The sequence below is a fragment of the Saccostrea cucullata genome, unplaced genomic scaffold (genome assembly GCF_032062105.1).
Source record: "Saccostrea cucullata isolate Sc308-1 unplaced genomic scaffold, CSIRO_AGI_Scuc_v1 ctg640, whole genome shotgun sequence".
Lineage (NCBI taxonomy): Eukaryota > Metazoa > Mollusca > Bivalvia > Ostreida > Ostreidae > Saccostrea > Saccostrea cuccullata.
Window position 1 is genome coordinate 102589 of NW_026925288.1, and position 144179 is coordinate 246767.

Here is a 144179-nt window from a genome sequence, read left to right on the forward strand (position 1 = left end):
GCAGTTCAATTTATGACGTATTGGGCATTTTTTTTTTTATTGCAGAATGGAAAACATTGACCCCAGATATATCCCATGTTACCCTGCTGTTAATTTAAAAATTGCATTTTAATTTATTGATAAATGAACATAACATCTGCGTGCTTTCCTATTCTTGTTTGAATTAAGGCATCACCAAAAACTTTGAAATTTGGATAGTTATGTCCCCCTTCGAAGAAGGGAGGGCATATTGCTTTGCTGTTGTCTGTCGGTCGGTCGGTTCACTTAGTTTCCGTGAAGAAATCAACCGTTGCACATACGGAAATGAAATTTGGTATACAGACTTTTCAGATGAATGTCTAGGTCAATTTTTTTTTTTTTTTTGGGTATGATCGCGCCATTTTTGACAGAGTTATGCCCCTTGGACTTAGAAAAATTCCAATTATTTGCAGTTTCCGTTTATTTTCTTTGCAGAAGTTGCACATACGGAAATTAAATTTGGTATACAGATTTACCAGATAAATATCTAGGTCAAGTTCTGTTTTGGGTACAATCGCGCCATTTTTGACAGATTTATGCCCCTTGGAATTGGAAAAATTCAAATTGGGGGGAGGAGGCAGAAGGGTTTTACAAAAAGCTCTTGTTTCATTATGTACCTTGAATAAGGCCATGTAGTTCACCATCGCAACATTGAGGTTTAGGTGGATAGTGCAATGACGCAATGTGGATGAAGCAATGATGCGATAAAGCATGTTGGTGGCACGACTAAAATGATCGCAACAATGCGATGGCACGCTGAAGCAATATCGCGATGGAACGAAAGCGATGACACGATTGTGATATGGTACGATGAAGCAATGTTCACTATCGCTCTATTGTGCTATTGAACCATCTTCACTGCATTGACGTGCCATCGTCATAGCGCTGTCACTTTATCATTGCATTATCGAGCTATCGACCCTTTTGTCGATGTTGGATTGTGCAATAGTGAACCGTATTTTATTCATATAAATATACTAGTATACGGTTTCAAAACACAATTTTTTTCTTTAAATTAGGCACCTTTCAAGTTGAAAACATCTCCTTTTTGTAAAAATCACATCTATATATAATGTTTCTGAAACCGTGTGTTCACTTCCTGAAATAAAACTCTGATTTATAGTAAAAATATTTGTGTCACCCTCCAAGCCTTTCCACAGATATCCATGTATTTCGCTTCTCATGCATACAAATTTAAGTATTGGCCTCTTCCTGGTGCACTTGGAGCCATGGAAATGTCATGAAACTGATCGCAATCACTCAAGGTGAAAATTTCTAAACTGATTAATGAATGAAAGACAATGCATACACAGTGAACCAATTATTAATATTATTCAATTGGAACAAAGCGTTCTATCAAAATATCAATATCTTTATCTTTTCCAGTTTGTTGAATATAGCTTTTCTAGCTTCAAGCAAGTTGCATTATTTCAGAATTGGTGGTGGGGGCATTTAATGTGCAAAAATAAGAGTCGGGATCTTCAAACTCATAAACATATTTTGTTTAGGTGAGTGCGATGGATGGGAGGTTTGTAGGAGCCAACTTTCAGAGGAGTCAACTTTCAGAGAAGAACAGTTTTTTTTTAATATGTCAAAACGGAAGAATTTGAACATATTGAAATGAAAAAACTTATCACGCCTGAGATTCAGAAAAATCTCTTCGAAGTCAACTTCGAACATAAATAGCACCGACCGAAAATCTTTTATAGCTTTACGAAAACTCCTTTTGTGAGCTTTAATTAGACGCATTTTGATAAGATTTTTTATCAACATATGCATGAATAAATACACCAATGGTCTAGCAAATCGCTTCGCTTTTGCAAAAAGTAAGGTCATAAAGGCAATATATCGTGTTTTAGATGTCGATTTAAGGACTGAGCATAGTTAATAAACTCAAAATAACAAAATTATTTGATTAAATCTAGATACACTTAATGACACTATAATTTAACAATATACCTTGACATAAACCTCTCCCAGTTAACCCCTATTTATGCCCCCGTACTAGCCGTAATCGAAGATTCTAGGGTATATTGAACAGTACGACATTTAACTCTGGACACGACATAGTTAAGACTTTTTACTACCATTTCTCATTGTGATATCTAAGATATTTACAACAATCCTACCATTCTCCCATTGGAGAAAAAATTTCATATGGGATATTTCCTCCCATTGGGATTTTTTCTCCCACAAATTTGTTCAAATGGGATAAATCACACGGATATTGACAATCAAACAACTTCTCCCATACATTGTGAAACATGAAATATATCCCATACAGTATGACAGTGACAAATTTCTCATCATAATAAATAGAAAATATACAAACTACAACAATGTATTGGAGAAAATAATTCATTGTCAATATCCGTTGGATTTATCCCATTTGAAAAATTCATGGAAGAAAAAATCCCCTAGGAGAAAATATCCCATCTGACATTTTTTTCTCCGTTGCTAGAAACGTGGGATAGTTGGGACTGAAAATCCCACCATTCTCCCATTTGACTTTTAGGACTTCATATATTTAGAAGTGGAAATGTTTGCGAGTTCAACATGAGACCCTGGAATACTGCTAAGAAATCTAACCAAGTGATATAAAATATTTTGGATATCATAATTAGAAATGGTAGTAAAAAGTCTTGACTATGTCATGTCCAGAGTTAAATGTCGTACTGTTCTTGTTTTTACCTTGTCCGTCCGTCTGTCTGCCCGCAAAAACATTAAGCTTAAGAACTTTTGAGTTGGTGGGGCTATGGCTTTCATATTTCATGTAGATGTATTCCCTGTAACAAGACCTTTCTCGGTGTACCAGATTTGACCTCCCGACCTTGTCCTTTGAGTTTGACCCACTTTTACAAAAAAAATCAAATTTTAAACTTAATGCCCATAATTTTTGAACAGTTGGTGCTAGAGCTTTCATACTCCACATGTGTATTTATTGTGACAAGGCCTTTCAGTGGGGGTATATATACTTGACTTTTTGACCTTGGCCTCAGAGTTTGACCCATTGTTAAACAAAACTTTAACCTTGGTCATGACTTTTGAACAATTAGCACCACGACTTTTATACTTCATACGTTTATTCATTGTGAGAAGACCTTTCAATCGGTATAAATATATTGACCATAAGGTTTGACCCACTTTAAAAAAAAATTAACCTAAGCCATAATAATTTTTAACAGTAAGTACTAGTATAGGCTATGGCGTGTAAAACGTTGCTTAATTCGATAATCTTGTGATATATATTCCAAATCTTGTGATGTATGTTCTAAATCTTGTGATGTATATTCAAAATCTTGTGATGTATGTTCAACATCCTCTAATCTTGTGAAGTATGTTGAAAATCTTGTTATGTATATTCGATAATGTTCTGATGTATATGCAAAATCTTATGATGTATGTTCTATAAACTTGTGATGCATGTGCAATAAAATCTTGTTATGTATATTCGATAATCTTGTGATGTATCTTTTATAATTTTGTGATGTATATTCCAAATCTTGTGATGTATGTTCTATAAATCTTATGATGGATATGCAATAATTGCATTGTGAGTAATATTCGATTTTGAATATACATCACAAGATATTGCACATAATACAAGATTATAGAACATACATCACAAGATTATAGAACATACATCTCTTTAAGCTGCCATACGGGGGCATCCGTGTTTCACAAACACATCTTGTTTTTACTTCGGAATATGTACTGGAATATTTACCTGACAACCTGTAATCTGTTCAGTTTCAATAATGCGCAGTTAAACATTCTATATAAATTATCCATATTAACAAAAGACAATGTCTTTAAGCCATTTGTATGGAAAACTTGTTTACTTATACTCAGAATAAAATATGGAGATAACATACAGCGATCATGTTCATAAGTCCATTTTAAACATAGCTATGTAAATTCTGAGCAGAGCAAACACAGAGAGACCTCTGAAAACAGATACGGGATCAGATGCCATGGACGATGTGCTGAAAGATTTTATTTCTTATTTTGTCAGACTTTTTCCCCTGGGGAAGGGGCAGACGGACGCCACCCAAAATATGATCAGAAAAGTTTACTTGATTATTTAGTTCAGGTGAGCTTTAAACAATGAAATGATTTGTTTGACATCGGTAATCAAAAAGAGGGTGTGTTTGTCGATAAATGAGCTTTGTTTAATGGTGATAGGTGCATTCTGTCGCTAAGGTTTCAAAAATTAATTAATATAGTATCATTGATAGGAAAGTTATACAATGCAATATGATTAGTTAATATATTTGGCAACACTATCTTACCTATTAAGATGAATTACTTTTTTGACAGGAAATGAATTACAATTTAAGACAGGAATTGTTTACTCCTCCATGGCACCAGATCCCATCTAATGTTATAGTCGAGTAGTAAATGAAATACTCTACCGATTGTTTACTGAAAAAAAAAAATAGTTAAAATCTGCAAAATGTAGGCGCTTAAGTTTCCAACCCTATTCTTTTTTAAAACAATATGCGCTTCATTTTTTAAATTTTGTTTTGCTGTTAAAATGTTTTATTATGATATATGTATGTAACTTGAACCTTTATGATCAATTGGACTAAAATAAAGCAGAAGAAAGACATCTATATACAATCGAAAATCCAGGTTTATATAAAAAATCATTATTGGACAGGACGACAATAATGTAATTTTGATATATATAGATATAGTTCCTCCATCGCCAATATGAACAACAGAAGTCTGTTAACGTATACTTATTTTTTTCTGTCATTGAAATAGTTACATATATTTACAAATTTGCAGCAAAAAATTCAGACATCAAAGTTGCCGCTCATATTGCTTTAAATATGCACAAATGTCAACCTTAATTTTTGTATTGTAAATTATATTATTTTCATTATTTGTCCATTATAACTAAATCTTGCGTTTACATTTTACATTTGTAAGGTTATATAGGTCAAATGCAGTCACAATTTACAAATTGATATAGAACATTATGAAATTTTGAAATTAAAATTTCAATCTACAAATTAAGGTTAGAGTTACAAAGGGGGTTTTTGAGTCGTAACGAACATGGGATTAACAGTGAAGACGATTTTCTTTCTTTTGGGTGGTTCTGTTGTTTTTGCCATTGATGTTTCCGATAATGAATTGGACTGGATTTGTAAGGAGAGTTCTCCAAGATAAGAAGAGCATGTCTTGTCCTTACTCTTAAAAGATAATGGAATCGGGTCATCATAGCGAACATGGGATTAATAGTGACGACGATTTTCTTTCTTTTGGGTGGTTCTGTTGTTTTTGCCATTGATGTTTCCGATAATGAATTGGACTGGATTGTAAGGAGAGTTCTCCAAGAACAACAACATGATCCTAAAGTCGCTGCTTTGGAAAAAGAACTTAGTGCTGTGAAAACTGAAATGCAGCTCCTTCGAGATGTTCAATTTCAGACGCAAACAGAAATGAATACGATGAAAACAGAACTGAGAAATACTTTAGTGAAAATGAGGGAAAAGGATGATGAAAATGCCAAACTAAGGAAGGAAAATGATAAATTGCTGAAAATGGTGACTGAAGCAAAAAGTGTTCAACAATATGGTAATGGAACAGAAAACAGTTTTGAAAGTAACCATAATATTAAAAGATTTATGAGTCCCATGGCAATTGCAGGTTCTCCGATAGCTTTTTCGGGATATATGACAAATAACATTGACAATCCACACGACAATGAAATCTTCCAGTTTGATCATGTCATTGTGAATTGTGAATTCTGGAAACGGGTACAACAAACACAATGGGATGTTTACAGCGCCTGTGAAGGGGATATACGCATTCTTTGGTACTGTTCTCACCTATAGTGGAAAGAGTCTGGAGTCGGAAATTGTTCAAAATGGCAGTGGCTTTTGCCGCATATATTCTGGCGATGATAGCTTCGACGGCTCTGGCTCCAATATGGCCATAATTCAACTTGAAGTCGGCGACGTGGTTTGGATGAGGATTCACCAAACATTCCACGATGCAGGTGTTACAGTTGATGGTCCGTGGACGACTTTCTCAGGATTTCTGTTGTATGAAATGGAATGAAATATGAAATGATTATAATTATTAAAATTGTGTTTTGCTTTAACAGCCACACAATTAAATTTTATTGAAAATAAGCACTTTCGTATTATTGATGAAGTAGAAATCACTCATGTGAAGCATTTTATCATGTATCCAGGGTTGCATTGCCCAAATAAATGTTATTTCATTTATAAGGTTATATTTGGTCAATGTCGGAACGTAGTTCGAAAAAGTTTAAGAGGGCTAGGCAAGCTTCGCCCATACGACATTTTCACGCCCAAAATATCGCTCATATTTCAAAACAGTTACCATGTATTTTAAATTTTCAAGGGCATGTTTTCGAAGCATCAGTCATTATGATGCATTTTGTGTCGAATCTAATAGCAGACAGGTAAAGTAATCACTGCATCTTAATTAACATGTAATTATACCCCACGCAACAAGTTGCGGGAGGTATAATGTTTATGACCCGTCAGTCAGTCCGTCAGTCCTGTTTTTTTTTTGTCAGCGCAACTCCTCTTAAACCGCTTCACAGAATTTGGTCAAACTTTGGGACACAATGTGTAGATGTGCATATTACCAGGAAATTGGGATTCCTTTATTGTTTCCGGGAATTTCCGCACTTTTACACTTCGATTTTTTGGCCCTATCTTGAATATAGAGATGAACAGTTTGTCAGCGCAACTCCTCATAAACCGCTGCACAGAATTTCGTCAAACTTTGCAGTTATTTAGGACACAATGTGTAGATTTGCATATTACCAGGAAATTGGGATTCTTTTATTTTTCCCTGCAATTTCAGCACTTCGAATTTTTGGGGAACGTGGGGTATGTGAGCTTGCTCACTTTTTCTTTCATTTTGTAACGATATACATATTGTACCTGAAAATGTTGAAAATATATGATGAAAACACACCATTTGATTATTACAGTGTATTACTATCATTCCAATTACAGCATGTCACTTTGTTAGATTAAGCGTGCAAAAGTTTTACACGTTGATCACCACATTTCGCATTAATTTGATGTTTGATTTCAATACTGCTGTGCGTATGAAAAAGAGAATCCAGCAATACCCTTATAATACTGACCAATCCTATTGAATGATTGTTTACGAGAACGGGATTAAAATTTTAATAGAAGCCAACATAACGTGGTCAGTCAAAGCCATTGTTAGCTTCTCTGTTCATATGCAAAGTAGTATTCTTTTCATTAAAATCATACATCCAATCGTTACAAAATATTGTGATCAACGTGTCAAACTTTAATACGCTCCATTTAACAAAGTAACACGCTGTTCTTGGAATGATAGTAAATTATATACATGTATTTGCAAATACATTGTAAGCATGAAGTGCAGCAAGGAATACTCTATATATTGTTTTAAAGAGAAAATCTTCATTTTCATATATCCTGTAAATAATACGGAACACGAAAAGACAAAAGCACTGACACTTGGAAACATCGAACAAGGATCAGGTGCAAAGAAGGAATAGATATCTCCAATCGACTGGTGAACCCTGTGCTGATCATGGAGTGAAACAAAAGGTCTTTCACTATTAAAGTTAAGATTTTCAATTGTTTATGAGTTATTATTAGTCAAATGAAAATCGTAAAAAGAGAAAGACATAAATAATCCAAAGTCAACTAGATATTAAAAAACATGTGTCAGAAATATGATAGGTTGTGTGTGTTTACGAACATGTTTTTGAAATACTAGCTTTGGCGAAATTTTTTAAGCCATGCTGGCTGCTTTAAGTCATTCTGGCTGCCATATAGTAATTTTAAGTTTGCAATTAATGTCTTTAGTCAATACATATGTGGAACATTCAAATGTCCAATATATTCATATCGAAGACAATCGGTTCGTATTACCAATGGAACTCGTTCTATGATTTTTGCTGTCGCGTGTATATTTTTGCTATATCCACGTAACCGTCGTAACCTTTCATATGTGACCAATATCTGGCTTTATCTATCTGATTATTTTGCATTTTTACATACCTGCACATAGTATAAGAAACATATGGAGATAACGAACAGTATTCAAGATCAAAAGTCAATAAACAATAAAAAAAAAAAATTGGAACAGAGCAAACACGGACCTCAAAAGCAAATCCCTCCAATTCTCTGCCCCAGGCATTTGCATTTACAGCCGAAGTCTGTTTTACGACTGCTCAAAATATATATTAAAACTAGTACCTTGCTTGAAATTCTGGAAATTTTTTTCCTGTTTACACCCATATTGATTATATTAATATTTATCAAATGAATGTAATCATTTTGTTATTTATCGCTTAATGAACAGCATTTACGTTACATGTATGTGTTGTTAATTTCTGACGTTAAAAGTAAACTTATCATCCTTTACACATGTACGTGCATGGTGAGAGTGTGTTAAAAGATTTTCACGATTCAAAAATCTTTTTTGGTTCTTTGACTAACTGTAAAGCACTGCATAAATCACTGTGTCAAACCCGGTGTTGGATTTTAATGTTTCTTCGAAAAACCCCATGGAAGTCATAGAGATTATTAAATAGATAATAAAATCATATAAACTGCTTAAAAGTTGTAATACTTTATACTTTACAGATTGTCGATTTCTGGAAAAAATAAGGTAAAATTAGAAAATATTACTGTCCTCCAGTAGTGGATCAGAAAAAAACAAGAAGAAGCTTAGCTTTCGTCAATGACTTAGATTTTACAGATAAATGTGCACAAATTCTTAAATCAGGATTTATGCTTTTTTCCGCGTCAATGTCCATGTTTCACTTACTTTATATAATTTATTTTAGTCAATTCCATTTGTTAATCTCTATAAATAAGTGGGTGACAGTTCAGCTTTCATTCTAATTTTTATCCAATGAATATTGATGTGGTTATTTCTTTCACTTGACTTCTTGATGCTTTGTAAATGAATGGCAAGCTTTCGATACTGTTAGGTGTGACACCTATCTCCAATGTTGTCCAATCAATGTTTTCCAGTAGTGGTTTTCTCCAATACTTCACTAATACGTTTTTTATACAGTCGGAAAACCTCACTCGTTTTTATTTCCAAAGCTGTCAGATGAATGATCGATCCATTCAATTAAAAAAAGTGTTTGGTTTTGGAATTAAGTCTGAATTTTGAATACTGTGAGAACCGGTATGTTATAAAAGAAATTTATATATATTTTTTTCAAAAATGCATTCAAAAGATTATGAAGATATTTTTATGAAATATGATTCTTTCCAAATAACAAAGTTTATTACCGTGTACATATCACCTGTGATTCTCATTGTTGGTACTACCGGAAATATCATTGCTTTCTTTATTTTGCGAAGAAACATGTTTCGGATATCTACCTATTTCTACTTAGCTGTTCTTGCCATTGCGGATTTAATCGTATTACAATTTGGACTTCTCCGAGAATGGATCGGACACGTTTCGGATTACGATATCCAAAACATCAGCAACTTATGCTGTAAGATATTTGTTTCTTTGAACTATTTGGGAAGTGATTTTTCGGTTTGGTTAATCGTTGCAGTAACGACGGAACGCTTCATCGCTGTTTGTTTCCCTCTACGAGCAAATGTTTTGTGTAGTGTTAACAAAGCTCGTAGTGTAACAATCTCCCTACTGGGTCTTTCTTTCTGCTTAAACGCACACTTTTTGTGGACGGTTGAACTTACTGAAGTCCGTTTGAATTCAAGTAAAGTGGAAAAATGTACACCTGGAAATAAATTTGACTTTTTTCTCACTGAGGTTTGGCCTTTAGTAGACGCATTCACATATTCGTTCATTCCTACATTCATATGTTCAGTTTTGAATATTTTAATAATTCGAAGGGTGTTCATTGCTAGGAAATATAGAGGTCGCTACCAAAAATGTAGTTCGGGAAGAAATAATTCAAACAACAAATCGTTACCCTCGGAAAGGACGATAAAACTCACCAAAATGCTTTTAGCAGTTTCTTTAACCTTTGTGTTAACGACACTGCCTAACAGTATTTGCATTGTTGTTCAAAATTACTGGGAACTGGATTATAGCAAGGATGTCCTTCGTCAGATTTCAAATCTTGTTTTAACTAGAACTATCACCGGACATCTCATGTACATTAACCATTCTGTTAACTTTTTCCTGTACTGTGCCACAGGAAAAAAATTCAGAAAGAACATGGAGCGAGTTCTTTGTAAATTACGCCAAACATCGAATCGTTCTTTGTCGGATAGTAACATCCCACATCTAATGAGCAGAGTAAGCTATACAACAGGTAGACTCAGTGTCAATCTGGTCGTATTTGATACCAAACTTTTACACAGAAGAACAACGAGACTATGATGAAGAAAATTAATCAATTTCTTTTAGATAACATACTCAGTAATTTTGTTCTAATTGTTTCTTAATCAAAGCAACGCACATTTTTGTGTCTTTTATTTGAATAAAAAAAAATTATATTCGAATCTCCAGTGCTTTGCATTCATGTCATAAAAACATTTTAACAGGAAAAAATATCACTTGCATTGCTTTTGATTCACGTCATTCAAAGAGGTCACAAAAGGGGTGACAAACTAGATCATTTTACGGACTATCCTCAATTCTGGCGGAATTTTGTCAATTTTGAGATACTTTTTACTTTCTTAAACATGAAGCTCAAACTTCCCTTTGTAAGAATTTCATATCTAAGATTTATCTGATACTAGTGTACATGTATGAAATATATAAATTAATTTTGTAAGATAAGACAAGCGTTTGATTGGTGTTTTCTGAAGCAAAATGTGGTGTAAACTTGATAAAAATTAGAATAACAACTAAAAAAAAATTGAAAAAGAACTCGGTTCACTTTATGCATAAAACGGCCCTGTAGATATACCAATTTATTGACTAATACTTTTTATGTTCCATTTTAAACATCAAAATAAAGTAGAGACTTAGTACTTTCATTTCCTATTACAATTTTTTCTCCTTAAACGCCAGGTCTTTGAACACGGGCTTTATGGAATTGCAATGTTATTGAATTCTAATGTTAACAGGTATATTTCAGTACCTTCAGAGAATAAAATTATTATGAGCACACCTTCTGATCTAAAGAATAAAATATGTCTTGTGATCTTCAGAAACATTTCTATCATTTACTATAGTTGCTTATTTTAGATCAGAGGTTGCGCTCTACATTAAATATTGGAAAAAAGCTTTAAAAATTGCCTGTTTGTAGATAGACTTTTTCAGAATATGAGGGAATTGACCCATTTTGTGACGTCATAATGCATTTACTAGCAAGAAAATTACGTCATTTTTGATAGACATGCAATCACCAAAGGTCTAAATAATTTAATGCATTGTTAACTAAAATTAAGCAGTTTCAGTTTATCAGAAATTCACAAGGTCAAAAAAGGCCATAAGTGAACCTTGTTCTTATAAATTTTGTGACCTTCTTAGTGACCTCTGTGCGTCATGACACTTAGAATTAATATTTGTTTTATACTCGTTTTATATACTCGGTAAGAGCGTTGACAATTGGTTTAATTTTAATTTTTCTCTAGATATTACTTCGTCCCATGAGACACACAATTTAAGAATGGAGCCAAAAAGGGTCTGAATCCTTTTTTGTCCTTTCGTTACTGGTCAATGTCCTTTTCAAGATACATTTGTAGCAGCAAACGAATTCCTAGAAGGATAGGGAAATAAGTCTGTATTAAATGGAATTACTAGCTGAACAGCACGGTAAACTTAATGGATGTTAGTTCCCATAAAACAAAACATAAAATGTATCCTCAGAACGGGAAATATAAGTTATATTCTAGTGACACTATGTTTATTACTCTATAGTTGAAATATTTAATTTTTAAAAAGTTTTGTATGTCAGTTTCTGTTATAAATAATGATGCAATCTGAATTAGTTAATGTGATTTAGAACGGGTATTATTAAATTAAAAGTTTCCTGAACAAATACACGAAAAAACTGAAATATAAGTAATGTAGTAATGTGCAAAGTTGGTACTAGTTTCTTGTTACCTTTCTTCATTCTAAAAAGGGTAACAACAAAAAAATTATTAATTAACGCCTGTCTACTTTTCCACCTACTCCATATAGAATTACCCTATGAATGCTACAATATTAAAAGCAGTTATCGATGACTTCTCGTTACTGGTTAATAATACCGTAATGAATAGCTGGTGTAGGCAATTCGTGATCCCCACATTTTATCGCTTCCTCTGCCTAATAATATATATTTTGATTTTGATAGTAAACCTTTTTTTTTTTCAGGATAAACATTTATAGATTTCTTCCTCGCGTTCAACATTATTATCAAAGCTATCTTATCTTTATCGTGTTATGTTTAACGCATTTTTTTCGTATTAACAATTTACAGATGACCGCAATGATAGAAAATCAAATCAACGGATTAAGAAAAAGCATTATACTTGGGATACGAGTTTATCTTTTTTGGAGGTATTAACACCATATTTTTATTATCTCTGATGCCCACTGTTGAAATATACGATAATTGCGGCTTGTTCTCTTGGAATAAAAGGTTAATGGAATATTTGAATTAACTGTGTGACTATGACGTGGAAAAATATTGAATTAAGTCATGTTTTTTTAATACAAACTCATCCCATACATCCATATGGTGGATTAAGACTTTACAACATGGCGGAAAATTGGAATGTATAAGAAAAACAGGTCATTGGCAGAAGAGAGTATAATTTTATTCTTAGAAATTGTTCAATCAAGGGATACTAAGATTAACTTCAGAGAAAATAAAGAACATTATAAAGAACAAGGCTTCCTAGGCAAAAAAAAATATACGATGTCCTTAACCAATCAATTTTAAGCACTTTATTTGTAACTAAATCTCGAAGTATTGATTAGAGGATCCGAATTCCATTTCCAATGGAAAACAAGAAGATGATCGCCATTCCACGAGTTCACCCTAATCCTTTAGGTTGTTACAGTTCAACAAACTATAGCCAATTGATCATTAACTCTTAAGCGCCATTTAATTAAAAAAGGGCATAAATCATTTTTCTGAATAAAACTCCACCAACATGTGCAGTTATGACAGAATTTTTATAATAGCACGCACTCAAAAAGATTAAATATATTTATAAAATCATAAACCATGTGTTAACTCACAAGGTGTCAAAAACTGACGTATGTTTCCGATCCCTCAAGGTTGCATTTAAAACTTCATAAAATGAAATCCTGAATAATTTCCCTTGTCTCTACATCATAATGAAACCGTTCTGGGACTTTATACTTCCTCGTATTGAATTTTGAATGACGAACGGATCCCGGCCTTCATGAATACTTTCCTCAAAGATACGTATCCTTAATGAGGTAAATTATTATTGAGATTTCATTTGATATAAAGATACAAATGGAATTATTCTCCTTAAAATCAATAGTAGAGTCATAAACCTAACTTGAGATGAGAGTTATTAGTTTTTTCGGCTTTGCACAAGCGACGTTCTGGGGATCCTTTGACAAAAAGGACACCTTTGTCTGTGGGTCAAAGAAGTGGCCACTTATGCAAGAATGTTTAAGTGATACTAAATTGCTATCACCATTGGGGACATAAAATTATAAAATGTGTACGTGAAACACGTGTGAAGCGTCTCTGTGTGCATGGCAGCTCAAGTCCAATGTTTAAGCTTTTCAAATGTAGGTCAAACTCAAAGGTCAAAAGTTAAAGAATGTTATAATTCCCTAAGAAATGTCTTTTACATGCAATACACGTTAAAATTTGTATAAAAATTATATTTGAAATACAATACACCGAGCACAAGCCATTCAAATAATAACAAGATGTGTTTGTGAAACACTATGCGCCCGTCAGCAACAAAGTTCTAAAAAGCAATTTTTAGGAAACAGGTCACAGACAAGGTCAAACGATCATTATCTTTGGTGTCATTTGAAAGAACTTAATTAGTGGAGTAACCATACCAAATATAAAGTCTCTATCCCCTATGGTTCAAAAGTTATGGCGAAAGTTCGAAAAAGCTATTTTTAGCATATAGGCCATCGTCAAGGTCACAAGGTCATTGACCTTGGTGTCAATTGAAAGTGCTTAATTAGTAGAGTATGCATGCCAAATATGAAGTCTCTATCTCTCACGGTTCAAAAGTTATGGCGAAGGTTAAAGTTGACATCAGACAGACAAACAGATAAACAGACAAACGGACAGACAGGACAAAAACAATATACGCCCCGAATAAATTCGGGCGCATAAAAAGAATTAAGTGAAATATTATATTGAAATATTATAGCCATCGGATCACCGTTTAAAAGTCAGATACAGGAGGTCAGTTTTTCAAATATATAGGCCGAACTCCAAGATCAAGGTCGGATAGTAAAAAAATATTGGTACCAAAACGTATTGTCACAGGGAATACACGATATACATGAAAGTGCTAGCTATATTCGTTTAAGAGTATGACAAAAGCATTTTTTTCGAGGACAGTGGGAGTCAAAGATCAAGGCAAACATTAAGGTAAAAAATGCTGTTTCACAAGAAAAGTTGTGGACAATTGGAATATACATGTGAAATATCAAAGCCGTAGCACCAACCATTTTGGGCATTGTTAAAGGGTTTTTTTTAGGACAAACGATTAACAAAGAAATAGACGGACAGACTTCAAACTATTAGTATATGCACCCGAATCTACGATTACAGGTTAAAATAGAATATTTTTTTTATAGTATAAAATCGTACACAAGATGGTATTCAAACTCAAGCTTGCATTCAATGTAAAATTTGATTTGTTATGATTTAAACAGCTGTCAGCTCTTTCTTTTAAAAATCTATATATACAAAAAAATAATAAAGAATTTAAGATATTATTACCATACCTGTATACTAGTATTCTATTTTGCAATTAGATATACGACAAGCGATCTTGGCTTTGAAAAGTCCAATAAAAAGCGGAAAGTTCATCAAAAAAATAAATCAATAAACAAAAGTATATGGAAGATAGCAATTTCCACAAGACAATGCTGTATTACCATTTTCCTACACGTTTCATTATTTTATTCCTGATATTAATCAAGTTTTAACAAAGCAAAAGATAATTATCTGCATCTTAACATTGCTTATTGGGCTTTGGAAATATGGGTGCCTTCTTAAACTCTTAAAAAATCGAAAAGAAATGCAATGTGCGATACTGTATTGTTATCAACAAATGACAGAACGTTTTGTTTAGTATAAAAAACTACATTCTCTTCTCATCAAACCTTAAGTCAGGTGAAGCAGTGGACCAAGAAACCATTTTCATATGAAAGGTTTACAAAAAGATTCTCTGCATGGGAGCAAAGTCGAACAAATTAAGGCAAGCTCCCGACAGATGAAATATATAGAGATAACAAACAGTATTCAAGCTCAGGAGTCCATTCAAACAATACAAAATAGGAGCAGAGAAAACACGGACCTCTAAAACATCAGATGTGAGATAAGGTTCCAATGAGGAGTGAGCATCCCCTGCCTAAATATATTACAGGGTTTCCACAGTCTGAGATCAATATAATAAAAAAAAAATCTAAAAGTGTTATAAGTTAGAAAGGCATTGATCGTTAACACAACCGATCTTTTTTTTATTTTATGGGGTTATGCCATTGTTTGAATAATTATTTTATAATAATCTTTTCTATGGGGTTTTTCCATTGTTTGAATAATAATTTTATAATAATCTTTACTACGGTATACTCTGTATTATACCTGTGATGTAGCTGATCAGGCGGCCCATGACGGGTTTGCCTGCCGAAATGGTATGTCTCTTCCTTCGCTATACCCTATCTCATTTCTAGTATTTCCACAGGTTGGTGTTTTTGTCGTCTCTCCGATTTGTGTTGTTTATATGGCTTCATAAGATTGACCACTGTTCGTTACCTTCATCGTTGCCATTGAAATGTAAAAAAAAAAAAAAAGTAAAATGAAACCAGGCTGAAGCACAAGCTTCAGAATTCCTAAATGCTTGCAAGGTAATGTTGTCCATCAGCTATGAAGAAAAGTTTTGCAAAGAAGATGCTACTTTGAAAACAAATACAATATACATACGAATAGCTTATAATTTTCCGTTTAAAAAGTCAATTAAATTTGAAATTTCTCTAAATTTTATGAGTACTGAATCTTCAATCCAATGTTCTAAAAGTCTGCTACTTGTCAAACCTTACGGAAAATACCTCGCTTAAAGCTAAAGAAAGTTGACAATGACAACAAATCCTTCTTTTCTTTAGTCAAATAATACTTTTTTTTCGAATTCTTAATGCTTCAATTCAGTTTAATATGTATAATATAAACTTAAACATTTACAGATTTTATAAAAAATGGCAATCACAAGTCATTAATTAGTTACCTCATTGGAGACATTAACGAGGTAAATAAAGAATGAATATACTGAAAGGATGGATTGATAATTGTTGTTTTACACTGAGTCGGCAATATGTCGGTGGTATGAATTAAGGTACTACGATCCTCAGGTTCTAAAAAATCAAGCATTGACTAATTGAAAATGCTCATAGATATGTCTCTGAATTTTCAAAGTAACGTGTTTTAACCCACAATAATTCTTTAAACTTCATCTATCAAGTTAATCATATTATGTAGAGAAAATTAGGAAATCTCAAATATATTTTCAGGAATTGCGAATAAAAACACTTGCTGTGCATTTTCCAATTCAAATTTGATCAATTAACACTTTTTAAAAATAAAAATCATAGGTATCCAGGCTTTTGAAGAAATTCCACAATTTTAACACATAAAATGTACTTTAATTTCTTTTATTTACTTCAATCAATTTACAATGCAAAGTGTATAAAGATTCTCCTGTCATTGTGAAGCACCATAAATCACTTCTAATTTCTTATCATGTTAATAAACATTGGTATCTATGGCTAGATTAAAATGAACATCAATTTCTTGATATATGTACAATGTAATTTTAAAATGCTTTTTCGGGGTAAAAATTTCGACTTTTTATTAGACCTTTCTGAGAACTTCAAAGAACCTTGAGGCACATTGAGAGGTATTTAATGAAAATTGTTGCATGAAAAGATTTAATTTTTTAAGCTTCATTTTGAGACTTTTTGAAATGAATTATGAATTAAAGAGTTGTCCTTCCTGGCTGAGGATCGGAGTCCCTTAAAATACTGTATGAACGGTTTTGAAAATTCTTAGGTTTCTCTGGCGGCCCCCAAAAGCCTACTCTTTTTTGAAAACCAAAGAAACGGTCTTTAGCGTGCCAAGGGGGTGTAATCCTTGACACGGAGCACCGTTTTACTTCCCTTTCGACTGACATTACTGTATTTACTGTAAATATATTTTCTCTAACTAATGTTTGAAGGATATGAAGATAACGAACAGTATTCAATATCAATGTATGTATTTTTTTTTTAATAGATATTATACATAGCTGCATAAACTGTTTCTGACAGGATTTTATTTAGATGCAATTCAAACAAACTTTTATAATGTTCTTTTATTTAGAATCTGACATTGATATAAAATTTTCTGCATGTTTATACTCCTTAAAAATCCTTGAGGATACTGTCCAAGGTTTTTGATTTCGATGAACGGTGTTGCCATGGTTACTAAAAAAGTTTTTATGAAATTTTTATCCTCCTTCTACAGTAGACTACACTAAGATACATAAAATAGTGCAATGGTTTTTGATCAGTACAAACCGGTAGAGCTATACAGTCTCGACAGAGACTTCTGGTTTAACAGATATTATACATAGCTGCATAAACTGTTTCTGACAGAATTTTATTTAGATGCAATTCAAGCAAACTTTTATAATGTTCTTTCATTTAGAACCTGATATTGATGTAGAATAAAAATTGATACTAAATATATTAATACAACCGTTTTGTGGTGGAATGCATATAGGAAAAATAACTCATTTTGATAGAATATTGATATTAATACAATTGAAGAGACATCAAACTCGACGGAGAAAAAAAAATATCGGAGGACCAAAATAACTTGCCTGAAGATACAAGATTTACATTGTAAGGTACACAATGCCTGATTTAGAATGACACGAAAAGAAAGCATTCTTGTCGACATGCAGTAAGCTCTAATTGCATTTGTAAGCTCTAATTGCATTTATAGGCTTTTCTTAAATCCTTATTTATTAAAATTGACGTTAAAAAACATTTGAACATGCTAAGATTAATGATATTCCCTTTATTGATAATTCTTCTCATTTTTCTTATAGACAACTTGATTTTTTGGTACATCTGCGTTCTCTTCACTGTACCATTATTTGGGAAGATGATTCACTATATTTGATAATTTGAATAAAAGTACAGCAGATCCCTCGTGATAATGGGAGATTATTTTATCCTTATTCACATTAAAGGAGGGTGGAGAAGTGAAGAATGAGTTGGATTTCTTCATTGAGTTGAGGCATAAAATAAACACATGTATGGATGTAAAATATAATCATATAATATTTTGAAAAAGTACATGTACTACTAAAATATGCTCTGTGATTTACTACATTTTAACTCCCTTTGATTTTTACTCAATTAAATTTAATTTCAAAAAATCTAGTAAAAAAAATTATTGTTAAAAGCTTATCTTTCATTTTTTGATATTTGAAGTATTTATTTTTTTATCTTTAAAAACTTACTTCCTTTCATAGACTTCAATGCAATCTTGGTGTGTTCCAATCTAAAATGCTTTAAAAATATTAGGATATTTTACAAACAGAAATCCAAAGCAACTTGGACTGGAGAAACTAAGAAACAGAACTCCCCGCACCATATAAGCATAATTGCAAAGTAAGTTTCCGCTATGGGAAACCCCAATAACAGAACAACACATAAAATATGAGATATATAATCATGACAATGAGACAATATATATACAGTAAGGATTCCGTGAAAGTCTCATTTTTTTTTTAGACCTAAATGAGGATATGCAAGTAAGACCTCAAGATGGTTTCGCCCAATATCATAGAAAGAAAAGTTTTTTTCATATAAAATTTTAATTATCTGTCTGCTTTAATCCTAAATTACAAATTTAGTCGCAATAACACTTTGAAATAAACAATCGGTAACATTGTCTCATTAATTTTTATTTAGATATTGCAGATAAGAAATGATTACCCTAGGCCGCATACTCGTGCATAATTTAAAAAAAAGGCTGTGTTCTCCATGTAGTTTTGTCGAAAATTGAAGATATCTGGAGAATATTTTATTAAAAAGAGAAATGCATTCAGTGTTGATAGGAGATGACTACCTATCCCAGTGTTACGGACGGACAATCCTATCAATTCGTATATAAGTATAACAATTAAGTGAGATCTTTATAGATTCAATTCTTGATGTTTCAAAAATAAATACAATACTTTGGACAAGTACAAATTAGGGTCAATCAACTGAAAACAGTCATAAAAATCGTCTAAGTCTTTAATTTCTTATCCCTGCATTATTTCAATGATAAATGTTCTCCTTTATTGTAGATGACATTTTACTGTGTCCTTGCTGTTGATTTTGCTTCAATATTGGTTTCAGAATAGACAGTGATTGACAACAGCAATGGTGAACACAATTAAACTTGTTTTCTCTTCTGCTTCTTTTATATTGATCTAGATCTGAATAAAAAAGAGAAAAATCTGATTATTCCAATGTTCACCTTTACAGAGGGAAATTGCTTACTTTGATCAGATGTTGAATTATTTATCATACCTTGTTAAACGAGTTACTTTTTGCATGCAGATGATAAAATTGAAATAATTATCTTTCTTCTGGTGAACAGGGGAAGAATATGAAAATTTTCCAAATTAGGTGCACGTGAAAGAGGGCATCAACATATATTTTTTGTGATACAACGCCCAACCTGTTTGTTTGTAGTATGTACCCTATTTTCTTAATTCTTTTGATTATGCTTACTCCTCCATGGTACCTGATGCCCTCTCTGATTTTTTGAGGCCCGTCTTTTCTCTGCTCTTATTCTAAACTTTTATGGACTTTTTAACTTGAATTATGTTCCTTATGTCCATATATTTCATTAGTTAAATAATTATGCTGTTTTGAAAGCGACAGAAAATAATTCAGGAAAATTTTCTGAGTTGATGAAACACATAGTTACCTACTAAAACTAAGAAAACGCAATGCCTATATGCACCCTTATGAAGTAATCTTAAGCTTGCACCATAAGATTAAATCATTAAACTGAAGTTTTTTAAAAAATAAAATATATACATGTATATACATTTTAAATTGTAAGCATTATTTATTCAGATAAAAAGGTAAAAAAAAAAATTTTTTTTAGCTGTTTGCCTTGTGAATATTCATATAAGGAACTCTGAAAAAAAGCAACCATTTCATCGTATTTTTTTTTTTTTACATTCACATCATTCTTTAAAGAAAAGAATACTGATCTGACTTATTAGTATGAAAGAAAAAATAATAGATAATTAACAGAACTTTGATGCAAAACGACAGACAAGCAGTATTTTCTTCATTAGACTGTCGCATTGTTATTCAGACCAACGTGTCACCCCTTCTACTTCATAGCCCCGATAGTACGTCGGATATTGGTCTAGACCTCAAGCAGGAAGTTCCTGAATATCACAGTCTATATATTGATGTTCTTAGAAAGCTCGACTTTCTACAGTCCTGAAAGCCTTACAAGTATCCTGCCGTTTTCTACATTTCATTGCATCGATTTTCTGACGATATCTTGGTAGGGCTACTTCAGGTATGACAACTCGATCTGTTCTTTTAGATCTGAAGTTCTTTATTGAAGATCCTTAAACTTGTAGGGCTACTTCTATGACATCTCGATTTTTGAAGAAGTGCAATAAATATAAAAATGATATACATTGTACATGTACATTGTACATACAATAGAGATTTACAATTTTAAATGCATCTATAGAACAGGACCAATCTATGGAATTATATATTACTCAGTAATTCCAGGAAATATACACTGTCTCTGATAATCACTCTGGGGATTGATTATTATGTTTTTCTCTACTCTTTTACGGAAAATAGTATAATCTGAGTTTTATTACTGCAGCTTAAATTGTGATTTGGGAGAGGTGCTTTTAACTATGATTTGAATATCTCTGTTAACATCTTTCAGCAAATATATATATCATCAATTTATATCCATTTATGGATAATGAATTATTTAAGAATAACTATATATACATGTAATAAAGGTCAAATTAAAAGTATTTTAGAATACGTATGATGACTATATACTTATGTGGGAAAAATCTTGAGGCTCATACACTCAGGTTTTAGATTTGAAGTTCCTAAAATTATCCTTGCTAACTACGACTCCGTTGTGAATGATCCTAATCATTGATGATAAGAAGCTAACATCTAAGTGAGTTTCTGTCCTTAGAGGATTTTGCCGTATGCATTCAGGAAGTCTTTTACATACAAGCAGATTTACAAATACAAATAATATTATTTTGCTTAAGCATTGATAGAATTGACCATGTCTGCATTAATTATTGAAATGTTAACAGATGAACCCTGGGAACAGTTGTTCAACTGATTCACAATCAGTTCATGACAAACTGTGAACATGTTAGTGATTTATAAAGCTAGGTTTTTGCCATCTATTTAGCTAATAAATATTATATAACCCCGATCAAATGAAAAAATAATCCGAGGTAAAGAATCTAAAACCTCCCTAGCAAAAACAATCATTTTCTACGAGGTTCGTTTAGTAATACAAAAGGTAACCAATGACTGAAAAAAGGACAAAAAGTAGTTTCATTATATATTTAATCCCTCTATATATTTACGATGTATCTTTATATTTCTACGTATATTTGCAACAGTATTTTCGAGAAAAAGAAAATTAATTTCGAGAGAATCTTGCAGGCTCAAATTTCCAATACAATTTAAGGTACTCCGATCCTCAGGTTCTGAAAATCAAGCATTGACTAATTGAAAATGCTCACAAATATGTCTCTGAATTTTCAAAGTAACGTATTTTTACCCATAATAATTCTTTAAAATTCATCTTTCAAGTTAATCATATTATATAGAGAAAATTAGTAAATTTCAAATATATTTTCAGGAATTGCGAATAAAAACACCTGCTATGCATTTTCCAATTCAAATTTAATCAATTAACACATTTCAAAAATAAAAATCATAGGTATCCAGCCTTTTGAAGAAATTCCACATTTTTTATACACATAATGTACTTTAATTTCTTTTATTTACTTCTATCATTTTACAATTCAAAGTGTATAAAGATTCTCCTGTCATTGCAAAAATCACTTCTAATTTCATATCATGTTAATAAACATTGGTATCTATGGTTAGATTAAAATGAACATCAATTTCTTGATATATGTAATTTTAAAATGCTTTTACGGGGTAAAAATTTTGACTTCTAATTAGACCTTTCTGAGAACTTCAAAGAACCTTGAAGCACATTGAGAGGTATATAATAAAAATTGTTGCATGAAAAGATTAAATTTTCAAGCTTCATTTTGAGACTTTTTGAATTCAATTATAAATTAAAGAGTTGTCCTTCCTGGCTGAGGATCGGAGTCCCTTAACAATAAAGTTTCCATTCTTGATCTTTCCTTTAGTTTTAGGTGATGTGAACCTCTCCAGTAAACAAAAACATGTACATGTATAAGCCCTTGTCAGACTTAGTTGGAGCTCTGGATTCTACTTTTCAAAAATAGGATGACAAATTCCTCTCTGATTTTACATTTCATTTTTGGTCTTCCTTTGGGGTACAAAGAATACTTTTTAATGTATGGTGATCTAAAACGTCACACTGGATGATCGAAATCTATAGGAACGCCAAAAACATATATGAGCAACATTAATTCTAAAAATGCTACATTTACAGTGCAAGATATAATCAAGACACTAAACATTTCGTTAATAGAGTTCTGACAAAGGAAATGAATAAAAAAATTGATGGATGAAATATTTTCTTACGGATCTTAAAGAAAACACTTGTTAAATGTGTCAAGCTTATATTAAAAATACAATACCATTTGATGGGCGACGGAACATGCAGGATTGCAGTTTTTAGTTACAGCCAAAAGACAGAAAAACAGAACTTTTCAACATTTTCAACACACTGTAAAAAATAACTAGTTAATGTTACGAAGAAAACTAGTAGATTCACTGTCCATACAATCTCTACCTTAATAGTATATTTACTAGATAAGATTAGTAAATTTAGAATTGATGAGTAACTTTCACTAGGTATCTAAGTATCTATACGACCCACAACTAATTTAAAAAAAATTAAAGTTAAAACGCTTTACGAAACACACTAGGTTTTTCTTTCAGTGTACGGCTGCATTTCGTTTCCGGAATTTTTCGTAATTAACAATTTATCATTTCCAACATTTTCTAGTTTTCATTTCCGACATTTTTCAGATAGTACCTTTAGTAAAAGATTCGAAGATTTTACCTATGAAAAATTAAATTCTGTGGAGAGCAGTATAATGTGTTGTTGTAAAAATATTTTACATCAAGTGCCTTGGACATTTGCTTTGTCACTGACATTTAATTTAGTGCACATTGAATGTGATGAAAAAGTTGTATGCTCAGTGAATTCTTTTATACACCTATACATGGAAAACATTAAATTGCCGGACAGGTAAATTCCGGAAATGAAAAGAAAATTTTCTCGGTAATGAAAAATTAAAATGTCGGAAATGAATTTTAAAAAATGTCGGAAATGCTATGCAGATTTCCGAAAATAAAATGCAGCGTTTAATACATTTCTAAGAAATGTTCGGTAATTACTGGTAATTATTTTTTAGAAACAAACAAAATAAAGCAACTAAAGGGAGAGTGATCATTAATTTGAATTCCTTAATTCATCTGAACATCTAACATTTGTAAAAGGATAGTCCTTCCAGATATCAAAACCATATCTTCAAATTACTGAATACTAGTTTTTTTTTGTAATTACATTAAACCCTTATTTTCATCCTCTTGACAGGAGCCGTTTTAATTTTTTTTGACATCTCATTGATTATGTAAATGCACTATTGTTTGGCACTGTTCAATGCCACATCCTTGCAAAAGTTCACCAGATCAACCAAACATAATTTTAAAAAATTTAAAGTAAAAATTTTATCGAACCACCTCGCATTCGCGAGTGCAACAGACTTTAATGAATTGTACATACAGTATACAATTGAAGCATTCTTTAGTTCGATTTCTTATTCAAATATCCACATTATTCTACAAAAGAAAAAGGCAACATCAAAATTAAAAAAAAAACTTCATTTGCGGGGGCATAAAAACAATCATGAAATAACGATACTGAGAGAGTGGGGTGGGAAATAGTCTGTTGCAATGTAGGTTTTGTAAATATTTTATTCTTGCCTATCACCCACAACAGTTCACTACGGGCTTAGGGATTCTATGAGCCTTATACACGTCCTCGAAGTAAGATGTACCAGAGATGTAAGGTTTGACAACTCGCCACCCTGTGGAACTGCCGACGGCAATTTCCTTAACAGTGACTGCACCATGCATGTGGGCAATTTCAACATACAAACCTGTATTAAGGTGTTATAAAATATTTCTTTGCAAAGTCAGTTTATAAGGCTCTGGTCACAAATCAGTTGGTTTTATAAAAAAAAAAAAAAAAAAAAAAAAAAAAAAAAAAAAAAAAAAAAAAATGCCCTATTATTTTACCTTTTTGCTATTTTATATTGTACCCGTCCTTTGTTTTATATTGTAAATGTAAAGCGCTTTAGTGTTTCATAATTATATGCGCTATATAAAAGTGAATAATAATAATAATAATAATAAAACCGTATGCTATAATATTACAAATGACAGAAGACATACTAGAATATGTAAAACTGGTCTGCTTTAAAATTCAGCATCCGTTTTATTTTGAACCTTGACATTTTGGCGGCTTATTTGTTTTAATTGATTACTAGCAGTATCAATGCTTACTACATGTTATTGGGGGTTGCGTTCACCTTCAACATAATATTTAAACAATGTCTAATTTGTCAAATACTTTAGAATATACATTAAAAAATTTATACTGGAAAACACATATAAAGGAATATCTGCAATAAATTTCAATTGATAAAAAACAGAAAGGAGAAAACTTTGGTGACAATCATGGTTCCTGTTTTTGAGATTATCATCATTCACTTCACCATGCATTGCTTCCTGAAGCGTTGTTTTCTGTCATTAATTACACTGTATAGCGAAAACAGGCAGGAAGTTTCTGAGCAAACATCGATTTTTTTTTTATTCTTTCTTTGTAAATTATCATTCCATGATTTATTTTTAATTTTAAAAAAAAACTTGAAAATTCGAATTTGATCACATTTTTGTTTGCTTATTGTGATTTAAAAAGAAAGAACACATTGAAATAAGACTTTAAAAGCCTGCAATTACAGAAATCATACATTTCTGTTCATATAAATACTGAAAAATCAAACGTGTGGTGTTGAAGAATCGTAGAATCGATTGTTAATTGAGGCGGTTCGATTATATAAGTTAATGCAATATATATATATCTATCTCCAAATACTTCGTCAATATTAAGAGCAAACACTAAACCTATTGAAAACTATTTTGTTTATAAGAATAAGCCACTTGTAAAAGCACTATGCAATGTAAGAAATATTTGTACAAAAGACCTTTTTGTAAGTTTGTGTGCATTGTAATTTTCAGTAATGTGCCTGTTATTTAGAGAAGCAATCAGTTTATCATTTCGGTTGATTACGTCATTTAGTTTGAAATACACTAAATTAAGATTTCACGTTGTACTAACTGTTGCATGCATCACGGGCATTAAATTACATTGAGTGTAGGTTAATAATGGTTTTCAGGAGAGCACAGAAGAAAAGGCTGAAAGAATCTTAACAGGGAAGGGTTTACACGGCAGATACATTATCTTTCCAGCACTAAAAATAATTGTTCTAACAAAAGGGAGCGATTTAAAGTACGTGTAATCGTGCAAAACAATCTTAATTTCCCCTAGAAAAAAATTATTCAAGTAAGGCTTTTCAGATATTTGATTTATTGAGCATTTTAAAGTTCCGCTGACAATTCTACTCAATTCATTAAAATTTTACAATACTCCATTTGGAAGAGAATTAACAAGGTGAAATGATTTGAGTATTACATCAACGAATAAAAGTACACAAAAGCATGTCATTCAAGTCGATACATGGCTTATGTGGAAACGCTTATATGGGTCAAGAATCAATATCAGAGTTATTAAAGCTTACTTAAGCTTCCGATGAAAAAGGATGAAATTTTCTGGCAACAGAATACAACAGCTATCTCAATGCCAAGATATGAGATAAATGATAATACTGGGTATAAAGAGGTTGACTGACATAAAATATTGAAAATTTGCCATGGAAACTACAACAAACCACACTTATTATACTATCTTCCACGGTTTGTCAAGATAAAACTGTTCAGTCAAATCTCAGAGGATTACCAGTTACCAATAAAAAAATATACTGATTAGACCTTTGTCAACGTCTGCCTGTACTAGTATATTATCATTCAAATTTTCTGTCTTAACACCATAAACAAGACTGATGTCTAGCATAACATAAACCAGCAAACAGCCGTATACTAGCAGAGAAGTTGGAGATTGGCAAAGGCCCACATTCCGTCTTGTAAATCCTCAATCCTCGACCACACCATGAGGCAGCAACTTTGCTGGAACCCAAAAGTCAAAAGAGTAAGAGATCGAACAAAAACCAAGAGAGTGTTGAATATTCAGAACAACTAGGAAAGAAACTGAAAAGGACATGATGTAGATGGATGCGTGGAGAAATCTTGCTGGTGGACCGTGCTCAAAAAGGGGGTTGTGAGAATACATGTACATGTAGGTAAGTAAGCGGGCAAAGAAGTACTTTTGTAATTAAGCATGGCTAATCAACTTAACATTGCAGCAGCAGTTTGTAGTTACTATCACCAATTTGTAATCAGTCGGTACATTTTAACAATTTCACAGTCCATCTGAGTCACAAAAAATCGGTTTGTTGAGACTTCAAAATCAATAGCATAAGGATTTCGGATGCCACTTTTTGAATGAAGTAGCAGCTTTACTAGGCTACCGTTAGGACGCACTTGATGAATGTTGTTAGAGTCCATGCCACAGATGTAGAAATTCCCTTCTCTATCCACGGCAAAGCCACGTGGAGAACGGAGTTCTTTGTCTGAATAATGCATGACTTCGGCATTATCCTTAATACAAACTATAGCACTTTTATTTGTGTAGGCAAATGTACCATCAGACGTTCTGTGTGCATAGCGTGTCCCCCTGTCTTTGATTTCAATTATTTTTTCTACTTTTCCCTCTTTGGATAAGACCCGAACCTCTGTTGAGCATGCTATTGTGAGTTTGTCTTCTTCCACGTGAATGCTATGGCATCCAGCTATAGTTTCCATTACGTCTTCCCGAAGTTCCATTTTGTTGTCATCTTTAATTGTTATGAATCTCAATTCTGGTCGATCAGGCATAGTGATGACCAAGACATTTGGTTCAAAGAGAGCAACACCCCACGGCTGGTATTCCAATGCAAGTTCAGTCAAAAGAACGTCTTGATTGTCGAAGCACTTCATTTTCTTGTTCTTGAAGTCTGCAAGTACCAAATTGCCGTTTGGAAGGAAGATTCCATCCGTAAACCATGGATGAAAGGTATCAGATGGAGATTTTCCATTTAGATCCCCAAGATGTGTTGCAACCATATCCTTCATAAATGTTGGGACTGTGTTTGTAGGCATTCTATCAATGTTGATTTTGGCAATGGAATGAATTTTTGAAGTTAAGTCTTCTACGGCTTCATTGAGCTTCAGTTTATAGTCATGGTGGTAAATGTGCTTGCTTTCTGTCTTGATGAACTTTTCATGTTCCTCACCTATCTTTTTTAGTTTGTGAGCGGTAATATATACATGTTCACTTGATCCATGGGAAAGAGAAACGTTTAGTACCTTTTGGCCATTGTTTATGGCATTATGAATGTATCCAAATTCTCTACTCTGAATGTCTAACTTTTCCAGTAGAGCCTTGTGAACGATTGAAAAATCCTGTCTAAACTGTTCTTCCATTTCTTCTAAGTGCTTTGCAATTTCCGCTCTTAGTTTTTGAATTTCAGATATAATTGTTTCTTGCTGCTTCTGCAGTTCTTCCACGTTAGCAGATCGACTTTCTATCACGGAAACGGCTTGATTGTCGATTTGCTTCAATTTGATAATTAAGTTTGTAATGGCTTTACTTCCCTTAATTTCTTTCGCTGCGTCTGTTATTGGCATGACTTTCTTGCATTCACTGTGATCATATGCAACACAGTCCATGCAGCACAGTTTGTCATGATTGTGACATATGGCCTCTACATTCTTTCTGGGGTGTAGAGAACAGATTTCCTCAGTTTCAGCAATTTTTCTGGGTTGCGTGCGGATCTCTTCTAAGGAAAAAACCGCATGGTCCATCAACATTTTGACCCGTTTATGATACGTTGTACAATGATCACATAACGCCTCTCCACACTCTCGACACCAAGAAACTGCTTCCTTTTCTTCATCTCCTCTCTTACAAGGATCGCAAAATTTGGCGCGCTCAAGTGAGAGTTTTTCGGCAACTGTGATCAGAAGCCGGTTTAACGGAAGTAATTTAGGCCAGGCACTGGAAGGAATTTCAGTATCCGCAACATTAACCTTGTGGTTGCAGACAGGGCATCGATAATAGGTTAACAACTTCTCTTCATCTGTGGAACCGAGATGAGTTTTCTCCTCGGCCTTCCTCTGAATGTACGATTGTAAACATGTCTCACAAAATGAATGTACACACGGTAAACATCTTGGTCGTGTTGCCCATTTTGAACATATTTTGCATTCCACAATGCACGCTTCGTCAGAAAGTTCTGATTTTGGATTCTCCATTGAATACTTAGATCCTAACGTGAAGAAAACTTTCCCAACAATACAGGCATAAAACCTGCCTCGTGCCCTGTTTTGTTGCTAATATCAGAACTGCATATTAGCAGTCAAATAGTTTAAAAGCTATGAAAAAGTCAATATTGAAATTAAACATTACTCAAATAAACCCGCTACCTGTTTGGACATTTAAGAAACTCTTTTAAAAATGGGTAGACTATCAGAAGGCAGGTAAAATCTACCCATATCGAGCTGGCATATATCCAGTTCGTGAATTTCCTATCTCTTTTTTCGGCTTAGGGTTTTTAAAGTTATCGAACCAGAAGATTATTGTCACAAAAGAGAGTTTCAAATGAGAAAATAACAAATGAAATCGATACAACTGATTTTAATGTTTTTCAACATTTAAATTTTGTATTTTTATGTCCATTTAATTTGTAAGAAATGATTGAGAAATTTATTTTCGTCTATGACTTCAACCAATTTATAAAACAATCACAATATTCAAATTACACGGTAATGTTTTACAAGCCCCCCATGTTCAAATGAATTGATAGAACATATCTGTATCGAATTACCGATGATCTCTGTAATTTCTTAACGTTGTTCTGGTTAACGTATTTACCCTGAAGTTGAGAGCTGCCTTGGGTGAGGTTTTTAAAGCCCATTTATATACACTTAATCCTCATCGTTTACCTTAAATGTAAAGATTATACGTCACGGACTGAATAGATAAATCTTATATTGAAATATTAATGGTTGTTAACTAATTATGATACACAATTTTCTTTAATTTCCTGTTTTGTATCATTTTGATTATTATGCCTACCCTAAAGCCATTGATGTATGAATCAGTTAAATACGATTATTTTTTCTCTTTGTGGCAAATTATGTTGAAGTGAAATTGTAAAGGGGGCGGGAGTGAACATAGTTCATTGGCGTCGGAAGCAAATTGAAAGTAGGGGGGCTAAGCGTAAGAAAAAAATTATACCTTTAAAAAAAACCTGACGAGCAAAAAAAAGGGGGGATGTCCATTCCCCAAACACGAAAATCCTATTTCGGGGGGGGGGGGGGGGGTATGTTCGAACTTCATACCAAAATTCTTTTGCAAACACCACCACTTTCCCCATTTTTAACCAATACTGCAACGTGTCTGTGGAAAGGGGGGGGGCTAAACCTACGCAGCAATGTTCAATGTCTATTAATAATACTAAGTATATATATTTGGAAAAAAAGTGGGGGGGGGGGGGGTAAGCGGTTCCGACGCCTATGAAGCTTTGCGTATTGTTTTCAGAAGACAACGAAATGTGTGTATACTTTTCAACTTCAGTACATGTACTGTAGTTTAAATCATGCTTATATACGTCATACTGTAATTTTTAACTTTACCGGGTGTTAATGTAAAATAAAAAATTTCGTAAATGTAATATTGTAGTTTTTGTATTTACTACCACCTGGTAAATTAGTTTTAAAAAAAATCACATTATGACAGTAATATTAGAGAGTTCGTAAATGAAGTCCTCGATGACAAATATGACAGTTGATTTATTAGATAGTATGTTAAGATATATAAATCTTTAAAATCCACAAAGCCGCAGGGGTTACAGTGTTTGCTCTAAAGTTACAGAGTAATCAGGAGTTGACCCTTACGCCGTTGGTTCGAATCTAACTGAAAGGAGGCCGGTCCTTTGGATGAGACCTGTCAACCGAGGTCTCGTGTCGCAAAAGTTGCTGGCACGAAAAAGATCCCTCACTGCTCAAAGGCCTTAAGTGTCGAGCACAAGTCTAAAATTGCAGTCCTCTATCGACAAATAAGAGTGAAAAATTTCTCGAAGAGACATTTAAAAAAACCCAACTCATCCAGTCTGATTTGGCATGGTCGGATTTTCTCCTAGTCGCCGTTACAGAATATCTAGTCAATATCAATACAAAATTCAACCTAGTACCATTTTTTTTAAAACCTTAAGCCTACTTAGTTTTTATTTCTCACATAATGTATTTTTAAATAAGATATTTAAAAGAAGCTCAGTACCATAAAAGAATAACTTCATATAATTTAATAGATAGATGTACTTGCCACTCACATGTACATGTAATACAGATAATGTGTTCATTTTGAATATCTACTTTCACAAAATATTAACCGTGGCTGAAATAAATGGGAGGTGGGGGATAGACTAAGACTTGTTTAGACTATCGAAATCGATATATGTTTTTTTTAAAAAAGGGCTCATGGAAACGAAAAAGTAACATTGTCAGTTTTATTAGAAAATACAAATATGGAAAATATACAGGAAAGTGGGGTCTAGATTCCTGGGAATGCCTTCCCCCTTTTCCATTTTGTTTCCTTTTAAAAATCTAGGGTCGAGTCATCTTTTCTTATTTTTGCATTCTATTATGCATTTTATGTTACAATATCATTAATGTAACCGTTTTTCTAATCTTTTTGAGCATCCATAGTTCCATACCCAAAGTGTAAGTGGTGAACTTCGTTCCGGATCTCTCACCGTCAATTGTTGACTTTTATTGGTTCGAAAATTATTTCGATTGTCGTAAGGGATGGAAGCTCGCTTGTATCATTGCAACAGCTACAGATGACAGCTGTGTAAACTAAAAATACAGGTGTCGCAGCTAAACTCTATACATTTACTCCATATATAGGTATGATCATGAAGTAAATCTGAGTTGTAATAATCATAGATTTTTGTTTCCATATTGAAGGGAGATGCAAATAGTGAAGCGATTTTCTATGCAGTTCGAATTTCCTCGGCAACATCTGACACGTAGCTGGTGTTGGATAGACAAGTTGTTGAAATGTAAACTTAGCAAAAACATCATAATTGTATTTTTATTTATATTTTACAGAGAATGATTAGTTATTTTTACAGTTGGAAAAGATAATTATGGCATAGCAAAAGGTATGTTTTCCTTTGGCATGTTTAGTTACTGAGTAGGCACTTGTAGTTTTACAATTACTAACAGTTTATCAATAAGAAATTCATTTACATATGTTTATATTTCAATATCATTAATATGATTTCTTTTAAAATAATGTGGTATTTCATACTTATTTACATTTTCAAATACCAAGAACTTGGCCAAGTTTTTTCATGAAATTGAACATGCCATTCAGCCAAGGGCCAGGGAAGTTAAGCAGTCTTTGTGTTCATTTGGATTTTTGGTGACTGCAGTTAAGACGTTTTGTTTGGTTATATTTTTCTACACCTTTTCTATTGGACTTACTTTCTACAATCAGAGATTTATTAGGGTAAGTTTAACTTACAGTTTCAGAAAGAGTATGCTGTTTTTAGCTCACCTGAGCCGAAGGCTCAAGTGTGTTATTTTTACAAATTGCGCTATGTTTTGAAAACAATTAGTCCATCTGTAAACTTTTCACATATGTCCATTAACCAAACTTGGTACAAAGCATCCTTGGCTGAAGGGTAGTTTAAATTGTACAAATGAAGGGCCAAGTCCCCGTACAAGGGGAGATAATCAAGAAAAAACAAAAATAGGGTGGGGTCACAAAAAAATCTTCTTCTCAAGAAACTGGGCCAGGAAAGCTGAAACTTATGTGGAAGCATCCTTTATAAAAATAAAAATCATGACCCCCGGGGGTAGGGCGGGGCCACATTAGAGAATCCAATTTTTATATTGAAATATATACGAACAATCTTTAAAAATCTTCTCAAGAACCACAGGGCCAGGAAAGCTGAAACTTATGTGGAAGCATCCTTGGGTAGTGTAGATATTAAATTCTTTAAATCATGACCCCCGGGGGTAGGGCGGGGCCACAATAGGGAATCCAAGTTTTACATAGAAATATATAGAACAAATCTTTAAAAATCTTCTTCTCAAGAACCACTGGGCCAGGAAAGCTGAAACTTATGTGGAAGCACCCTTAGGTAGTGTAGATATTAAATTATAAAAATCATGACTCCCGGGGGTAGGGCGGGGCCACAATAGGGAATCCAATTTTTACATAGAAATATATAGTACAAATCTTTAAAAATCTTCTTCTCAAGAACAACAGGGCCAGGAAAGCTGAAACTTATGTGGAAGCATCTTTGGGTAGTGTAGATATTTTTAAAAATCATGACCCCCGGGGGTAGGGCGGGGCAACAATCGGGGATCCCAGTTTTACATAGAAATATATAGAACAAATCTTTAAAAATCTTCTTCTCAAGAACCGCTGGGCCAGGAACACTGAAACTTATGTGGAAGCATCCTTGGATAGTGTAGATATTAAATTGTTAAAATCATGACCCCCAGGGTTTGGACAGGGCCACAATAGGGAATCCAAGTTTTACATAGAAATATATAGAACAAATACTTAAAAATCTTCTTTTCAAGAACCACTGGGCCAGGAAAGAAACTTATGTGGAAGCATCCTTGGGTAGTGTAGATGTTCAATTGTTAAAATCATGACCCCCGGGGGTAGGGTTGTGTGTCTAAGTTTTACATAGAAATATATAGAACAAATCTTTAAAAATCTTCTTCTCAAGAACACCTGGGCCAGGAACGCTGAAACTTACGTGGAAGAATCCTTGGGTAGTGTAGATATTAAATTGTTAAAATCTTGACCACAGGGGTACGGGGTCACACACAAGTTTTACATAGAAATATATAGATAAAATCTTTAAAAATCTTCTTCTCAAGAACCACTGGGCCAGGAAAGCTGAAACTTATGTGGAAGCATCCTTGGGTAGTGTAGATATTAAATTGTTAATATCATGACCCCTGGGGGTAGGGCGGGGCCACAATAGGGAATCCAAGTTTTACATAGAAATATATAGAACAAATCTTTAAAAATCTTCTTCTCAAGAACCACTGGGCCAGGAAAGCTGAAATTTATGTGGAAGCTTCCTTGGGTAGTGTAGATTCAAAGTTTTGAAATAAAAAAGGGAAGGGGGTTGTTGGGCATGATAGGTATAGCAAGAGCGGGAATCTGGTAAAGATCTGCATCACCCAAGTTACTCAGGTGAGCGATGTGGCCCATGGGCCTCTTGTTAAATTATATAAAAGATAAGATTCAAGCTCGTTTTTTAAAATGTTTTCCATGTTTTCAAAATTTATGTTTTTCTTTTTTTTCTAACTGATATTTTTTATGTAAGTCCAGGGATCGACACTCACTTTAAAACCATTGTTGTCAGTAGGCCTAGCCATTTCTAATTTCTACTAGCCCTGTTCATGTATTAGTTGTCCAGCAGCCGAATGCTGGTGGCCGAGTCGTGAAGCAACGAGTGGGGTAGGTGTAGGAGGGGGCTTCCCCCTCCCGCTGGTGGGGGTACGGGGGGCCTCCTTCGGGAAATTTTGAAAATAGAATACCAAATCCTGCATTCTGGCTGTATTTTGGGTAAAAATTACTCTATGATTGTGCCTAAGACATTTTTCTATTCAAAACATTCCACATTTATAATCATTTAGGGTATTTCAAATCACCTTTAAAGTTTACATTTTGACTTACAAAAATAATAATTATGATGATAAAACATATGTTTGAAAATAAAATTAATTTAACAATTATCAGGTACATTGTTTGTAAATTATGATTATTTTTGTTGCTCTGAGTGAGCGTTTGGTAAAATTTACAGTGGCCCTACAGGGCAAGTTTAAAGACGTGTTTAGCCCGACCTCAATATTCAGTTGTCCCGGGCCAGCGGGCTACCGTTAGTGTCGAACCCTGAAGTCAATAAGTCAAATTGCTGCAAATCTGCATGCAGGCAAGTTCATGAAACCTTCCAAAGTTATGTCCTTAGATTATTCCTAGGATATGACTTAAGAAGAAAGTTAGGAAAATCCAGAGATCAACTTAGGACGTCATATCTTCAGATGTAGGTCGACGGTAAATTAGGAACATCCTAAGTTAAATTAGGACACCCTAATATACAATGAATACTATTCTTTCTTCACATTTAGCTATGCATAAAAAAAATTATTTTTTTGTTATTTTTCAGCATTTTGAAGTTCCACTTTCACTTACAATGGCTCACCTGGTTGTGAAATTCATGATATCAGCATTCCTAAGAACTCTGCTCTCCATTTATTTGAAAGAGGACAGAGTTCTCCTTCCCTGGGGTGAAAATTTGAAAAAAGTAGCCCCAACAGGTAAGAGTATAAAAACCCAGAATTTTATACACTGGTATTTTACTGTAGGAGTAGTATTTTACATATATGATAAATCTACCTTTAGTAATTAGAAAAAAAAATCTAACCCAATTATAAAGAAGCTTTTCTTCATCAACTTTTGAGCAATTCTGTATATTGGTCAAGTTAGTCTTATATGAATATTAGGGTTGAGATGACATATTGAGATATCGATTCTATGTGAGGATGATACGCATATGTTTGTAAAAATATTGAAATATCACCAAAAAAATTCTGACTCATTTTTTCTTTGTTTGCTTAACATTTTTGGTTTAATATTTAAAATAATTATGTTAAATAAAAATTTGAAATGCATAATTATTAATACCACTTTTGTCAAATAATATTGTTTACAACAGATATAAAATTTCTATGAATAAATTATTCTTTCTCACAAAAAGTTAATTTTTCCATTTGTATACAAAAAAAATATGACTAATTCAAAATATTATAATACATATCATATGGTAGCTCAAATATCGTGATACATATTGATATAGAAAAAGTTATTTCATCCCAGATCAAATGAGAATGTTTCACAAATTTCACTGTGACTAAAATGTTATCATCTCATTTTCATAGGCATTGCCAGCATTATGGATATTGCATTATCAAACTGGAGTTTTGAATTTATTACAATTTCTTTGTAAGTATCAATGTACTATTGTTTCGATATTTTTTTTCAAAGAGAAACTCTTAGAATTGCAGTGAATTAAATAACAAAGTATGTTACTTAATTATGTTGTGTATATTTTATAAAGCTTTCAGTATGTCAGTGCTATCTCGAACAAAAGCAGAAATCTGCACTTTGAAGAGGGGGGGATAAGTTTGGATTTATTTTTAAGAGATCATTTTTGTAGACCTCTTTAGAAACAGAAATGTAAGGTGCCTAACCTTGCCTTACATTTTCAACTGTTCTACTTTCACTTTCATCAATACAATCTGTTAGTTAGAGAAAAAAAAAAAGAAGGAAAAATATTCTGAATGTACATATATGACATAAATTCACAGGGAGATTGCTTGAATTTGCAGAACAATCAATTTTAATTTTGTGAAATTTCGCTCGGGTTGCTTGAAAGAGTAGTGAAAGCTTATTTTATCAATAAAGTTTTATAGTTAATTATGATATTTACATGTAGTTAATTTGTTGCATACTTGCAGAACAGTTGTTTAACTATTGAGTCTTATTTTGTAGATATACCATGACCAAGTCTACTGCTGTGATATTTATTTTAGGATTTTCTTTATTGTTCAGACTAGAGAAGCCTGTAAGTGTATTTACATGTACATTAGGGCTGTATCAATATATCGATACGTATCGATATTCAAGAATCATATCGTATCGAAAAATAATTTCCAATACGTATCGGACATACAGTTTTTAGTCTAATTCTGTTAAAAAGATGGAAATTTTAATCACCAAAGATTATATTTCACATTTCTAAATTAAAAATGATCAATAATCATATAATCACTGGTAATTATTAAGGAAATAACACAGTTTTTATAATTAATATAAAATACATAGACAATGTTATTTTAATATGTTGATTTTACAGACATTAAAAGTTTAAATTTGAAGTGTTTTTTGTGATGAAAATGAGTCAAGAACTTTAAAATGGGTAATAAAACACTAACTTTTCATAAAATTCACGCATTAAATGATTCATAAGCCTTTTTTTATTAACTTTTTTTAAGAAACCAATATATCGCATATCGCTTTAAAAAATATCGTATCGTATTGTTTCAAAATATTTTGTTCAATATGCAGCCCTTATGTACATATATATACTATATTTTCTTACACATAATACAGTGGACATTGATGTATACCAATATTTGTCAATCACATTAAACTTGCATCTATCTGTATGTAACTAATTTTGAGTATGAATGTCAAAGACCAAGATCAGAAATTCATATACTCAGTATTACTTGCATTGGTTTCAAGATTTTTAGTTTAGTTCTCTGAACATTTGCAATGACTAAAGGATTACTTTTGATTTTGAGAACAAAAGGTGTATATAATATTATTAGATCATGCTTGATAAACATGAAATGATTTTTCACATTTACTTCAATTATGTCTTTGACTAAAATATGAAAGACCCTTACAAATTTTGAGATAAAAGGGTTAAAGGTCAAAGTTACAAATTTATATGTCTTTTTAATTTTTGTGAATTCTGTCCTTAAGAGTTGGGGTGGGGGGAAGGGGGAGGGCATACATTCCCTGAATTTATAAGCTGTGTTTCTGTAAGAATTAAAGGAAATGTTTACACTAGTGTATTAAATGGAGGCGTATAGAATTTTATTATAGTACCTGCATATTTGGAATGTTGATCAACTAACAAATTTATACTGGTATTAAATTATCATTCAGATTATTTACTGATTACTTTTGGCTGAAATACGATCTTTTGTTGCCACGCTTTGTACCAAATTAGGTTTGAAATGACACAACTTAATTATATTCTACCTTCAAACAGAGGCTGGTGTTGGTCTTTGTGGTGCTATTTATAGCTGGTGGCTTGTTCATGTTCACATTCCACTCTACGCAGTTCAACATGAAGGGTTTCATCATGGTCCTCTCGGCCTCTCTCTTATCCGGTCTCAGGTGGACTCTTGCTCAACTGGTCACACAGAAACAAAAATTAGGTACAGTAAATATGTACTTGTCTAGTATGTAATGGTGATCATTTTGATGAAGGTTTTTATAGAAATGAGCTGCTATTTAAAATCTGATTCATTGCATAATGTAAAAAGTACCTTTATGAGGAAAACATTACTTCAATGTTCATATAACATTCCAGTGGTCATATAACATTCCTTCTTTACACAGAAGGATTGATGAACTTTGATGTTGTATCCTTCTTTTGCATTGGTAAGCTGTAGTAGTATTCATTATAATTAATAAGGTTCAAATCAAACTTTAATAACATTAATTTCTCTCTAGGTTTACACAATCCTCTGGATTTAATGTATCATATTCAGCCCTGGATGATGATTGGGCTGCTTCCATTGTCTGTTTATTTTGAAGGTAAGTAAACCAAGAAAGAGGAAACAATGCTAGAAAGAATTGATTGCTATTTATTGGAAGTATCAGAAACCCTTGGATAGTGAAGATGTGCCTCGATAAGTTTCCATTTTCCCTACAACGCCTTTTCAAACAGACAAGGGACCTCCACCCCACCCAACTTTTGGGGAGAATAATCTTGCTGTAGTTTTCCATGTGAAAAAATCATTTACAGGCTGCTTGGTCTCTGTATGTTTTGTTGCAATATTCAGTTGGACTTTGGCAAATTATTGTATTTAATAAATAAAGTTCAATTATAAATGAAAATTTAGAGAAAGATCCCAATCCCCCCCTCCACCCACACACAAAATGGGATTTTCATGTTGAGACAGTTCAGTTTTTGTTTTGTGTTTTTTTCTTCCTATTTCAAATGCATGTCAAATTTTTGGAAGCTGTTCCCTTCAAATAAATCTGTACATGCTTGTCAAAAGGTATGAGAATGGCTTTTTAGTTGGCATGATAATGCCTTTCCCAAAAGCATCTTTTTGCAAGTTGTAATTACACCTTTTTTCAAAAGTCATAATAACCCTCTTTTGACAAGGCATAATAATGATTTTTTTTGAAAATCTTGATTATAATGCACTATCATAAACACCTTTTTAAAAAACCATTGTAACAACTTTTGAAAAGGCATCGGAACTCCTTTTTGAAAAGGTGTAATTACATCTTTTAAAAAAGTGTCATATCATAAAGCTCCCAACTTCAACTTATTTCTTTCAGGGATTAAGCTGAGTACTAAAGAGGACTTTTTTGCTTACACAGACACAGCACTCATCATAAGAAATCTAGGACTAGTATTTCTAGGAGCCTTTATTGCTTTCTTTTTGGAATTTAGTGAATTTCTATTATTAGCCAATACATCAAGTTTGACCCTTTCAATAGCAGGCATATTTAAGGTAAGGCTTTAGTTTCTAAGACAAACAATGTCAAAAGTAATATCTTTTTATAAGTAAGAGATATCTTTAGATTTCCTTAAAGTATAGTATATTTTATTAAATACGCATTCTTGTAGCAACAATATTTTATCAATATTAACCTTTTGATAAAAAGAATTCCGCATCACATTGTTACAGTGTAAAGTTTACTGAATATCAAAAGCTGCAATTTCAAAGCATAACATCAATGGGGATTGGTTGAAATGTAGAAGACCGAGTTGTTCTCCTTCTTAATATATATATATAAATCTGTATTTTACATCCATCTAATGGTAAATGGTGGGGGGGGGGGGGAGTCTAACTAAAGCCAGTGCCTCCTATTTAACTTCGTTCATAGGGTTTGAAGAACTCTCGTTCAAACTCTAAGTGACCTTAGAATTAATTTCTCTGAGCACATTAAAAAAATTCGGAACATTTCTAGAGCAATCCAGATCTAAATAAAACATCCAAGAGACATCAGACATTAAGTACAACAAACATGGCCACCTCCATGAACACAGAAAACAGGAAATCTATGATTGGTCATATCCTCAGGAAATGTTAATTTTTTCAAATCATGACCCCCTTCCTGGATTATAGAGGGGCCATAACAGTTGGTCATAGTTATACAAAGGAATATTAGGATATATCAATAAAAAATCTTCTGAAGAAGAACAGGAAAGTCATTATTTGTCAAATTACTTCCGAAGCATCGTCAGGTAGTGTACATTCACTTTTGTTCAAATTATCCCCCTGGACCACTTTAACACTAAACTGATTTCTGCTTTTTTTCAAGCCAAAGAACTTAGTTGAGGGACCATCGTCAGAAACCCATGGGTGATCTCGTCTTTACTTATCACCCATGGGCAAACTAGTTGAAATATCACTGTTAAATATGAAAATTTGTTGTATATATAAAGTCAACCAATCAGAAAGTTGGAACTCTTCAATTTTGAAAAATAGGTTTTTTTAGTTTGCTATTTATGGCAAATATTTTGATGCTCGTTAAAATATGCAAAGTTTGATTTAGAAAAATTAAAGTCAATTCGTACAGATCACAGTCATTAATCCCAGTCAGATATTATATAGGGGTACCTCTTTCTAACTGCAAAATGTGCCGGTGATTGGAATTATTAGCTAATTTGTTAACTCCAAAATAAGTTTTTGGCATTGCCAAACAGACAGACGTAACGTGAACTGTAACTCTTTGTTTGCCATTGCAACTCTCTGAAGCAGCTAATCAAATGACCCACACATATTTAATTAAATAAAAAAAATTTTGGTCGAGTTTGCCCACAGGTGATAAGTAAAGAAGATATCACCTGTGGGTCTCCGACGATGCTGAGCAATGTGGCCCATGGGCCTTTTGTTTTTGTTTCTTATGGAATATCCCAAAAGTGGCATGCAAAACATGCAAATTAAAAAGATATTTTTCAAAAGAATTCTTGAACATTTATTTAGTTTACATTTTACTACTACTACTATACTGCTTTCCTTTTCTTGAGAAGAAATTACTTTTACATTTACTTCTCTTTATTCAATGAAGTTACATTTTTTCATTGTAGGAGGTGTGCACATTGTACTTAGCAGCTAGTGTTAATGGTGATAAGATGAATTTCATTAATGGAATTGGTCTTATTGTCTGTTTATCTGGGATCTCAATTCATGTCATTGTCAAAGCTGTTAGTGGTAAGATCCTTAAAATCAACCTCATGAAAAAGAATTCAGTAGCATATGATTGGCCCCATGAGAAAAGGTCCTTATGGCAATTTTTACACTTTTGAGTTTTTTTATGGATTCAAATAAAGCAAGGTTAGAAGTTACTGAATATGAATTTTTGTGGCCCTACGTCAACTCTAAGTATGTTTTTTCTTCATTTATATTGTTGATACTTTAACAGGTAAATATTGACGTCATTTTACTTTCGCCCAACGTCAAACGTCAAGTTTTCAGAGTGAACACGATTTTGACTTTTCATGGTAACGTTACTATGATAAGGATTTAAATTAATGAGCATTTCCAGAATTTTTTTTTTACTTGATAAATTTTCTATTTTATTAATTGTATAATACCTATAATAATTTAATAGTAATAGATGTATGTATAATCAATCAATGAAAGTAACTGTTTGTTTTACATTTCGCTGTGGTGTGAGAAGCAAAGAACTTTTTTCAATACCAATTTACTATCACAATACTAAAATATTTATTTTATGTAAAGAATTGTTTGAGAAGCTTACAAAATTCATTCGAAAATCATGACCCTCGACAGGTCAAGGTGTCAACTTTTTTATTTGAATACAGTATAACGAGATAAAGCTTTCCAGATATGTGGAAGTTTAAACAAAAATTTCAAAAAAGTCATCGGGAACAACAATGAACAAGATGCTACTGGGTTGTAAAAATTTGTTTATTCGTGTTTTTTTTCTCTCTAAATATAAAGACGGAAAAAATGTGAAATGTAATTTATTATTGCATACACTGTACACCAATTTCAGTTGTTTTTTTTATTTTGTAAAACTAAATAGTTTTAGAAGAACACATATTCCAAATCTATATATACATTTACAAATACTGAGTATCTAATTATTTCTTAAAACAATTTTTGCTTATATAATTTCATTTAATAAAACCATTTTATCCTAATATCAAATAAAATCCATTTGTACTTATTTTTTATTATAATATCGAAAAGAATAACAGTATTCCATTAAATTAAGGAAAAACTGTCTAATTTATTTTGCTTTTGTTTCATGATATGATCAATCGAGTGGCTTGCGTGATAGGTGCTACAAGTCCCGCTTCTGTCATTATTTGTCCCACTCCCTACATATTTTTTTTTAAACCGCACCTATCATTGAACCAGTAGATTTATGTAGAAATACATTATTTTTACTATTTGTAATTTTATCTCGGACAAAGACATTGAAAATGTAAATATTAAATCATAAACAAGGGATACTGTAAGCACTGAGCTTATTAACCCCCGCCTCCCATACCTTTATAATGGCAAAATCCATGTTTTTTTATCTCTTGAAAACACGAAATAAGTTTAAGCGTCAGAATACAAAATAAAATAGGAGGTGCACAATGGCATTATGTATAATAAAGAATCAGTGAAAGTACCATTATTTTTTTCTTGCGGATGAGAGAGGGGTACCCTTCAATATTTTGGAAAGAATGGCAGTGTCCATGTTTTGTTATGCGAAATCCGAAATATGCGACCGTTCAGAAAGTAAAATAGGAGGTGCATAAGGGCACTATATAACAAAGAATCTGTGGATTGAGTTTCAACAAAATTCAAACCTTGGTATAAGAGGAGTTGCGGATAAAAGATGGGTATTCCGAAGCGTAAAAGACAGATCACTATATATACTGAAAGGAAAAAGAAACGCAGGGTAATATTATATTCGATAAATTTTTAACCGGATGACCGAAAATTACGAAAATTGGTCAGATGAGAAATTTAGTTACTCTGCATAAATATCAGTGTTCAAAATTACTCATCCGTAAATTGTATGACGTCACGTAGGAACAACGCTAAAAAGCCCAAAACACGTGCAATTTGATGACGCCGAGTTTGTCAACAAATCTTGTTGCATCATTTGATGCATCTGAGGTATGCACATCGTTTTTCAATATTTAGAGACGACATGAATTTCTTGCTTCCTTGGTACAGTATACGGAAGTTCCATGGGGTCTTGTTTTCGAATTGCCTAATTAATGAAAAGGGAAACAATAGTTAACTAGGCAGTTTCTTGAAAATTTTCCCCCAAGAAACTTGTTACCCGTTGTCAGAGAGGGCCTGGGATGGTTTTCAATCAACCGTGACGATGACGTTAACGCGAAACATAGTCATGTTACGAGCGGGTTACTCGTCCTGCCTTCTCTTAAATCGCCACCTTACTACCACAAAAACCGCCATTTATACAGTAGACTATCATAATCAATACATTTACACGAAAAACGAAAGAAAACAATTCCGCAATTTGGTTTTTTGCGCCGGTCAACTTACTGTTGTGTTCCTTTAACTGGCGCATGCGCGCGTCTTTTGACTAATTTTTTAGCGTGGTTACCCACACCCAATATAGCCAGGGTTTGAAAGATAAACACTCTGACGAATTCCATGCAAAGGAGAAATAAGGCTCTGACAGATGCGCAGGAGAGACATTGAAGATAATGAGAGATTTCGATTTTCACTTTTGGGGGGTATCGTCAAATGAGCTTCAATAACTCATGAATTATTAGACAAAATCCAATAGGATTTTGGTTACATCTTTTTGAAAGAATATTTTAAAAGTTAGATAGGAATACTGAAAATAATTAAAAGAAAAATAAATTTCATTCATCTCGAAAGTTTACCCTGCGTTTCTTTTTCCTTTCAGTATACATGTACCCTCCATTTTTTCAAGCGGGAGTATAATAATTATGAACTCCTTGTTGTTCTAGATCAATTAAAAGAATTTTTCCGGGAGGAGTCAAAAATTTAATTGGAAATTTAATATTCATACAATCCATGCGTGGATCTAGAGGGAGTCGGGGGGGGGGGGGGGGGGGTCTGCGCTTAGGCGCACAGACTGTGCAGAATTATTATTTTTTTTTACTTAACCAAATAAAAATCCCCCTTTATTAGAATAGGCGTAGCTCTCTTAGAAAGCACGGATCTATGTGATATTGGTATGAAAAGTCACTGGCCGATATGAAGTAAAAAGAAGCCGAGGACTAACCCCTGCCCCTCCATACACACGCACACACCCACCCTAACACATACGATTTAGTTTTTTTCTTTTCGAAATGAGTTTATTTTTTTTTTTTTTATTTATTCTTTTATCCGTTTAATTTTATCTTTGCATGTCAAGAAATTACTGGTTGGAATTTTTTTTTTTACGAGATGGTGTTATGTGATTGCGTGTATAGAATTCTAACCTTCTTGCTCTTTCTTTACACTTGCCATTGTTATTGTTTTCTAATGTAATGTTTATCACAGGAATTTTTTTTTACCTATAAATTCCTAAAATAAAATAATTTCGCTTACATTTTTTCAAGGCAATTTGGGTAATTACATCATACAAACCAATAACTGATGTATTTTAGCTTCAAAAATAAAACGAGTTATAGATTAATTGGTAATACAACTGTAATGACATATGATGTATACTACGAATGACAGTCACACGGATTAAATGTTTTGACATACATGTATGTGATCCACTTAAATCTGCAGATTAAGCTAAAACTTTTTAAACAAAAGTTTTAACATTCCTTAAAATAAATAGATATAGTTAAACCAATAGAGATTTTTTTCATTTTCCGATATTCTGTTGCTTTGAAAATTCGATTTTTCATTGAAATTTCATTTCTTTATCCAAAAAGTCGATTAAATATAAGATGATGATCTCACTCTCTCTCTCTCTTATCAAATAACTACATGAATGTAAGAATGATCTATCTTTCGTTTAAAACAATTGTATTTCCAAAGGTAGTTTTTGCTTGTTAATATTAATTGAAAGAAACAACAACAAAAATAATGTTGAACAACATTTTTCAACTTTTTTCATTTAATTTATGAGCATCATTAGTGAAAAAAATAATTTAATTAAATTCAGATAAATTCATGTCAAAATAAGTAGATAGGCATGAATATAACATATTTTGTTGAAAGTTTGATTCAATTTTGCATCTATTTCTGTTCTAGGACTATATTGTTTTAAAATATATAGTTTTCGTAGTGTTAAACACTTTTTTTCAAATACATGGTAAAACGTTTGAACCGCTAATAAATAACATGTTTGAAAAAATATTTTTTATACTACGGGAGCAAATTTCAATTAAGATTGTGAGTTGAAAACTAAAATTATAAATTAAATTTAAATGAATGACCCTCTCTGGTACCCCTTTAGTATTTCGATCGATTGTCAGAGTTACCGCTCCTGTTTTTATTTACAAAATTTCGCCTCTGTAATTCCATTATTTTGCAAGATTTGGGAAACTTATAAGGATACTTTTCGTCTCTGTAGGAGGAAATGTGTTTAGGTTTCAAATTCTTTTAGCATTAAAGTATTTAACAACAAAAATATGGGAGAACATGCACAGATGATTCAATGTTTACATGATTGATGTAACTGAGAATGCTGGGGCGGATCTCATATACGGAAACGATTTCCTTTCAAATATTTTGATAAAATACCCGTGCCTTACACATTACTTCAATTTTGTCTATACCAGTAAATTAAATATTTGCATTTTTTCACCCATATTAAATTATTTAGAAAATTACTTGTCTATATAAGCGCCGTCTATACATGCATAGCTAGGAAATCAATAGATCAGAGACATTTATATATAGCGATATAGCAAGATCGATGTAGCGAAACGGTCTCAAATTCTTTTAAATTAATACCAGTGGCCTGGACTAGAGTATGCAACATAACAATTCAGAATTAAACATAAAAAAAATTAATATCTTTTATTATACATATGTTATATACAATGGTCAAGAACCACAAAAAAGATAGACGTGTCAAAGCGTAAACACGTGTATAAAAAAAAAAAATCTGCGACGACGCTCACCGTCTGCAACGTCATATCTTTATGACGTTATTTCTCTGTTCTAGAAAAATTGCCATAAGGACCTTTTGTCGTGGTGGCAATCATATATGAATTGCAAGACAATTGGATAACAAAATTTATCCTTTTTAGACCAGGCATGCTCAATAGGACTTGGCAAATTACAACTGATGTACATAGCAGTTAAAAATAAAATTTAAAAAAAACCATATCCAAGTATAAAATTCTGCATCTGAAATCTTTTGTTGACACTTTTATTGACATGTGAACTCCAATCCTCTTGAATATATCACAATATATTAAATGCCCATCAAATATGCATACCCTCTTGAACTCATAGTTTAGTTTCTATTTTCACTTTACAGCTCGTGGCAGCAGTAAAAATGAAACTAGACTTTCCCAGGAAGAGACTATGGAAATGTTGAGAGCTGACGACTCAGAATCCGAGGAGAGTGACATTTTTAATGCTAAAACAGACCGATGACTCGGAGTATTAATGTGCAATGATAAATATCAAATTTTTAATCTTATTTAACTGTTAAGCATTAACTTTCATATCATATTCATCTATTATATAATTTTGTAAGATGTATTTTTAAATGTCTTTACTCATAATAAATTATTTTGTTGTTACCATGGCATATTTTTATTGATGGTCATAAGCGTGTCCTACATAGATGTTATATAAGAAAGATTCTAGTGGGAAATTTTTCCCAATATATTTGAATTAAAACCTTGACCCACTATGGCCACATTTATATCTCTGGGATGTTTTATATTTATGCCCTACATAAATTCTACATAAATGAAGTAATTTTCCATTGTTCAGAGTTCATTTAAAGATTTCAGTCTTCAGAATCTTGAAGTTGACTCAAGGGACCGACTGTGGTTTTCATTGCGCAGTACTTTTCCAAGTTTACTGTAAATCACTTTCATTCGCTTGAACATTATTTCAGCGTAATTACACGAGACATTGCGTTCGCGAAAATTAAATTCTCGCGTAAATAAGTATTCCTTATGATTATATAGAGGAATAACAACTATTCGTGAAAATTATGTCTCGCTTACAAAGAGTCAATGACAATCTCGCGAAAAATAAGGTGTCTCGAAAATTTAGGGATCTACAGTATATGCCAAATAAAGCACATTTAAACCTTGTCAGAATGACCTTTGGTCAAGATTAAGACACACCATCGTGTCACCAGCAATCCCTGTACCAAGGGTGAGCTTCCCAGCAGTGTTTCTTTCTACGAAAGTTATGGCCTGAACAAAATTGCACTGACAGGCAGGTAATCAGATATGGCGATTCTTATATATCTTCCAAAATTGCAATTGGTTAAAGCATGGGTTATTACATGTCTGTTCATAAGGAATGTCATGTAACATACGAAAGTCCTGACACTAACCATCCAGGTTACGGATTTCAAGGCCGTGACTAGGCTCAAATTTTTAGTGAGGCAAGGGTGCTGTGTTTTCCTAGTCCCAGACGGGGCAAGGGTAGTACCTGATGGCCAGTGATGGGGGTTTCCAGGGGTAGGGGGGATCCTGAAACCTGGGTATTAGAAAATAAAAGATTTAACCTTAGAAAGTTTTTACATTTTGAGTTGTTACCCGCATGGCACAGTGGTTAGAGCATATGCTCTAGAGTCGCAGACTAAGGAGTTGATCCTTTTATCGCGGGCTCGAATCCCACTGCGGGATGTAAAGACAGGTCCTTCGGATGAGACCGTAAAAACAAAGGTCCTTTGTCACAGTAAGTGATGGCACAAAAAGATCTCTCACTGTTCAATCATCTTCAATGACCCTGAAAGCCCAGTACAGATCTAAATCTTACAGCCTTCCACCGGCAAGTAGTGGTGTCTCAATATGAATGAGAAATTCTTTGAAAGGATGTTAAACATTTTACAAAAAAAACCATTTTGAATTATACTTTACATGCATACTAAATGAAAATGAGGCACCTGGTGAGATGAACGATTTAAAGAAATTGAAACAAAAGTAGAAAATATTAATTTAGCGCGAAGACACACATACTAGTAATTCATAAGTTCAAGGTAAAACTTTCTCACTTTTCATAAAACTCTAAAAATATAGTGAGGCATTTGCCTCACTTGCCTCAATGGTAGTTACGGTCTTGAGATTTTCAAAAGTAGTTCAAAGTCCTAAGTATAAGAGAATATGGGTAATGTAGTACATGTACTACCTAATTAACCGTAGGACATTCTGATCACATGAAATACTCATGAGTCATGTTAAATATATAAAAGCCTGTAACTAAAAGTTTTTGCCATGGATAAAGTTTGGTAAAATTTATGCAGACAGATTAACAGATAGACTAAAATATTCCCCTGAATCTTGAATATTAACCCAATGCATAATAAATACTCAACAAGTTTGATTGCAAGAAAACAACTACACTTTAATATGAATTATAGTCGCATCAGTATCATGTTTGTCTGGATTTTATAAAAAATACGAGAAGTTAATTTGTAAACCCCCTCCCCCTGGACATGCATGCAGCAAAAATGAATGGAAACTGCAAATAACTGGGAATTTCCTAGGTCAAAGGGGCATAACTCTGTTAAAAACCAAGTTTAACCTTTACGGGCACAGTGGTTCTTGTGAAGAAGAATTTTTTCACCACTAAGTTTCCATATGCATGTTTTTCTTAATTATCTCCCCTTGAATGAGGACGAGACCTTTCATTTGAACAAACTTGAATCCCCTCCATCCAAAGATGCTTTGTGGCAAGTTTGGTTTCTTAAAATCTTACATTTAGTGCAAAAAATGTGCTACCTGAAAACTGTCTAAGATGAAAACTAAAATGCAAGAGATGAAAAACTTTAAAATGTCTGAAATGAAAAGTTGAATATTTCGAAAAATTCTGGAAATTATGTACAGCCGAACATCTAAAAAAAAACAAACTTTTCCATGATAAGTCATTTCAAAGCAAGTATGTATGCCAGCATCTTTGAATTGTGGAGATTCATATTTGTTCAAATTGACCCCTGCAGCTACTTGGGATTTACGGATTAACAGAAAAAAATTAAAATTAATGCAGAACAATTAATATGTGCCTCATAAACAATAATTTAAAAATTTCAATACATAATCATCTTTGTTTAATAGTGAAATAAACAAGTGTTGTTAAAACAATTAAACAGCAAAGGATCTGAATATTATAAGCAAATCTGGATCACAGAGAATGATACCAAGCTAAAGAGTTCGAAATAGATGTAAAGTCAATTCTCTTGAGAAAGCTTTTGGTAGAGTTATCCTTTTTGGCATCTCTTTTCAGTAAATGGGTAACGGCCAACCAAACAACTGAAACCTTTATCATCTCCAATGGTGGAGATTCATTCTGGTTCAGCCATTCTGGGAATAAAATACACATCTGTACAATATCTGCAGCAACTTTCGGACTCGGTCTAAGATTAGGATCCTTCTTCAGTAACTGCTTTGTCAGCTTTACTATTGGTTTTGGTACTGCCGCTGGAAGAGGTGGTAAGCTTTCCTCTTTGTATGAACTACTATTGAAAGGGCCTTTGTAAAAAGGATTTTCTTCTCCAAATATCTCATACACTAATGTTCCAGCAGTCCAAATGTCTGACTTTCTGTAGTCAAGCCAAGCATTCCGTCCGGGTTCCATTGTTGCTATCTCGGGGGACATTAACGCAGCATTCCCCCCTTTGTCAATGTTACTGGTGTTGTATGGGATCATTAGTCCATAATCCGGTTCAGCTAAACAACAACCAAAATCACTTATCACCAGTTGTGGATACCCACTGGAGACATCTACCAGAATGTTATCACTTTTCAAGTCTCTATGTGCTATGCCATGTTCTGTCATGTGTGCAATTCCTTCCAATAACTGGGCTAGCAGAGAGCACCTCATATTCAAGTTGACGTCATTTTCTGAAAGGAAGCTCTTCAAAGTCATGTCATATTTCTTCATCACCAAGAAGAGGGTTTTGTTTCTCCCATGTCCACCGTCTGGATTTAACCTTGTTGGAAGGGCCGCAGGGTACCTTTCATCATCACTCTCGATCTTTGGAATGTCGTCAATGAAGATGCCTTGCATGTCCACAATGTTTGGGTGAGGAGGAAGACTTTTGAGTTTCACTCGATTTCTGGTCAGCCAAATAGACTTTTCCTCCTGTTGTTGCAAAAACCTTGCAGGGATCATTTCCTTCATCATTCCCCTAAATATGACATCAGCATTGGATTCAAAATCATAATTGAACATCATTTTAATGGCCAGGTCATATTTTTCCTCTTTTTGAAAAAGTGGTTTCTCATTAGATTCTTTGATAGTAGTGGTAGAAATATCTGGATCGTTTCCCTTTAAATGAAAATCAGGTTCCTCGGGTATAATTTCAGTGTCATCATCGGACTCATTTATGACTTCGAAACTTGATTCTGTGTCGGTTAACTCATCTGTTTCATCTGTTTTATAGGATTGCTCATCAGGTATGTAGCTTCTAATCTCTTCATTCTTGAACCTTGCTTCATACACAGCAGCATTACAACCTTGCCCAATCAACTGTCCTATTTGGAAGTCTGTGAATGCTGCAGCAGAGAAATTATTCTCCTCTTGAGATGCAGGATTCGTTTTCACGGAGAATACGTTTCGAATAGAGCTTGTGATTTCATCATCTTCTTTGACAACAGCTGTTGACAACTTAGCAACCACAAAGGAGAAGATGGGTCGGCGATTCCGTGAATCCATTGCTATTTATTTGAAAAACAAAGACAGTAAAGTCAAACACATTGACCAAATAAGATTATTGATAATGACGATAATTGTTAACAAGAGACCCATGGGTCATAACGCTCACCTGAGTCGATATGTCCCTGTAGTTCATCAACATCAGATTTTTTAAACAAACTTAAATCTATACCTCAAGTACTTCGGAGTTCCACATCAATGCTACAACCTATGGCTTTGCTTTTCTTAAGAACACGATTTGGCGATATTTTTCATTATAACTCTATATTTTAAAACCCTAATGGTGAATTGTTACCCAAACCTAACCCAGGAGGCCATGCTTTGAACTATCATTGATCTAAACTACCTGTGAAAAATCAATGCTTAGCTGTTCTGGAGATTTATTCCATATATTTTCATATACCTGTCTTTCCTAGAGTTTCTCCCATCATGGCCCCTTCCAACCCACTGGAGTCATGATTTGAACAAACTTGAGCCTAAAAATGCTTTCATATTAATATGTAAAACTTTGATTCCCCATTGTGGCTTACCCTTCCTTGTGAGGTCATGATTTGAGCAAATGAATCTACACTATGAAAAAAGGTTTCATATGTTTTTGGTTCTTGAAAAGACTACCAAAAAATTTTCACAAATTCTTACTTATCCCCCCTTGAAAGAGGTGGGACCTCCATTTGCAGATACATTGTATTTTAATCCCTTTTTCCCAAGGATGCTTCGTGGCAAGTTTGGTAAAAATTGGCTTTGTGGTTTTTGAGAAGAAATCAAAAATGTACAAGTTTACAGATAGGCCTAAGACACAGGCACCTGACGTTACTTATTTTTCTTTTAATAGAAAAATATACACATACCTAATAATGTGTATATATTTTTTTTATTAAAAGAAAAATAAGTAACGTCAGGTGCCTGTGGCCTAAGATGATGTCAGACAAAATGTGATCAGAAAGGCTCACTTGAGGTTTCAACTCAGGTGAGCTAATAAAATTAAATAACAGAAGCTAAAACATTTTATTTGCTTTTCTTTCATTTTATGTAATATATAAATCCAGGGTTTTATTAGGGGGCGCTTTGACTGGCTCCCAAATAGTTTACAGGTTTAAGCGAAAATATAGATCTATTACTGGTATATAATCACTGTACAATCGCATCATCTCGTGTCTTTCCGTCAGAGGTCGGAAAAACAACCTCGAATGTATTCACATCACCGGATGTTTAAAATTTATACATTTCCTGTTTATTCAAATATAGGATAGACGGAGTTAGAAGTCCCTTCTATAGTATATTTTAGGTAATATCACTACATTGAATAAAGTTAAACTCCATATTCCACAGATAAAAGATCTCAATGCATTTATTTCAAAGATCGTGAAAAGGGAGGGTTGTCATTGCGTCTACCATATACATTCGAGGTCGTTTTTCCGCTAGTCGGAAAAGCCCGAGAAGTTGCGATTGAATCACTGTATACAAAGTGCTAATCGAAAATCTACTTGATTTGGATCACTGGCTATATTTGTTTGGATCATTCGAAGTTTCTGTTACATACGTTTTCTTACTAATAATAAAACTACTTCAACCAATATGAGACTTCTTGGTATATTTTTGGTATATTAAAGATTATCATGTTTTTGTGCCATCCACCCTTCCTTAAAGCTGACATGAACTCTTAAAAAGGCATAATTTTTCATCTTTGTACGACTTACTACATTCCTGTACGCCCTTGTCCGCCATGTTCAGTCTCTTATTCACGAAAATGTCTGAGATAGCAGTGACTTAAAATCGGGGGGGGGGGGGGGGGGGGGGTGTCAAATTTACATGTACCTGAAAAGAATTTGCATCATTCAGTATTTTTTTTTTTTACATTAATTACGTAAACAAATAGGGTGGGGTTTCAATGAACTTTTCTAATTTATATATTAAAAAGGTTACGTTTCGCATGAAATGTTTACAAATGATAATGTTAATACAATTTTAGATTATTTTCATGAAACTGATTTTTACAGTAAAATTTATTGGTACACAGTGCAATATATTTGGTTGATAAACATAGTTTTATTTAAACTGTTTAAATATTTTTAGATTTTTAAGTCCGTCGGATGGGACGTTAAACGGTGCCCTGTGTCAAGGATAATAACCCCTTGACACGCAAAAGATTGTTTCTCTGGTTTTCTGAAAAGAGTAGGCTCACAGGGAGCTCTCAAAACTGATCATTTAACATAATTTCCTGCCGAAATATGACTGAAATAATGCCGACTCGGCGTTAAAAACCAATCAATCAATCAATCGAATATAAAAGGGGGAATGTTAGATGAACCATGGTAAGAGAAATGAAATGTAAAAAATAAATCTTAATATTTTGATAACAGCAATCCTATCCGGCATAAGCACAGCTAATACCTACTCGATGTTCACGATTCGTAAAAGCATTGTGTCCGCCATTTTTGTTCCCGAGTCTCGCTACTCTGCAGACCCCTATAAACAGATAAACAGGGCAGAAGTTGGTCATTGTTCAGTGTAATCAGTCGACACCGGTGTAGACGGACGTATGCTATACAGGACTCTGTAGCGAGAATAATAACGTAATACTTCCTTTAAATGCAGGAAAGAAAGATACCAAATAAATTTACAACTATAGTCGTATAAGTCAGTGCAATATACAAACAACACAGATAAACGTAACTGCAGTAAAATATAAACAAAGGTAAAGCAAGATAACCAGAACGAACACGGGTCGCCATTCCACGCCGATACCCGTGACAAAAAAGCAGTCAGGTGTAACGAAAGCGACGAGTACCCTAGTACAATGAAGCGCATTGAAGTGGTAAAATTTTCCGTTCGAATGGAACGTTTTGAGCTATATTTGACACGCCCATTTCTTTAGAAATTGATAAAACGGTCAAGTTGTTTCTTCAAATACCTGTAGAACAGGTTTTCCATAAATATAATAGCCAATCAAATTGAGGATCTAAATAAACACCGAGTAAACACGTGTTCGACCAAAACATGTGTTGTGGTAACTTCAATAGACATGATAAGTTCAAAAATATGTACATATTCGTTGCAATTTAATTCTGTTTAACAGAAGCGGGGAGTATCTAACTCCCTCTTCTATTTTTTTTAAAGCTCCATTTCAGTGTAACTCATGATGCTTGTCGCGAAGAATGGGATGTCCTAAAACTACGACGAATATTACTTTCTCGTTTCTAAAAATATGGGCGTGTCATTATGTTATAATTGACCTTCAAAACATGACTCAGAACTTTTCATCCAAACGGAGAATTTTACCACTTCGATGCGCTTCATTGTACGTCTGATGTATCGTACAATGAAGCGCATTGAAGTGGTAAAATTTTCCGTTCAAATGGAAAGTTTTGAGCTATCTTTAGAACGTTTATTGTCATCTTATGACACGCCCATTTCTTTAGAAATGGATAAATCGGTCAATTTGTTTATTCGAATACCTGTAGAACAGGTTTTCCATAAATATAATAGCCAATCAAATGGACGGTCTAAATAAACACCGAGTAAACACGTGTTCGACTGAAACATGTGTTGTGGTAACTTCAATAGACATGATAAGTTAAAAAAAATATGTACATATTCATTGCAATTTGAGTTTTACAGAAGCGGGGAATCTCTAATTCTTTAAAGCTCCATTTCTGTGTAACTCATGTTGCTTGTCACGAAGAGCGGGAATGTCCTTAAACATTACGACGAATATTTCTTTTTCGTTTCTAAAAAAATGAGCGTGTCATTATGTTATAATTGACGTTCAAAACATGACTCAGAACGTTTCATCCAAACAGAAAATTTTACCACTTCAATGCGCTTCATTGTAGATAATGCTATCGAAAATGGCGTATGCCTATTTACGAGTCGTGTTCAGCTTTAATCGAAATTTTTTGGCCACCTGTACCTGTTATATAAAGCCTGGTACATTTGTTTCACTTGAGTGATTTTCTAGCCTGGCTGTCGACATGTACACACCTCCGATAGTATAGTTGTCATAAATCCATAAACTCACCAAATGCATGTTTTAAAAGTAAACATCCAACAAAAACTTGAACTATGCTGAGAAGTAAATTATATTTGAATACATTTGCTGCAATATATAGAAAAAACAACACGGAATACATTCATGTACAGCAAAAACTGTTTGGATATGCACGCATGCAGGTCGAGAACACGCATCGAACGCAGTGATAAAAACATTTACCGGAATACTGCTATCGTTACAGGAATGTGCACATGTCGAAAAAAATATCCTATTTTACTTTTATTGAAATATGCATCTCAGAAGTCACGTAATCCATTGATAACTCAACAGTAAAAAATTGTCACCACATAGCACTTGGACACACGTGGTCCATGCCGATCAGTTTATTTGGTTAGGGAAAATTTCAAAGGTGGAAAACTCAATGCCATGATATTTTTGTTGATTGAAAAAAAAATGCATATATTTTTTTTCAAAAATAAATATATTTACTCTTGTCTGAATATATAAATATAAACAAATGTATAAATTTGGCTTAACTACATCAAATTTATTTTATACCATGCATCATTACAAATCTCATTCTTTGACGAGATTTTCCTGTGAAAGGGGGGGGGGGTGAAAAATGCATAACACTCTCCTAAAAATAATTTAAACAAACATATGAAAAAGATCGGATTTCATTACGATTAATTATTTTCAAATAAATACAGCGTATTGGCTTTATTTTTTAAAATGTAGACTTAATATAACTTGATTTAAAGTTATCTATAATTTTTTTTAGTTTTTTGCACAATAAACGAGTTTGATTCTTTGGCACATGAATGATCAAAATAAAATCAATTGGTGGTGGATCCAGAGGGGGGGGAGGGGAGTTCGGGGGGTTGAAACCCCCTTTTATTTTTGTACACAGAGAGAGAGAGTGAGAGAGAGAGAGAGAGAGAGAGAGTTTTTCTGTAATATAGATATTTATACACCGAATAATTCGAAGTAATAAAAAAACTCTGTCCTCTCTGCATGCTCGCTAGATCTCTAGCTTTTCGTGAATTTGCTTGCCTCTGTGTACCTTCACAACCCCGGTAAGGGCTCCAAACACCCAAAAGTAATATGCAAGAAAGATTCCAGCGAACTTTAGCTATACCATTTTTGGACCATCTTCAGAAGTAACAAACTTTTAGAAGTATGCATAGAATATTTTTAATCAATGAAGAGAAAGGTTTAAAATGTTCCCATAGTATGCAGATGGAGGGGGCTAACTTTTTCTGAGGATGACCTAGCTTTTGCTGCAATTATGAATAATATTTTGATTTGAAAGCTCCCTACACTTTTTTTCTGATTCTTTGGCCTTTAAACTTTACCAATCCACAAGTAACTGTAATTCCTGGACTAAGAAATTATTTTCTATTCTGGATAATCTTGGATTCTCAAACATTACAAAATATTCAGGTTCCATCCAACACCTTTTACCAAACATTAAACAAAGAATCATTGATCAGTGCACTCAAGAGTAAACATAAAAAATCTTTGATTCAGAAAAACTTGATTTCTACAAGAAAGTATACTTAAGAAAAAGAAGTCCTTATGTTGATTTACTCAAAAAAGATCTGAGAGATCCGCTCTTAGTAGAATTAGACTAAGCGCACATAAACTTGCAATAGAAAGTGGTAGAAGTATTTCAACATCAAGAAATGAAAGGTATTGTAATGTTTGTAATACTGGTGTGATTGAGGATGAAATACATTTTCTTTTTCACTGCAATTCTTATTCTAAGCTAAGAAACACATTCTTTAGTAATATTTATAACATAACAAAGAAAAATAATAATCTTAGCAATGAGAAATATATGTTACAATTATATGTAAACAGTAATGTACGAAAAGTCTTGAAAGTTACTGTTAAATTTATCAGAGACTGTTTTGAACTTAGAAGTCAATTACTTGACAATTCTTAAAAAATTATGCAAACATTATTTAACGGTGTCTTCCCACTTAGCCAAAATTCTGAAATTGATACAGGTGACTGGTTTTGGCTAAGTGGGAATGGTGTACAGGTAAGGGCAGGGAGAGAACAAAAGAAATTAATTACAGGTGTCCTACAGTCTGTTTTAGAATGACCAGTACTATGAATTATTTATTCATTTATTATATTTGATTCTAGGTAATATTTTAAAGTGATGTATTAAATATTAAAATGTCTTTTTTAATTTTTATTAATTACTTTTTAAAAAATTTTTTCACATTATTATTTAATTTTAATTTGTAATTACAATTTTTTTTGGTTTTGTTTTATTTTTTTTTTCATTGTAATTACAAGGTTCTGTGTGTGTGTGTGTGTGTTTTAAAAATTTTTTTCTCGTATTTTTTTTTTCAATTCTAATTCTAATTTGTAATTACATGTTGTTGTTTTTTTAAAATAATTCATTGTTTTTTCAGCTAGATTAATACATAAAGAAGCATGTTTTATTTTTAAGATATTTATTTTTAATTCTTCTTCTTTTTCATATCACAAATGAAAAAAAAACACAAAATATCACACTGACACTTTAAATTAAGTTACATTAACAGGCATGCAAAAGTTGCCATTCTTACATAAATATACTGTTAATCATTTTGATAAATAATGGTCATGTCAAATATTTCATACATGAAAATAACATAACAGTCATTATCATAATGTTCAAGTAACTATTATATGTATGACAAATATAGCATAATTATCAACATGTATGGTATGGTAAGTTTGCGTGAAGAATGGATTTACATGCCTGGAATGTTGGAATGTTCCTACATGTAATCATATCCACCACTGAATCATCACATTCGGTGTTGCGCAAACCTCCTAACTCTTCATCATAGATGGTTGGGATTGGTGTTGCCTCTTCTCTGCACCTCTTCTTCACACCACTGATGAAGGATTCAGCTGCTAGTCCAATGTAGTTGTCCTCATGGTTGTGTGGTCTGCCAAACTTCACCACGATGTTTTCAGATGTTGTTAATGAAGCTGGACACTGTCTGTCAATACATCTCCAGTAGGTTCTGTCGTTGTATCTTGTTCTTATGGAGTACTTGAAACCACCTTGAAGAAGGAAGAAACCTCCCCTGCCATTCTCCAGGAAATCCACCCATACTTGCACGTTCGCCTTACTTAATAAAGTGATGTACATAGTATTTTTTTTTCCTTTTTAGAATAAGTAAAAAAAAAGAGCATTTAATGAACAATAATTGCTTTAATCCTAGGATTTCAAACAGAATTAATAACAATTATGTCCTTTCTAGATTCATTAATTACATCAATTATCAAATAGATACCAACATAGGAAAAGCATCACAGGGCACTTTCATTTATTTTATCACTATATAATTGCATCTTGTTTATTTATCTCTGGTTTGATAATTATCAACAATTTATTTTTTATGTAAAAACTTTATACAAAATATAAGCTTTGAAAGATGAATTACTAAATTAACTATTTCCTAAATATTTCTATATATTTTTTTTACCTATTAATTAATTTTTTTTAACTAATGTATAATTAATTTCCTTTTTTTTTTTTCTTAATTTCTTTCTTTACTGTGTTTATTTAACATTTATATATTATTTTTTTATTTAACATTCATTCATTCATTCATTCATTCATTCATTCATTCAATCATTCATTTATTTATTTATTTATTTATTTATTTATTTATTTATTTATTTATTTATTTATTTATTTATTTATTTATTTATTCATTTATTTATCTATTTAATTTTTTGTTAATACCTATATATATAAGTGTATAGGTAAATATATCGCTGCATTTCATTTCCGGAAATATGCATAGCATTTCCGACATTTTTTTATTTCATTTCCGACATTTTTTGTTTTCATTTCCGACATAATTTTCTTTTCATTTCCGGAATTTACCTGTGCCGCAATTCAATGTTTTCTAAGTAAAAGAAAATGTAATTTTAAAAGTATTTATACCAAAATATTAATAAAAAATAATAAAAAAAATTGTACATATATGCATACATGTAGCACTTAGTCTAGGTGAAAGTGTTCAATGAGCATAAAACTTTTTCACCAAATTTAATGTGCACTATGACTTAATTAAATGTAAGTGACATCACCATACTTAGGTCCAAGTCACTAATAGATTTACAAAATTGGATTTCAATTATTTATTAATAATTTATTCCTTTAAATTTTTCATAAGTAAAGTTATCAAATCTGTTACTATAGGTACTACATATGTATTTGAAAAATGTCGGAAATGAAAACAAAAAAATGTCGGAAATGAAAACAAAAAAATGTCGGAAATGAATAGTTGATAATTGCCGAAAATTCCGGAAATGAAATGCAGCCAAATATATAAATCTCAGGTGAAAATTACAGGTAAATTACAGGTAATCAATCTAAAACAGACTATACACAGGTGACCACACAGGTGTGAAAATAACAATTTTGGCTAAGTGGGAATAAGAATTTCAGAATTTTGGCTAAGTGGGAATAAACCTTATTAAACAATGTTCAGTGGGCCTTTGCCAATTATTGTAATTGTGTTTGTGCCAGTAAAATATTTGTATTTGTATATGTGTGGGGTATTAGTTGTCATGACAGCTATACTTTTTTCGAGTATACATATAGCAATAAGGCACAATTCAGTTACTAATAGTAAAATAATTTATTGACGTTACTTTGTGTTTACAACAGTCTTGTACTCCATTTACATTTCAAGACTCCATTTACATTTCAACATTGGCCCAGTCCACAGGAGGCCCATGTGTCATATGCTCACCTTGAGTCTTTTATGCTCAGTCAGTATGATACATATGTATTTATATAAATATATAGAAAAAGTAGTATGGCCTTTCGTGAAAGTATCTTTTTAATTTCTAATGGAAACAACTCTAATGACGTTTTTATTTCGTTAATTAATATGTTTAGTTCCATTTTTTCATTCCAGAATAAAGGATGGATCCAGCATAAATTTCTTTGGGTAAGGGGAGGGGATTACATTGTTGTCTATAACACTAAAAGATCCCAAAACAATAAACCTACTTTATGGTTGGGGAGGGGGTCGGCTTAATTGGTGGACAAGCTACATTCTTCGATATATATTCTCATTTTTCCTATCAACTTATGACAGTCATTCATCAACAAAAACATACCAAAGTTAAAATTTTAATGTCCTTTACCAATTAAGGCAATTTATTATTGCAAAATCTTAAACAATTTTAAAGATCGATTTCAACTCTTAGACTTTACATATACACATGGTTTTCTAAATATTTAGTGGTATATATATGCATTCAAAGTTTTGATAAGAAAATATAATGATTAAAACACATTCAGCTTCAAATCTTAATGCCGCTTCGTTCATTTACAAAGAGCCATAGCGCATTTGATAGTCACTTTCGCCTACTCTAGTAGTGATTTTTTAAATACTTTATGTAACAAAAATTTTGTCATACAATGTTAGTTTATACATGCCTTAAAGCAACTCACACAAAAATAATACTCAATTATTCATAGTTCCCTCATATGATAGATATAAAAATCGTCCAGTTTATATGGAGAATATAGTAAATACTGAGGTACCCCCTAAACAATGACAAACTCTAGGAAAAGACCACCCTTAACCAGAAAAACAACTTCTGAATAATTTAAATTGGTTATGACTGCACCTAATTACGCTTAGATAATTTTGGTTAAAGGTGGTCTTCATATTGAAAATGTTGAAAATATGTATGTTCGAGTCTCACAGTGTACTACGTTATTATTTTTTTTTTCCTCGTGTGCATTTTCTTATGTTTTCTTTTATAATTTTATAATACATGTATAAATAATTTTTAAAAAGACATATATAATGCGACATTACACATTGAAAGTATCTTGGGGAAAAACAGTCTTAAACTATTTTAATGACCCAAAGTCATAGCTGCTAGCCTGTTTTATTTTTAAAATTTTCAAACAATCTTGTTTAGAATAAGAGTATTGGACAAGTAAAATTACTGTCATGCAACAAACTTGCAACTATGAAAATATAACACTGGTTCACAAATGATTACATACATGTGGATTGATTTTGATTTGAAAAGGTACATGTATCTATAAATAGAAACAGGTAATATCCTTTTAAATACTTGTGTAGGCCGAGTCGTCGGTAAGGCAGCTATGGCTCTTTCAATTCAACCAAATAAGCGTTAAGAAGAGATTGTATTGAATATTAAAAAATGTTTTCATGAAATAAAAAGAAAACAAACGGTTATCACATTTCTCGAAGAAATGCATGGATCTTTTATCATAAAAATCAAAGCATATCCCTGATAATCAATTAACTTCCGTAACTATATATTTTTGAATTTGGCCTTTTATCGTAGACTGACTGTTATGAGTTAGTGTTTCTTGGGGAGGGGGGAGCAAATTAATTTTTATATAGTTACTTTTTAGTGACGTTGAATAACTTATCAGGTTTTGATCCCCTGACCTATTTCCGCTTTTCTGGATCTGTCTATGGGATATAATGCCAAATTTTAATTAAACTTTAATCTTCATAGATTCTGTTTCAGATTCTTAGTTTTAAGTTCTGATGATAGTGTGAAAATAGGTGAAATAATACAAAAGTTGCATTATGATCTCTTTATCATTGATTTATAAAAGAGAGATTAAAAGTGTATTAAGCGAGGACAATCACCCGCTCTATGACGGAAAAGTTTGATTCATATACTAGTGTTATACTGAAAGACATATTGATTGAAAATTGCTTTTTAGGGTTATTTTGTGGAAAATGGGTACGTTTATATTAAATGATTCCAGCCATAAGAATTTTTTTTTTTTGAATATGAATGGATCAGGTTTCTGTTCTAAGTCTTGTGTTTAAATTACGGAAAAGTAACTGCATTGTGTTTTTTTTTTTTCTAAATGGTGTCTGAACCCATTCTATTTAAATGAAGAATATTTCTGGAATTTTAAAAGTAATGAACATTGATTTATGTGGAAAAATTTACAACGAATACAAATATGTGAGTAGGGCATTATTACGGACCCCCCCCCCCTGGAATACGAAAGATGGGGACAGGTGCCTAGGAGGAGTAAGCATCCCTTGTTGATCGGTCACCCCGCTGTGAGCCCTATGTACGAGGGTTGTCCGTAAAGTTCATGGACAAGCTAAAAATTTTATATAAGTTACGTCATTGATATTTATTATAGGCATATTTCTAATCCTTTACAAAATGTGAACAGAAAAATGTAAAAAAAAATTATTCAATTTCAAATGTTTAATTACAATTATGGCTTCCAAATCAGACTTGGAATGGAGACCCGGTGCACAGAAAATTTTTAATTAAAAAATTATTCATCATTTTATAAATTTCATTTGTATTTTATAAAATTCTTGGGAAATCTGGAAGAATTTTACATTTTGAGGTTGACAGAAGTTGTCACATCAAACCTGCAAAATTTGAACGCTCAAAGTTTCAAAATGGCTGAGCAATGAAAGTTAGAAGACATTAAGACAGGATTGGACTTGTTAAAAAAAGAAGACGTTTTCGGAATAGGTGAAGCAGTGAACAGTGATAAATTCTGCGTAGATATCGGAAAAACACCTACAGAGACCAATTCATTCTGTAAACAATCGGGAAAACATAGTAAAAGAAGTCGTTTACTAGTATTTAGTTGGCATATAATATTTTCGGACGGAATGAAGTTTATATGATGACATGCGTGGAGGAAAACCATCAGTCCGAGATTGAAGTGCTGTAAAAAATGAATTTTGTAACCTGATCATGACTTGCCGTATTTCCGTAATAGTCCAGTCAATCTAGCTCAAAAACACCCAAACCTCAAACAAATTGCAACAGAAATTATTCCAGTGGAATTTTGTTATTTATAATGTGCCTTTTGATATATCAAAACTCTAGAAAAATATATTTGTCCAAACATAATTTTTTTCAATTATCAAAAACCCCAATATTTGTTCAAAAATGTCAATAAATTTCCTTTTGAATAGACATTCTATTTATGCATAAAAATAGTTTTGCCAGGTAATATGATCTTGAAATTTTTGACAGTCATGCAGATATGCGTCTGCAAACTGAAACCGGAGATTATTTCATTAGTATTACAAGGGATATGCGATTTTATCGATATACCGATATATCGCAATTTTTTTTTTCTTCAAAAATTTCAAAAAAGTGAAGATTTGTTTTTCTAGCATATTTTTTAGAAAAATAATGTCATCTGTAATCATTGTAAAAGTTGCTTGTAAAAATATTATTATATTATTGTGATATTTTCAATTTGGAAAAAAATCGTGATATATCGTGGTGCGAAATTTTTGGCGATACTCATCCCTATAAAAAATTACCTCAAACTTCAAAACCTCTTTCAGGGGATGGGGTGGTCTATTTTTATAAGGTATATGACTTGATATTTTAATGAGTCCCGAGGAATAGGTTCATGGTCATTACATACCGGAAGAATCTTTAAACTCTAAAAATTTCAGAGGGAGGGGGCTCTCCCCGACATATCTACCTTTATAGCAATGCACATGCATGGGACATTCATTCAAAATATGTTATTAACATGTATCTATAGTTAAGTAAAACCTGTCTTAAAAGTCAGATCCCCCATTGCTTTTATTTCAAATGTTAAAGATATAAAAGAAAAAAAAAACTCATAAAATCCACTGAAGATACCATGGAATCCCTAAAAATGCATTAATGATTATCTTGAAACTGGAACTGGTTCCTCTACTAAATGTTAACTTCAATATACCCCGGTAGTATCCGAATTGCTTCTCACTGTATTCAATATAATGTTCATTGCTGCTTTTTATATTCTTTCAGATTTATTTTGTAATTATGTGTATGGTGGGGGGATATCACTCTAATAATTAAGCTCTTGGCTCTTTGAAGTAAACGTTGCAGGTCTTCCGGATGAGACAGTTTCATGTTACATGTAGTGGTTGGCATGATAAAGAACCCTCACTGCTCAATGGCCCTAAGCACCAAGTAAAAGTCTAAATTTTAAGCCCTTCGGTATATGCTGAAGTTTTTATTAAAGTAAAAAGTTCTCAAGCGGGGCGTAAAACAACACACAATCAACCAATCTGGGTCCTTTGGGTGAGACCTAGGCCTATAAAGCGAGGTCCGAGTAAAGGACAAAATTTGCAGCTCTCCACTTGCAAGTGCATGGTGGAGTCTCCACAGTAGTGAAAAATTCTCAAGAGGGATGTTAAACAACAATCAAACAAACTAGCGCTATTTATCTATGGCATCGAGTCTCTCTTATGACAATTAAAATTTTCTATGCAGTTTTAAAATGATAAATTCTACTTATTGTGATAGGAAAGTAGTATTTCTAATAACGTTTCCTATATATGCATGTGTATTTGAATAATTTTTATTTAAGTAAAAAGTTCTCGAGCAGGGTGTAAACAACATATTATCAACCGATCTGGGCCCTTTGGATGAGACCTATAAACAGATGTCCCATGAAAAAATCCCTCTGCTGTAATTTGGATAAGTCGAAAATATTGCATAGTTTTTAAAAAGCTGAATTGCCCGAATCTATTACATAATAGGACATGTTTTTAAAAAATATATGAAAATCTTACAATGCGGCCTATTTCAAAGACTTCCCATAAAATTAAATCCCTTGTGTGACCCTACTTGGCTCCAGGGTTATGTTCAGAAATAACCAGAAGCCAAATTTGATTCAAAGTGATTCATAATGTTTTAGAAATATGTTTACAAATCAGAAATACAGTAAAATAAACTTTACATATTGAGCACATTGCAATACTCAATACACACACACACACACACAGGTCAAGAATAAGGTCATCTTTAAAATAATGCTCGTTTAATGCAAATAAATAATTTAATAAACAATTAATGCTTCTCCAGACTTAGGGTAAAATTATTTGGAAAATCCTTTTTCCAGAAAATTTCAACAGATTTGTTGATGAGATAGGAGGTATTAAATAAATTTCATGTCCTGGAATGTAAAAAAAAAAATAGTTTTGAGACGGGTCATTTTAGTCAGTCGGTCGGGAGAGGGCAACCAAACATTTTTTAAGATGTTCTATTCTATATTACATGTATTTTTATTAGTAAAGTAGATCTCACTAATAGAATCAATATTCAAAAGAAGAAAAAAAAATTTTAAACAAAGTCGAACAACAAAAGTTTAACTTTTAGATAATAAAATATTTTTATGTTGCAATAAAACCACTGACGACTCTCCATAGATTACTTCCCCCAATGTTTCAAACATCTAGTAAAGGAGAAGTTAACATTACATTTAGACATATTTAAAATTCTCAAATCTTATATTTTCAATAAATAGGTGAGATATAAATCCTGGAATGTTTACAAAATGAATTATTAATTTTGATTAAAATGAAAAGAGGTTTGTTTACAGTGGTAAAAATTGTCTCCCTTGTTGCACATGGTAGCACATTTCTGCAATACATATTTTTTCAAACTAGTAAATATTTATTTCTAAAAAAGACATCTTTTGCCTTTATATATTTTTCTAGAGTTTTTATATGTTAATAAGAATACAAATTACTAATTATAAATAAAGAAAAAAATTCTGTTGCAATTTGTTTGAGGTTTATGACAGTTTGACTGGACTATATAAATAAAATCGTCTGTACACGGACAGGGGTTGGATGATTGCAAGATATAAGACAGGCATTGTTAAATATTATTTTACGGGTATGAAACCTGACCATTTTGTGCACATTTCTGCAATACATATTTTTTCAAACTAGTAAATATTTATTTCTAAAAAAGACATCTTTTGCCTTTATATATTTTTCTAGAGTTTTTATATGTTAATAAGAATACAAATTACTAATTATAAATAAAGAAAAAAATTCTGTTGCAATTTGTTTGAGGTTTATGACAGTTTGACTGGACTATATAAATAAAATCGTCTGTACACGGACAGGGGTTGGATGATTGCAAGATATAAGACAGGCATTGTTAAATATTATTTTACGGGTATGAAACCTGACCATTTTGTGCACATTTTTATGACTGGTTAAAACAAGAAAAGAAATGTATTGAGTTAAACGGTGACTATGCTGAGAAAAGTTACATGTGCTTGTATTTAGCTTTTAACGTCGGGTAACGTCAAAAATTTTCATTTTAGTGCTCCGGGTATGGGTATGTGTCTTTTTTGTATCTGATAAAAATATAACTATTTGTTCTTTGTTTTTGTTGAAAACTTGCATATTTGTAAAATGAAACATGAATTTAATTAGAAATAATAGTTTCATATATTTTGTTATTGTTTGTCAGTAATTTTCAATGTTGTCCACGAACTTTACGGACAATCCTCGTATTGATGAAGTAAATGGTGCATTTGGTAATTAACTTTAGTTTAAAAATAAACGTCTTACATCTGGGTTAAAGAAGTAAGCCAAAAAACGACCCAAGATTAATTAAATAATAGGTTGAAAAATATCATTTGTCTCAACAAAGCAAACTGACACACAACCATCAAGAAGACACCGTAGCATATAGTGGTTAACGCATCCAGTCTTACGCTTATCATGAGCTTTTGAGAGAGTTCGAATAGTTTGTGAAGCCCTTTTTCCCTTTTTACATATCATTAAAACATAAATGAAAATATATAACGTGTATTTATCAAGTTTTTTCATGACATAAACTTGAGAAAGTGTCTTTGGATTATACTCCCCCTATATGTACGCTTCCATTCTTCAAGAAGTATTCTAGGCAATCAAACATAGCATTTCTGTATCAATCACGACAAAATGCAAATCAAGTATCGCACAAACACCAGCAATGACAGCACATTTCATTAAATTCTATATAATTATTTATGTCTGTTTAACTTCTTTCGACTGATAAATGCTTCTCCAGTGATTATGAATGCCTAATTTTTTCCAAACTGTTATTATTTTATCAAAAACAATAAATCTTAATTTCATGCGAATCACAAAATGGATCCGAAAAAGTATAGCCATCGCAAAAATATGTTGCAACCACTTTATAGCATTCACTCAAAACAAGAATATAGCTCAATTTCTCTAAAAAGCGTAATTTATAGAAATCAGAGGATATTTCGTGGGTGGGTGAATTGAGGAGAAAACTTATAAACAATAACTTTTACAACAGAATTTAGTTTGAAAAAATTAAGAACAATTGAAATAATTCAAAATGAGCGAAAATCCCATTTTAACTTAGTAAATGAGAACGGTATCGAATTTTTAATATGTTTCAACTTAAAAATTTTCTCAAATAAATTTACATTGATTCTATAAAGGTTTAATAAGTTTCCTAATTTTAAAGATACTTTTGCCCATATTTTGCTTGCAGAATTTTCTTTTTTACCTATTATGCATCAGAGTACCCAAAGTAATATATAGCTAGTGATCCAAATCAAGTAGATTTTCGATTAGCACTTTGTTTACAGTGATAATTACCTGCACGATTTCGGAGTTCACGTGCGACAGTTGCCACAGCATACCGACTCGCAAATCCATTGATCACCGATTGTGGTTTTGCTGCAAATGCGTGGGATTTTTTGTAAATTTCGATGGATTTTTGAAAGATCTGTCCTCTGTGTTCGAACCCTTCAACTTTCGGTTTAAAAATATTTTCCAAGAAGCGTCTTCCTTTGAGTAACCATTTTTTCATACAAGAGGTATTATTTAATAAACCACTTCCAGGGTTTACGAGGGTCTGGACCGCTGGCCCAAACCCTCTTCTCGCAAACATCGTAGTTCCTCGCAGTACAGCCTCTTAGAGGCTCACGACTCGGCTCACGCAGTAATTTGTCACTATTTACTTTGGCAAATAAATATCGCGATGCATTGTGGTTCTTTTAAACGGTGCGTTAGATTAATTTAAACGTAAACATAATAATATGTAATGAAAATATATTTATCTTTGTGTGTCGACTTGTTTTTTTTTTTTTCAATCTAAAATATACATTTATCAGTGTTCATATTATCGAGAAGAAAGAAAAAATAAATAAAAATAAATAAATAATTGAAAATAAATAGATAAATAATTTAATAAATAAATGAATAAATAAATGAATTAAATCAAATTAAATTAAAATAAAATAAATAAATAAATAAATAAAATATAAATAAATAAATTAATTGATTAATTAATTAATTGATTAAATTAATAAATGAATGAATAAATAAATAAATAAATAAATAAATAAATAAATGAAATAAAATAATTAATAAAGTAAAACAAAACAAAACAAAATTAATAAATAATAGATAAATAAATAAAACTTCATTTTATCAATACATTGAGAACCATGATATAAGTGAAAATAATACAAATAGCATTTATTTTGTAGGGCAATCTTAATTTGTATAATTTTAAGGTATGTCACTCGTGTTAAAACTTTGTTAAATCAAGGATATTTTGAGAAGTATAATTTTGATTAGTACTCATATAGTGTAACTCAAAATCGCAGAGAAAATAGGGGGTCAGTGTGCACCTTACTGATCTACGGTACAATTTAGTTGACCTTTTTGCATTAGATTTTAACTCTTTGGTTAATTACATTAACCTTTATTATATTTTATCAGATGTAATAATAGCAATAAATATAATCTTATTTTACTTAAAATTTGAATAATATTTATCATTGGAAAAAAATCTTGCAAATCAATGCTCGTAAATTTTTGTGTGATCTTTTGCACTAAAAAGTAATATGTTTGGGGGTTTAAAAAAAGCAATAAAACATTTTCTTATATCAAACGTTTTACGACTTGAGTGCTGATCAGTCACAAGTATTGAGTAGTTTAAAATAATGAAAGAAAAAATTGTGGTCAGTGATGTAAATTTTGAAATATTGGTCAAAACATGTGATTTTCAGGCGAATGGCGTAAATTTTATCATGATTTCTTTAACATATCTTCATATTTTGGCAAAGTTTGTTGAGGGAACTTTTAATTGATAACACTAATATAATCAGGGAATGATATACTAAGTATATAGGTCGGTCCCTTATATAATATTTAAAAAAATGACTTTCTCGATAAGTACAAAATCAAGCTATGGATATTTGGATAAAATTGTTGCAGGGGAGTCTAGTCCAACCCCCTCCCAAAATAAAGATTTTACTTTTGAAAGTGTTCGTTGAATCCACATCCACTTCTTTTGTATGAAAAAAATGCTTACGAATGACGCTATAAAGCGACCATCAGAATTTAGGAGCGTAACAAAAATCTAATTTTAATCAGATTGAACTGAGAATATAACTTGTATTGTGCCAAATATAATTGAAGTAAAAAAAAAGTGGGAAGAGTAGCATTTTAAATGTACGAGGGGTTATCAAAAAGTTCGTGGACTGAAGCTATAAAATTAGTTCTATAGTCTGTGCTTTCAAAATTTATATAGAACATAAAACAACAAAAAATAAAGAAATGTTGAAAAATTTAACCTGATACGTTCATTATTTGCCAAATTATTATAAAATGAAAACGACATTATATGATCACCCGGCGCTGTCGTCGTTTATTTCCATGACGTCCGATAACGTCATTGTTTTTTCAATGTCCGTTTCTTCTACCTCATACACTTTTTTGATGAGATTCCCTGGAGCCGAGTAAGGATTTAAACCCGCCTTGTTTATATGACTTTACAATGTCATGAACAGTGGCCTTCAATGAATATATTATTCCAAATGAATTAACATACTGGGAGAGATCCGCGCTTGATTGTAATTTTGCTTTTGGGAGTTCAATATCTACAACACATGATCAACGTCATTTTTGACGTGATTGATTTTTCACAACTTGACTGCAAATCGGATTTAACTGTGTATCCCTTTTCTCTCTGAATCTATTTTGACATTAAAAGACAAGCACTCTGGATGCATATTATTTCTCACTAGCCAGTTTCAACATATTTCAGGTCTATACCAGTTTTTCCGGAAGCAAAACTTTACAGAATGTTGGAAACGGAAACCCCTCCCCCCTTTTGACGTCATTTTCAAGGCCTCATTTGTTTGTACATTCCGTGTAAAATTTACGCTAAAATTTCATAGAACTTCCAGAATGAAGTGAAATTTTCATATTTTATGGAACAATTGTGTCCCAACACATACCTGAATTAACGTGAATTTCGGATGTCAAATGATCATATCAAAAGAGTTTTTCTTAGTTACACATAGGTCGCAAAAACGTCGTTTTAAAGGTTGCGCCGCCTGGACATACCATTGCTTACAAAAACATAACTGATTTATTTAAAAATAAAATTCATGATTTATGGTTTATTCTTTAGATAGAAAAGATGATGCTAACTAGATATTTTAAAATTCATTGGTGTACCTAGAGCAGTTTTAATTTTATGACGCTAGTCCACGAACTTTTTGATAACCCCTCGTACATGTATTTAAGATATTTTTATTCAAATCATGCCACCTTGCATTTGGTAGAGAGAGGCTATAATTTAGAGAATTAGAGTTTAACTCATCCTGTAAGTACATAATTCTATTTGAATAACCCTGGGTACAATGTGCGCTATATTAATAAAAGTCCTATTTTGTATTCATATGAAGCATAATTTGTCTAAAATCTTGCACGTGAAAAAAAGAAAACACTTACTGTGGCCTTAAGCTATGTAAATCAACAATGGTTATTTCCATTCTTATGTCGATAAAATACGAGGGTTGTCCGTAAAGTTCGTGGACAACATTGATAATTACTGACAAACAATAACAAAATATATGAAACTATTATTTTTAATTAAATTCATGTTTCATTTTACAAATATGCAAGTTTTCAACAAAAACAAAGAACAAATAGTTATATTTTTATCAGATACAAAAAAGACACATACCCATACCCGGAGCACTAAAATGAAAATTTTTGACATCACCCGAGGTAAAAAGCTAAATACAAGCACATGTTACTTTTCTTAGCATAGTCACCGTTTAACTCAATACATTTCTTGTGTCGTTTTAACCAGTCATAAAAATGTGCACAAAATGTTCAGGTTTCATACCCGTAAAATGAAATTTAACAATGCCTGTCTCATATCTTGCAATCATCCAACCTCTGTCCGTGTAAAGACGATTTTATTTACGGAAATACGGCAAGTCATGATCACGTTACAAAATTCATTTTTTACAGCACTTCAATCTCGGACTGATGGTTTTCCTCCACGCATGTCATCATATAAACTTCATTCCGTCCGAAAATATTATATGCCAACTAAATACTAGTAAACGATTTCTTTTACTATGTTTTCCCGATTGTTTACAGAATGAATTGGTCTCTGTAGGTGTTTTTCCGATATCTACGCAGAATTTATCACTGTTCACTGCTTCACCTATTCCGAAAACGTCTTTTTTTAACAAGTCCAGTCCTGTCTTAATGTCTTCTAACGTTCATTGCTCAGCCATTTTGAAACTTTGAGCGTTCAAATTTTGCAGGTTTGATGTGACAACTTCTGTTAACCTCAAAATGTAAAATTCTTCCAGATTTCCCAAGAATTTTATAAAATACAAATGAAATTTATAAAATGATGAATAATTTTTTAATTAAAAATTTTCTGTGCACCGGGTCTCCATTCCAAGTCTGATTTGGAAGCCATAATTGTAATTAAACATTTGAAATTGAATAATTTTTTTTTTTTTACATTTTTCTGTTCACATTTTGTAAAGGATTAGAAATATGCCTATAATAAATATCAATGACGCAACTTATATTAAATTTTTAGCTTGTCCACGAACTTTACGGACAACCCTCGTATATCCAGGTGAGCTGGAAATAAAATCATATTTCAAGCACCCATGATTATGTAGGGAATAAAACTTCACCTGGGACACCAATTCATGCCAAGGGTACTGTATACAGGGTTATTTTCGCCCCGTTTAATTTTCGCCCCTTCATACTTGCAAACAATTTTGCCCCGTTTTAAATTCGCCCAGTCATAATTTTATTTAAGAAATTATACTGTACTATTTCATTTCGCCCCGATTTAAATTCGCCCAAACGAGGGAAGGGCGAAAGGGGCGAAAATAAAACGGGGGCGAAAATTTCCCTGTATACAGTGTTACATAAGCTCCCCAATTTCACTGAGTTGCAGTTCGTCTGGTTGTGCGTATCTACGCTAGCTTGGTTCTTGGAATGTCAAGATTGAAAGGTATATAAGAATATTTTGTGGAAAAAATGGATGATCTACACATGGAATCTTCTGTGGATGACTTGGAATTGGCATGTATATATAGTATTTCTGAATCTTGAGAATATATATTTGTATACAGTGTATTGAAAATAAAAAGCTAGCGAACAGCATCCTGTTTACGACACACATGTTTGTTGTTTATTTAGCACAAAATTAATCTACATTCGGAAGAACGATGTGAGAGAGAATATAACTTGCATTGACTTGTGTGCCAAATACATTATTTTATATTGAAGTCAGGACAAAAAACAGTGGGAGGAGTAGCATTTTATATGTATTTAAGATATTTCTGTTCAAATCATGGCGCCTTGCATGCGGTAGAGAGAGGCTGCAACCTAGATGATTAGCGTAAGCATGTAATTATATAGTTCTGTTGGAATAACCATGGGTACAAAGTGTGCCACATAAATAGAAGCCCTATTTTGTATTCATATGAAGCACAATTTGTCTAATAGATCTTTTACGTGAGAAGAAGTAAACACTTGCTGTGGCCTTAAGCTATGTCAATCAACAATGGTTATTCCATTCTTATGTCAATAAAATATATCCTGGTGAGCTCGAAATAAAAGCAGTTTTCAAGCACCATGATTAAGTAGGGAATAATTAAAAGTATAAATGAAAAGAAAGCTACTCCTTAAACTTCAACTGGGACGCCAATTAATGCCAAGGGTATTACATAAGCTCCCCAATTTTCCTGAAGTGAGATAAAACTTCATTTTATTTCTGGAATTTTGCATTGTACACTGTATTTCCAATTTTAGACGGTGGCTATATATAGCCACAGACTATTGCTGCTGGTCTGGGCTATGAATAAACAACAGTGTAAACACACGGGGACCCTAGCGGAGATTTTTGCAGAGTCAAAATAATGAAAGTAGACTTGTTTCGATGTTTGAAAATAAAATGTACATAAATAACATGGTTAACAAATACTTTCAAGTTATTTCAAAGACATTTCGTTGATAGACACTAAGCCTAATTCCTGTTATCAATATTTCTCCCTTCATGATTATTCATTGAATTACGCCGAACTACAACTAACTCGTACACCAACCGACTCGTATATTCGTATGAAAACTACAGAAGTCAATTCGTACACATTATTTTCGTTTTTTCTCACATGTGCGAAAAGAATATTTGACGAAAAATATTTGGAAATAATTGTTTCACTTTCTAACTGTGAAATCAAATATTTTTTTATTGCTAAACAACATATGTGCGGATGTTTCTTAAATACTACATGTATTTTGTGGAATTTTTATACAATAAAACTTAATAGTTTATTGTAATTTAACTAAGTCTTTTGATTGTGTGGTTTTCTTATATCTGTTTCTATATATGCTATATTAGAAAACCGAATGCATGCATTTTAGGAAAGAAGAAAAAAGAGCACGACATCTTAATCAGTTAATAAAAGGGTTATCGGAGGTACATACGATGCAATAAAATTTGCAAAGTTTAGTACTATTCTATTTCTAAAAAATAAGACTTTGCCTGATTATCTCGGACACTAAAACGACTTAACGGTTACGGATAATAATTTGTCAAAGCTATAATTACAAAGACTGTAACGGAAAAAAGTTACATGTACCCATATACATGTATTTCAATCCTATTTCGAAACTCTATCGTACCTCTGATAAAATTTACCCTTTAAAAAGTGTACGAAAAAGGTACTGAAATACTAGTACATACAAATGTACTAGTATATATTCGGATTTTTATGAGATTTTAGTGGGCTGAATTTTTGTCAGTCTTCTGCAGGTGTTCACAAAGCTATGTATTGCGCAATGACTTGCAGGGCCATTGGATATTATAATATTACGTATGAGAAATTGCATCGTCGCAAACCACAGCCAAAATGAACGATCGTCTCCCATTCTGGAGAGAGCTACATATATATACAGACTCCGACCGTGACTTGAGACGACGAAAAAATAAAGGCAGAAAAATATTTTGTTATTCTGTTTTTCTTTCTCTCTTTCGAGTAGTATACGAGGGGTTGTCCGTTAAAATCGTGGACAAGGCGTTTTCTCGAAAAATAATGGGCGCTGTAAGATGAAATTTTTAGCAAGCGTTTATTTATCATATTTTAGTGTATCTGAATTATTTTGATAAAATATAGAAAAATTGAATATTTTATTAACATTAGCGATCTATGTTAGCGGATCAAAGGATATGATTTTAATCAGATTGATTAAAGGAAGTATCATGTAGCTCAAATATGGTTCGTATATGTTAGTCAATAAGTAAAAAAAAAATTATCAAATTGCATATATTGCCCAATAATATCGCAGTTTTCAATAAATAAGATACGGATCTAGAGTTCCAGACCACCCCCACCCAACACACACCCCTTGGATTTTGCAGAGATTTTTTTTTACACTAAACCAAGGTTACTTTAAATGACCCTGGACGCCCCCCCCCACCCCCCGAAAACGCTGACCCCTCATCAAATAAGAGAATATGCTAAGTGGCTTTGAAAAGTACTAGGCTTCTATATACTAGTATGAAACTTTAAAAGTTAACCTCACCCCATCCTTCCCCCAAATAGGTTTTTCATGTTTGGGAAAGGAGTTTATGTTTGTTTGTTTGTTTGTTTATTTGTTTGCTTTTTTTTGTTTTTTTTTTCGCTTGTCAAGAAAATTATGGGCTGGATTGTTTTATTTGAAGTGGACCCCCCCCCCCCGGAAAAAAACAGGATCTGAGCCTGTACACATATGAATAATATGATACAGGAAAGATAAATGCCCTGATGAACAGGATAATCAAGGCTGTTACTGATGCGCAATATATTTTTTTTATTTTAATTCTTTATTTTTTTTTTTTGGGGGGGGGGTCGACATATCAATATCAATAACTCATGAAGTTTCAGTCAAAGTCTCACAAGATTTCGGTAACTTGTTGATTAAACATGAATTAAAATGTTTGAGAATAAATCTGGATAACATATTCGAAAGGATAGTAAAAGAAATTTACACCGTAGGGCTACAAGGATGAGACTTAATTGTACTCCTGTACACGGTGTGGTGGCATCTTTGCCATGGAATGCGCAGTAGACCTTGTTCCATGTGCATTTTGACTAACAAAGAAAATGGTTCCGCATTGCAATTTATGCTCTGTAAATGGCCATAAAAATGCATGCTCAAATTCAATTTTAACCAGGGGCCTTGGCCCCTCCCCCCACCCCTCCCTGCAGACTCTGTGCCCCCAGGCCCACTACTGATTTTCCTGATTTCTCCGAAAACAGTATCCCCCAAACCTGGAGTAATCGCTGTCCTATATTCCTTCACCTTATTTCTAAGCAAAAAAAGATACGGATACACTCACATCTTGCCTTAATTTCTTTTCTTTTAAAAGGGTCAATCTAATAGATAAAAAGGGTATATATAATATATATATATATATATGATCCCCTATTATATGTATTCCGATATACTAGTATATATGATTTCGATACCGATAATATATTCTATTAATAAATACATTCCGAGGTTTGCCAATTGGATCCTGATATATATAAATTTGCGGGATTTGCGTTCCAAAATAATGATGACGTAGAAAAACTTCCGCGCCATCTAGCGTTAAATCAGGTAATGTATGTTTTTTGCACGCCATCTAGCGACAATTCAGTGAATAATCTTTGGTTTTGCATTGGTGATCGTTGGTTTCGCATCGGAGTCTGTTGATTTTGCAAACGAGTCTGTTGATTTTGTTTTTAATGTTGTCTGTTTTATGTTTCATTATGTTTATAAAATTAGTTGTTAGTTTTGCATAAACGTCTTTTTTACCCTTTCCGCCGCCCATATACATGCATTGTGAAAAGTTGAAATAAACTTTTTATAATTTCAATATCATTTTACAAATTCTTACAACATTTTGTCTTATATTATTTAATGCCAGTCGCCATTTGTCGTAGCGGGTTTGCTAGAGTCACGGACCTGGAGTAGTCTATCCTTATGTCGCGGATTCGATTCCCACTGCGGGATATGGAGATCGACCCTTAATTCAGATCGAGATCCCGTGTCGCAGTAATTGCTAGCCAGAAAATATCTCTCACTGCTCAAAACTTTATTTTCGAAAGGGACGTTAAACAAACAAATTCATTCATGAATGCCATCGTCTTTTAGTACTCACAGTACTTTGATTAATGTCATTTCTGACAATTTTCCTTTTTCATTTCCAACATTTTTTTTTTCATATTTCCGGAATTTTTGCAGGGTCCCTGGTGATTTATTGTGAGCAAGAAGAAGGAAATGGAATTTTTTAGAAATATTTCAAACAATATTTTCAAAATATATGCCTTATGATTTTCATCAGATCGTAGCTTAGCTGATTTCATACTTAAAAAGTTAAAATTGAAAATGAATGATTTTGTTAAGGAGATGGAGGAAAATTCACAACACTTACATGTACATGTGCCTCACTGATAAGAAATCGTTCAAATTATTATTTTTGCTTCTATGAACATGATGAAATTAAGCTTAGCAATTATTTCCATTTCAAGAGTTTAATCATGATTCAATCTTTTCTTTCCAAATGAATTCTTTAATCTTACCTTCAGTGTGAAATGTTTTACCTGTTAGATATGAAAACTTTAAAATGCGGGAGATAAAAACTTAAAATGCCAAAGATAAAAAAAACTTTTAAATGTCGGAAATAACAGTAAGACTCAGCTATAATGAAGTCGCTGGGACCTATGTACATACATGTAAATTTTACTTCACTATATCTGTAATATTTTTTATATCTTTATGGGGAACTTGTTAAATTAATATAGCTGGGGATCCAATATAACTTTGCTTTATCCATGAATTTGCAATATCCATGTTCTTAATAAACAATTAGGTTTTACATGTACTGTAAAACTATACAAGAGGCCCATGGGCCTTATAGGTCACCTGAGTATTATGCAACAACTTTCCAGTGATTGAATTTGATTCATGTTTTAAGCCAGATGCTATGGCATTCACAATTTTGAAATAGGCACCATTGATCATCATATCAATACACTTAGCAGTTGCTTAGTTTGTTTACTTAATACCTATATGCAGGGTAAGGGAACAAAAAATGCATTTCAACTAATCAGTAATATTCAGCAATAATCAATAGTGCCCCTACCACACATGAACCCCTGACCCTTAGGCCTTGATATTTGATTAATACCAAGGAGCAGATTTCAAACCATTCATTCATTTTCAGTATATAAGTACAGCCCCCCCCCTTCTATGGTACCCTGACCCTGGGGCCTTGAAATTCACAATTCTGGAAGATATGGGCCCTTGTCCAGCATAACTATATAGGTAGTTCATCTGCTTAATACCCTGGAGCAGAGAAGAAAATTTTCAAAGATTTAATGTATTTTCACTATATAATCAATAGAGCCCCGCCCTGACACCAGAACCCCTGACCCTGGGGCCATAAAATTCACAATTTTGGTAGAGGCACTCTTGCTCATCATAACTATGCACTTAGTTTGTTTGGTTAAAACCCAGGAGCAGAAAAGATTTTCAAAGAATTCATGTATTTTCACTATATAATCAATAGAGCCCCGCCCTAACACCAGAACCCCTGACCCTGGGGCCAAACAAATTCACAATTTTGGTAGAGGCACTCTTGTTCATCATAACTATGCACATAGTTAGTTTATTTAATACCCTGGAGCAGAGAAGAAGATTTTCAGAGAATTCATGTATTTTCACTATATAATCTATAGAGCCCCGCCCTAACACTAGAACCCCTGACCCTGGGGCCATAAAATTCACAATTTTGGTAGAGGCACTCTTGCTCATCATAACTATGGGCTTAGTTGGTTTATCTAATACCCAGGAGCAGAGAAGAAGATTTTCAAAGAATTCATGTATTTTCACTAGATAATCAATAGAGCCCCACCCTAACACCAGAACCCCTGACCCTGGGGCCATAAAATTCACAATTTTGGTAGAGGCACTCTTGCTCATCATAACTATGCACTTAGTTAGTTTATTTAATACCCAGGAGCAGAGAAGAAGATTTTCAAAGAATTCATGTATTTTCACTATATAATCAATAGAGCCCCGCCCTAACACCAGAACCCCTGACCCTGGGGCCATAAAATTCACAATTTTGGTAGTGGCCCTCTTGCTCATCATAACTATGTGCTTAGTTGGTTTATTTAATACCCAGGAGCAGAGAAGAAGATTTTCAAAGAAATAATGCATTTTCACTACCTACTTATTTAGCCCCGCCCTAGCACTAGAACCCCTGACCCTGGGGCCATGAATTTCACAATTTTGGTAGAGGACTCATTGCTGATTACAATCATGCAAACAGTTTGACTGCTTGATGTCCAGGAGTTAAGGAGAAGATTTTTAAAGATTGCATTAATTTTAGTGGTTTTGGCCCCACCCCTCAGGCCCCAGAGGGGCAGGGACCATGAAATTCACAATTTTTGTTCCCCTTCAGCCATAGATGCTTTAGGCCATATTTGGTTGAAATTGGTTCAGTGGTTTCAGAGAAGAAGCTGAAAATGTTCAAATGTTAACGCACGACGCACAACGCACGACGACGGACGAAAACGGATAGCAATAGGTCACCTGAGTTTACTCAGGTGACCTAAAAATGTTGGAAATGAAAAGTTGAATATTCTGAAAAATTCCAGAATGAAATTCAGCCAAGCTAAAAATGGTATACATCTCAAAAACCACTTTTCCATTATTAGTAATTTCAAAACTAGTATCTATGCAAGCATCTTGAAATTGTGCAGATTCATATTTGATCAAATTGACCCCAGCAGCTTGTAGGGATTAACAGTAAACTTTTAGATAAAAATCAATTTTCAGTTGTTTATTAGTGAAAAAACTTAATCAAGAGTTGTTAAAACAAACAGCAAGGGATCTGAATATTATAAGTGGATCTGGTTCACAGAGAATGATACCAAGCTAGAGAGTTCGAAATAGATGTAAAGTCAATTCTCTTGAGAAAGCTTTTGGTAGAGTTATCCTTTTTGGCATCTCTTTTCAGTAAATGGGTAGCGGCCAACCAAACAACCGAAACCTTTATCATCTCCAATGGTGGAGATTCATTCTGGTTCAGCCATTCTGGGAATAAAATACACATCTGTACAATATCTGCAGCAACTTTCGGACTCGGTCTAAGATTAGGATCCTTCTTCAGTAACTGCTTTGTCAGCTTTACTATTGGTTTTGGTACTGCCACTGGAAGAGGTGGTAAGCTTTCCTCTGCGTATGAACTACTATTGAAAGGGCCTTTGTAGAAAGGATTTTCCTCCCCAAATATCTCATAGACTAAAGTTCCAGCAGTCCAAATATCTGACTTTCTGTAGTCAAGCCAAGCATTCCGGCCAGGTTCCATTGCTGCTATCTCAGGGGACATTAACGCAGCATTCCCCCCTTTGTCAATGTTACTGGTGTTGTATGGGATCATTAGTCCATAATCAGGTTCAGCTAAACAACAACCAAAGTCACTTATCACCAATTGTGGATACCCACTCGAGACATCTACCAGAATGTTATCGCTTTTCAAGTCTCTATGTGCTATGCCATGTTCTGTCATGTGTGCAATTCCTTCCAATAACTGGGCTAGCAGAGAGCATCTAGTATTCAAGTTGACATCATTTTCTGAAAGGAAGCTCTTCAAAGTCATGTCATATTTCTTCATCACCAAGAAGAGAGTTTTGTTTCTCCCAAGTCCGCTGTCTGGATTTAACCTGGTTGGAAGGGCAGCGGGATACCTTAAATCATCACTCTCGATCTTTGGAACATCGTCAATGAAGATGCCTTGCATGTCCACAATGTTTGGGTGAGGAGGAAGACTTTTGAGTTTCACTCGATTTCTGGTCAGCCAAATAGACTTTTCCTCCTGTTGTAGCAAAAACCTTGCAGGGATCATTTCCTTCATCATTCCCCTAAATATGACATCAGCATTGGATTCCAAATCATAATTGAACATCATCTTAATGGCCAGGCCATACTCTACCTCTGTCTGAAGAAGTGGTGTCTCATCAGATTCTTCACTATAAGTAGTAGTAGTAGTAGTAGTAGAAATATCTGGATTGTTTCCCTCTAAACGAAAATTGGATTCCTCAGGTATAATTTCAATGTCATCATCAGACTCATTTATGACTTCGAAACTTGATTCTGTGTCTGTTGACGCCTCTGTTTCATCTGTTGTGTAGGAATACTCATCAGGTATGTAGCTTCTCATCTCTTCATTCTTGAATCTTGCTTCATACACAGCGGAATTACAACCTTGCCCAATCAACTGTCCTATTTGGAAGTCTCTGAATGTTGCAGCAGAAAAATCATTCTCCTCTTGGGATGACGGATTTGTTTTCATGGAGAATACATTTCTAATAGAGCTTGTGACTTCATCATCTTCTTTGACAGCAGCTGTTGACAGCATTGCAGCCACAAAGGAGAAGATGGGTCGGCGATTCCTTGAAAAGTCCATTGCTGTATAATTGAAAAATAAAGATCATGTAATTAAAAATCCTTGTACCAAATAAGTAAAAGTAATGTAAAATATGTTGATCATTGATAACAAGAGACCCATGGGCCATAACGCTCACTTGAGTCAATATGGCCCTGTTGTTCATCATCATCATATTTTTTAAACAAACTCAAATCTACACAACCTCAAGTACTTCTACATCAATGTGACAACAAATGACTTTGCTGTTCTTAAGAAAAAAATTTGGAGATATTTTCCTTTACAACTATTCTGCCCACTGTGGCCCCACCCTTCATTAGGGGGTCACAATTTGAACAGAAGAGTCTACATTATGAAAAGAAGGTTTCATCGAAGTTTGTGGTTCTTGAGAAGAGGAGTTTTAAAAGATATCACCAATTTTCACTAATTCTTAATTATCTCCACTTGAAAGAGGGCAGATAATTTGAAGATATTTTCATTTCCATTCAGTCATTCACCTAGGACTGATGCTTTGTGGCAAGTTTGGTTAAAATTGGCTAAGTGGTTCTTGGAGAAGAAGTAAAAAATGTAAAAAGTTAACAGACAGACGGACGACAGACAAAATGTGATCAGAAAAGCTTATTTCAGGCTTCAGCTCAGGTGAGCTAATGAAGTTAGGTTTCAGCTCAGGTGAGCTAATGAAGTTAATCAACAAAAACTAAAACATTTTATTTGTTATCCTTTCATGTACAGTAATAAAATCTGATTACATTATTTATACATAAAATGTATTTACAAATTACAAAAAGCTGAGAAGACGGAAGTGTCAGCAGCTGGTCAGTGTGACACACGCATATACATATAGATATATTACTGGCATATTACCTGCACGATTTCGGAGTTCACGTGCGACAGTTGCCACAGCATACCGACTCGAAAATCTTTTTATCGCCGATGATGGTTTTGCTACAGGTGTGAAGACATTTTTGTTAATTTCGATGGATTTTTGTAAGATCTGTCCTCTGTGTTCCAACCCTTTGACTTTCCGCTTCAAAATGTTTTCCAAAAAGAGCCTGCCTTTGATTAACCATTTTTTCATTAAAAAGTTATTGTTAAATAAACCACTTCCAGGGTCTACGAGGGTTTGGACCAGCGGCCCAAACCCTCCTTTCGCAAACATCGTTGTTACACGCAGTACTTACAACCTCGCAGAGGCTCACGCAATATACTGTCAATGTTTATTTTGGGAAATAAATATCGCGTTGCATTGTGGTCCTCTTAAAATGGTGCGTTAGATTTCAATGCATGGGAATCACAGTCTGATTAAAACCAGCCCCTTCTCCTTTCACTCGTCAGGGACCCTGACGATTGAAAGGAGCTCAGAAGGGGGCTGGTTTTAATCAGGATGTAAGAATCATAAATATATAGTAGATGTTTTAATATTCGGATAAAATTCAAATTTTTGCAAGGGACTCTGGTCCGTCCCCCCCCCCATTACTTTTTATGAAATCCACACCTACTTCTTTTGTATGAAAGAAATGCGGGTTACGAAAAAAATATAACACATACCTCACACATAAGCGTTGGAAGGTAATTAAAAGTAGGAGGTGGTTAATCAAGGAGGGGGGTGTCAAACCTGAAAAGAACTGAACAGGCAAATAAATCTATAGGGGAATTTCGTTATCCAAACCTGAAACATGTTAAGACCCCCTCCCTTAGCGGCGTTAGCCCCCTCCAGTTCCGACGCCTATGTAACATGTGCATCACCATTCCCGCTTGACACATATTTTTCAAGTAAGTTGAAATTTGACCCCCACCCCCTTTTAAAAGCGATGTCATGTGGCTGTTGCACGTATGTATTTTTTTAAATCGAAATTATACGAAATTCCAATTTAATGATTAATGAATTATATCAGGGACATATATATATACTATTAGTATAGTTAGTGTATAGGTCCCTGATTATATGTCCTGACCTCCATTTCGAAATCATTGTTTTTCTTCAGTTTTCCTCAGATTAACTCCTTGGTTGGTCAAAAGCTCTACGGCGCTTTTGTATTGTTATTTGTTTGAAAATCTGACATTAAAATAAAATTCTTGATAAATAGACTTTGAAATTTAACTTATCACATTGAACATGTGGAAAGGTGATATCATAATAATGGCATCATTTACCATAATATATTTCACCCAATTTTACCACAGTCAACATGGTCAAGATCGATTGTCTTCAGCCAAATGCAGCTATATCACCCACACCATTCGCGCGTAATGTCGTTTCTACTTTACATGTAAAACATAAATTTGCAAAGAAACAAGTCTTACAGATCGTGCAGATTGATCGTGCAAAAACTTTGTTCAATGAAACTGTTAAATTTATGCTTATATTCAATGGTTGGCCTTGCATAAGTGATATTTTCCAAAAATGCCCGCTATAATGTTCCGATTTAGTATCCTTAACAGGCGCGGATCCAGAAATTTTTTCCAGGGGGGTCCACCCCAGTCAAAAAAAAAAAAATCCAATCCCAGAAATTTCTTGACAAGCAAAAAAAAAAAAACAAACAAAACAAAAAAAAAACAAAAAACCTAAACTTGCCCAAATGTGAAAAACCTATTTAACTGGGGTGGGGTTGGGTGGGGTGGGGTGGGGGTAATCTATGACTTCTAATGCCTCAAATCTTTCACTTTTCATACCCATTTCACATATTCGCGTATACCAGAGGGGGGTCAGCATTTTCCAGGGGAGGTCCATGGTAACTTTTTTCTTGTTTTAGCATATACATTTTTTAACCTGGTAAATTCCAGGGGGGGGTCCTGACCCCCCCTCCCAACCCCCCCCCCCCCTCTAGATCCGCGCATGCTTAAAAAATACAGTGTAAATCAAACGTGCCCGAAATTCGTTCCGCTTCAGTTCATAAATCCCGCCCACAATGGCTGTTCTATTCAAAGGCTTTTCCGAACAAGTAATAGATTTTAACAAATATGATTAAGATATTAGGCACATTAAGTATATATTTTATATAAAATATTAAAAAGGAACGATGTGTTAAAAATTTAATTTTAAAAGTCTTGTTCTTTTAATATGCTGTTAGTTTTCACTCTTCAAAATGAATACCAGGGAGTAAGTTATAATGGCAGTAATGTTTTGACACCTGAGCATGGTTTAAATGGGGGTATTAGGATACGAAGCCATGGATTAATTTAAGTGTGATTTTCAGATTAAAGGTCGGTATTAAGTTGTGAAAATATTTAAATAATCAAATGGCTTAAGTCTATCTTGTCTTTTGCTTGAAAATAACTTTAAATCTCGCTGCGGCATATTTGATGTCGTTTGGTGCTGTTAGCACGAGTTTGCAAGAGAGTGATTTCACTTGCCCTGATTGATAATTTGATTTTAGGACATTTATTAGATTGTTATATTTAGAAGATGCTGAGAATGTGCTGGATTATATTGAATCAGATTCTTCCGTTTTAGCATTGCAAAGCAGTAACAATTGCAATGTCGACATTCTCGCCGTGGATTGCTGCTTATCGATCAGAGAGTACTTTCTCAGTTTATGAAATGAACATACATGTGTAGGCCTATGTAAACAAACGGAAAATTAATTAATCGGCATTTTCTTTTATTACAGATGTGAAAAACGGCGAAAGAGGAATAATGGCTTCCTTGGGATGGCAGGGAACAGGTGTATGTTTGATTTTTCATATGATGATACTACATTATAGGCCTAGTGTGTGTGGTGATTCGAGTTCCATAGTTATTCCCTTTACAATCCCAGTGAATACATTCATAACGAAGCTTTCCACCAGCCATGCTGAATTCAACACCAATAGAAAGCTAGCCAAATCATTCTTCCATATCTCTGAGGATGGAAAATTAACAACGAAAAAGGAATTGTTTTCACATGTTGGAAAATCATTTTCTCTCTTTCTATCAAATGACTTCAATGAATATCCATTCATTGACACTTTACATTTAAACATAAGTCCCTCATCGGAGCTAAAAGCATTTTCCAGTCAGACTTTTTATGGCACGATTCAGGAAAATCTGCCACCTGATTCAGAAGTGAAATGGAAGGAAAAAATCCATCTAAATTTTCATGCAGTGAAATACACTTTACAACCTTCAAATAAAAAATTCATAGTGAACATTACAACAGATTCCACATCTATCTCTCAAGTGAAAATTGTGACTACAATTGAGCTAGATCGTGAAAGTGCGAGTGAATACAATTTCATTTTAAAGGCTTGGCTGAATGATTCTGTATACACATCTACCATTTTAAAAATCAAAGTCCTTGATATCAATGACTGCATTCCAAAATTTTCTCAGAAAATTTATAAAAGTACAATTTATCTAGATAGTATACTTGCACCTAATACCAAGGTATTGAAAATTTCTGCATTTGACCAAGATTTAGCAGATCAAATAATCTACAGTCTAAGTGGTACAACAGCCTTTGCCATTCATCCAAATTCAGGTTATTTGACTACAAATGCAGTACGTCCAGGAAGCTATAACTTCAAAGTCTATGCAACAGATACCAGTGGAAAACAATCACATGCATTAGTATCTATCCGCATCCTCCAAAGTACTCTAAAGTTTAGACCATTCCATCAAATTTCCAAACGTCAAGCAAAATTCATGACAGTGGAAAAAACCTATGTTGTTCTAGAAAATCAAACAGCTGGAACTGTTGTCTTCAGTGTGGCCTCTGTACCAGCAGCACCGCCAGGGACGGAGTTTTATTCCATTCTCTACGACTCTATTCAGGCTTTTCAGGTGGACACGAGGGGGAATGTCTACCTGAAGAGTGGCCGCATCCTAGATTATGAGAATCCCCAACACAGAAATGTGACAGTCCGCTTCAACATCACCTCCTCCCTATCCCAAGGTTTGTATCTTTACATTAGATTAATGTAGGGTTGTTGCTAAGACCCAGGGGCTGGGGTATTTGCACCTGTAATGAAGTAACCCTCTAACTATACTGGTATTTCCCCTCAGCCCTTAGCTGGGGGAGAAACCCAAAACTCCAGCTCCTGTATTTTAAAGGCCCCCTACTATTTCAATCTTTGGGACGATCCTGAAAGTAGTTGAAACTCTCAATTTGTACATGTTATATATGCTTGTCATAATCCAGTTTTCAAAGGTAAACATCAACTACACCTGTATTAGATTTTTATAGTGATGGGAAATCAGAATTCTTTTCATAATTTGATTATCGGAATAATCGGATGCACTATGATCGATTATTCATCGATTGATTTTAAGCATTAAATTTGTTCATTTTTGAATGAAGAATACACAAGTTAAAATTTCTGGAGTGATTTTTAGAACACATTTTTTGTATCATTGGATTCATTTATTAGATAATTATTTAGGATTTAATTAAATTTTAAGAGGAATGAACAAAAAATCAAAGAAATAATTTGCTTTTTACCAATATTTTGATTAATCAATTATCAGTCGGTTATCTGGAATCAGAGGCCATTTCCATTCAATAATCAATTTTAATCGATACATCACTAGATTTTTAGCTCATTTATTGAATGATTTGAAATTGTTATGTAGATAGGGAACTAGGTTTGAAGTTGATATGTGTAAGTTGGTTAAGTGTAGTGCTGTGCGATATTACCGGTTAACCGGTGTATCCCGATTTTGTTCTTCACAATACGTATCGCGGTATTATTTTGTGAATACCGGTTCGGGTTCGATATCCTATAAATTGTTACAAAAAGAGTTATTTGCCCCTTTCAAGGTAAAATATGGCGGCAAGCAGCATGAAGCAGGGCTCCCACTGGACCGAAAATATTTTTCGCCACTTTTAGCGACAAAAGGAAAGGCATACTTACATCTGATTTCTCGACAATGCAATGCACTTTATGTTAGTCCTTTTTTTAATTATGTTTATCTGACACAGACATTGTTTTAAATTTGTTATGTTTAAAGCTTTAATAATGGTAGTATCCATTTTAAAAAAAACTTATGTTTGAATTATACAATAAATTTGATATTGAATTGATATCAATCAACTCTTGACAGAAAATGTTCTCTTGTTTTTTTTTTTTTTTTCGCCGGGGGGGGGGGGATGAAGACCTAGTATTAATATGACATTTTTTAAAAATGGAAATTTTCATCATTTCATTAATCAATTTGTGAAAAGAAGTAATTAAAAAGTAATGAAAATTAGGTTTGAAAGTGACTTTATTTTAACAACTTGGATACTCCAGGGTTTAATATGCAAGCTCATGTTATTGGAAATAATTCAGTGTAATTTACTAATTAAAGATAATTCTGTTTCCAAACCAATTTCTTTTTCACTCTTTGTCAGTTTATGGTGTATTAATGTACACATTTTTCAATTTTAATCAGGTAAAATTTGAAGCCATTCTTTACAATTTTCGTCATGTTTCCCTACTTTCGGTTTTAAAAAACGATCTGCATAGATCCAGATTTTGTTGATAAAAATCTTTTATTTTCTAACTTCATATCCTAATAACACTTTATACCGCCTTGTTTAATCCAAATTATATTATTTCAAGCAATTTTGTAATCCTTTATTGCTCCAGGCCAGTTACCTAGTCAGCTGTGTTCGTTCAAGCGAGACGTGATTTCCTACATGTAGGTTTCAGTTTTCACACCTCTGCTGCATTAAATTAACATAGGGACTTATCTGTGTACATTGAATAAACAAAGGAGCTAACCAGGACTACTCAAATTTTGTACATCAAAAAAATTCGTTTTCGCCACTTATGAATTTCTTTTCGCCACTTTTGAAAAAAATTCGCAATTGGCGACAATGGCGAATCACAGCTCGAGCCCTGATGAAGTTTGATCGGAAACCAGAGACATGTCTATCAGAAATGAAAAGACGACAACTGTTACATGAAAGCCCTTCATGTTAAAGCAGAATCTGAATATTACATTTTGATTCTTAAAGTTGTGCCAAAAAAATTAGCTTGCCACTTGCGTACACACAACGCGATCAGGCAGTTGTAATATCAACTCGAGAATACATGGAATTTGAGTTTTTGTTTTCTTTTAACATTGATGAAAAGCAAAATTTATTAAAAACTTTATATTGTGATATATTGCAATACAAAATATAATATTGCAATATATCGCGATACGATTTTTCAGCCGCGATACCCAGCTCTAGTTAAGTGTGGTTTCATCTAAAGAGGAGTTGATTTATTATTCTACCAACAGATGTTGAATGTTTCTCTATACATGCAGGCCACTGGGGTAACTGTTGTTTGATGCTGACCTTAAGACATCATGTTCTTCAAGTTTATAGTCTCTATAACCTGAAGAACAACATATAACTTTCTGCTGTTTGATGTACAGTTTCACATCTACAAGGGTTGTTCGAAAAGTTCTAAGTGAAGAAATATTGTGACCGAGGAGTTTAAAACACAATTTTTACCAATTTTTAACATCTTGTTGTTGTTTTTTTTTTAATTTGAACAGAATTCAGACCTTTTTATAAACAACAGGCAATGATAACTTTTCATTTTTTTTTAAAATCATTTTTTGCTTTAAATTCATTTTTATAAAAAACTTTCAATTGTTTTTTTTTAAGAACTTTAATGATCCTGTCTTATAAAGCGTATGTTTTAAAACTGAGTCATTCATCATTGTCAGTACTGCTTGAACTAATGCTGCACTTACTGTGCTTTATCTCTGATGGCATTATATCTCTGATGCCCAGTATCTATTACATGGATGAGAGGTCTATATCATGCTTAATATGCTGAACAAATTTTAATGAGGATAATTAACCTATCCCCATTCCATACTAATTGATACATGTATATAAAGTGGCAGCTGCTTAAACTATTTAGGAGATATTGTGTGGCTATGAAACTGATATCCTTTGGTTTTCTTGTCAGATAGATAGATCTCTTAAAAAAAAATATACCGATAATATATGTATATGTATATTTATAAAATATGATAAACTTAAAGATACATGTTTATATATATGAGAATTTAATGAAAAGAATTTCAAAATTTTTACTAAAATGTCTTGGTTTGTGGGGAGAGAGAGAGAGAGAATTCCTGAATAAGAGGCACAAAGACTAATTGTGGCATTTGTCAGACATTTCCATTCATTTTCCACTGACAATTCCCCCAATCTATCTTTGAAATCCCAAGTCTTGCTGAAGTTGATCCTAATAATTGGATTATATAGGCCCCCAACAAAGCCAGAAGAAAGCTAGTAAAAGTAGCACAGCGCCTAAGGGGTGGGCAAAGACCCATAATTAGTATCACCCTGTCTTAGCTGTTTGTAAGAGATTGACACTCTTTGTAATTTTCTCTGTAACTTGTCACAAAGAGGGTTTTTAAAGTTGGTGTTAACAGTAAGTTTTACAAATGCTTGCTTTGACCAGAAGTGGGAAACATTTTATGACTTTATACTGGACAATACAACTATTCAAAATTGATGCATTAATAAGCAAACGTCTGATGGTGTTATCAATTCAATGTCATGATCATAATAGTTTCAGTAAAATATTCTTCTTGTGCAGGATGTAAATAGTTTTGTTAAACGTAGATCATGCACACCCTTTCTGATCATCAGAACTTTATTGGGGTTTTATCTGTAAATCAGACATGTGGCATGCTAATTTTTACATTGCATAACATTGGACTGAGTCATATTTCTTTACAGTATCTCTTGTTGAGGGTATTGCAGTTCACCCATTATAATATTGGCAAGGATGAATTTTGCGGGATGAAAAGATTGCATGTTTATGGACAATCAGTCATTCATTTTGCTCAATTTTCAACTTTTGTTCTGTTAATCATAAATGAATTAAAAATCTGTCGATATAGGAGAAAACAAAATAATTAAATTAGAATTTGGGAAACAAAGTGAAACCATGGTCAACCTACAAGCTGTTTGATGAAATTGAAATTTTATGGAATATATGACTCCCGATTTTGGAACTTTGGAAAAAACTGAATTATTTTAGAGTCGATTTCAAATGGTGACACTTCGTGACTTTGTGAAAAATGCAGTATAAATTAACCCTAACAAAGATTGATAATGTTTATGGTTGGTGCCAGTCTAGACTAAGCAGGGTATCTAAAGAGCAGTTCCAGGTCACCCAGGGTCATAGAGAGCAATTACAGCTGTTAGATAGGGGCCATAATTGTCAGGGGTGCTAGTGCCATGTGCCATAAACACTGCAGTGATTTATGAGGCGTGAAATTCACCCTCATCACAAATCTGTTGATGGAAATGAGCATTTTCTGTTCATTTGTTTGGAAACTGAAAAAAAATTCTATACATGCCACAGAAATTTAAGGAGAATGGTTTATTTTGTTTGCATGCACACCCCTCAGACATTTATGACTTCTTTAATTATTAGGTAGAAAGCTTTCTGTTGTTAAGATTCCATGCATATGTCAACTTGACCAAGACCAGGTGAAAGGTAGTCTTTTACCTGATTTCTTCCTATTACTAATGGTCACTGTCTGTAGACTTTGTTTATTTTGCTGATCTAAGTTTGTATTGACTTGACTGATACCTTGTTATTCTGATCTTTCACTTGGTGCACACAAACAAAATGTACCTGCTCTGGCCCTTTAATTCTGGTGCTAGTACATGCTGTGCTAATATTTTTGTTTTGGGTAGTGGTCTAATTCAGTTATTCTAGTATCTCCTTGTGACTGTCCTGCTAAGACTTTACTCACTCTAATGTGTGTTAAAACAAACATATTACATGATGTTCTATGTGGTAATAAACCTAGAATAATATTGATGGATTATAGGCAAGATGTAAAAAATCGTGTTGTAAAGCATACATGTGTCCATTTAATTTTACAAATGCCAAAAGGTGCTTTGATGATGTATTTCAGTGACTTTTAAATCCGTTTATTGAAAGCTCTTACTTTACAATCGATCATGTTTTTTGTTAATAAAAATGAAAAGTTATGAATCATTAGCATCAGATTACAGAAAATTAGCTGGAAATTCAGAGTATTGCTGTAGTTGTTAATCTTGCTATTAGATACAAGAAGCACTACCACCTGATTGTAATAAGAAGATGAATCACGGATCAAAGAAGCTGTATTTATAGGGAGCCTTGTGTTTATTAAATCTAGTCTCCCATTTCATCCTATGGTCTAGGAGAGATTTTCCCCCAACATGCTTTGATAATTGATTTGATGTATTGTAATGGGCACCCTTATGATGAAGTTCTAATTCTTCTGGTAATTAGATTTTGAGGTCTGCATTTTGCACAAGAGACTCTGACTGGAACAGGTCTTTGGTGATCCATCACGTTCCCAATGTCATTCCTATAGCATTCTCTGTAACACTTATTGGGGGATAAATAAAATCTGTGCGAGCTTGGGCATCAAGGCAGTTAGTCCAGTAATGAGTTAGTTATACCCTCAAGGAATAAATGCATTAGCAGTTGGACTCCTGTATGATGAAAATCAATAGAATTTAGAAGCATGAAATCAAAATTTACTTGATGGCTTTCAAAAGCGTCTGAACAAAAATAACACTTGTGTAGTGGTGTGGATGCCTGCCTGGGTAGCTTAATGGTTAAAGTACCTTACTAGTGATCCAGGGGCCTGAATTTAGTTCCTGGTCAAATCATAAATGTGTTCCTTTTCTTTTACATATATATTAAAGGGTAAAGCCATATTCCCTGTTTTGAAGGCACATAAAAACTAAAAGTCTGTTCTAATAATTTTGTGAATTTTAAAAAGTACAGAAAAAGATAATTATTTTTAACTAGTATAAAAGTAGCTATATATTTAAATGTAATAATTTTTACAGTTATAGTAATGTACCCTTTCTGAGGATCTTAGGATTCTCAATTTTGATTTTACTACATTGTATAAAATTGAGGATACACATACAAGATTATTAAAAAGATGATCAATGGGCACTCTTTAATTAAGGAAAACTAAATAATGCATATTTTATGAAAGCGAGATTGGTTTTCTCCAACCCATTAACTTCCTATAACTCAAAGGGAAGAAAAACTGGAGATGAAAGAACATGAAATGAATTGGGACAAAAGAACATGTTCGCCAGTTGTAGAGCATCTTGATCGATTGTGTCTGAGTCAATGGAGAGTTACCTTAATTTATCTGGAAATGACAAGACAACAAACTTGGTGGTCATGACAGCAAAGATGTGGAACTCTTCTGGAGGGCCACCCAAATCAATACTGACATGCACACATCTCAGGGGGATAGAAAAGCAAATGAACATGTGAAGCCAAAAAAATAAATAAAGGATGTGCAAGATTTTTTAGTTGAAATCGAGAGGAAAAAGTCCATGGCCTTTATCAAATTCTTGGGGAGGGGGAATAAATTTATATTTCACCTGAATTTCTTTCTACTATTTCCTATAAAAATTTACAGTGATGGTGTGCATTCTATTGCTAACAGATCTAGAGGTTTCCTACTTGAACTACTTCCACCCTGAGAGAGTTCTGTTAAGTAATATCTTAACCTTAGCAAAAAGAAAATACAATTTAGAAACTTATACTTCACATAAAATATAATTTAAAAAAAAATCATTTTTTTAATGCTGTATGTTTGTAATTTGATGATTCAAAAAGAGAGAAGTCCTTATTTGAAGTCTTTTCGATAAGTTTAAGAAGGGGGAAAGCTCCTTTCAAATGATGTTCCTTTTGATAAAGGATAAACAGCATCAAGTGCCATTTTTTCGTGATCTCGCACACAGAAAAAAAATTTGCTCACAACTTGTGTGCTGCTGTTTATCGATCAGGAAGACTCACAAAGATTGATGGTCTGGAACAACTACTATCAGCCCTTGATGTATTGATCTAAAGCAAAGAGTTCTGCTGCAGCCAGACACATTTTGATGCACCCAAATAATGATAGCAATTATATCACAAACATCAATATTACAGCGATAATAGAGCCAGTGATGTAATGTTAAATATGATACTGTTGGATGCCTTTGAAGAGTGTAATGGCACGAAATAATTGAAATCCCCATCTGAGAGATGCTGTTGTGTTGATTGGCGAATATCATTTGTTTTCTTATGAAGATTAAACCTTGACAAAGAGGGTGTTGTAAATGTGTGTGTGTATAAGTATTTGGTCTTGTAAGGTTGAAATCAAAAGAATTCCAATGTTGGAATGATATTTGATCAAAATGAGGGAAGATTAAGGAATAAAGAGCTCCAAATGTTTTTGTTGTAACTTGAATTGCAATTAATGCAAAAGGAAATTTTGCATAAATAAAATGTATTTTATATATATTTTTATTTTTGAAATCATTAGACTTATAAGTTTTTAAAGGCATTTAATTTCTGGCGCTTTGAAGTTAACTGAGAGACCCATGAGTTTATGAACACCACGAAATGTAAAATTTCATATGCATTGCTACTAAATATTTTTCAACCACGAAATGTCATCTCCACAAACCAATATTTTTCCCACAAACCTGGAAAATTTGACCCCACAAAAATGTGATATTACAGTACTTATTGTATTAAAAATCTTGATCTGCTCAAGATGTGTGGTAAATCATTTTATATTTTGTTGTCTTTCTGCTTTTTCAGATTACCAGATTTGGACTGTACATTTGAATGTGACAGATGTAAATGATGAGAAGCCAAGATTTGTAAACCAGCCTCACCCATTCCTAGCCACAGTAGCTGTCAATCCCAGAATAGGAGAACTAGTATACGAACTCCTAGCAACAGATCCTGATACAAACTCTGATATACAGTATAATCTGGTGTCTGGTAAAAGCATAGTTGTTGATGAATTTGAGTGAAAATTAATGATAATTTAGGAAATGCTCTATAGAAATAACAAAAGGATTGCAATAGCATGCTTTTTAATCAACAGATCAGTTTAAAGGAAAAAGAAGTATATCTAAGACTCATGATAGCAGCATACCGTATATGCGGTTTTTTTACACGATATTCTTTTTTTCGCTTTTTTGCGATCATTTTTCATTCGCAAAATATAGAACACGCAGAAATTATGTCAGCTATAATGTGACATAAAACATTACCACTTTAAACAAAAAAATCTTCAATCATAAAAAATAACTTACGCAGAATAAAAAATGTAATATCCTATCCCTTTTTCACAAAATTTTCAATACGCAAAAAAAAAAAACGGATATACGGTATATATTTATATTATGTACAATATATAAATTTTTATCTTTTTTTTTATTATTTAAAGTAAATATATGGTTATCATGGTTATGGTCATGTGAATTTAAAAAAAAAATTTTTAGGTGGAGAAGGGAAATTCACAATAGAGCACATAGACAGGGGCATTGGTCGACTAGGTCGCATAGTGACGACAGTTAATGGGAATGGACAGTTCATACCGGGTCAGGAGTATGAACTGGTGGTCTCTGCTCAGGACCTGGGGGCCCCCGACATACAGAAGTCTAACTTTGAAGTTGTACGCGTGTTGGTGGGCTCCAGGCCCCCACAGTTCTACAGCTTTTACAAACCTTATGTGGCCTTTATCACCGAAAACAATCAACCGGGATACAAGTAAGTGAGAAGGTTGAGGATTAGTTAGATGTGCATGGAATAAAATATTTTCTTCATTATCGGGGTATTTAGTGTGGACAAAATGACATTTTAGATTGCTCTGTATGCAGTATGGACTTGCATGCCTTGAAACAATTTTGTTCTTGTAATTAGATTGTGTTGTGCTGCATTTCAATTGACTCTCTGAAGTGTTCTTTATAGCCCAATCTTGATAGTATTTGAAGCTGCAAACTCTATTTAGTATCTTTTTTTAAAACATTTTTTATGTGTCTCCTGTGATTACAAAAAGGCAGTTCTAGAGAAGTTGCCCAATTAAAAAAGAGAAGGAAATGCCATTTCAACAGTTCTAACAACTTGTTTTATGGGGTAACAGTCATACCCTTTATCAACCTGGGTTAGGTCAGATTGGTGCTATTCTGAATGGTACAGACACTGGAATGAGATTCTGTGACCGAATACTTTAGATAATGACTGATCTTTTCCTCCATGTGGTTCGTCTCACAAGGACAAGTCGTTGGAGTTTTCTGATAAGAAATTGTTGGTTTTTCTTTTTGTTCATTATTGTATCTGAGACATGCAGGCTACAGAATACATGTAGAGATAACTGATAATAAAGAGTAGATAATTTATTTCAATCACAATTTTCATATAAAGGACAATATTAAGTGTATACAATAAATGAATTGATAACTCGGTATATTATCACTTCTTGGGAATTGTCATGGAAATGATCTATATGAATCCACAAAGTGATATTACTGTATGAAAACAACATTTAAAGTATTTTCATTTGAAAATTAATAAACAACAAGATGTTAAAATAACAGGTTGGCAGAATGAAAGCTAGAGCATAGCAAAATGAATATAAAAATGAGATTTTTGGATAAATTGTGTCTATAGAACATTTTGAAGTAAAGTATGAATTTTTGCCAGAAAAATGTCCAGTCTGTATGTTGAACTTGTTAAAAGATGCTTTCCTCAGATAATGCTAGAACGATTTGAGGGTTTAAGAGATCATGTGTATGCACGACTATTTATAAAATTTTCATGTTTCAGAAAAATGCAAAACATAATACAGGATACCATTTTAGCAAGTCTAATTTCTAAAACACTTCTCTTAGGCAAAAAAGGTATCAGCTGATTTATCAGGGGCAGCAATTGAAGCTGAGTCACTAGTTTTAAATTGTGATTTACAAAGTCAGGAAAAGACCCTAAATTTGTTGAGTTATCAGGAAGGCCTGACATTTCTGTCATCTGAAGATTGCTGGAGATCTTTCAGGAGAGAGGATTTAATTTCCAGTTAAAGAGTAATTTGACAACTGCCTTAAATACAGAAACATCCCAGTGGGAATATGTGGGTGGTATATTTTTTCCAATAATCATTTCTGTGCCAATTTGTTCTGTGTAACATTCTGTCCTTGATTTCCTTGTTCAGTCAGTTCTGGGCTCTCTCAGTGGATCTTTTTTTAATACTGATAAACATCAAATCAATTTTCTTTAAATTATCTCGACATGCAACAATTTCGATCAGTTTGGAATTATGTTTTGAAATTAGATTTAGATTTAGATTAGATTTAGATTGAAAGAAAATTGAATTGCTGTGAATTGGTTTTTTTTTTTTTGTTTTTTTTGTGAACATTTGAAATAAATCCAAACTAAGACCCTGAAAAGTGCTAAGCATTTGTGTATGTATTCATGTTTTTGTATAGCATTGGCGAGAAAAAGTGTGATCTAGATATTTCAACATTTCAACAGTTCCAGAGCAGATGATGGTATCATGGTAAATACAGCTGCACTCTGTGTAAATTGGGCTGGGAAAAAACTCATTGTTCTATAAATATAAACTCTCCCTGTGTAGGATGCAGAAAACTTGCCAAAATATCAGCAAGTGAAGCAGATTTTATATAGCTTTGATTGGAAATGTTACATAACACCTATAAAGTGTCATTTTATAGCATTTCAATGTACACTCTTAAGTCATGTTGTGAAAAACTTGATCCTTTCTGCAAGAGATGCAATTTATATGCATATATATGTATAAGCACTTATCTTTTGGGTGTTAGTGTATTTCAGGCACATCTCTCTCCATATCTCTTGTCTTTAGCTCCCTTGGTATAATTATAATGCTGAGCTGTCTTACTAAAGGTTAACACATTATGATTAAAGAATCTTGTGAGTGCTGCTGCTGCTATTTTTGATAAAACTATCAGACATTAAATTCATTGGCAACCTGTATAGCTGAATTTGTCTTAACAATCTGATAGGAAATCATATTCAATAAAAAGGAAACTAAATTGGCATAGGAATTTTTACTTGATTTCTTTTCAAGTTTTTGAAGTGAAAAATAACATTTGATAAAAATCATGTATGGGGTATAAAGCATTAAATGAGGTGTCTATGATCTTGATGAAAAAAAAAAAGTAACTTGGTGCAGAATAACGAAATGAAACCATTTGAAAGCATTGAACGTGAGTAATATTAAATAATGCTAACTTTTATAATCTGTAGGTTGCAGTCAGAAGGAACGACTCTGATTGTCCAAGCCAAGGCTTTCCAGTCTAAGTCTGACAAGGGGGCTGTGGAATACCAGCTTACAGACAACTCTGGCTACATCAGCTCTGTATTCTCCATCAACTCTGAAGGGGAGATCGAGGCCTTACAGAGCCTGGACTACGAGACTTCACCTCACACTTACACCCTCAAACTTATAGGCACCGAAAAGTCCACAGGGCTCAGTAATGCCACCCAGGTAAGATCTCAGTGGGTATTACTTACTTTATATGAACATGGATATGACTGTATATTTTAATAGTTTAACAGTTATATCAGAAGAAAAAAAAGGCATAGATTTTGAATTAATTGTATGAGATGCATGGATTTTCCGAAGTATTATTAAAAATGACAATTTTGAACAAACTCTAGAAAATTCTGTTATGTAAATTCATAGTTCCTTTTCTTCATTAAAAATTCTCTTAACTTACTTCAATTTTTTTTTAAAGAAAACATTGAGTGACAGAATGTCTTTGTCACAGAAGTACCCAATGCACATATGCAATACAATTTCAATGCATATTCATATGCATGTATTTCTTATGCCTGTTCTATTGCATTTCTGAAAACTTTATAATAAATATTAAGACCTTTATCTTTTCAGTTGATTGTTCACCTCGAAGACGACAATGACAATGCTCCAGTGTTTGAATTATCTACTTATACCAATGTCACAAGTGAAGGCACACCTGTCAACGCAGTCCTGTTTTCAGGTAAAATTCTTCACAAAAATGTATTTATTTTAATGAAGATACCTAATTTTGGAAAAAAGAAAAAATAGATTAGTGGTTGACCATCGTGAATGGTGTTAAATGACAAATGATTATATTTGGACAGTGACAGCAACAGACAAAGACTCCGGGTCTAATGCTGAGCTGACATACACTGTCAGTGATGATAGCTTTGTCATAGAAACCAGAAAAGTCAATGGAAAATACATCGGGGATCTAAAAGTGGCAAAGTAAGTTATTATTAGTTATCCATTTAAAAGAATGGATATTTAACAATAGGAACCTTATCTGAAAAGTGTATAAAATCTAAAAAGGATTAAGAATAGATGTTGAAAACCAATTAAAAGCATGTTTTTTGTTGTGAAGTGGAACTATCATGATAAATTTGTGTTGTAGGAGATTAGATTATGACAGTCGCGCTGATCGCCAGTATAAGTTTGACGTCAAAGCCACCGACCACGGTAACAAGTCGTTCTCTGGACAGGCCAGTGTGGTGCTGTACGTGACTAACATTAATGATGAGGCCCCGGTGTTCAGTGAGGAGAAGGACAATATCGTGGCTAAGATCCGGGAGGATCAGAAGGCGGGGAGTTATGTCACCACCGTACAGGCTGTGGACCCTGATGGGGACAACATCAAGTACTACTTCTCTCGTAAGTGGCTTTAATGAGGGATTGATTGAGATTTACTTCTTCTCTCTTGCCTTATTACTTATTCTTGCTTATATTTGTAAACATGCTTATTTTGTGATTTTTCTTGGGTGAAAAAATTGATTTGCAAGAGAAATGATTTTTATTTATAAATTTTACACCATATTTTTGATTTTCTATTTTGTAGCAAAGCATCAAGTATCAAAAAACTCCTTGTTCAGAATCGAGCCAAATTCTGGAATAATCACCCTGACCAATACAATTCCTCCCAGCATTCCCAGCTACATTTTGAATGTGACAGCATACGATGATGGAAGTTGTTGTGGGGGCTATCCTCGACTTAGCAGTAGTTCCTTTGTCATCATTAAGATCATGGACATTAACAACAATAATCCCACATTTCCCAGCTGTAATTATGCACCTTCAGTGTTGGAAAATCAGCCACCAGGAACAAGAGTTGTTGATGTTAGTATCATTATTAATATGTTTCTGATGATAGCCATTATATTTTAAAAATTCAAGTTAAAATTTGTCAAACTCAAAAGGTGTAGAATAATTTACAGTTGTGTAAACTGACAAAATGTATCTTGATAAAAAAGTTTTTCTTGTACACAAACAAAGTTATTTTGAAAGAAATATTTTGAAATCTTCTATTACGCAAAGGGTAGATGCAAATTTAGCATGATGACTTTATTCTTAAAAAAATATTTTAATATTTTTAGGTCTTGGCAACAATTGACAGAGATTTAAGAATTCTCTGTTGTAACCCCTAACAACCAAGAAAAGAACTTTGTCAAAGAAACCGTGGTTACCAAAAAACGTGAAAGTTGGTTTGTTACTCGGTCACCATCAAAGCAGAGGATCATGGGGAATCTCAACAGCTGAACACGCTCTGTACTTTCTGGGTGAGGATTCTGGACATTAATGACAAATGTTTGATAAATCCGAGTCGTAAAATTGCTGACCTTGGTCAGGGTACCAGTTCAACAAGGAAAAGTTCTTGTGGACAAAGACAAAGAAAAATGGAGAATATTTTTTAAAAAATTCAAGCAAAGGGGCAAAGCTTTAACATCTGTTTGACTATTATAATTAGAATTGTTAATGATTTTTTACAGGTCATTCATTTATTAATGATGTTGTACAGTACGAGGGTTGTCCCAAAAAGTCGTAGACAATGTTAGTAACTTTTTTCACACGCAACCAATACTAACCAAATTTTGCATAGACATAATACATTCAATGTTCCTTAAAACTGTGAATTCTTAATATATATCTTTCATATTAATTATATTGGGAGATTTATATGAAGGCCATAACGGCGCACGACCAAAATTCGGAATAATTTACACATATAACTATTACATTTGTTTTTATTTCTTTGGTACTATGTAAAAGATTGAACTAAAATTTAAATCACTGAAACCAGAATCAAATCTTAATAGTATGTCAAATTTTCATATAAATAGCATTAGAAATAGACAACTAGTGGCATGATTTTCAAAGTGTTGTTCGAATTGAGATTGATGAAAAACATGTCGTCGAACGCGTACCCGGCGCACGGAAATGTAATAAATTGTTTTTGGTATGTTTTATATTCATCAGAGAAGGGGGAAAAGAGTACAGAAAGGACATAACACACTAGATTTTAATAGAAAAGTTTTTTTTATAGTATGAGATTCAAGGATAGTTTTTCCTCTATATCGAAAAAAATAATAATTGCATGTAAAGTAGAGTACTGATTGTTTAACGCAGATATTTGGGAATGCTTTTGGCCATGAACGTCATCAAACAAGGTGTATTCTCTGCTGCTTAAAATGTAATGTGATCTTTCAACTAATTTAATTTTGACTAAAACTTGAATCTGCTTAAGAAAACGGACAGTAGTGAATTTAAAATATTCCCTTAGTCAAGAGTGGTTTTTCACTATAAAAATATTCATTTGGATGTTAAAAGATGCATGTAAAGCAGAAAAGGGACCATGACGTTATGAGGGACGTAAATTACGCATGCTTTTGTGCGCCGATGTACACTTACATGGTTTCTTTATTTTTTCATAGTTTTCTTATTTAATGTGGTATCGTAATGAATCTTGAAATACATGATCATAAAATGTTACTCTTTACTATGGCAGGAAAAGAAATTTGATTTAGCAAAGAGAAAATAAACTATGTTCCCTGTCTACGACTTTTTGGGACAACCCTCGTATTTTTTGACTTTGACATGTAAATACCTGATGATTTTAATGATAAATAGTAATGCAGTTTGTAAGTTGGAGGGACATGAAAGTTGCTCCAATATTGTCAAAATATGTTTCAGTCATATTCAGGAAATGCTATTGCTTCTATATTTACAGCTTTACCAAGAGAAAATGATTTTGAGAATAATGGCCAAAGATAAGGGAATTCCCCCTCTCTCCTCCAATGCTACCATAACTATAACCTTGACCACAGGAAACCAGAACCCTCCCACGTGGAACGACAACTATGAGGGTCAGACATACACAGTGAATGAAACCTCCCAGATTGGGTTCCCGATCGCCACATTCAGTGCCACCTCCCATGTGGACCCACCACTGGATGGAGTCAGTTTTGCTTTGGTGGATTCCAACGGGAACTCTCAGCAGACTGTGGAAAACTTCCGTGTGGATTCCCAGGACAAGACAATGAAGCTTAAGGTGGCTAATCCACTTGATGTCAGTGTGAAGAGTCTGTATACTCTGAGATTGAGAGTGACGGTAAGTTTTTGAAACTCGGGAAATTTTTGGTTGGAATTTTATGGAACCTTAAGGAACTGAGTGATCCACCATAAATATCAAATATGAATTTTCTAGCCATTACCTGTTAGGAAAGGAAGAATCACATTATTGAGCTATAATACTAAGTCATTAAAAATATGGATCCGAAAGTAAAAGATTTCTGCAAGACTATTTTACATAGTTGAAAGAGAAAAAACCCTTAAATCACTATTAGGGATGTCAACGAATATTCGAATATTCGAATATTCATTCGATGAGTTGATATTCGAATATAAATTTGTGATTCGAATATTCGTTTTTAAGTATAGAAGCATTAAAAAGAGAGAAAAACCTGGCAAGTTTTATTAGAAATTGAATCAAATTTTTACAAAATAAAAAAAAAACACTCCTCTTGGATTACCTTAAAGGTGTGAAGAGTGTATCTATCAGAGTAATTTATTTATTTCTTCACTTTAGTGGTATAATAGTTTCCAGTACTAACAATCAGCTTGTATTGTTGTAAGGACATAGTTTTAAAGTAAACACATGGACTTCTTGTTTATGTAAATATCATTAAAAATCATTATCAGGAAATTATAATTAGCAAAAAGTAATTGCTTTTAATATTTCACCATTAGATATTTGTTCTGTTTGATATACATTTGTAGGAATTATCAGTGTAGACTTTAGTAAGACGATCAATTAATCCGGAACATATTAAAGAATTTTTTTTAATTTTCTAAAAACAATCATTACATTTTGGATGTGTACTATTCAATAATTTATTTAATATATATAATTGTAGAGTATTTACCGAACTCTCCACTAGTTTTTATTCTAAAATAATGGCATGAAACCTATACTGCTTTAGAGAGTAAAGACATATATCTGATAATGCAAAATGTATTTATTTTATCTTACGAATATACCTCTGAATATTGAATATCAATTATTGACAATTTTGACATCCCTAATCACTATATTCAAACACTTTGTAGAATCAAGGTCTTACACCTCTGTCTGATGAGATAAGGATCACGGTGAAGGTCCTAGACATGAACAACAAGCAGCCACAGTTTGAAGGACTGGACCCCACCCTCAGTAATTCCTACAGAGGCAGTGTCCCAGAAAATGAGGAGCCAGGACAGTCAGTCATTACAGTCAAAGCTGTGGATCCTGATCTCCAGGCACCAAATAATGTGGTAAGGAATGGTGATGGAATGATGTTTAAAAGGGGAAGGAAGGAGAAAGGATTAATTGGGGGGGTCATATTTTGTGTTGTGAAAAAAAAATTTACTTTGACGAAATGAAACTAGTTCACTCAATTATAAAGAATCATTCAGTGATTTTAATTTTTGTTAATTTCTGTGGCCTTCTTTAAATTAATTCAATGATGAAAATAATTCAAAATTATTTTGTAAAAGAAATATCTTTTGTATACTTAACGTAAATGAATTTTTTCAAATATAGCATAAAAATTGTGTTTTCAGGTTAGCTACAGTCTAGTGCCTGATAGATATGATGCCTTCAAGAAATTCCAGATAGATCCCAATAGTGGTTTAATCTCCACAAACTACACCTTTGACAGAGAAACCATGAAGGTGTACTATATTACTATCATGGCACAAGATGGAAGGGCCTCAGACATCCCATACCATGAACCCAGAGGGACATCTAACTCTGGTATGTTACTGAGTGGTCAAACTTTTTCCTTATTTTATATTCTAAAGACGATAATCGTAGGTCAAAACAGGTCCACAAAATTAGTTTATCTGTGCATTTTTGTGATAATCTGTTTATAAAGTTTATAATAATATATATTTTTTAGAATCTAAAAAAAACAAACTGAAAAAAATTACTGTAATTGTGATTTGAGGTCAGATGTGTTATATAGTATCATCTTTTGCAGCCACAACACAAGTGATGGTGACCATTGCTGATAAGAATGACAACACGCCTTACTTTGAGAAATTGTTATATGAGAAGGACGTTCATGAGCAGCCAGCAGATAGCAGTAAATCTATCCTGACTGTCAGGGCCAGGGACATTGATGATGGTTAGTAGGAAAAGCTGATATTATATCAGCATAGCTAAAGTGAATGAGTAATTTGTGGTTCTGTATCAACCATCTTGGTACTGATGTGGATTTTTTTTATACTAAAAATCAAATTTATGTATAGTGTACATTTTACATGTGATGAAAAAAAAATTGTACTTGTATGGATGAATGATATTCTGCCATTTAGGAGATCTTGTATTTAGTACAGACTTTGTTTTTCAGCTGACACCCTGACCTACACAATTACAAGTGGAAACACTGGAAATGTCTTTGGCATCAAGTCCAAGACAGGGGATATCTATGTGGCCAAAGATCTAGATTTTGAAACGCCACCAAATGTGAGTTGTAAGAGGTTTTCAATTGTAATTTTAGCTCAAATGAAAGCTTCAGAGAAGTTAACTAAACTTTATTATTTTTCTACAGTTGTACAAGCTGAATGTCACTGTCAGTGATGGCTACCATAGCAACTACACAGAGGTCAAGGTCAGGGTGAAGGACATCAATGACAATGCCCCCGAGTTTTCTCAGTCAGAGTATATTGTCACCAGTGTAGTGGAGGAACAGCAGCCACCTGCTGAAGGATTGTTTCTGATAAAGGTAATAGGATAGTCCATATACAGGAGTGAAGGCTTCATCCCTATTGATTGACGAACCAAGACAAAAATTTATTTGCAGGGGTACATTTAATTTGCATTATGTGGGTAGTTTCTCCCCATATATTCAAAATCTCCATATTTAGAAATTTAAAACATTTTTATTACAAATATTACAAATTATCTTTAACAAAATATTTATCAAGGAAATCATGTTCAGAAACTAAAATTTCAGCTGTTTATTTTTCGAAAATTTGTCCTCAGATATATATGTGTTCAACTGTTATGATTGTTAGATAAAGGGGAAAAAGTCGTATTCATACCAGAATTACAATTTTGAGCATGGTCATGAAGAAATAAAATACCAGTAAAGAGAGTCATTACTGTGATCATTCATGTTAGTACAGTTGAAAATTTATTTTATAGGTTAGTGCAACAGATAAGGATACCTCCAGGCAAACCAACTTTAGGTATAGTCTGAATACAGAGTATCGGGATACTTTTCAAATCCATCCAACATCAGGAGTGATAACACTACACAAATCTCTGGACCGAGACCTTCCTTTTGGTCATGCAGAGTACCAGTTTAATGTCCTGGTTGTCGATGAGCCCAACACTGAAGGGGCCTTGGTGGGATATGCTTATGTCAAGGTCAAACCTCAAGATATTAATGACAAGGTTCCAGAGTTTACTCGTGAACTTACTGGTTTTGTTCCAGAAAATTCTGAAAAAGGTAAAGAAATATGCAGATTTTATATTTTTAAAGGACTCTCTGAATAATTTGAAATCTGAATGTTTTCAACTTTTATTTAATCATACGCCAAAGAAAAATATATTTATTAGTCATTTTATTATTGAAATCTACTAATTTACGAATTGCTTAATTATTAAGACTTTTCTTTACAGGTAAAATTGTGATGACAGTTAGAGCTGTAGATTACGACTTGGGAGAAAATGGCACAGTATACTACACCCTTGGGAATAATCGGCCAGCAGATCCCAAAACAGGAGACAGTTTGTTTGTGATAGACAGCATCACAGGGCTAGTCAGATCCAACACAAACACGCTGGACAGAGAAAAAGTGGACCAGTACATACTGCCCGTCATAGCCACAGACCGAGGAAAAATCCCTCTTAGCAGCACCGCCTCTCTCACGATTCAAATCACGGACAAAAATGATGAGAGGCCAAGGTTCAACAAAAAGATTTACAGAGCCACGCTACCGGAGAGCCAGACTTCAGGGTTGATAATCACAGTGGCTGCCACTGATGACGATATCGGGAATAATTCTAAAGTTACTTACTCCCTGAAAAGTGACCTCAACTTCTTCTCCATCAGTAGCCTGCCTTCCAATAAAGGGGCCCTCAATGTCTATAAGGTACAGTGGGTTTGAATTATTAATTGGAAAAATTAGGTCTGTACATAGTTAGACAGTTGAAAAGTTTGCTTCAGTTTTATGCTTCCTATGATATAAAATATGAGAGAGACAAAGAGAGCAAGCAGATTATGTATAAATATACAAAAGAAAAAACTTATTGAAGATGTACATGTAAGCAAGCTTTAGACTGTTAAAGCAAATTTGGGAATTATATCTACAGGGGTATATTCAATTATACTTTTGCTGTTACATGTATATTTGCCATCAAATGATGATGAAGCTGTTCATACATATTGTTATTAAAAATGTGCTAGTCTTAGAATATCCTATGGAGATTGAAGGTTACCAAACCATGTTGTCATTTCAGCCTGTGGATTATGAGGACCCCAAACAGCGGTTCTTCAATCTGACGGTCCGTGCCAGGGATAATAACCCCCTCCATTATGATGAGGCCTACATAGAGATCACAGTGACTGACGCCAATGATGAAGCCCCTACGTTCACAGAGCCAGTTAAAACTGACTATTTTCCTGAGAACATTCCAGAGAAATTCCTGCTCTATACCTTCACAGCCTCTGATAATGACAGCTATCCTAATAATCAGTTCTTGTAAGTTTTTGTTTTGTTTTGTTTTGTATTTTTTTTGTTTTTTTTTTGTTTTTTTTTTCAGAATGTTAATACCCTATAGGTCAAAACTGAACCCTGACCCCCCCCCCCTCCCTTTTAAATTTATACGTCCCACTCTCTAGGAAAAAAATAATACAACCCATCAATATAAAAAAAAATTGCCCTCACCCCTCTCTGAAAAAGACATATCTCATGTTTTGCATTATCTCCTTAAAATGTTAATTCACTTTACATTTTCCACTTCCATTTTCAGTTTCCAAATTCGAGAACATTCGGACAGATTTTATGTGGAGCAGGAAGGCAATCTGGCCCATGTAAAAATCCAGGCTGGTTTGGATGGTCAGACACTGGACAGAGAAACAAAGGACCAGTACAACATCCAGGTCTTAGCTATTGACAAAGGTAAGTATATTGTAATGCTAGAAGTTTGTTCAGTACTTGAAAAGAGATGTAACTATTTACTGACTTCAGAATCTCAGCTTTAATGACTTTGTATTGAAACTGAAAAATCTGTTTTCAGGCAGTCCACCAAAGACAGGCTCTGCCACCTTAAGGATAAAGGTGACAGACATTAATGATAACCCTCCCACATTTGCGGAGAACTACAGACCTATAGTGATGGAGGAGACTGATCCTATTGTGACAGTGGGGACTTTCAGTGCTATGGACCCAGACACACTTATCTATGGTCCTCCATTTGTCTTTGAGCTTCCACCGTGTGACGAGAACCCTACTTGTCATAATGGGGATCAGAACTTTTCTCTCTTTTATGATCCAAGTAAGTTTAAATTATCAATCTTGTAAGTTCTCAGTTTCCAAGATTTTATGTGATATTTAATGTTAGACTAGTATCTACATGTTTATGCTTTTCACTACAAGTTACAAATGAAATTTCAGAAGTATTTGACCTTCTTAGGAATTTTGTGTTTTGCAGGAGTCATCATACAGCTACTTGGAACTTGTATTGTTGACGGAACAGAAATTGTTTTAACTTCTTTTATTGCTGAATAAGTTTCTTTTGTGGCTGGATAATAAAGTTTTAAAATTTGTTCCTATTTCAGATGGTGCAAAGGGAAATGGAACTTGTACAATATTTGCCAACAAAAGATTCCTTAGAGAACAAAAGAAGTTTTACCACCTGCCTATCATCATGAAGGACATGGGTGGGCGGGGCAAGCATATGAGTGGCACCAGTACCCTCACTATCGAGATAGGGGATAAAAATAACAACCAGCATGTGGATGGCTTCAAGGAAATCTTTGTGTACAACTACAAAGGTAAAATAAAGCAAAATTGTTTCTTATACAGCAAGCAGTAACATAAAAGAAAAGGATGTGTAGTATGTGTGTTCTAATTTTGACTTTTCATTAGGAAAACTCCACCTTTACATTTATTCAGTTTAATAATTGAGAAAATACTCAATTGTACATGTCTTCTTTCTGTTGTGCAGGTTATAAAAGTTTAATACTAAGTTTAATTTTTTCCACCAGGTATGTTTGGCAATGTAGAGATTGGGCGAGCTAATGCTAACGATCCAGATGACTGGGATTATGTAGATAAACACTACACCATGATCAGCCGAAATGGGATGGAAAAATTTTTCAAGTAAGACAAGGAGTTATTCATTGTAAATTCACTAAATTGCATTGCATCCAATTGCTGTCTTTCTCAAATGAACTTAAAAAAAAACAACATTTTACATTCCTTGATTGGCTCTAAAGTGACCTCACAAAGTCTCAGTAAAAATTGTTTTTCAGTGTCAGTAAGATAAATGGCACCATTACAATGATGAGAGGAGTTCCTGCTGGTATATTTGAATTTAAAGTGGAAGTCCATGATTTTAAAGTATTTACAAAGAAAAATGCTACAGCCACCATAAAGGTGATAGTCAAGGAGATATCAGAAGAGGCAGTGTATAAGTCAGGATCTGTCAGACTAACAGGTAGGGGTGAATGGACATTATTATCATGGTCCAGTTATTTATCAGAAAGTGCTTATATATGTCATCTGTTTATTGCCTTGTTTATGAAGCTTGTGTATTTCGAAAGGTTGTTCAGAGGTGATGTAAACTTAAAATCCATTTCAGTTAATTTAATTGTTTTAGATGTTTTTTAATCCAGAATGTCACCTATAGATACTTGCCAATTTCTATAGAGTCAGTGGTATCTGACAAGTTTTACTGTATTTCTATACTGTGTACATGCATGTTTATATGTTGTTTTATGTTCAAGAAGGTAATTGATCAGGATAAGGTGAGAGAAAAAATAGGCTGACCCAGGGTTCATGTGTTTTACTTGTGATATTCTTTCTTGTAGACTTGCTTAGTTAAAATAATGTTAAGAAAATATTTCAATTAAAGGCTTTTTTATACGCCCGTCTTAAGACGGGACGTATTATGTTATAGGCTTCGTGTCCGTCCGTCCGTCTGTCCGTCTGTTAGCTTTTCTCGTGTCCGGCTCATAACTTAAATACTATAAGGCCTAGAGTTATCAAACTTTGTCAGCTGATACATCTTGGGTAGAAGGTGTGTCGCGCACAAAAAGTAGGTCGCTCTGACCTATAATTAAAATGTTATAGCCAAATATGGAGAAAAAAACCTGTCCGGTCCATAACTAGAAAACTATTAGACTTAGAATCATCAAACTTTGCCAGTAAATGCATCTTAGGTAGAAAGTGTGTCGCAACCTATTTCAAGGCCACTATGACCTTTAATTTAAGTGAAATTTAAAAAAAAAATGTGTCTTTTTTTTCTTTTCATTTACACACTCCAAAAAATGTAAGAGTATTGCACTTTCCCTATTAAAAAAATGTTAAATCAAGAAAATACTTATTTTTTTAGCATATTCTTGACAGCAATCTATAACAAATATAATGTATCAATTAAATAGAGCAGAAATAGTAATAAAACCTCCTATGTTCCCTATTAGAGAAATTCCACCACTCCCATGAGTGTAGTTATCAAGCACTGGTCAAGAAGAATTTTGATAACAGAAAATTGCACGTCAAATTGGAGAGAGAAATTAATGAGTTTAGTGTGAGGAGTAGCTGGTAGAGCATCAGTGCTATCTATTCCCACTGGGTATTGGGCAAATGGGGTTAGCCTGTTGGATTAAAAATAGCTCTTGTTGACTAGCCTAAGTTTTAAAATGAATTTGATGAAAAGTAATTAAAACTAATTTGATATTGCATATTAAACTCATTTGATATTACATAATATTATGCACTTAAAAACTAATTTTATGGGGTGGGGGTGGAATCAGCATGTCGATATGAATTGCATATTAAAACCTGTTTGACATTAAATCTAAAAAAAAAATCATTGATGTTTTAGATGTTTTAAAATTGTTTTATGTAGATAGTGCAGATCAAATAATCTCTTGGGAGTAATGAGTAGACAAGCATCCATTTAAAGATTAATTAATGTGCTCAATATAGGAAAGCTAGGCATCTCAATCATTTCTTCAGAGCATTGACTTATCTGTATCCTTTGGGAATTAGACAGAAAAACTGCTGGTCAGTTTATATTTGATGGCCAGCCTTTTATTTTCAAAATTAATTAGGTATAGATTAAGTTGTTAAGACTACATGTAATTTGATATTTTTTTTATATGATGGGCATTTGGCAAGGCCTAACACAACCAGTATAGAAATCTATGAATGATACAATATTTGTTATAATCAAAGCCTACACCACAGGAGATGGATAAACAAATATTTTAAAGAGTGGAAAAATCATGGAAAATCTTAAAATCAAGGTTGACATCAGATTTTCTTGCACTTTAAACTGTTTAAGATAATTGTGATTTTTTGACGGGCGTATCATGCTGTGGCGTGGCACTTTATTGTCAAATTTCAAATCCTATTTGCTTTTCATTCTTCAGGAATCACAGCTGAGGAGTTTGTTGAAATACCTAATGCTATGTCAGGACAGAGTCATTATGATAAATTCCGCAGACTTCTGGCCGAGAAGTTGAGGGTCCCCTTGTCCTATGTTGAGATCTTTAGTGTGATGAAGAATGGTCCATATGTGGATGTTAGATATGCTGCACATGGGTCCCCATGGTATCCAGCAAACAAACTGGATGGCATCATAGCCACAAATAAAAATCAGGTAATTTATAACAATGAACTGATCAAAAATTTTTATTATTCATCCAGGTTCAATCAAGGGTGTACGGGGATTTACTCCAGGCCTAGGTTTTATTCCATACACCCTGAGGCCGCAGGCCGAAGGGTGTATGGAATACAACCCGGGGTAAATCCCCGTACACCCTTGATTGGACCTGGATGAAAAATTTATTTCCTCTGAACCCATACCAATTCTGTGAAAACATCATAGTCTAATCAACTGTGTTTCTATCGGTAAGATAACTACGTACTACAATGCATTGTGACATCACTTTATTTGGTTTTCATCATAGAGAAAGTATGCATTGTGACGTCACGTTTTATTTACCCCCGGCTGAAGTCGGGTGTACAGAAACTTACACCCGACTTTAATTTGTAACCAATCAAAGCTCATGTTACAAGTAAGATAGGAAATAATGTGTTGTATTTAGTAATTGAACTCAAGAGTGCAAATTTAGGGATTAAAATTTTAGCAGTCCACTATGAAACTACTGAAATAATTAAAGTTAGCACCTTCTAAAAATTTCTGCTATGTGGTATATCATTTTGCTTAGAATTTGGTAAGATAATACATATTGAATTCAGCTTTAAAAGTTAGCTAATTAATTGAGCAGTCAATCTTATCAACTGTAAATATGAATAATTATGCTAATTTATATAATAATATAATTATACCGGAGGTAATTATAATTATAAAAATTATGCTAATTATGTAAATTATAATTTTCTTTGAAAAAGCATTTACTGTACAGTTGTACATATGAATTTTTTGGTATGCTGTAATTCAATAATAATTGTTCTGATACAGTTTGCTGCAGCAGCTGGAGGTCAGATTGTCATGGTTAACATTGATGAATGTCAGAAGGAGATCTGTGAGAGTGGGGGATGCTCCAATGTTCTGGTGGTGGACGAGAGGAAACCTAGCGTGGTTAACACTAAGACTCAGACATTTGTGGGGCTGGGCACCAAGGTAGTGGCAGAGTGTCAGTGTAAAGCCAGGGACTTCTCACGGCCACTCAAGTGTACCCCAGACTTCTGCTTTAATGGAGGGATTTGTATTGAGGACAACTGGGGGGACATAAAGTATGTTAAATTAATTCTATTTAAAGTCATATATTTCTATATTATAAATATTTAGGTCATCAGAATCAATAAGCGAAGCTGTTCCCATCTTTTGCCAAATGGTGATTTACGATGTCCATCATTTGAAATTCCATAACTGTCAAAGAGAAAAGACAGCATTAAATTTTTGTAAAAATGTCTCTTTTTGTTTATCTGGATATTAATAAAACTTGTATGATTGACATAGATGTGAATGTCTCCCTATGTTTGATGGATTCCGCTGCCAGCAGACGACACACAGTTTCTCCGGAGGATACACACTATACCCTCCCCTGGCTCAGTGTGAAGAGAGCATTACCAGTATAGAATTCGCCACCCTAAAGGAAAGTGGACTCATCTTCTACAATGGCCCAGTGGACAAGATGAGAAAGGGAGACCCCCAGGATTTCATTGCATTGTCACTAATTCAGGGTTATCCTGAGTTGATTATCAATCACGGTACAGGAGCAGTCAGTTTGAGGGTGATGGGTAAAGACAAAGGGGGGATCACCAGAATGCCAGTCTTAAATGATGGAGCCTGGCATCACCTCAACATCATACGGAAAGGAAGGGTCAGTTGTTTGATAATACTAACAACTATTTTAATAGTATTTTTACTCTTGCAACAAGATGAGATTTAGGATACTAGTAGTCAAAATGACATATGCATCTTTAAGTTTCACATAAACTGTAGCAGACTATGTTGAAAAATTCTTTTTAAAAAAATCACCTTTCTAGCTATGGAATCTTTTTTTTTAAATAAAATTCTAATGATTTGAATTGCACATGTGCTTGCAGGAAGTTACGCTGACAGTGGATCACTGTAAAAATGCACAGTTTGATACCCATAGTGAAAGCAGGGAAGATCGGCGACCTTGTGAGGTCACTGGGTCAACATCAGGTCAAAATAAGTACCTCAATGTTAACCAGATGCTTCAGATGGGAGGACGTTACACCACTCCTGACTTTCCTCAGGGAATCACACAGGAAAGATTTGAGGGATGCATCAGAAACTTGTACCACAATGGAGAGGTTAAATTGAATCAAGATAAATTTTTTTCAACTTGCAATATGAAATTAATGAAAGTTATGCCAAAAACACAGAAAAATGATTTATATTGTTAATTTGCTTTAGGAATTGAAGAATTCATCTAAAAGTACATTGATTGTAATAATGGTCTTGTCTGAGATCAGAAAAATTTGATGAAAACTTATGTAATCCTTAATTTAAGTTCTGTAATTTTTCCAGCTGTATGACTTGTACACGAGTTTGAATCACCCTGGAGAGAATCATGGGAATGGTTGTCCGGCGGAGGAGTCGGCCTGTAACAGTTTGAGTGGTAAGAGGTGTGGTGACCATGGAACGTGTCAGATGATAACCCTCGGAGACTCAGAGGTGGAGTGTGTCTGTAAACCGGGGTATCGACCATCTACGTCAAAGTCTCCTAAATGTACCCGAGGTTAGTGTTCAAAGTAAAATCTTGTAAAGTTAATTGTGAAATAAAAATATGTACCCTTTTTTCTTAAAATTAAAAAAAAATTATTTGCAAAAAAATGAATGCAAAACATGTACAAATTAAGTAAAGTTATAAACTAGTATCTAAGTTGTGATAGTTATCGGCACTTTTGAAATAGTAATCTATATTTTTATGTGAAAAGCAGTTTCTTTTCTTTTTCACATGTATTTTATCTTGGCAAACTTAAATTGCTTTGAAATTTCAGAGACAACAATCAGGAATTATACAGAGAAAGCATATATGACATGGAGTCTGAAAGATAACTTCTTCAATATGCTAAGAAAGGATAAATTAGACATTCACATTAAATTCAGGACCCGCGATCTTGATGGAGGGGTACTTCTTCATCTGCCATCAAACTCACATGAATACATATCAGTGCAGGTATGTTATCTTATTTCTAAGGCATCACAATTTCTTTATTTCAATTTACAGCAATTGGTATTTTGTGTATTTCATCATTTGAGAAGATATCCTTTGATGAAGATTCTTATATTTTACAAATAATGTATATTTCATTCATTTTAGATTATCAATGGCCATGTTGCTGTGTTATACAATCTGAAGGACTATGACAATTCTTTTGCGGATAATATAATTTCCCTCTCAGAGGCCCCAGCAGCTAATGGCCAATGGCACAGTCTCTCAGTGAAAAGGATTGGGAGATGGTTTCAGCTCAAGATGGATAGTGGAGAAGGGCGGTACTACAATGAAACATGGGGCTCAACACAGGATAGTCAATTCTTTAACCTCAAGAGGGATCATATAGTATCGGGGTCAATGGTGAAGTTTTACCCTATTGCAGATTTCCATAGCAAAGATCTTAGAGAGAGTAAGTTGTTAAATTAAGTCAAAATTAAGTTCAATTTATTTTTCTCTAGAATAATTTTTTCTTGAGTTTTCATAAATATGTACCGGTATGTATTTTAAATGGAATTTGAGATACAGTATTATCAAACAAAAAATAAATCAAATACGCTTTAGTTAATGCCTATTGTGTGGTATTTTACAGCTTGTGTGACAGACATCAGGATTAACAATAAGTGGTTCCCCATGATGATTGAGGAGAATAGCCAGAGTGATGCAGCGGAGGTGGAACTAATATCGGGGGTCAACATGGGTTGTTTACGGGACGACTGTGCCCAGGCCCGCTGTCATACCCTAGGACAGACAATCAAACAAATCTGTGTACCTCTCTGGGGAACTCATGACTGCAGGTAGGACTCTTGCCGTGAAGTCTCTATTTATGAAATGAAAAATATTCTGGGAACTTTGATTGCCTTTAGTTTCATATACAACAAACTACCTGTTACTGTTGTACAAATAAATTCAAATTTCTTATCTGGAATATTGTCTAAACTGGCCAATTTCTATGGAACAAGTCTTATAACTCTATTGTTTTCTCTCGAAATTGGCTTTTATTTCAATATGATAACACTCCCTTTTCAGGTGCCCTCCTGGCAGTGAGCCTGGGGTAGGTAGCACATGCCTGGCACTGGATCATTGTCAAGGCATCAATCCCTGTAAAGCAGGAGGTACCTGTATAAACCTGCCTTTCCCTGGGACTTTCCGTTGTATCTGTCCTAAAGGCTGGATTGGCCCCACCTGTAACCAGCAGGCCAGTGCTGTGGAGGAGGTGGTGGAAGCGGGGGGCATCAAGATGGAGGTCCTCGTCATCATCATTGTTAGTCTCATAGCTGTTACTTGTAAGTGCTTCATCTTTTAAAGAGATATTATTTAATATATTTCATTACATGAGAAGATTATTTGTTTACAAAATGCATATGCTAGATACTATTTTCAAGAGTTGGTATGTGTAAATTGAGAAAGTACTAGTATTTTCAGCAAAAGTATATTATTTAATGGAGGCAGTAAAGTCATATTTATTTCGTATATTATTTGTACAAATATTGTAGTGTTTATTTATTTACTGAGTACAGAATATTCTCTCCCTTTCAAATTAACATTGTTTTTTCAGTAATTGCATTCCTGGTGTTTCTACTGTGGCGGTCGCTCAGTAAGCGAGACAAGCGCAGGTCTATTCTTTATGATGATCAGTATGATGACATCAGGGAGAATGTGGTCAACCATGATGAGGAAGGGGCAGGTTAGAGGAACTTAATGCTTAAATAAACTTAGTTCTGTATACCAAAAACTACTTCTGTTTATAAATCAGTTTTGTGTGATTTATTTTCATGAAATTATTATATTACGTTTCAATAAGACTTGCTACACAATTAGACTATATAAAGAAATACAAACATCAGCAGAGCTACAGTCCCTTTAAACAATTTGGGTTTGAAATTTTCAGGTGAAGAAGATCAAACCTGTTATGACATAACAAGGCTACGGAAACCTGATTCTAGTTTTGATAGAGGATATTACTATTCAACATTGTCAGCTAAATATAGAAAAGGTAAGTTTGAAAATTTGTATAATTATACAGAAAGAAATAATGAATGTCATTCACATTTTATCTTGTATACATAATAAAATCACTTGAATAATTGTAAAAATGTGCATTATAATTAAACTTCATGCTTTAATTTGTAGGTTTACCATTAGATAGTCCAGAGGTTGCAGCTTTTATTTGCGACCGTATCCAGGATGTGAATGAGGACCCCGCTGGACCACCCCACGATAACGTGATGGTGTTTTCCTACGAAGGAGGGAGCAGCACTGCCGGCTCACTGAGCTCCCTCAACACAAACAGTAGTGATAACGACCAGGACTACGATTACCTGAATGACTGGGGACCAAAGTTCTCAAGTCTCGCCGTCATGTACAAAGGGGATGAAGTCGATTGAGAATAAGTTATTTAATAGGGATTTTAATGAATATTTTTGTAAGTTCTTTTTTGTACCAAAGATCCATGTTTCCATGTGTGCACTAGTCAAAAGACAATGACTGTCTTATTTCATATACACATGTCCAACTCTCCCCAATTTTACAGATTGAGGGTTTTTTGGTCATGGTCTATAATGTAGGGATGAAAACTTACAGATGCAAAATGAGCTATTACAGTATGGATATGCAATATGGTTTTAGAAAATGTCAGATTTTTTATCTGATAAGTCTTAAATGAGTTTTTTTGAAGCTAGTTATGCAGACAAAGTTCTAGTCTTGATCATTGCATTAAGCACAGTTGATCAGCATTAATGTTTTTAAAGTCTATTTTCACACTAGTCTATTGAAGGTTGTGAGATTTTCCCTCTTATATTTTCAATTTTAAACAAAAACCTGTTTTTATCACTACACAAATAATTAATCTTATATCATTGTTTTATTTTCCCACCAAACAACTGTGCCAAAGTCATAGTAGCCGATTTTAAAGAAAATTTCTCTTATATGAAATTTTGCTTCAATTTGAGTGATCATCAGTAAATATGTAGAATTTTATACTCACATGTTCGTTGAAGAAATAATAATGTAGGCTTAAGGCAAATCAGGTTAAATTATTTGAAAACATTCCAGTATATGTCCAAATGTTTAAAGTTCTGTAGTGTTAATTTATTTCATGTTTAAGTGTCAAGAGCTACATGTATTTGGTGGTTTGCACAATGTCAAGTCTTTCATGAGTCTTGGTTATGACTTATGTTAAAAGTATATGTCAGTTTTGGTATCTGTGAACATTTTGCTTAGTTACCCATTCTAAGATTAAAATATAAAATGAGTACACAAAACAAAAAAATTCATGCAATTAGGATGTTAATCTTGGATTGATTGCCATGAAAGATAATCCTATCGGAACTTCAGCTTTCTAACACCAAAGCATTTTAATCAAATAAAATCCAGCAGTGTTTGAAAGACAAACACAGCTATTTTTTAATATGTACATGTAATAGCATATCAAGAGATTCTAAGAAGGTGAATATGATTGTCAGTAGATGTTTGACATGTATAACAGTTGTCCTATGTTGGGGCATTTAAAGTACTTGATAGTACTAGAGTGGTCGACAAAATATAATACATGTATGTGTTTGCTGTATTTTTAGTGCAAAGCATGTTGTCATTGCTATTTTAAATGAATGTTCAGTATTAAATCTTGGCCAATGTCAAGTTAGTTTTATCTGCATGTATTTATACATGTACAATATTGTTCATGTCTATTTCAACAAATATTTCCATGTAAAAGTTGTGTCATTTTAGAGCTATTGAATCCATATCCTTTCCATTTGAATGACTTTTTCTATGATGTCAATGTTGTATGCATGTTTATGTGATAATGTGTGAGGGAAAAATATAAGGATTAATAGATGTTATCTTCATGTGCGGTCTTTGCTGTAAAACTCATGTACATATACTTGTGAACAAATTGTTTTTTGTATTATTAGTGTGTTAAGCTGCATTTACTTGAGCATTTCACTTCAGCAAGAGTTAATCACTTCAGCAAGGTGCTTTAAATATACATGTATGTAGGTGCAATTTTCTATATATGCCAGTTTTCTTTGCCAGTTGTGTAAATAAGTCTGTGTTGAGTCAGAAATGGTTGTGAGTTGGTTATTTTTTTGAAATTTTGCTTTATTAGTTTACATTTGTTTTTTCCCCTGATTTTTTTCATTCTAATTTTAGTTCCTTTAATATTTTTACATTTTTTTTCTCTGGTTTTCTGTTGTGATCTTTGTTACTTGATCTTTCAATATCTGGTTAATGAAACAAGCAAAAACTAAATAAATTTCTTTTTTCATTGACAAGCAGGGTACTTTGAGATTAAAAAGTGAATTTGATAATGGTTGTAGTTATATGATGTAATTTTTTTTTACTGATTTTTAAAGGGCTCTGTTGCTATTTTTTGTGCAATAGGTTCCTTGTCTCTTTATTTTATTGTTACACTTTTTTTAAGTTCTAATGGCTTTACAGCTTTAGTAGTTTACATATTCAGATTATAGTGTTGTGAAACATTAGTTTTTACCATGTTTATCACCATCTTGAATATTTTTTAATGAAGATTTAAATTAAAAGTACGCAAAAACATTTATTTAGAGTTGTCTTTTCCAGCTTTGAAGTTTGCTATCACCCAGTAGAAAAACAGCCGGATTAAAGTTACTTTATGTAAGGGTTGTAGTCCATAGATCTCGTTATGTAAAAAAAAAATACGTATTCTAATATCTATAGGTGTGCTGTTTTTAAACATGTATGTTTTTGCCTGTACGTTTTACAGTAATATTTAGAATGGATGATTGAATACTGAGTGTAGAACAAGAAAAGAAATTTGTACCGTGATTTGTCAATCGGTTAATTACAATCTAACTAGACGGTATAGCAGTATATTTCGGTCATGGATTTTTGTCCCCCGCTATCGCGAAAGTGAGGGGACATAAATCTCATTTTTCTGTCCGTATGTCAGTCTTTAATTCTGCCAGTCAGTCCGTCCGTCACAGAAACTTTAACCTTTATCACATCTTTGAATTAGAAGAGATGGGGCTTTCATATTACATGTATGCATGTATATTACCTGTGACAAGATCTTTCTAAATGCATTATGATTTTTGACCTCCTTGACCTTGAAATTCAAGTTTGACCTACTTTTCATAAAATAAACATTACTTTGAGTTAGGCCATAATTAACTTTTGAACGAGAAGAGAAAAGGCTTTCAAATTAAACATATGTGTTTTATCTATGACAGGACCTTTCTAAATACACTAATTTTTGACCTCTTGACCTTAAAGTTTGACCCACTTTTCAAAAACTTTTCAAAAATTTTTCCTTCTAACTTTTGATTAAGAAGAGGTAGGACTTTCATATTTGACATGTGCATTACGCGTCAGTGTGACAGGATATTTCCGAGCATGTTATGATTTCTGACCCCCTGACCTTCATGATTGACCTTATTTTCATATTTAACACGATATGCCATAAAAATGACATCTCACCCACAAGGACACCGAAAGTGCGGATCAAAATTCTTTAAAATTGCTTCTAAAGTTTTAATTTGCAGTATAAAAAAGGAGATCTAACCTTGCAAGTTATATATCGGAATATTTTTATCTTTTATTTTATTCATGTTGAAATTTTGCAAACAATATAATTTTAAAATAATATCAGTTTAGTATATAGCGAATTGTCTTAAACGTCTTGACACAGTAAAGAACTTGCAACTGTTGAAAAACAGCAACTGTAAATTTTCCATCTCATGCAACTAACCTACTGTGCAAGATTACTTAATTCTTCATAATTTTAATTTCGATTTTTATTCGGAAGCATATTGTGATGACATTTGCATTACTACCGATTTCTTCTTGCAATATACTTTGTCTGAAGACGTTGGAAACTTTGAAAGATTATTTCAGCGAATCTTAATTCTCATTAGAGAAACCTACAAAAACCGATTCCTCTCGAGAAAAAATAAAAAGGATGGATACAAAAGGGAAAATAATATAGATCTAATCTGTGATTTATTTATTTTTGGAAACTTAATTTATAGGTTTCTATACTGGATTGAGTTTTTTTCTTCCTAAAGTGCACTGCCATGAACTATGTCTAACCTTTCCAACATCAGTTTATAAGCTTCCGGGGTTTATTGAAATAATGAATAAATGTTTACCAGAGGACACATGGGACCTGTGTTATCATGTGTGCATGAATATACATATAAAATGCCGTGTAGCAATTGAGCCTTTTAATCGATATGTTTATGGTACCTGCGTCTTATCAATTAAAAATGTGAAAGTACATGTCATTTCTCTGCCCTCAAAAGACAGAGAAAAAATTGGATTCAGTTTGCAAAGAAATATAATGTACATGTGACATCATAATTATTTAGTTAAAGACTATGTATATTTTTAGCAGATAACAATCCTGGATTAAAAGGTTTTTGTATGCAGAATTATATACATGTATTTCTGCCCTCCGGTTATACATGCGGTGTTCGTTAAGACATTAACCAGTTAATGCCTACATGTAGAAAGTGCTTACATCGATGAAACACGGCGAAAAAAAATTTCACACTGCTTCAAGGTCTACATCAAAAGAAGAAACACGAAAACATTTAACATTAAGTTTAATTGTTATATTCACACATATGGAAGACCAGAGATTTTTATTCACATGCCGACTTTGATTTTCTTTAACATGCTTGTCTTTTGAACACATACATTATCCTCAATTCTCAATAGCAGCTTACATTTACATCATACAAAAATACTAAACTTTCTTACTTTTTTGCACTCAGCTACACTAAGCCCAGACATACTGTATATAATATCTCAAAAGAGTTGATTTCTACAAAATCAAACACATTTACCGGTATTTTTTGCTAAGTTCGGATGTAATATACTTGAAGAAAGTGCAGTTAATAGAATATGATAAATAAATACCTGAAAGAAAATTCTTAATGAAAACAATGAATTTTGCTTTACGCACAAAACAAAAAAAAATCGCGGTGTACAATTTGTGTCTTGGACTCTCTGTCTTTGGCAAGCTTCAATGAAACAAGGTCACACATCGATAAATAATGTAATGTATATAAACTATATATAAAAATCATCACGTATAAATAAATACTGCTAAGAATTAGCCTATGTACATAATACTGACTAGAAGTAAATCACAAACTGTCAGGCAGTGTTTGTCTTTGAGCCATTATTTGGCCATAATGATTAGACCTGGAAAATCTAATCGAACACAGCGCGCTTTCAGCACTAAATATAGAAGCAGTTCACTTTGGACTAAATTTCGTGCATGGTGGACTGTTAATGTCTTTTGATGACTGATGGATGAAGTTTGGCACATCCTTTGCATTTTACTTGGTGGTTTTTGCAGTTAAAAGTATTCATAGTCACACCTGAAATGAAAAAAATATGAAGAATTATTAACTGCATGTAAATCCACTAAAACATGCAAGTTTACAAGACATGTTGAATTATGCATTGTCATTAAACTCATTTTACATTAATTGAATAAATAAAATTATTAGATTAATATCTAAATTTCATTGTATTTCTACATGCAGTACAATTTATAAAACGTTTCATGCATATAAACAGCGAGTACATTCCAAAAGCATCTACAATCTTTTAAAATAAGAATCAATTCAATGCAGCAAAGTGGCAAAAAAACATGATTGCAAATGTATATATACAGGAAAGTGGAAATATTCGTTAGAATATAGAGCAAAGTTCCATAGGAAACAACAATAAAGAGTTGTATTAGAAGAAAAGTTGACACAAGGGAAGTTGCAAACGACAAGCAAACGAATACGGCAAGCACGTGCAAGGATACCTCACGATAGGGGCGGAAATATTTCCATGGGCGTGTTCGATTCGATTATTTATTGTTTCTCTATTAGACACCGGGTAATCGGGTGGGATTTCTCGTGTGACATCTGTAAGCCTTTGACTTCGCCTGGTATATCGTGGTGGTATGTCGTTCACTGCTTGTCTGTACGAAGTTCTACGGGTATTGTGATGCCTGCCCGGGTAGTCGGGCGCGGGGGTGTAAGGCGGGGGTCCGTCCTCGTTTAAGAGACTGGGTGGGATGTCACACCATGCCCTTCTACCCCCTTCGTTCCTCACAAAAGAATAAAGTCCTTGCTCAGGATGATAAATTACATCTTGATAATGATCTTGATTTTCTGTCGCAGTAGGAACACTATTGGCCGTGCTTTCAGTCCGATCTCTTGCACGTGCCAAATAAGGGTAATCATAATTTCTTGTTCTGATATTCTGTCGTGATACACAATTTCTGTCAATGTAATTGTCTGACAGATTACTGTCAGACGGCAATCTTTGACTAGATTGACTTACATTCTCAACAATGTTCGTAGAAGCTGCACTTGGTGAGTGTCTTGGTACAGAGTCTGAATTATGCACAGCCAAAACGCGTGGATTCTGGGAAATTTGTTCACTAGTCTGAGTAACCACCACTTCTGAAGAAGCAGTAGAGGTCACTAGTTCTGGGGACCTATTTGTTGCAGAAAATAAATTACTAACCGGGTTTCCTGGACGTATTGGTGTCATCTCTGGGGTCCTCGTTGTCGTCTGCGCATTAGCTGCCGCTGGAAGAGTATCAGTATTCCCCACGACTTCGTTGTAGGGTGGAGGTTGAAGGTCATTGCTGGTGGGGGTGGCGTACACGGAGGATCGAGGACATTCACCCTCATTTCCGCGTATAATGGGGATCCATGTCCAAATTTCGTCGTAATTGGAGTATCCCTGATTTAAGCGACCATCTCGAGGATTGGCGCGTCTGGGGTCAATCCGCAAAACACGTGACCTGAATATACAAATATCATGTTTACTTTAGAAAAATGAAAAATTACATCTTATATATATCACTGGCCAATGAATCAATAGTTCTTTCCAAAGCAAAGCAATTTATTATCATATAAATCCAAAAGGAGAACATATTATAACATTTAATATATGATTTATTTATATAATAAAAGCAATTAAAATGCGATGATTAAAATTATTTTACCCATTTGCACACTGTGCTCCAGTTTTCTTGTTGTTTCTGAGAATGCAGACCAGCAGAATTAGGAGGGTCATTAACAGGACCCCTCCTGCCACCCACAGGATGATAATGACCGTCTCTATTTTCACTTCGTCTCTAACAATAATACCAGTACCATTCTTAGCTGCATTATCCGAAATATCTGAAACAAACACTTTCATATTTATAAGGATTCAAACCTTAGCTCAATACCACTTTCACAAAATTAAGATTGTCGTTGCACATTTTACATCCCCTAAAAATGTTATCACTTGGATATGGAATATAGCCCTATGCGGCTAGAACCATAATCCTTCGAAGTTACGATAAAAACCGAATATCATCCGTTATACACAGGTATGACCCCCGCTGTTCCAAGGCGGGCTGATATTGGTATATTTTATTGACCAACTGATAACTGCAGTATACAACTGCCCAGTCATAAATATTCCATAAATGGTCGTAAAATGCATGTGGTATGCTAGTTAGTGTACACCATTGAACATTTCGTCGCTGTTATATAGACATGGACATGGGAAAATATGAAGACCAACAGATTCGAGCGACCATATTATTTTTTTTTTCATTTAATAGATTTTATTTTTGTGAGACTTTTTATCATAGACCTTGTATAGATCATGTAGATGTATAGTTAGTAACAATGTTCAGCACTGATCAATGAAGTTTAGTCTCTGGATTCGAACGTACGTTGATACACACATGTAAAGCTTAATGCGGTCATTGATGTTAAGTTTACATAAATATATAGAGGCTAATTATGAGTTTTATATACACTGTAGTTTATATAGAGATTTAGATTGTATAACGTAGAAAGTTTAGTTCGCGACAAAAATATCTTCCGTTAAATTTGATACAGGAATTAATAACGAAAGAAGAACCTCCAAAGGAAATCTGTAAGTTTGAATAAAGTAAAAAATAATCTTAAAATCAAATTAAATTCAAATTTGAAAAAAAAAGAAATATTAAAGATTGTGTGTTTAAATACTAGATCACAATCCCCGAAAAACCACAAACTCACCCGAAAACAGAAGTCTATTCCATGTGACTGGCATGATGTTATAATAACGATGTTACACTGAATTATAATGAGCACAATAACCTTAAAAACACAACAGCCTAAAAGACCATGAATTTATATATATATCAAAAAGAAGTCGATGAACTCGAGTTTATCCCACTTTCCGCGTTGATCCCAACTGTCAGAGTAGCTGATGCAGATCGACGGACCCTAGTGGTCAATATTCGCTCGGACCTTCAATCCCCGAGGTCCTGCAATCCATCAAGCCGGACTCACGCGCAACAACACACCCTGGGGAGAGCGGCGCGATCTTTATCATATTCATATCTCATCGCAGGTGGGCATTTGTACTCCATCAAATTTGTCAAACGATTATGAGGTGATTGTAAATAATTTAATCCTTTTTTTATTTGTATATGGACCGTGGCTAGGTTTATCAGTTCTGTTTAGTTTATATATAACCTTATAGAGTTTGTAGTCTACACCAACTACAGAAGAGTTACTGCACCAAAACTTTTAAACAAAGAGAGTAGAATTAAATTGTACCCTTTTATATAAAACATGAGGTTAAATTCGGTGTGAAACACGAAGAAAATCTGGTGTCTTTCACTGGCCTGAGGGGATCGTTAACTAGTTGTCTTTTTTCTATTTAATGTTTCTTAATGTTTTTTGACCCTTCGTTCTTGTTAGCGGAAGTTTTATGATGTTAAGGTCTGTGTAAATTTTTATTTTAAATCTTGATTTCATTTACGTGCTTTTTAGGTTGTTTGATGTTTAATGACACGGAAGCGATCATCAAATTTTCGAGACTTTAATTGTTATTTAAAACTTTACAACTTCAGTATTGCGTTCATTCTGCTTTCTCTTATTTTAATTCTAATATAAACAAAGCGTTACATTTTGCACTTAAAATCCGTTTTAAAATCACCCCAAGGAAAATTCTATCATTTTAACATCTTAACTTTATTTTGCTTATATGTGAATAACTTTATGTAAATATTCTAATTTTAGGTTTAAAAATGTATATTTTATGGAGACAAATAGCATTCAGCATCTCTTACGCACATCCCCCTCCCGATAAAGATCGCATCTCATTGGTCGGGTCAAAACACCCGCGGCACGTGATCTATTCCGGAGATCCGACACACGTGGGAAACCAGGATGCCCATCAAATATCGCGCGCAGACACACCATACATTTCTTGGGGTATCTTGTGGTCTGTAGATCTTAGATAGTGGATTACATGTTAATATGGAAAAACAGATACACTATTTTTCTGGAGGGCGTGTGACATATATGTGTAGTTTGTTTTGATCTTATTCTGAATAAAACATACATTTTTTTTAACGGTGAAACCGGATTGTGCTCTTCATTTGTCTTCAAAGAAATTACACTTGTTTAACCCGACATTAAAATGTAAAATGTTTTTAAAAGTGTGGCTTAAGGTTATAATTTTATCAAAAGATTATACATAACGCGTCTTGTCAGTTTATATTTTAAAGATTACAAGTATTTTGATGAGTAACAGCAACTTTCTTTAAAACAATAAAATGGGTAAAAATACTTGTAATTAAACTTTAGAAGGGGTTTTCTACCCTGAGTACGTCAATATTACATTCTTCCTTGCCAAAGTAAATAAATGATTTTATATGACCTAACTGATATAAATTAACTTAAAATAATATAGATTAGACTGCGTATCGCAATACGATTTTGAAATATCGATATATTGGCAATATGCTTAGATTAAGGTATTTTGTCATTAAAATGATTAAATATAAAAAAGGACTTGTGAAAGTTTGTGATTAAGCCAAACTTGTGAAAGTTTGTGATTAAGCCAAACAGTAAGAAGTTGTTTTGTGGAAACATTTAAAAATCTTTAAACATATCGGTAATTTCAAATATTCTATAATTACAGTAACCAAAACATAAACTTACTTCTTAGACCTAAATCTTCCATAATATTCCGTTACCCTTTTGAAGTTAACGGGCATCTGTAAAAACTGACACTGACACTATCCTTACAAAGCCAAAAGGTTTTAAGCCCCTAAAAATTCATTATTCGTCACTGCGGGTATCTAATGCAAGGAAGCGCTGGACCAGACTCTAGACCCAGCATCCGCTCGGTTGTCACGCTGACGGGCTTTAGAAGGAAACCATCTCCTTCACTGCCAGCTTATCTCCCTTTGCACAAGAAACAGCAGGGTATGTACAAGATAAGAAGGAAATGGCGAACAAGATACTTAGGGGTGTCAGGCCTGTTGTTTATGTTTACACAGTCTGTCTTATATCGATGTATGAATAATGTTTATCTACTTCCATTGTGCAATGGATCCCTAATGAACTAATAAAAAGATGTTTTGCATAGTTGTCTGTAGCTCTGGCATCTTTTAGTACTTTGTTTTCATGCTTATGACTTGCAGAAATTGGGAAATTGGGACTTTATACGGAATGGTCAGTGTTTTACTTCGTTTGCTTTTCTATTAGGGCACGTGCACGTCCCCAAGAAAAAGAACAATGAAAGCCGTTTAATTGTTCTCAGCAAATTTCGCCAGATGCGGGGGAACGCTTGGATATCCCGGCGATGCACTTCATGTTTGACACCGAAACAAAAGCGTGTAAACGACAGTGATTATTTTTTCGCTCCTAATCAATTTTAGGCGTATAATTTTATTTAAGCGTTTAGTCTTCTTTTGATATGATAATTGTGTCTGAAGTTCAAAAGTTGCCTCTCTTTTGTTCTTGCTCTGAATCATGCATGAGTAACTGTCCTTCTGTCATGGAAATTGTTGAAGTTTGTTAAATTAAACCCCCTATAGCAAACTAGCTTCGCTCAAGTAGAAAATACACCATTTGTTTTTAAAATTAATTAAATATCTTCGACTGTAGGAGTATGACAAGTTTAGTTAGACACAAAGATAAAAAGGATTTCAAAGGAATACGAAAAGTGACAAACATACAGTAATTTAACCCTTTGTATTTCGAAGGATTTTGTGGGGTTTTTTTTTCTATTAAACTCTTCAAATCACAGTTCGAGGCGCTTGCAGTATGAATTTTATTATTATTTTTCCTGTAAGATTCAAATAAAAACTGAATAACTGTAAGATCTATATGTGAAGTACGTTAGACAAAGACTATATGCAGTATTCAATGGTTTCGTTGGTTGATTTAATAATCACGAAGACCCTAGCTTTAATCCTATTTTATCCACATATATTTGCCCTTAGATGTATCTTGTTAAACAAATACTGTTATTGAACAGGAAACGTGTGGTTTCACTAAAGAAAGCACCTCCTCCATTTAAAGGCGTATCCTTGGTTTACTTTGAGTCCATCTAGGGGAATTAATTTTCAATAAAACTGACATTATGTCCTAATTTGACAAGGTAAATTGCATACCTGTGCTGTTTACCTGCGGTTCATTAACTTCCCGTTAGAATACACGTGCGTGCGGGGGAGATATAGTTCAATTACACGGACGATTTACTGTAATAAAATTTCGAGACACGATTATGGTTTTATTGTGATTTTCCCTATAAACCTAACTTTAATTACATTGTTAAAAATTGGGATAAAGTCAATTACATTAAAAATTACAAAATATTTTGAAAACGCTAATCAATTCTAAAAGATAAGCAAGGTCCATGTCAAAACATGAGCTCCGTGTGTAACCCCTCCCTTGAGTTTTATATTCTTAGCTAAAATACGTTTACAGTTTACTCAAAATCTAATCCTCTCCCAACAGTTTTCCCGCTGTGTATATCCGTTATTTTCACAGTTTACATAACTGTGACCAATGATTCTATATGTAATGGTTAATTTTGCGGACATAATACCATCACACGTATCAATCGATCTGGCGGGCAGATGCTGCCACGATTTCTTGAACTGGGAATACACGTGCTACGTTTATTATTTATTTGTTTAGTTAGATCGATGCTTTCTTCTTAATCTGGGCTCATCTTCTCCTCTCTTCTCTCATTATATGAAGAGGCCTTTCATTGTCGAGGCTCGGGTAGCATGCCCTTTTCCCAGATGCATTTGATCAATATTCAGAAAAGGCTATAGTTGACATGGCAACTCAGTGAAATAGACAGCGGGGATTTATATCTATATTTCACGTTATCACATCAAAAAGAGGGGGAAAAAACTAATTAATATCAATATCCATAAATAGGCCTCCGTAAAAAATCTCAATTAATTATCGGTTTCATTTACTATGAGCAAGCACATCGAAATACCACCGCACTGTATTGCATTTTTAAAATTGCATTTCAAAATAATATGATTAATTGTGTTCTAGTATGATGTTCATCTGTCGAATATAGTGATGTTTACCTATTAATGATGATGTTTACACAAAATTCATAAATGGAATGCACAACGTTGTGTATTTCAAGTTCGTGAACTCATCAGGTGTAGCAAATGCACTTTTTGACAGTGACAAGTTTATTGCAAGGTATACAGAACTATTACCCCACGGTTATGAGTAAACAAGATTGTACAACATCAAATCTTTTATGATTCACATCCTCGTCAAGATAAATAAAAGATATACAGAGAGAGAGAGAGCGAGAGAGAGAGAATTTAACATGCAACATATCATTTTTATCTTCTATGTAATTTGCACTTATATGCTACATAGCAGTAAGTTTTTCCTTTCAGAAATAAAAATTTAAAACATGTTTACAGATACATGCAATTTCAATTCTGCCTATTTCTTTAATTATAATAGGCATAATCATTATATAAATTTTAAAATATCCTTTCAGTAAACTTACCCAATTTTCCATTCGCCATTTTCATTCAAGAACAAGATTATTATATTTGTCCGTCTCTCCATCAACACTTCAGTTTCATTTATAGTACAGAGACATATCATCTAATGCATGTCATCATAGCCACACGCCGAGGGAAAAACTCGTCATCTGATTGGCGAACAGTGGAGCGTGTCGAATACTTCGCATATTATCGGCAGCATCTTTCCCGGCACAAATTCGGACGTTGACACAGTCACCCCAGCATTACACCGTCCGGTAAAGTGCGTCGTTTTAGGTCACACAAAGCGCAGAATTTCCCATTCAGTGAAACGTACATAGCCCTTTGTGATGCAAGATAAAGTTTGTCACAAAGACAAACCTAGCCCCTATAACTATTAAGCAATTTGTCATTTCATAGGCAGATGAAATCAGCCGAAATTATAAAAGTCAATTTAGGTTAATCTATCCTCAAGATGTGACACAATGTTTTAACGATTTTAAAATGTTTCGGTCAATGGTCTTTGCTATAGGTGCATACCTCTCTCTCTCTCTCTCTCTCTCTCTCTCTCTCTCTCTCTCTTTTCTAGAATTGCTGAAATCATCCAGTGTATTTTTCAAAATGATTATGACAAAATAAGATTATAACTTTACTTTTTTTAATTAAAAAAATAAACGAACTTTGTATCTTATAAAACAATTTCTTCTGTTGGTTTGCAAAAAATTTTGAAGCTAAGCGATTTGATCCTTCATAAAAACTGCATAAATACAAGTTCCAGGCGATTAGTATTACTTTATGCCACACCTTTCCCCCTCTTTTTTTAAAAAAAAATTGCTTAACATCATTATTTTTTTTAAAATAAAACACTAGAGGTGCTGTGAGCAATGAGCTCACTAAATGATACCCCTGCCTCCCATATGGTTTTAATGACATGTAAAAAATTAAAGAATCTGTGAAAGTATCATAAAATTTTGTCCAGTGGTATAGGAGGAGTTGCGGATAAGAGATAGGTACCCTTCAATACTACAGAAAAAATGGCAGTGTCAATGTTTTGCTCTGGAAACCCCAAATTATGTGTCCGATCAAAAAGTAAAATAGGAGGTGCACAATGGCATTATATAAAAAAGATTCTGTGAAAGTATCAGCAAATTTCATTCAGCGGTATAAAAGGAGGAGCAGATAAGAGATGGATACCCCAAGCGTTACAGACAGACAGACGGACGGACATTCCGATTACTATATACCCTCCCGGTTTTCAAGCGGGGGTATAATAAAAGTGAACTTGAAACGACGAAAGTCCTTCTATCTCTTTAAATGCTTATTGAAAAAAATCTTCCCCGTGGAACATTTTATGTTGCATTTCACTGAGAAATTTTAATGTAGGAATATGTCTTTATACCCTCCGCTTGAAAATGGGAGGGAATATGGAATCGGTATGTCCGTCCGTCCGTCTGTACGTCCGTCTAGTTGTACGTCTGTCTAGCTGTCTGTACGTCCGTCTGTCCATCTGTCTGTTACGTTTTGGGGTACCCATCTCTTATCCGCAACTCCTCTTATACCACTGAGTGAAATTTAATGAAACTTTAACAGAATCTTTATTACATATTGCCATTGACCTAGATAGTCAAAAAGGCAAGAAATATACATCAGGTTTAATAAGAATTAACGCACACACACACACACACACAGAGAGAGAGAGATGAAGAGACTCGAATTAAAAGCTAAACCATGACAAAGGTGATATAAATTAAACATTCACGTTTTCAAAGGCTACTTTACCAAAATAAACCACGACTGCTCTTGCTATCTAAATCGACTTTTTTTTTCAATATATTTGCTGATTTTAGAGGTACTGTGAGCAATAAGTTCACTAAATGAAATCACCCACCTCCCATATAGTTATAATTATGGCACGCCAAATTCACAAAAATGAGCAAAACATAGTTTCACAGTCGATAAACTAGGTTTATCGGTTGTAAACTATAGTTTACGGACTGTAAACTATAGTTAACGACGTTAATCTATATTTTACATCTGTAAACTATAGTTAACGCGATAATCTATGTTTCAGAACCGTAAACTATACTTAACACCAAAAACAATCATTTGCGATTGCAAAACATAGATTATCTGATAAATACAGTTTCAAGATTGTAAACTATGGTTTACAACTCTTATCTATAGTTAACGATCATAAATTATAGTTTACAGACGTGAATCTATGTTTATCAACAAAATCTACTGTTAACGTTTTATTACAGACAGATGAACTTAGATTAGCATTCGTAAACTATAGTTAACAACCGTTAAATATAGTTTTACAGATGAAAACTATACTTAACGAATTGTAAACTATAGTTCACGGTTTGTAAACTATAGTTTACAGTCGATAAACCTAGTTTATCAATTTTGAAACTATATTTAGCACGCCAAATTCACAAAAATGAGCTAATCATAGTTTCACAGTCGATAAACTAGGTTTATCGATTGTAAACTATAGTTTACGGACTGTAAACTATAGTTAACGACGTTAATCTATATTCTACATTTTTAAACCATAGTTAACGCGATAATCTATGTTTCAGAACCGTAAACTATACTTAACACCAAAAACAATCATTTGCGATCGCAAAACATGGATTATCTGATAAATACAGTTTCACGATTTGTAAACTATGGTTTACAACTCTTAACTATAGTTAACGATCGTAAATAATAGTTTACAGACGTGAATCTATGTTTATCAACACAATATATTGTTAACGTTTTATTACAGACAGATAAACTTAAATTAACATTCATAAACTATAGTTAACAACCGTTAAATATAGTTCTACAGATGAAAACTATACTTAACGAATCTTTGACTATAGTTTACGGTTTGTAAACTATAGTTTACAGTCGATAAACCTAGTTTATCAATTGTGAAACTAGGTTTAGCTATTTTTTGTGAATTTGGCGTGCCATATATAATGGCAAAATCCATGTTTTGCTCCGGGAGACCCAAAATAAGTGTCCGATCAAAAAGTAAAATAGAAGGTGCATGATGGTATTATGTATTGATTAATCTTTGAAAGTATCATTAAATTTTATCCATTAGTATAGGAGGAGTTGTGGATAAGAGATGCATGGGTCCCCTCAGTAATATTGAAAGAATGACCATGTTCATGTTATGCTATCAGAAACCCAAAATATGTGTCCGACCCAAAAGTTAAATAAAAGGTGCACAATGGCATTATGTAACAAAGATTCTGTGAAAGTCTCATTAAACTTCATTTAGTGGTATAAGAGGAGTCGGATAAGGTACCCAAAGCGTAACAGACGGACGGACAAACAGACGAACGGACATCCCGATCACTATATATCCCCCCCCCTGCTTTTCAAGTGGGGTGGGGTATAAAGATATCAAACTGAATAGTTAAGAAATACACTAACATACATAGTCAATTTGTTTATACTTGTATTTGACGTCAGCAATCGTCTTCATAAGTATAGAGATCCTCCTTAAAGATTTTCAGGCAAAGGGCGATAACTTCCTTAATTGTTTCTCAGAATTCCAAATGTAAGTCCCGACCACATATACTTGTGGATAGGACCCCCGGGGCTTATTGGACATTTTTTTTTCACAAATTATATTTATTACACTTAAATTCATCATGTTTACAATAGGAAAAAATAGCCGACTCTACATTACAAGAGATCTTATAATGTATTGTGGTTTTTTTTGTGGAGCGATTATTTTCGGGGTTTTACGATTTTTTCCTATTGTAAACATGATGAAAAGTGTAATAAATATAATTTGTGAAAAAATGTCCAATAAGCCCCAGGGTTGAATATCAGGGGTGGGGGGTGTCCTGTCCACAAGTACCTGTGGTCCAGACGTACATCCTCTGTCAAAATAAAACACGCAATTTTTTTTGTCCAAATTTTAATATTTCCTCAATCAATCGCTCAAACGTCAGCTTTTCTTCAAAATCGTTGAGCTTAATTTTCAAAGTAGAAAGATGTATGTGCATGTTTTCTTTTACTTGAATTCTATTTTTGCAGAAGTCTTTAAGGTAGATTACCATTTTTTTTGAGTTACTTAACTTACTTTTAAATCTTCCGTAAGTTTCAGACTGACTCAAGTACATGTATATAGCTGAGCATTGGTTCTGCATAGAAACAAGAAGGCTCGCATACAGTACATAGATTGGAAGAAACAGTAACAAAGAAAACAGAGGATGTTTTTTGCTATTGCGAAATCCACTGACGTATCAAGTACTTTTGCATTAAAAAAATATATAGATTAGAAGTGATAGATAAGGACAAATATTTGAAATATACATTAAATTTAAAACCATCATGTTAGAACTTTTACCTCTCAGTGGTGACTTATGACAAGTGATTTGAACTTAGTTCACCGCAAATCCGAAATTCATGCATTTTAAGAGAGAAATGAGGCAGGTATTTATTTCCTTTTAATGCGATTTTCAATTTATTTTCATCCCAAATATATGACAAACGTGTGAAAGTACTGATTTTTCAAAATCCGATTTATAGAATTTTTTGAATTTTTTAAATATTTTTTATAACACATGTAAAATAAAAAAAAAAAAAACAGGCTAATTCAGGGAATTTCTGTCCCCCGCTTAGGGAAAAAGTAAACCATGCGCAGTTCGGGGGGAGGGGTCGGGGGTCGGATCCCCCTGACTGAATTTGTAGAATTATTAAATGTATACATGTATACTGAAGCAAATAAAATAAGCCAATATGGATTAAAGATTTGATTGATTATTCTTTAGTATGTGTATAGAAGATTCTTTTTATATGGAATATTTATCACACTGTAATGATGATTTTATGAGTTTATACAAGCCAGACCTCATAAATTTTTCATTTCACATGCTGAATACTATCATTTGGTAAAAAAAGTATTTCGGGAAAAAAAGAAAAAAAAAGTGAATCATCCGGGATTCGAACTCGAGACCTCTCACATGTGAAGCGAGAGACCTCTCACGTGTGTATATAAGTCGATATTGTCAAAATTTTACACAATGCGAGTCAAAATTTTACACAATGCAGACATAACACTAGACCACGGAACCACTATAACTATATTTAAAAATTGAAATATTGCCCTTTGAGAGGGGTGAAGACGAAATATAGTGTTACACACAGAGAGAATGTATAAATTTACGACCTTGAACTTTGACCTTTTGACCTCAAAATCAATAGGGGTCTTCCTTAGGCCACAGAGAGTAGTTATGTAAAATTTCATTGCAAAAGCACAAAGGGTTCTTGAGATATCGCGCGGAAACGAAAATGTTATAACAGACAGAATTTGCTAATTTATGACCTTGACCTTTGATCTTTTGACCTCAAAATCAATAGGGTTCTTTTTTCGTCCATAGGAAGTTGCTAAGCAGAATTTCATTGCGAAAGCTCAAAGGGTTCTCGAGATATCGTGTGGAAACGAAAGCGTTACAGACAGACAGAAAGACGGACGGACAGACCCAAATTAATATCCCCCACTTTTCAAGCGGGGAACAAAAAAAAAATTAAACACATTCTATAGGATTTAAAGCAAATCCATAACATGTTCATCATGCAAATTATGCAAGTGATGAAAAGGACAGTTTTAACTTACCTTAATTTTTAAGTATCAAAAGAAAACGTACGAAGTAAAAATAGCTCTGATATTTTTGCCACGAACTTGTGAATCCTGTCTGTACCAAGAAAAGGTTCTGAACATATGAAGAGAACAGATGAAAAGACAACAACATAGGGTAAGCCAGAAAAAGTGTAAAATTACACCTATTATCTGACAATACAGTGTGGACCTTCGTATAACATGGGCTACCTACTGTATAAGTTATTTGCATACAGAAAAGAGAAAACGTCAAACTCCATACAGTGTCAATTCTTGGGAACTACTTTTTCCCTACGAATGGAGTTGTTTGGAGCTTGAGAAAAGATTTTCAGAGTATTCAAACCAGGAAGGGTGCGTAATTCGGGAACAAATACAATGAAGCGCATTGAAGTGGTAAAATTTTCTGTTTGGATGAAACGTTCTGAGTCATGCTTTGAACGTCAATTATAACATAATGACACGCCCATTTCTTTAGAAACGAAAAAGAAATATTCGCCGTAATGTTTATAACACCCCACTCTTCGTGACAAGCAACATGATTTACACCAAAATAGAGATTTTTAAAGTTAAAGAGAGAGAGTTAGAGAGTTCCCGCTTCTGTAAAACAAGTATTGCAACGAATTTGTTCATAATTATGAATTTATCGTGTTTATTGGAGTTACCATAACACATGTATCTGTCGAACACGTACTTGTTCGGTGTTTATGCAGACCGTCAATTTGATTGGCTACTATATTTATGGAATACCTGTTTTACAGGTATTCGAATGATTCATTTGACCGAACAAAGATGCGATACTGATCATGTTTAAAACAGTTGTTGGGTTCTACAGTATGCCAACATAAACGCAATCGAAAACTTTCAAGTATGGACACGATAATTTTGTACCTGTCAAAATCTAACATAAAATCGCCAATATTAAAGGTTTCTTGCGTCTTCTTTACAATGATTTGACCATTGATGTCCATTAATGTAGTCAATTTTAACTTTGCTTTTGCTAATCATTCTCTGACGACAAAAACAGTACATAAAACATAAACAAATTAGGATATATATGAAGAATCTAGATATTTACCGGTATGTATACGAACGGCAAAATATGCATGTATATCCGGTAGTATATTTTTCTTGTGCTATTAGAGCGTCTTTAATATTAGAAAATTTTAAACCTTTTGAATCAATAAAATATATTCATCTCCTTGAGCTGTAAATTTTGCGGACAATTTGGCGGGTAAAGTTAGAGGATCCTTCTGTCAAACTGTTTGGTATAAGACAAGCGCGGAAACAAATTCGCTTGAAACGTAAAATGAAAGTATCTCGCTCTATATGTTGTAACAAAAGGAGATATCGGTAAAAAGAAAAACTCACTCAAATAAATTCTGTTGGCCTTGGGGAAAATATTGGTATAAATAGTTTTCCTAAAGATTTACCAACTAAATTCATAACTTTACTGTATCATTGCTTGTCGATTCGACTTTCAGTTGACATAAAATAAACAATACATAATTGATTCATTTTGGATGGTGTATGATTGGTATACACTTTTCTCGGATCAAAATATTTCCAGGAAAGCAGATGTTGTCCTTTGCCTGAAATAAAATATTAACCATTTTTAGTTAAGAATTCAAGATTTTCATGTTTCATGTTTTTATGGGTAACGTTCTCCACCCAGTAAGACAGACAACTGTGTTTGTGAACAATTAATATTCAAACAAAGCTGCTACAAAGCATATTTTCTAAGATCTGGACAAATGAAGGGACAGTTTTCTATTTCAAGTTCTAAAAGAGCAGTATAGAGAACACTGCTGAAAACCCTCCTCGTTTACAGCATAATATAATAAGAAAAAATGTTTCATTTACTGGCATTTTTATTGTATTAAATTTAACATATTTTACCTCAACTTTCCTTTTCAAGAGTTTCTCATTTAGGTCTACCATTGGAATGAATATTATAATTCTCTCATTAAGGATTTCTTATATACTTTGGTTGATCCGTACATCGGTTTGCATCGGTCCTGGCAGGAATTGTTTTGGTCTTAGGTATTTCATTTCTTCATTTCCCTCACAATGAGAACAAAACTGATTCCTGATCGGATGAACAGATGGATAATTGCTAACGTCTGGCAAAATCAAGCAAGCGGTTTTTTTTAATTTTACATCCAAGATATTTGAATGATTGCATGTTTTGATGTCATCATATTCATTTGAATAGCACATTTGACAAATTTTCATTTTTAAACCTCCCAATGGGCATAAATGCATGGGGACTGGAATATTCGCACATCCACTTCACAACTTGATCCTTTTCATTTCGTGTGCAATTCCAATTTTATACTGAAGTTTCTAGATCACAAGCAACCGTTTCGAATGTTTCCGATATTGACAATTTTGAGTCTGAGCTTGTTTAATGAGTTGATCAAAATTTATGAAAAAGAAATAAATATATCAAACTGCGACTTGCAAATGATGTTGAAGTCGACAATCTTATAAGGGTCGTGAAAAAGACTGTGATCTTCAATTGTAAAGTGCATAATACAAAGATAAAAATGTTTCTGTAAGTTATATTATTTGAATATCTCAGAATGTCATAATTATTTGAATTCTCTTCGCACAGTTATTGTTATTTGACTTTTTATATTCAATGGTAGATTTCTATTTCATGTTATTATACCCCCCCCCCCCGCTTGAAAAGTGGGAGGGTATATAGTGATCGGGATTTCCGTCCGTCTGTTACGCTTTATCTCTTATCCGCAACTCCTCTTATACTACTGAATGAAATTTAATGAAACTTTCACAGAATCTTTATTACATATTGCCATTGTGCACCTCCTATTTTACTTTTTTATTCGACACATATTTCAGGTTTCCCATAGCAAAACATGGACATTGCCAATATATGTTTACCTATGACGTCACATAGAAGCTTCTCGATAACATTTGATAGGACGGGTTATTCCTCTTTACACATTACCGTAAAACAATATATAGCAACACATGGACATTATGGGAGGCGGGGGTATCATTTAGTGAGCTCATTGCTCACAGTACCTCTAGTTTTCATAGCACCTTGTGACAACTAGAATACCTCCATGTCTTCGAATCTTAGAGAAGGGAGATACTCGGTCGATGCATTCTACTGGAAGTGGATCATGTGGCCTGTAGGAGTTAGCATCCCTTGTTGACGTGGACACACGCCGTGAGCTTACACTGTTAATCTTTCCATGGTTTCAAATGGAAAATGAATGCCACTCCCGTTGGAATCTCTTATCATTCTAAGAAGGAAATTATTTCTAAAGGTTGCGTCAAATTTTTTTTAGAATGCTTTCTTTTTATCAAAAGTGTAATATTCACGTAGAGTGGTTTGAAAAGTCAAAAAAAGATATTGCAAGATCTCTTTGCTTTCACTACCACGGCAACGCGGATAGTCCGTATTCGTTATAGGAGTATTACAATGAAAACAGGAATTTTTATACAGAAACGTCATCGTTGAATTAGAGGCCTGTTGACATTTTTGGACTGTTTCATTGTTGTGTAAAGCACAGGTGTCTAATGTTGGTCCAGGTCTTTTTAATTCTGTCAATATAATTTGAACAAATAGCAAAAATATTACCTGAAGTCTAAACTGATTAATCAAGCGGTATCTAAATCTCCATCATCTGGACAAGATTAAGTTTGATACCTAAAAGGATTTTAATGTATTGGAGGATAATTCCCTGCACACTAGATGGTGGAGAATATACAACAATTGTTTTATGAACCCTTGACAAGAATTGCAGTTGTTAGTAAGATTCAATAAAGTTGATGAAATTCAATTTAACTGGATTTTGAAACAACGAAATGTTCCATTTTACCAAATTGAATTTGTATCATCCGTGACAATGTGCACAGAAAACATTGCGATAAGAATAATTACTAACAAGAGAGCTTACAGGATTATAAAATTCAAACTCGCCAGAAGCATTTTTACATGTTTGTCTCTCAGCCTCTGTGGAAAATTCAGGACAAGTGATTATTTCGTACTGTGGCATGAGAGTAAATGACGACATTTGTTCCAAATGGATATGATGGGTATCCAACGTGGCTAATGAACTTTGAAAAAAACTTATCTGGACAACAATTAAAGTCTTGAAAGCAAGATTCTTCACGGGAACAAGGCTGACAACGAGATAATATCGGGAGGGGTCTATTTATTCATTATACCATATCAATAAAAGCACATGTTTTTCTCTCAACAGACTTCTTTGTAAATTGTCATCAACCGAGAAATATTGAATCCAGAAGTCTGACAAATACAAATCATCAGACAGAAAGCAGATATCTGGTAAAGTTTCCTTCAATGTTTATTTATTCACGTTGAAATTTGGAATAACGATGATTTTGTCACTTTGAAGGTATTGCAGTGGAGTGATGCGTTTGCAAATTTGTCCAATGTTTAATGCACTCAGTTCTAGTGCTTCCAAGAAACAATGTGAGCCTCGTTATATATCAAAGAAGAGGTGTCAAACTGTATTTTAAAAAAAAATACTAAGATAAATACATATATCCCCCACCTGAAAAGCGGGAGAGTTAGTGATCGGGATGTCCGTCCGTCTGTCCCTTATGCTTTGGGATACCCATCTTGTATCCACAACTCTTCTTAATGAAATTTAATGAGTCTTTCGCAGAAAGTTTGACCTCCCATTTTACTTTTTGATCGGTAACATATTTCGGGTTTACCATAGCAAAAAAAATTATACTTTCAATATATCAAATAATATTTACATTTCCAATGTCTTTGTCCGAGATAAAATTAGTTAAATTACCAATTGTAAATGTACTTTATTTCCCCATCAATGTATTGGCGCGGTTCCAAAAAAACCACGTGCAGGGCGGAATCAAAGAATATAAATATAAGGAATAACTGTCAGATTTTTCAATTTCATGAAGATGATCAATCGATTGGCTTGCTTGATAACAATCAATTGGCTTGCTTGATAATTTTATGCATAAACGCCTTCGGCATTTATGCAAATTATCACGCAAGCCAATCGATTGATCACTTCATGAAATCGAAAAATAAGACAGTTATTCCTTAATTGAAGACGTATTTAATCAAAAAATACAACTTAATAAAATTTTAAGCTGTCGTAAAACAATTATTCACGGTGAAACGAAGAATGTTGACCCGATTTGAAAAATGATTCAAGTTCATTTTCCTCGTGGAACACTTTAAAACTTTTTAACGTTGAGACCAATATCAGCGAAATAATACTCGGTTTTTTTTCTCTCAAAAATACGTGTCTTGTTTGATATTGTTTGTTGTTTAATGTCGCTTTTGACAATTATTTTAATTATCATATTGAGACGCCATTACTTGCCGATTGAGGTCTGCAAATACGTTAACTTGGTACTTCGGGTTGAGCAGTGGTGAAACTTTTTGGTACCAATACCTACTGCGAAATGAGACCAATATAACTTTCTCCCATGTTGATATAAATAAATCACATGTTTACATATTATTATCTAGATAGAGTTATTGCAGGTGGATATAATTATTTCATGTTGACGTTATCATTTTGCAAATTGACATACTTTCTTCTCACGATAACAAAGATTATTTTGAATACAGGGAGCAAAAATATGCCATAATTGTATTTCTATGTTACAGTAGTACTATTTAAACGATTACTTTAATCAGATAAAATAAACTTAAATATTCCAATATAGTTATTTTCACTTTCCACCTGTTTTAATTATTTTCCCCTTTTCCCCCATTTCGATATGTTTTTAGAGAATTATCATTTTTAATCGCATTATGAGAAAAGAAACTTGTCTAATGTCTCTTAAAATCTGTGAAAGAACAACTGCTTAAATATCGCTTATCATTAGCTGCTAGTCAGGGATCTGAAAAAAGAACAGATTCTCACTCTTTAAATGCGTCATGTGATTAGAATAACTATTTATTGTCTAAACAGGGTGTATATTCAACTATTTGTGAGTATGTTCAGTATCAAAGGTAAGAATTAGAAAAAGTTGTTTGAAAAGTATTTTGAAGCATTTAATTTTTTCATCTCACATTTAATTCAGTTCATATTTTTGTTTGCCGTTTAAATCCTCCTTTAGTTTAAGAATCTGCAATTGATTCAAAATTGGCTTTACTGAAATTATACTCATACAAGGATGCTTTCAATTGAAAGCGGTTTTCATTATACCCCCGCTTTAAAAGTGGGAGGGTATATACTGTAATCGGTATGTTCGTCCGTCCGTCTGTTACGCTTTGGGGTACCCATCTCTCTTATACCACTGAATGAAATTTAATGAAACTTTCACAGAATCTTTATTACATATTGCCATTGTGCACCTTCTATTTTATTTTTTGATCCGACACATATTTTGGGTTTCCCGTCCACAGCAAAACATGGACTTTGGCATTATAAGCATATGGGAGGCGGGGGGTATCATTTAGTGAGCTCATTGCTCACAGTGCCTCTAGTTTCATCAGGTTTTATGTCAAAATTAAAATTATTTTGTTTTAACACCTACACATTAAAATAAGGCACGGGTATTACGCGCCCGTTGTTATCCAGGATGTCCTTCCCCACGTCAATTTTTCACACCATTTTCTTTCTCAAACTCTTCATACATATTTAGCAGTAGCAAAATCATCTCTAGAATTATCGCAGGCTGTGTCATGTAGACGAACGTGTATAAGAATTTCAAACCACTTTGTAAGCAGAATTTATACTTATTTTAGTTAATTACCCAGTTTAAAAACGTCTTTATTAGTCTCCCATTTAAGAATTTCAAACCTATAAATCTTTTTAATTATGATATGTGGTGTTCAGACAATATGCAATTTGGTGTCAGTTTTGAAGTTTCTATCCTCGTGAAAGAAATCAAAAGTAATGGCTAAGGATAAGTTTTTGAAAGGTAGGTCAAACTCAAAGGTCAAAGGGTCAAAGTTGATGGTTTCTTAAGAAAGGTTTAATGTAACAAAGATTACATATGTGAAGTATGAAAACCCTAGCCCTTACCGTTCAAAAGTTATGGCCAAGGTTAAAGGTTTTTTTCATACGTAAGGAAATATCCAAGGTCAAGGTCAAAAGGTCAAAGTTTTTAGTATCCAATGAAAGGTCATGTAAAAAAAAATACATATGTGAAGTATGAGAGTACTAGTATCTACCGTTTAAAAGTTATGACCAAAGTAAAAAATTGGCATTTTTGTGTAAAATGGGACAAACTCCAAGGTAAAGGTCAAAAGGTCAAATTTGATAGTACCAAAAGTAAGGTCTGTCACAAGGAATACACATATTAAATATGAAAGTCATAGCTCCAATAAATGAAAAGTTATGGTCAAGGTTAAAGTTTTTGCGGACAAACAGACCGCCAGATAGACAGCTGGACATACAGACGGACACGATATTATATAGTATATACCCTTGAAAAGCCGAATCTTCGATTACGGGGACATCTCTTATCCGCAACTGCTCTTATATATAAAAATAAAATAAATGTCTTCAATTAACTTTTCATATTATGATACAGTATAAAGAAGACGTTACAAAAATGAAAATGTTTGTTCCGATTTTCATATTAAGTTCTCTGAAAAATATACTCAGAACTGAGTAAAAGGGTGGAGTGAAACAAGAATTCAGAAATGTAATGAATACTGTGTGCTAAATCAAAAGGTTACGTCTACATGTATAGTTTTTGCATTAGAATGTGTATTTTACACTAGCCCATAGCTTTACAGAGCATATTTTTAGGTGTTATACTCTCCCCACCCCCTTATTTATTTAGGAGGAAGTCGATTATCAACAAAAGCAACAACAACCAAAAAAAACTATCCTACCTTTATTTTTCTATAAGGTGGGACTAAAAATAAGCTTAAAATATACTACTATTCCACTAATTTTCAACTGTTACTTTGCCACAATACTTTCAAGTATACCCCCACCAACATTTAAAGTATGCTTCAACCATGGCGAAGTAAATTATGATATGATAGTACTTGTTTCAAGGCTTAACTTCATTTCAATATTTCATCTAGAGCCTTTTTCAGTATTATTGAAAGGTATAGAGTTTTATTTATATTTTTGCTTTTCATTTTTTTTTATTTAACGCAATGTTCTTTTTTTGGGGGGGGGGAGGGGGGGTTATAAAAATTTCCTCCTCTTTCATTGTCAAATAGGATTTGCCAAACTTATATATACAAGCTAAAAGTTGAATTGAAGGAAAAATTAATTTTTCCTATTAAAGAGTATTTAAACCTGATTGTTGCACGGTTTGATTTCTAAAAACAAGTGGAATATCATTCTTTAAGCAAATATTATAAGGAGGAACATTAAAAAGAAATTTTATTTACTTGAAATTAAAGAATCTCTTTTCAAACACAATTTTAGCATTCAAAGACTACGTGAATCTTTTAATTATTTCATATGACTTTTTGTATTTTTCTGGTTACAGAAAATGTAAAAATTAGTTTCGCTGTAAAAAAGATATCAAAAAGTGTATATTGTGAAAAAAATGTTAAAAACTTTATCTCTTAATAAAGTTTATTCATACATTTAAAATCATGGAAAAGGGATGCCTCTCTCTCTCTCTCTCTCTCTCTCTCTCTCTCTCTCTCTCTCTCCAGCGTGCGTTTGATCCATTTACATGTACCATCTTTGATTTTCTAGGTTTGCTCCTTTATCAGAGAAATGAAGATTAATTGATTGATTGTTAATTGCTTGAAACTGAATTGTCAATATTTCGGCAGAGAGAAATGAGGAACTTTATTACCCCTACGTGCTTAGAAGAACAGAGATCAAATCTATTCGAACAAATGCATGAATTACTCGAAGGAAGAACAATTATAATATACAGCATATTTTCCCTTTCACCTATTATAAATTTTGTATCACTTTAAAGGGGGTCATTTTTCAATGGGGGTCAATTATTTATAGGAAGCACATATAAAATAATGACCCCTAGGACTCTTTCTCTACAAAAAATGATTTTTTTCTACGGGTGGGGGTCATTTTTTGTCGTTGAAAAATGACCCCCGGTCGTTATTCGATGGGGGTCATTATTCGTCTTTACACCGGCTTATGTCATCCTGTTTAAGACAGGATGTCAACCCCATAGTCGCCATTTTAAAGTTTCGTGTAAAAATATAGTTCTTACTCTCAACCGCTTCTAAGGTAATACAAACGCTAAATAAAGCAACATAAATAAAACGAAGTTTTATCTAAATAAATAAACATTAGTAGTAATGACTTTGAAACTTCTGTCTTAAGTCAAAGAACATAGTTTATTAGCGTAAGGATTTCTATGATCAGTGTTAGCGTAGTTCTCTACACTAACGAGGAAAAACAGGAGAGGGAACCAGACTGGCCTGATTGTTTACATTCAGCCGTAGTACCAGATAAATTTTGATTCTGACAAAATCGGACCGTGGTATTTGGATCGAAAACTCACTGTCAGTGTCTTATATTGCTAGTTTTAAAATAATTTTTTTCATCAGAATTTTTAATCTGATATTCTTGTTATTTATCTGTTAATACAATATAAACGTATGATTCATGTAAGAAATTCATTTTACTCTGTGAATGAGCCCGGCTCTCTGTACTTCTGACTACTTTGATTATTCTTTGGGGTTCCTTTATTGCTGTAAACGTAAAACCTGTGTATTCGTTTTAGCGCCTTTAGTGGAAAGAAAGTACACACAAGTAATTGTCTTGTATATACCGGATATATTCGTTAAAAAGAACATTAAGAAAAGAGCTAAATCAAATCTACACACCATGTTCAATTTCCGCCAAATATAGTACGGTAAATGGCGTGTACATTAAGAATAATAGAAATGAAAAGTGAAGCTGTTATGACGCTGAGAGTGCCATAACCATTACACCTTATTTTACAAATTGCATTCAAAATATCTGAAGCTAATGCAAAGTTCACATCTCTTAATTGTATTTTCAGATCTTTATGTCTGATGATTTTTAAATACTTATTTGAAATAATAACTCAAAAACGAAATTTTGCGTGCTCAAATGCCTACGAAAATGTTTTTTGAAATGTACACTGCTTTATACCCTTGATTTGAGGTATTTCATGTGTGTAAAACATTAGGGTGTAAAACAGTCTGGCACAGACGATTAATTAAGATTAATAATATTTTTGTGCAAATCTGTAAGATGACTTAGCTCCCTAACTTAAAAAAATGTGCGATGACTTTGTTTGATACAGATAACGATATGAAGTTGCATTCGTCAACCGATGTATAGAAAAGTTAAACCTCTCATGAGAATATTTTGTACCTAAGTAAAACAATGACTTTTCAGGTATATAAGAATACGAAGAACACGATGAAAAGATTCATATGACAGAATATTTAATGTTATTGTGTACAAAGGCTACACCTATAAGCAATTTATAGGCAACACTTCAAAATATTCTAAATGAATGTCACATGATCTGTGGGGACATGTGATAACATAGCAAAATATGTAGATATATAGTCGAGAGAACTATGTAAAGGATCACTTCGTTCTAAATAGGGATTTGACCTATAGGACCGGGCTTGGTTTTTCTCTCTACAAAAACCTTGTCGATTTCCGTTCTGATTAACGACCTTAGGCTGAATACATATAATAATTTGTTTTTCCTAAATCTTTATTTCAGTGAGTAGATTTTTTAAACCCTTTCATTGATTTTCTGATTTGTTATCTCCAAATGTAATAATTGATATTTTTCTTTACTTCTCATTGTGCATACATGTAATGGTATTGTCTACTGTCTCTGAAATTCTATTCTTTATGTCTAGGCTATTTATCTGAGGATATAATAAAACATGCAGTTAATATGTGCAAATTATAAAGGCGTAAATGAAATCCAAGAAAAACAGTTACTGATATACAATGAAGCGCATTGAAGTGGTAAAATTTTCCGTTCGAATGGAACGTTAGTGTTTCTTATATCAAGAATTAGCATGCATAAAGGATAGATAATTGAGAGAAAATGCACAAGTCTATAAAAAAAAATTAAAATAGTCTTTGAAAAGGCGAAAAATTAAAACTTTAAAAGTGTGGTACCAGGTGGATTCGAACCCCCGACTTTAAAAAGTAAGTATCGATAGTATAAAAGTCACCACATACATCAATTGAGCTAGTCAGACCATAAAAATATGTGTCATAAATTTTAAGCAGATTGTCAAAATCAGGTTTCCTTATTTTTTGTAGGTTTTTTGTGAATTTCGACCCTAGGGCAAGGGTGTCCCTAAAAAAAATCCTATCTTAAATTATTCTTTACATCCCAACCTATCAAAATATCACAGTTTTGTTTAGGGGCAGGCCTGCCCTGAAGGACTTCTAGGCCAAAATACATGCAAAAATCAACGCTTTAACGGACAAAATGGTGTTTTGGCCAACTTTGGAGGTTTATTGTAAAGTTGTAAATAATAAATATTAGGTATAAAATACAAATTTGAAAAATTTAGACATATATACGGTAGAAAACAACAAATAAAGATTAATTTTTAAATGTCACTTTTTCCGGGAAATTGTTTTCTCCTATAGGTCAATTCTTTTGTCATAGTGAATACCAATCGCAACTTCTCGGGCCTTTCCGACTAGCGGAAAAACGACCTCGAATGTATATGGAAGCCGCCATGACAACTCCCCCTTTTCACGATCTTTGAAATAAATGCATGGGGACCTTTTATCTGTGGAATATGGAGTTTAACTTTATTCAATGTAATGATATTACCTAGAATATAATATACAAGGGATTTCTAACTCCGTGTATCGTATATT

At 33.4% G+C, this 144179-nt stretch overlaps 7 protein-coding genes across 8 annotated transcripts; 3 read left to right on the forward strand and 4 right to left on the reverse strand.

Annotated features, from left to right (window-relative positions):
* Window positions 1-9252: 9252 nt before the first annotated feature.
* On the forward strand, window positions 9253-10426 carry LOC134268517 (growth hormone secretagogue receptor type 1-like). Its single transcript, XM_062750782.1, has one exon. The coding sequence runs from the start codon at window positions 9253-9255 to the stop codon at window positions 10387-10389; it is 1137 nt and encodes a 378-aa protein (XP_062606766.1). The 3' UTR covers window positions 10390-10426.
* Window positions 10427-26055: 15629 nt separating this feature from the next.
* LOC134268518 (uncharacterized) lies at window positions 26056-29240 on the reverse strand. The gene has a single exon (XM_062750783.1). The coding sequence runs from the start codon at window positions 28942-28944 to the stop codon at window positions 26974-26976; it is 1971 nt and encodes a 656-aa protein (XP_062606767.1). The 5' UTR covers window positions 28945-29240; the 3' UTR covers window positions 26056-26973.
* A 2807-nt stretch (window positions 29241-32047) lies between these two features.
* Window positions 32048-46272, forward strand: LOC134268520 (solute carrier family 35 member C2-like; the record flags this gene model as incomplete). The annotated part of the gene is made up of 9 exons (XM_062750784.1): window positions 32048-32206; window positions 34896-35046; window positions 35668-35731; window positions 36281-36353; window positions 37572-37740; window positions 38039-38122; window positions 38879-39054; window positions 40638-40761; window positions 46004-46272. Coding segments are annotated over 9 exons (1119 nt in total), but the record flags the coding sequence as incomplete, so codon positions are not given.
* Window positions 46273-48743: 2471 nt separating this feature from the next.
* Window positions 48744-67125, reverse strand: LOC134268524 (serine/threonine-protein kinase Pink1, mitochondrial-like). The gene is made up of 2 exons (XM_062750790.1): window positions 66802-67125; window positions 48744-50369 (listed from the first exon to the last, which is right to left on the reverse strand). The coding sequence occupies exons 1-2, from the start codon at window positions 67094-67096 to the stop codon at window positions 48835-48837; spliced, it is 1830 nt and encodes a 609-aa protein (XP_062606774.1). The 5' UTR covers window positions 67097-67125; the 3' UTR covers window positions 48744-48834.
* Window positions 67126-78349: 11224 nt separating this feature from the next.
* On the reverse strand, window positions 78350-81204 carry LOC134268525 (serine/threonine-protein kinase Pink1, mitochondrial-like). The gene is made up of 2 exons (XM_062750791.1): window positions 80834-81204; window positions 78350-79992 (listed from the first exon to the last, which is right to left on the reverse strand). The coding sequence occupies exons 1-2, from the start codon at window positions 81126-81128 to the stop codon at window positions 78440-78442; spliced, it is 1848 nt and encodes a 615-aa protein (XP_062606775.1). The 5' UTR covers window positions 81129-81204; the 3' UTR covers window positions 78350-78439.
* A 1831-nt stretch (window positions 81205-83035) lies between these two features.
* On the forward strand, window positions 83036-116516 carry LOC134268521 (putative neural-cadherin 2). Its single transcript, XM_062750785.1, is given in 38 exon segments — window positions 83036-83173; window positions 83581-84843; window positions 92513-92698; window positions 93205-93472; window positions 95981-96221; window positions 96627-96735; window positions 96860-96983; window positions 97150-97406; window positions 97591-97872; window positions 98146-98235; window positions 98238-98378; window positions 98548-98579; window positions 99757-100137; window positions 101136-101339; window positions 101628-101820; window positions 102047-102193; window positions 102419-102534; window positions 102620-102793; window positions 103216-103522; window positions 103696-104168; window positions 104536-104777; window positions 105049-105197; window positions 105316-105573; window positions 105857-106072; window positions 106286-106400; window positions 106553-106737; window positions 108677-108906; window positions 109732-110006; window positions 110233-110596; window positions 110823-111056; window positions 111274-111484; window positions 111747-111925; window positions 112070-112373; window positions 112554-112758; window positions 112991-113247; window positions 113520-113648; window positions 113853-113957; window positions 114095-116516. Coding segments are annotated over 37 exon segments (8874 nt in total). The 5' UTR covers window positions 83036-83173; window positions 83581-83606; the 3' UTR covers window positions 114349-116516.
* Window positions 116517-118526: 2010 nt separating this feature from the next.
* Window positions 118527-126949, reverse strand: LOC134268526 (uncharacterized). 2 transcript variants are annotated; one of them, XM_062750792.1, is made up of 4 exons: window positions 126794-126949; window positions 120960-121137; window positions 119763-120755; window positions 118527-119325 (listed from the first exon to the last, which is right to left on the reverse strand). In XM_062750792.1, the coding sequence occupies exons 1-4, from the start codon at window positions 126816-126818 to the stop codon at window positions 119304-119306; spliced, it is 1218 nt and encodes a 405-aa protein (XP_062606776.1). In that variant the 5' UTR covers window positions 126819-126949; the 3' UTR covers window positions 118527-119303. The 2 variants fall into 2 exon arrangements, with proteins under 2 accessions (XP_062606776.1, XP_062606777.1); XM_062750793.1 differs by lacking the exon at window positions 126794-126949 and adding an exon at window positions 123952-124231.
* Between the last annotated feature and the right edge of the window lie 17230 nt (window positions 126950-144179).

Coding starts and splice junctions, on each gene's coding strand:
- LOC134268524 (XM_062750790.1), bottom strand. CDS start 67,096: ATGTTTGCGAGAAGAGGGTTTGGGCCAGCGGTCCAGACCCTCGTAAAC. Junction 50,370..66,801: donor TGAACTCCGAAATCGTGCAG/GTAATTATCACT, acceptor TCAAATAAATAG/CAATGGATTCACGGAATCGC.
- LOC134268525 (XM_062750791.1), bottom strand. CDS start 81,128: ATGTTTGCGAAAGGAGGGTTTGGGCCGCTGGTCCAAACCCTCGTAGAC. Junction 79,993..80,833: donor TGAACTCCGAAATCGTGCAG/GTAATATGCCAG, acceptor TCAATTATACAG/CAATGGACTTTTCAAGGAAT.
- LOC134268518 (XM_062750783.1), bottom strand. CDS start 28,944: ATGGAGAATCCAAAATCAGAACTTTCTGACGAAGCGTGCATTGTGGAA.
- LOC134268526 (XM_062750792.1), bottom strand. CDS start 126,818: ATGAAAATGGCGAATGGAAAATTGG. Junction 120,756..120,959: donor GGAGCACAGTGTGCAAATGG/GTAAAATAATTT, acceptor TTGTATATTCAG/GTCACGTGTTTTGCGGATTG. Junction 119,326..119,762: donor ATTTCCGCCCCTATCGTGAG/GTATCCTTGCAC, acceptor TTTTCATTTCAG/GTGTGACTATGAATACTTTT.
- LOC134268517 (XM_062750782.1), top strand. CDS start 9,253: ATGCATTCAAAAGATTATGAAGATATTTTTATGAAATATGATTCTTTC.